The 134,303-nt window shown below is 47.0% G+C and overlaps 5 protein-coding genes across 8 annotated transcripts; 3 read left to right on the top strand and 2 right to left on the bottom strand.

The window, feature by feature from the left end:
* Positions 1-18,989: 18,989 nt before the first annotated feature.
* Positions 18,990-24,034, top strand: ARPC5 (actin related protein 2/3 complex subunit 5). Its single transcript, XM_056497284.1, has 4 exons — positions 18,990-19,184; positions 20,085-20,156; positions 21,853-22,029; positions 22,794-24,034. The coding sequence occupies exons 1-4, from the start codon at positions 19,041-19,043 to the stop codon at positions 22,854-22,856; spliced, it is 456 nt and encodes a 151-aa protein (XP_056353259.1). The 5' UTR covers positions 18,990-19,040; the 3' UTR covers positions 22,857-24,034.
* Positions 24,035-26,481: 2,447 nt separating this feature from the next.
* Positions 26,482-35,251, top strand: NCF2 (neutrophil cytosolic factor 2). 2 transcript variants are annotated; one of them, XM_056497283.1, is made up of 15 exons: positions 26,482-26,931; positions 27,365-27,447; positions 27,757-27,865; positions 28,257-28,391; positions 28,685-28,792; positions 29,750-29,809; positions 30,570-30,613; positions 30,807-30,948; positions 31,222-31,284; positions 31,597-31,675; positions 32,744-32,787; positions 33,145-33,296; positions 33,369-33,480; positions 33,692-33,848; positions 35,016-35,251. In XM_056497283.1, exons 1-15 carry the CDS (start codon positions 26,758-26,760, stop codon positions 35,111-35,113), a joined length of 1,560 nt encoding a protein of 519 aa, XP_056353258.1. In that variant the 5' UTR covers positions 26,482-26,757; the 3' UTR covers positions 35,114-35,251. The 2 variants fall into 2 exon arrangements, with proteins under 2 accessions (XP_056353258.1, XP_056353257.1); XM_056497282.1 differs by having other exon boundaries at positions 26,485-26,931; positions 33,686-33,848.
* Positions 35,252-36,255: 1,004 nt separating this feature from the next.
* Positions 36,256-85,168, bottom strand: SMG7 (SMG7 nonsense mediated mRNA decay factor). Of its 3 annotated transcripts, XM_056497598.1 has the most exons (23): positions 84,835-85,168; positions 66,871-66,902; positions 65,578-65,695; positions 64,416-64,548; positions 61,589-61,760; positions 60,676-60,747; positions 59,543-59,693; positions 59,074-59,209; positions 56,880-57,042; positions 55,614-55,770; positions 53,297-53,367; positions 52,925-52,985; positions 52,410-52,529; positions 51,742-52,177; positions 48,022-48,166; positions 46,673-46,813; positions 46,425-46,555; positions 45,317-45,682; positions 41,262-41,342; positions 40,555-40,714; positions 39,087-39,257; positions 38,823-38,974; positions 36,256-38,326 (listed from the first exon to the last, which is right to left on the bottom strand). In XM_056497598.1, exons 1-23 carry the CDS (start codon positions 84,861-84,863, stop codon positions 38,213-38,215), a joined length of 3,312 nt encoding a protein of 1,103 aa, XP_056353573.1. In that variant the 5' UTR covers positions 84,864-85,168; the 3' UTR covers positions 36,256-38,212. The 3 variants fall into 3 exon arrangements, with proteins under 3 accessions (XP_056353573.1, XP_056353571.1, XP_056353572.1); XM_056497596.1 differs by having other exon boundaries at positions 46,425-46,813; XM_056497597.1 differs by having other exon boundaries at positions 46,425-46,813; positions 55,617-55,770.
* A 6,860-nt stretch (positions 85,169-92,028) lies between these two features.
* NMNAT2 (nicotinamide nucleotide adenylyltransferase 2) lies at positions 92,029-116,841 on the top strand. Its single transcript, XM_056497161.1, has 11 exons — positions 92,029-92,207; positions 107,605-107,693; positions 108,415-108,482; positions 109,141-109,219; positions 110,243-110,372; positions 110,993-111,073; positions 111,185-111,229; positions 112,026-112,102; positions 113,322-113,423; positions 113,683-113,750; positions 113,879-116,841. Exons 1-11 carry the CDS (start codon positions 92,123-92,125, stop codon positions 113,979-113,981), a joined length of 927 nt encoding a protein of 308 aa, XP_056353136.1. The 5' UTR covers positions 92,029-92,122; the 3' UTR covers positions 113,982-116,841.
* On the bottom strand, positions 116,749-133,834 carry LAMC2 (laminin subunit gamma 2). The gene is made up of 23 exons (XM_056497160.1): positions 133,504-133,834; positions 129,136-129,324; positions 128,147-128,276; positions 127,221-127,319; positions 126,621-126,757; positions 126,074-126,196; positions 125,773-125,962; positions 125,341-125,453; positions 125,024-125,242; positions 124,102-124,281; positions 123,470-123,703; positions 123,124-123,260; positions 122,693-122,846; positions 122,372-122,577; positions 122,028-122,107; positions 121,474-121,599; positions 120,642-120,786; positions 120,279-120,428; positions 119,699-119,813; positions 119,414-119,613; positions 118,736-118,894; positions 118,548-118,647; positions 116,749-118,340 (listed from the first exon to the last, which is right to left on the bottom strand). Exons 1-23 carry the CDS (start codon positions 133,580-133,582, stop codon positions 118,090-118,092), a joined length of 3,516 nt encoding a protein of 1,171 aa, XP_056353135.1. The 5' UTR covers positions 133,583-133,834; the 3' UTR covers positions 116,749-118,089.
* Positions 133,835-134,303: the final 469 nt, after the last annotated feature.

The following is a 134,303-nucleotide window of genomic DNA, read 5'->3' as shown; positions in this document are numbered from 1 at the left end:
GATCTGAAGACTACCTAAAAACCGCAGTAACTTCGTTGCCTCCTGAGCTGTCTTTAGCTACCTACTTTTTGGGAGTTAAATAGGGATGATTCAAGTGCACAAATTCCCATGCAAGGCAACGAAAGTGCTAAGAATTGAAACAGAGCTCAGACCTCCCAAAGCCCCACACTAACCTCCAGCATGTTACTGCTTTTATCTTCACCAGTGTTAGTACTGCTGACCTGAGGAGCATTGCAGGCTTCGGGGGCTGTCAGCACTTCTGCCTCTTGACACGAGGAACCATACAGAAGCTAGGAACATTTTCAGCTACAAAACCAAGACTGAGCTGTACAGTCACAGGTGCCCTGATGTGATCACTTTGCCAGGCTGTGCTGTTAGTTTACATGTGTGATCCTGACGTGATCTGGAATAAACAGACATCAATAACCTGCACCTACAAATCAAAGTGTACATTTCCTGGAGTCCCGTGGCTTCTCATGTAAAACTGCAAAGAGCATTCTGAATGCTTTAGATTTTGCAAACCACTCTTCCACATCGTAATTTTAATGTGCAGAAAGCAGAGTGTGCGTCGAATCCCTCGTGGCCAGCCCAGCAGGTGTGTGAGTACCTGCAGAGCAAATTGCCATTGAACAGGACCAACATACCAGCATATGCAAATGCATATCCAGCCACAAGAAATACAACACCAAAGCCAGAAAATTACTCTGAAATAAAAGCTTTTTTTGCAATGATGTTCAATTTAGCTTCTCTTGAATCACATATTTCAGATTGGATCCTTACAGAACACCTCATGGACAGACAAGCTCAGGACTTTCCATTCAAGGCAGAGCACAAGCCCTCTCAGAAATGATGTTCCTGAATCCTCTTGGCTACTGACAAGTGACAGAGAGAACCTCCATCGGGTAGGAGCAGCAGATGACCTCACACAGATTAGCAAGCAGCAGAAAGCTATCATTTTTACTCATTGGATTTGCCATTAGTTTTGCACAGAGTTAGATTTTATTCACAGATTATTTTTAGGTGGATACGGCGCCCAGACTTTAGAATCATTGAATTGTTTAGATTGGAAACATTCTCTAAGATCACTGAATCCAATTATGTCACAGTGAAAGGTTACAGAAGGGGCAGTAATCAGACATTCTATTGATAACTGTCTGCCTTGGGAAAAAGATATTTCAAGGCCTTTAAAAATCTGCCTTATATATGTAAACACTGATTATTTAATACTGGAAAAGAGAAAAAGCATGTGTAACACTTAATTAGATTAAGAATCCATTATGTAGTGTACAACCACTGATTTGAGACCAAGAGACAGAGCTGAATGCACAGGAAAACATGAAGGCCAACCAGGCTCTGATTAATCTAAAAGATGTTCTGTAAAGATTTTGAGGATAGAAGGAAGCCTGAAAAGGAGGAAGAAGAGTCTACAACTCAGTTTAGTAGAACTGCTGGTTTGCACTTTCAGGAGACTTTAATCACAAAACTGATCTGCACCAATGAACCATGTGGTCAACACCGTGTTTAACATTTGGTTTTTTCCAAGTCATGTTCACATGCAATAACTACATTCCTGCCATAACCAAGCCCTGTGCCTGCCCTTTCTACTGAAGCAGAATCGTTCCTGTAATACGTCTAAGCACACATTCCCTCCCACTCACAACAAGAGAGAAGCACAAATCCACTTGTGAATGCAACTTTACACTTCTCACAATGAAATGTTATATAAGAAAATACTTTGAGGTCTGGAAAGCTCTCAGACTGCAGATCATTGACCACTTACAGCCCAACAAGAGCTGGCTGACTGTCCACAGAGAAATAAGTTAGTGGCAGAGTGATGATTTTCCCTGGGTTTCAGCTGTTGCTACAGCTGGCACGCAGACGCCTGCAAGGGAAGACAAAGCACAAGATCTATAAAGCAGCTGGAAATAAAGAACAGCTCAACTGACTGCCCCTGTCAGGGCCTGACAGGAGGAGAGGAGGAAACAGAAGTCAGAGATACCCGAATATGGAAAATATTTGGGAGAGCAAAGGAAAAGGGCAAAGCAACAAGGTGATGTAAGAATGATCCCTGATAGCTTCTCCAGGAAAGAAATCACACAGCCCAAAAGGACAAAGCCATGTATCTGAGGTGTGTGTGCAACTCACCTTCACTGGGCAAGGATGTTCCCTGGGAGATGGGAAAAAAGCCACACCACTGTTAAGCCATGGTTTCAAAAAGATCCTTTGAATAGCAGCACCAGCTCAAGCCATTTCCACTCCTTGGTGCTTGAGTAGGCCAGGAGCCAGAACTGGTTTTGTGTTGGTTATGTAAGACACTTCCTAGTGACCATGCCTTTGTTGTCAGCATTTTTATGGTATTACCTTTTTCTCCAAAGCAATGCCACCTCAAGGGCATTACCTAACTGTTAATTGAAAAATAAAACTCCATGGGACACTCTGTTCATTCCATAGGAAATACAAAATCCATCATATAAAATAAAGCCTGTCCAAAGAGACACCCCTGCAGTGGATGATGCCTTTGAAGTGAGTGCCTACAAAAGAAAGTAAATACTGTTTCTATTAAGACTATCTCATTAATTGTTATTCATCTGGTTTCTTTAAACCATACTAACTTCTTGCTTTCTGGTTATGGCACGTGCTCTGAATTTGATAACTAACAGGTGCCGTGGCCTACAGTTTGGAGATTGAAACTGAAAAAAAAATCGTATGCAGGTGAACCGCAAAAGCTGAATAATGCAGACACTATAAAAATCCAAACACAAGTTTTATATTGTGTTTCTTTGACAGCCCACTCTGACATGTAGCTTAGCAGCAGAGAGCTCTTCCCCATCAACACTACAGGAGATTCACCTGGGAGTGTTCCTTTACATTGTGCACACCCAAGTTCCAGTTCCCCTCTCCAATACACAGTTACTTTGTCATGGGCTGCTTTAGAGCTGCTTAAAATTCAGTGTACTGCAATCTGCTGAAGGTCCTTTATGGCACAAAGCACCTCACAGGCACATACCTCACATTTCCATCAGCACGGGCAGTGCTCTGCACGTGCTGTGAGCTGATGCAGAGGGAGCAGAGGTGAGCCAGGTCTTCCATCTGCCTCATCTGGTTGCATACATTGGATATATATATTCTTTAAATGACTGAGATGCACTATCCTTACACATCAGCCAATCAGAAAAGTTGTTAGGATCAAACATTGAATTTCTATTACAAACTGCTAACTAATCAAATCAAACAAAATTACACATTGTATATCTGCTTTTTGACTGTCTGCAACCTTTGCAAGCCTCACCCCTGTGCAAAAGGGAAAACACTGCTCCCCCCTCACTCTGAAAGATGTGAAAACGCCACTGCAGCTCAGTAAAGAACCAGACACACAAGTCCATCATAATCTGCCTTCCTGGACACCAGAACTAAACAGAAGCCTTCAAGTGATTGCAAATATTAACCAGCTTTATTGTAAAATGCCAGAGAAAATGCATCAGAGCTCCTGTACATAAAACTGAATTAATGATTCATAAGGCTGCATAATTAAGTATGCTAAGTCAAAAAATTACGTAGTTAAGGAAGCACATCCAGCCATCCCTGGCCCTCTGATTCCACATGTGATTGGATTAGATAGGCATGCACTGTTTCACAGGCTGTGCTGTCCAAAGGGACATAATCTGAGATCTGGGGGGCATATCTCCTCCAGGAACAGCGAGTCCCTGGACTCCCGTTGGGAAAGCCTCCAAAGCAATCCTGTGTGTAGAACCAGGGGCACATGGCTGGGGAAGTGCAGCCCTGCCATGTCGTGGGGAACATTGTACAGCAGTATATTGTACTCCCTGAGCCTCTGCCCCCAGAGGAGTGCCTGTGTGCCTGAGCCTGGGCTCAGCCTAATCCCCACTCACCCACACCTTATCCCTACTCACTCTGTGCAGTCCTGCAGGAGCAGGGACTGCAGGAACTCACACTCAGAATTCCCAGACTTCCAGTTTCACAGATCACAAAACACCCAGAAACTTTTTGAAAACCCTAAGTGCTTTGAGAGGTCTCTTGTTCCCATTCCATGCCACGTGGCCCTGCAGCTTCAGAGCAATATCTTTCTCTAATTCTGTGCTGCAGAGCTCCTCAGTTGCTCACAGTAAATCCTCTCTGCTGCACATTTCAGCAGCTTTGAGGCAAGAAGCAACACCCTGGAGTGCATGTTGAGAACATTGTTTTCTGAGCTCACAACTCAGTCAAATCAAAGCCAAATCTAAGGCACTTCATAGTTATGGCTATTTCAATGCCAAATTATAGCCCACAGGCCTCCACTACTCACACTACAGAGCTGTTCAAAAGAAGACAGCAAAAAGTCTTTATGGAGGAGAAAAATAGTTTTCCACTCTCCTCATATTCACACATGGATGAAATGTTTTCTCTCAAACTTTCCAAAAAGTTCACCTTTGAGCAGAGGCCAAAGGCCTTATTTGAACAATTTTAATATTCTCTCCAAAGAGTTTAATCATATAAAAAGGAACTGCTCAATCACAGATTTGACTATGGGTAACTCTCCTGACATCAATTCCATTGTCATGGGACAGTGCTTACACAGAATTAATAAAAATTATCCCTGCCTTCTCCAACAAAAAGTTATGGAAGACTGAAAACAGAAGGCTAATATATCCAGCAATATATATATTTCATCTGTACAAGAACACAACAGTGTCATAACAGAGCATATCAAAATGCCTGAGCCAAAATCTTCATGTCACACATAAAATAAATCAAATGGCTCTCATATTGCTACTTGAAAGGCTGTCTACACTGTGTTTCAGATCTCTTTTTTCTGCACCTAAGTCAGGTGTAGTAATGAAATTGGCCATTGGACAAACGTGTACTGGGTTGATTTAGCACAATGCTGATTTTCCCTCACTGCTCTCTTGTCTCCATACACAGGCTGATTCTCTATAAGAAGCTTCTCACTTTGAGTACATTTACAAATTTATCATTATATTATTGACTAGTTAGTATTCAATCCTCCCCCTCATTCCCAAATTACTTGCCATGATTCCTGTTCTTTTTGAGCAAGCTTCAGTTTGCAGAATAAGAAATTTAACTATTTGATTAAAGCAGTTCTTAAAACTTCTCTTCTGCCCTGTTCCATTTTGCTTTGATTACAGATATACTGCACATATGCCTTTTATGGCCCTGTTACATTATGTTTAAACAGGACAAATCTCTGTTGGTTATAAGGATCTTCATCTCCTAATTCTGGCACAGAGTCTTTTTCATTTTTCCTCTTAAAAGAGAACTATTTCCTCCCCTAGAAGCCTGTATCACTCCAGTATCCTTTAATCCAAGCACTTCCCAGAAGACTCTGGGTTTATTAATTATATTGGAGTGCCTGTTATTTAGGATGCTGGGACTACTCCCCCTTCTGTCTGGAGCCCCCTGTCCCTCTGAGCAGACCTTTCCCAGTGAACTCTGTATTTATATCTAACTAGTTCAAAGCCCAAGGACTTTGTCCCTCCCACCCATTGGGTTATAATCAGATGGCAACATGTCTTAGGTTTGACTCATTCCCTTCATGCACACACTTAGTTTCCACAACAGGTAAATGAAGAGTTTGAATTTAAATGCTGTTCCTACAAAAAATCCTAGTGCTTGTATTTTCTTGACCTCTAAGAGTGAAATAACAGGCATCAATTAATCATAAATCTTTGTAATCTTATCATAGTTAATGTTATTTTCTTTTTAGTCTAAATGATCCATATTAAACTTAAGAACTGTGTCCCCCTTTATTGTGAGATATGTTTCAGGATACTCAGAAGTTCCTAGATATCAATTTAAGGAGCCTGCTGAATGCCTGTCATATCAGAGAGATCTTCTGGATGCTGGAGATGGTTACACACCATGGACAATTTTCTCAGCCAAATCTAAAACAAAGTCTTGGAAGCTTTTTACCGACCCAAAATTTTTCTCAGAACTCAGGCAGCAGTAAGCCAGAGTTGTCATTATGTTTTCATCTCTTCATTGGGCTAAAAGGGAAATAATTAAAGGGAGGCAACAATTCATCTCATCTACAGTCTCTTTTTTAATGCTACATTCATTCTATCTGACTTCACCAAATCCTACAAAGATTTTATAGCCCTCCTACAGAGCCCAAGAGGCCCTATTAAATCAGACTCCTATGAAAACAGAAAGCTTCTCCACAGCTTTCCTTTGAGCAGGGAGGAGCCACAAACAAGAGAATCATAAACAAATATGTAACAGATAACTCTAGAAATAGATATAGTGGTCCCTCTGCAACCACATAATATTTTTCATCATACATACTCCTCAAACAATTAAAATTTTGGGGCTTTACTAACTACTGCAGGAATCTCTCAATTAGAAATTATATCTTGAGTACAGTGCAATAAAATCCAGGTTTGGGGAGACTGGGGTTTGGGGGTTTTGAGTGTCTTTTTTCTTTGGTTGGTTTTACCTCCTTAATCTCTAAAATATCCTACAATCACATACAAAAGTCTGTACAATAGTGACTTGCCTTCTTCAGCTTCCATTAATCTCCCTCAGGGGAGTTCTTTCATCATCTAAAAACTCTATAGCAAGTTCCCCCCTTGGAGAAGAAATTCTGTAACAGTTTGAAAACAAGACAAAGGCAGTTTTGAACTGCAGACAGCAACACATTTACTTCTAATGTCCATTATGTTCTCTCTCTCGTGAAATGCAACAATTGAGTAAAGTCACAACGTGGATAAGGAAGAGGCTCAGTCGTGTCCATCAGATGCTGTGCCAGCCACACACACAGTGGCACTCTGGTTTAATATATGAGTGCTAAACATGTTTCTGAAATTGACCTATTTTGCTTGGGGAGGCAAAAATGCCTTTATCAGCATAGGTCAGCTCCCATGTTTTCCTTTTCTGCTGCTGTGACTCTTGTCTTCTACCTACTGCAGATTCCAAGCTTTCCAAAGCTCACATTCCTACCCACCAGATCAGCAAAAATGCAGCATTTAGACTTTCTTTCTCATTCACTTATTTAACACTCACTTTTAAGACCTCTCAAAACTCAGTCTCACTTTTTGACTCTCCTTATTTTCATTTTAGAAGCTTTTAATCTCTACTTGTGCTTCTTCTCACAGGTCAATGCCTACCAGAAGCTCCCCAAGGATAAAGGCTTTGTCTTTTATACACTAACACTGCACCCTTGGTAACCCATTCCAAAATGATACACCCAGCTTTGAGATGCACCTTTGTCCTGATGCCAGAAATGCATCTGTAGTTCACAACAATGGGACAGAAGCAATATTTCCTTTACTAACATATATTTAAAAAATGCACAGCCCTTTTGGAGGCATATCACCAGTGATCTATAAATACTTTCTTTTCTTGGTACTTACCTTCATACTTTGCCCTACATCCTTCCCCTTGTTTGTTCTACCTCTGTTCTGCCTTTTGATTTTCATGCCATGCTCTGAGACAGACTCCAGCCCACTTGCAGATGTTCCAGGACAGGGCATAAGCCCAGGGCTATGACCTTTAGGTGGTGTTACAGTGCAAGGACAGATTTTATGATGGATCTTGCAAGTCCTACATCCAACACTCCTTCAGCTGGTTCCACTGGGATGCAGAGTAATAGAGCACAACTCACTTGAACAAATTATCAACACCTATTAAAAATGCTGTGAATTTTTGGGAGCAACCACTCCAGCTGTAAAGAAATCCCTCTTGCTACTTGGCTGCTGCTGTCATCTGTCACTTCCTTGAAGTGCTGCTGGTGACTTCAGCAGATTCACTTGTGAGGGAAAGGTGACAGGATTAGACCCACAGGCTGTAAACACTTCACTCCCCTCTGGGATCACCTGGCTTTATTATTATTATTGGCACATTGTGCTCAGGCAGCAAAGACATTCATTTAAGGATACTCGTTTCTATTTCCAGCTCTATTACATCTATTTTTGTTTGAACTTATTTAAAGACAACATTATCAACCCAGGAACAAAAGGCAGGAAGGAGATGGAAGCCCACAATGCTCTAGACAATGACAGGAAACAACCTGTGTTTTGACAGTTCCCCCAGTTCTCTTCCAGATGATCTTTACCAAAGAATTAGACAAAGTCCAAAAAGCAAAATAAAACCCAAAACCCTGTGAAGAGGAAATCCTCTTGTATAGGTGCTAACAGAGTGGAAAATTTTAGAGAAAATTCAGGTCTAGCATCTAGCCTCCTCACTAAGCAAACTAAGCAAACTCAAAGCCTATCCATTGTACTAGGATGACAAACTTGTATTTCTAAGGTTTTACAGAAGGACTTCCTCAACAAAACCCAAGACCTTCAAAACTGGCCAAAGTTGAACACTGTTATGCAAAATTGTAACAAAAGTTGGCGCAGAAGCCACTGTTTTGTTCTGTGGAGATGAGCTGGAAACACAGGAATAAACAGGATGGAAGAGCCTCTTTCCAGGGGCATATTATAAACAGCAAATTAATTGTGCAATATGTTACTATGTTCAGGGAGATGAGCTGGAAATCAAAATCTAGACTAGATAATTATAAAATACGCCTTAAAAACCATTAAACCACACACCAAAAAGTCAAAGGAATACTAAGTTATTTCACTTTGGGTTATAAGATGAACACTGAGAGATCCATGGATGAACATTTCTGGTTAAGTTACTCCATTACTTGTCCACAGTTGAATTGTCAGGACATATATGTGCACTAGATAGGCAATTTTTGAATCCTGATGTACCCACATCTGCCTTCTGCATTACAGGGATTTTGCAACATCCTCAAAAAAATTAGCTTAAACACACAATCTTCCATGCACAAATCAGTTCTGACCTGAGGCCTCCTTGCTAGAGAAGGCTATTCAAACTGCAAGGCAAGTCTTTGGTAATAGTGCCAGCAAGAACACAAGAAACAGTCACATATTACAAAACAATACAAAAGTACAAATAAAGTGGTCACCAGCGCACTGAGGAATGGAATAAACCACCCAATGCATCCCCCATCCAGCACCAGACAGCATCAGGTCCCAGCATGTTTCAGTTATCACAGATTTATCCTGGATTAAAGCTGCAACAAGAAGTGAAATGGCTCCATATCTTCCTCTTCCCCTAAATACATGTCAATTATTCTTCAGGGATTGTTTTCTAAACCTTTCCTTTGCACAGCAAAAAGAAAGCAAGGAAGCCACAACCTTGTTATCTTTTTTTTTTAAGACAAATTGAGAATTTAAGCTCCAGCCGTGCAAGCAGCCAGCCGTGCATTCATCACCACAACATGGCATGATGTGTCACTTGAGAATTTGGCATCCACTTAAGAAAAGGAATTCTGCTTATTTTTGTTCCATTGGCTAGTCCAAAACCGAGTGCAAAGTTGCATAATCCCTCCAATTCTGTTGGAGAAATAACAGTCAGAACCAAGATCCAAGGAAGAGGGAAGGAAAAAAAAAATTCCAGTCATCTTTTCTGGATAAGATGTTATAAATTAAGAAGCAAGATTTCTGTAGAGAAAGCACTGCTCTTATTCTCCCAGGCAGGCTTTTTGCTCTTCCAAGTGGACTCCAGACTTCATGTATTTCTCTCCCTCTCTCCCTTCCTCCCCCAGCCCTTGATGACAGTATTTGGCAGGAACTTCTAATTAAAGAAAAAAACACCAGACTGCCTTTGTGCTACCCCAGCAAACCTCTCTGGGGAAATGATGTTCTTTGCTCAGCAAATCCTGTTCAGCACAGAATGCCAGCACGAGGAAAGCAGCTGGAGTGACTTCCTATTCTCCATTCAGGCCTGGCAGCCTCAGAACAAAGCCTTACAAAAAGAGAGGCTGAGACCAACAGAGAATCACTGACAGAAAAGTGCACAAGGACTCTGGTAAGATGTTATTTCCAGCACGTTCACAACACAGGACTCAGTCACAACATGAGCCACCAGAGGCCTGGAAAAGCCTGGATGGATGTGGATAATTCTATTGCTGCAATCCCAACAGCTGCCATGCAGACACGGAAGGATATTGTCCAGTTTAATCTGAACACCAAGAGATTTACTGCAAATCCCTTTCCACGTGCAATTCTAACAATGCAGCTATCACCACATTTCCCAAGCCTTCAAAATTATTTTGATGGACATTACTTTTTTTCCTGAGAAACACAATGTCTGTTTACAAGTGCCTGGAAAGTCAAAATTTAATCCAAGGATTACAGCCATTAAATCCTCCTATTCTCAGTCAGACTGCTCCTCGAGCTTTAATTTGAAAATCCATATATTACTTGCTAATTTCCTTACGATTAAATACCAAAATCCAAAGCATCTGAGATCATAGCTGAGTTCTGGAAGAGACCCAAGAGTTAAATCTCCAGGGAAGTCAGGCAAGGCTGATAATTGGGTTCAGACAGCGATATATATTTGAGTTTTTATGGCAGTGATACTGGATAACACTCCAGTCTTGCATTTCCCCCTCCTTTTCATCTTTACGCATTTCTTCCTTTTTAGAAAAGCTGACCTTTTTACTTGCCCCTCATCACTAATCAGATCTAGATAAGAATATCTAACCCTTACAACAGCCTGGCCACTGAAGGTTTAGTGAGGGTAGGAAGGACCAGAGCAGGAATAGTGTTGCCCCTCCAAGGCAATTGAACTCCAATTTGAAGGTCCAGCCTTTTCCTAAGGCTGTGTCACCACAACACTCTCACCGATTGCATTTCCACAACAGGATGGGTCCCCTTCCTCCTCTCCCAGCTCCTTTTCTTTAGTCACCATGGATTTCCTTCCCTGTAACCTTGTTGCCAGCTCTCAGCCTACTCAGTGGACAAATGACAGATTCCTCTGGTTCAGTCTGCAGCTGAGGAATGAGGAAAGCAGTTCCAATAGCATTTAGACAAGAAGGATGGAAAAAAAATGTTCCAAAGGGATATTCATTAAATGTTGGTTAACATAAAAATACATTAAAGAAATGCCCTGCATGTAACATAGAGGGCACTAATGAACTTGTTCCTACATGTTTAATCAAAAGTCTTAAAAAATGTGTATCACATCCATGTTATGACTAGTTCCAGGAGCAGCCCTCTCCCAGAACAATCCAATGGCAGCAAATCCTCGGCCTGTGCTAACCTGCCCTCTCTAATCACTGTAGGTCTCTGTGCTTATACAAGAACAGAATGCACTACCCAGATCAAACATGAATATTAAACTGGTATGCTAAAAAGGAGAATCCACAGCAAAACTTAATTAGTCTCCAGGGGAGAGAGACACCAGGGACTATAGAATCCCTTTCCAGGACATTATTGTACTTATTGTGCTGCTGGAAAAGTATCTCATCTAGGTGACTGTTTTGTCTTTTCCTGCTCAATTATTTGAGGAATTGTTCTAAAGCCTCCTTCGATGTAGGGATTCAGGTCAGCAACAGTGCATAGTAGGGAGAAGGGTATCTTCAAAAATGTTTAATGAAGACCAAAAGGGAATTTTTCCAGTTGGTCATGTTTTCACTGCAAGTAAAGGTGCCATTACAACTGAGAGAGGATCTACATAATGATAACTCAAAAAGGCCATTATGGCTCTCAAATAATGGAATATGAATATACTTTTGTTTTAATCCTCTATCTTTCAGCCATAAGGCAGAGCAGTAAACCCTGAATCTCAGTACTCCCTGCTCATGGCAGGCACTTGACTAGGAACTACATGACCTTTAAGGTCCCTTCCAACCCAAACCATTCTGTGACTCTCTGACAGTCTATTTACCTCCTGCAATTACTTTCTTGCCCTTAAGCCAATTTCCAGCAGAAAAACGCCAGCAGTCTCCAAGCTACAACCACAGTTACAGCTGGATTGCAGCTTCCCAAGCTCAGGCAGCTCTGGTGGCACATGTGACATATCCTAAATTCCTCCTCTGTCCAGAAGGTGAGTGGTCCTGCAGGAAGGGCTGATACAGGAATAAATTTTCCCATCAGCTGTTTTCTTCATAAGAAAGGGGGTGATGGTGGGTGTAATTTATGTGTATATATATATGTGTGTGTCTATTTTTTTCTAGGGCTGCTGTTTTCTATTAAGAGGAACCTCACAAATCTGTGTCCTTTCCTAATTAATAATAGGATAATTACTATCTACACTTCCAAGTGTAACTTTAAAAAATAATTTAATACTTTAGAGCAGTGTTTTCACTTTGTGATGAAGTATCTTTGTATTCAGCCTGGCCTTGGACATTTCCAGGGATAGGAGGGATATAGTCACTTAGAGTCCCCTTGGAAAGGGGAACATGTGCAGCAGAGAAATACCTGCAAAGCATTGGCCTGGTCTTTGGTACATAGGCAGCAAGGTAAAATGAAAACCCCAAAACATCCAAATACAATAAACTGTCTGAAGAAAAATCATCCATTAAATCAAACATACAGCAAGTACAACATATAGATACAACTTGCTTTCACCTGTGCAGTCTGAAGCTTCCAGAAGCAGCTTAAACCCAAATTCCACATTGATCTAAATAAAGATCATACCTGCAGCAGCCACAGAACAGGGGCTGACAGACCTTCAGCTCCTGGGCAGGAGCCCACCATGGATGCTGCATAACTCAGGTGGGTCTGGGAGTCTCCAAATGCCTGAAAATGGGCACACAGAGCTGCCCTACACATACCACAGGAGTTAGAGTGAATTCCCCTCCTCCATACTGGATACATCACTGTATTCAACCATGACATAAGAGAAAAAAAGTTGGCTTTTCTTCATCTTAAAAAGGGAAATAGCAATACCCTGAAATCACATGGCTTCCAGGCAGCTTCCCTAGCACACTTTGTTTTCATTGACTAAAGCAATGCCCCACAATGGCGATTGAAAGCAGATTTTCCTACACAATAAAAAAATCTTACTCTATTAGAAAATAGCAGGTCTTGAATCATTTTGTTTAGCAAACATTAATCTCTGCATAGTGAAAGAAAATGGGGTATCCAGAGAGAGATGTCTGAGTTGTTTGGGATGCTCACAGCATGCCCAGCAACTCTGTCTGTTCCCAAAGAACACCAAACTCTGCCTTCTCTTTTTCCTTGACAAATAGCCAGCAGTTTTCAGTTTGATAGGAATCACCAGGCAGCTGCTCTGGAAGGAGGAGGTGGTAGGGGTAATTACTGCACCATACTGCAAATCAGGATTTGCCTGGTTTAGTCTGTGAACAGAGTCACAGCTCCAGTGGGTTTTCTGCCAGCACAGCTCCCCTCATTCCTAGAGAAGGGCTGAAAGGAGACAGGTGGAAATGAGATCAGGTTTGGACTGAACATATTCTACATGTACAAGTCTCATAGTTCACACCAAAATTAAAATGACCATTACTGTCTGTCTCATAGCACTTAGGCCAGGAATTGGTAAAACTTGGTCTGGTCCTGCACATCTGGAAACCATCCAAGCTCCACTGATCAGCATACTAATCATTTGACCCAAAATCTTGAATTATTATCTGAACTGATATTTTCTAGGAATTAAATATGTCTCTCTGAGTCCCAAGAATCATCTTCATTTTCAAGGGAAAGAAGATGAAGCAGAATATTTTATACATATATATATATATATATATGTTATGTGTGTGTGTGTGTGTGTGTGTGTGTGTGTGTGTGTGAAATATATATGTTATGTGCAATATAGGAAAGGTCTCTTATCCTTCTATCTCTAAACTTCCATTTTCTTCCTCTATATTTTCAATCTGTAAACACAGGCTCTTGGCAAGTTCCCTGGCTCTTTCTTAGGGCAAGAGGAAATCTGTCCAATTGTTTCACAAACAAAAGATCCTGATAACACTTTATAATTAATATGTAAGAATTTCTACACCTATAATCTCTGATGTTACCACACTCAATAGAATGGGATTTTTTTTTCTTAATAATCAAAATCCTGGGTTATTTCTGTATTTCTGTAGTATTTTTGCTGTCCTAAAATTTAAGCTGGTTAGCCTGTCTCTCTAAATGTCCTTATTTGTCATCCCCCTTACAAACTGTTTGATGCTCTGTGGGTTTAAATTCTACTCTTAATAGACAGAAAAGGGAAAAATATTCCTTTTTAGGCATAGAGAAAAAGGGAAATAAGATAATGATGCCCTGGAAAAATCTCTGGAAGTGAGGTGATAATTCCAACCACTTTGAGGCTAAATAAGCCACATGAGGCAAATTTGGTGGAATGGCTTTGTGAAGGTCTGGCTTTCACAGGAGCTCAAGCAGGAAGCATTCCCAGCTCAGGACAGAAAAGCTGGCTAATCTTTATGGCCCCTTGGCAGAGTGCAGAGCAGCAGGGCCCCGCTCCAGTGGCACCGGATATTCCATATCCTCTTGTGTTCAAGGAGCTGGAGCCCAGGCAGTGTGGAGGCAGGCTACAGGTTCAAATGGTCTGGATATGGTTCTGAGCAGCTGTGGACAGATCTTGCTTCTTCCCTCATATCCTTTGTTTTTATTTTTCAGACCTTAGGGCTGCACAGGAACGTCGAGTCTCCAGCTCATTACGGGACCGTGTGACTGCCTGGACTTTGAACTCTGATAAACTCCCCACTGAATGAAAACGTGTAAAATCCTTCCAGCACAGATTGTTTTGCACCAGGCTGTGCTAAGAAATGCAACAGAATTCCAACACTCACATTTCAGAGGCACAAAAGAGAGAAACCATCCTTGTCCTGAGAGCAGCGTTTGGGGGAAGCTCCAGAGCACTCCCTCCCCGCATACACACAGCAACACTTACAGCAGCCTATGGAAGCACATCATGGTTTAGTTTGGGGAATATCATGACACATCAGCTTCTGTCTAATCAATGCTCACAGTTTTACTTCCAAAAGACATCTTCAGAAATCCCAAAATCACACATTCAAACCCATAAAATCAGGTCCAAACTGGCCACGCTGGGATGGATCAGAATTTCTGTACACTTTTTAGCCTGGAGAGATACCAGAGTCTATTTAATATTTGGATAAAGAAAAAGAAAATCCCAGCCCTGATAATTAGGGTGTTTTTCCCTAAGTGCAGAACATATGGCTTGAACCTGGCTCACTTCCAGATGGAGTCATTAGGGACTGTTTTCCCTGTGGTTTTCACTGAATAAAGCATTCCTCTCCAGTTCCTCCTGTGAACATTTGTACCTTGTCATGGGGCACTAATCAGTACCTCCTGCCCCTCTGCCCCAGAGAGGCATCTTAGTAAAAAGTGGAATAATTTCTTAAAGTTACAATTATATAATATATAATAAAAAATATAGCTGGGAGGGGCAGAGATAGAATTATAATTTTAAATATAATTGGAGAGATAGAGATGATAGACTTGAGAGAGATGATAGAGATGATAGAGATGATAGAGATAGAGATGATAGAGACAGAGATGATAGAGATGATAGAGAAAGAGATAGAGATAAACATGGATCTATTAACACTCATTTTGAGTTCCTAGGGATCCATCAGACACTATCTCCTGTATCAGAATGGTGGCTCATGGAGAGGGACAGCGCTGGCAAAGGAGCCAAAGGCTGATGCTGCACATCCAGAACTGCACTTTGATTGTCGGAACACTCTTCCAGTTAATCCATCCAATGGGGTCGTTTGGGATTTGACTCCCATCCTGTAAGGATGTGACACTGTTGTTTGAGGAGATTGAAAATTTGACGGGTTTTGATCAGGGCAAAGCACCAACCGGAGGAAAAGAGGCAAGTTTCAGGGGGAGATGTACATTTTCCAGTGCCTCCGGTGGAAAACCTCTAGAGACCCTTAAACGGAGCTGGAGAAGTGATCGTTTCCATCCAGCAGAAAAGGACACACATCCCTGAGGTGCGACATTGCCATCATGTGGCCATCCCAACTCTGCAGGAACACCAGCAGGGACAGCAGGAATCGGAACGTTACCCCGGACTTTCAGCTTTTTCGATTGTCTTTAGCACTGGCAGCCTACAGGAGTGACACCCTCTCCAAAGGAACACACTCGTTCCTCCAGACCTGCCCTCCTTTATGCCAGGGAGCAGGGACATTTTCTGTTTCCTGAGGCACAGCACTGCCAGGGTGACTCTGCCCTGCACAGAATAGAGCAAAACTAACCATCCAAAATGTACAGAAACACCAGAAATGACAAATGGGACATTCCTGATGTCAGGAAGCCAGTCTTTGGGAGTAATCTGAATGAGAATAGCACAATGGCCTGGATCAGGAAGGAACTACAGCACACACATATGCAAAAATATATGAGGACAATATACAGAAGTTAATATAGAGTCAGGAGTGGAAAGCAAAGCAAATTAACAAAATGATAAATTTAAGGAAAAAATTAAATACTGACAGAAGGCAAAACAGGGTGGAATGCAGAAGTGAGATGTGATAAAATCAGCAGATGGCAATGTTTTATAGTGGAGCAGCAACAAAATTAAACAGGATCCAGGAATGATGAGGGGCAATGAGAGCAGCAGTAAAGACACAAAATTTCCTGCTTGAGGCAAAAGCTGTTCATTCACACAAAATTTGTGTTTGGCCTCCTATGGCACCCTGGTACAAATCATGATTGAGCTTATTCACAGAATGGTCCACTGCTTCCTGGAATTACAGCCTCAGGAGGGGGACACAAACACCACAGAAAGGGAAAGCCTTGGTACCACAGGAGCTTTCTGTCCAGCTGGCACATCAGGCAGATAAACACACAAATCATTTGGGAAGAAATTCAGCTGGACATTCCTTAGAACACCCAGATTTCAGCTGTAACAATCTTGTAGCAAAACTTCACTAATAAAAAAAGGGTAATGGGTATCATTTGGGTATCATAAAGGGTATCACTTGAGAAATGAAAAAAATATTGACAGGCACAGAACAGCAGCTCAACTCTCACAGATGTCTGACCCTGCAAGGCAAATTCTGTTTGTGTTCCCATCTCCCTGCAACTGGCACCTGAGAACACCTAAAAGAACCTGCCTGCTATCACCATCTCTACTGGGGCCAAGCCCCTGCACTGGAAAAATCCTCTTCACTGAACTGCCCAGACCAGGGAGGAACCTTCTTCTGTACCACAGAAGGATTGCAAGAGCCCTAAAGTGGAAATGTAAAAAGCTACTGAAGGAAATCAGATAAATATTTGCTATTATCCTGAGCTACACCTGCTGAAGAGCAGACTTTAAAGGCTTTTTCCTCTCTCAGTCCAGCCTCCCAACAGCTTTTCCCAGCCATGGAAGGCAGTCTGCTTCCTCTGATGTCTCAAAGACAGACAAAGAGGGCTTTTCCCAGGTATATTTCTGCCCTCTCAGAGGGAACAGCTATATCTCAGACCCAGAAATATTGTAAGGCATTTAAAAATGCTAAAGGAGTAATCCAGTGGAAGTCTTCATTCTGAAGTGTTTCCCTATGGCACCCACCTGCTCTGAGGATGGCACAGAACCATGTGAAACTGAGAGCACAGATGCCAAAAAACACCAATTAAGTCCCCTCCTGCCAAATTTAACCCATGGAAAAACTGTGGGTCCCAAATGATGGATTGTGAACATATTTTTGTTTTAATCCTCTATCTTAAAAGCCAGAGCAGTAAACCCTGAATCTCAGTACTCCCTGCTCATGCCAGGTACTTGGAACTACATGACCTTTAAGGTCCCTTCCAACCCAAACCATTCTGTGACTCTCTGACAGTCTATTTACCTCCTGCAATTACTTTCTTGCCCTTAAGCCAATTTCCAGCAGAAAAACGCCAGCAGTCCCCAAGCTACAACCACAGTTACAGCTGGATTGCAGCTTCCCAAACTCAGGCAGCTCTGGTGGCACATGTGACATATCCTAAATTCCTCCTCTGTCCAGAAGGTGAGTGGTCCTGCAGGAAGGGCTGATACAGGAATAAATTTTCCCACCAGCTGTTTTCTTCATAAGAAGGAGGGTGGTGGGTGTAATATATGTGTATATATATGTGTGTGTGTCTATTTTTTTCTAGGGCTGCTGTTTTCTATTAAGAGGAACCTCACAAAGCTGTGTCTTTTCCTAATTAATAATAGGATAATTAATATCTACATAGGCCGAGTGTAACTTAAAAAATAAGAATCAGGCTGTGGGTATTTTTTAACTCCCAAGGTCACTAGGTGCTGTGAGCAGGGGCTCCCTGAGCAGCCTGGCAGGACAGGCTGTCCAAGCAGGGCAGCTCCCACCTCACCTGGACCCCATGGGGTCCTGCCCACCTGTCCCACTGTCCTTGGGGTGGACAGAGGGACCCACACAAGCTTGGGAAGTGGCTCATGGGAATCCCATGGAATTTAACCAAGTGCTGATGCTGCACCCAGGGTCAATCCAGGCTGGGAAGGAGCAGAGGGAGCAGCCCTGGGAGAAGGGCTTTGGGTGCTGGTGGGTGAGAGCTGGACCTGCCCCAAACCAGAGCCCCTCGTGCCCTAGGCTGAGCCCAGCGTGGGCAGCAGGACAGGGATTGGGATTGTGTCCCTCTGCCCTGCTCAGGTGAGACCCTGAGCACCTGCAGAGCTGCTCCAGCCCTGCCCCAGCACAGCAAGGAGCTGGAGCTGCTGCAGAGAGCCCAGAGGGGCACCAGGATGAGCAGAGGGATGGAGCAGCTCTGCTGGGAGGAAAGGCTGGGAGAACTGGGATTGTGCACCTGGAGGAGCTTGGGGGTGACCTCACTGTGGCCTTGCAGTGCCTGAAGGAGCTGAGGGGAATCACCAGGATGCTCTGTTTACAAGGGCCTGGAATGACAGGACAAGCAGGAATGGCTTCAACATCAGTCAGAACATGGAGACAGCAGCATCAAGTGTGGGTCCCTTCCAACTCAGAATAGTCTGTGAAACTTCACATTGCAAGAGAGCAGGTTTAGATTGGATATTGGGAAGATGTGAGTGAGGCCCTGGCACAGGTTTCCCAGAGAAGCTGTGGCTGCCGCGGATCCCTGGCAGTGTCCCAGGCCAGGCTGGACGGAGCTCGGAGCAATCCGGGCTGGCGGAAGGTGTCCGTGCCGTGGCACGGTGGGATCAGACCGGCTCGCAGCTCCCTCCAGCCCCAGCCCCAGCCCCAGCCGCTCCCTCAGAGCGCGGCCGCTGCGCCGGCGCCGCCCGGGGCGGGGCTGGGCCCGGCCGCTCGGCAGCGGCTGCGCGGGGCGGGCGCGGCCATGGCGAAGCACACCGTGTCCTCGGCGCGGTTCCGCCGGGTGGACGTGGACGAGTACGACGAGAACAAGTTCGTGGATGAGGAGGACGGCGGCGACGGGCAAGCGGGGCCTGATGAGGGCGAGGTGGACTCGTGCCTGCGGCAATATCCTGAAGGGAGCGGCGGGGCGCAGCGGGCGCGGCCTAATAGGGGAACATCCGCTAGCGGGGACCGCGGCGGGCGGGAAGGGCTGAGGGGACAGGGGCTGAGGGGGAAACCGGCCGGGAAGGGGCTGGCCGGGCACGGGAGAATGCTGAAGGCGGAAAGGGCTGGCAGCAGGAGAAGGCTGGAAGGGAAACGCTTGGCACAGCGAAAGGGAAGAGGCTGAAGGCGCTGGCAGAAGGAAGGGAAAAAGCTGAAGAGGGAAGGGGCTGGCAGCAGGAAGAGACTGAAGGGGAAAAGGGGCTGGCACAGGGAAGGGGAAGAGGCTGAAGGGCTGGCAGAGGGAATGGGGAGAGGCTGAAGGAGCTGGCAGAGGGAAGGGGAAGAGGCTGAAGGGGGAAGGGGCTGCACAGGAAGGCGGCTCAGCATCCTCCCCTGCCCGCAGCAGCCGCAGAGCCTCAGGGCTGTGCTCATGGAGGTGCCCGGGGGGATGCAGACAGGGGGTTCCCTGTGCCCACAGAGTTCCCTGTTCCCACTGCCTTGCTCAGCTGGCCCCTGGTCACTCTTCCCAAGGGCTGCTGCTGGGGCTGGATGTGCCAAGATGAGGCCTGTTGTCGGGGCCTACAGATTGCAGAAGTGATGGAGAATGGTTTCTTTTACTTGGATCCTCGTTTAAGGAAAGGCCTAGGAATTATTCAACAGTCCTGGAACTATACAGCTGCTTGTTGATGCTGCTCCTGCCTCAAATGGCCTGAAAAGTGCTGTCTTAAGCTGTAATGTCTTCTTAGCTGGTGAGGGAATCCTTGCATTGGAGTGTTTCCAGTCATGCACAAGCCAGCTGTCCTGGTATGTCCTGGTATGGCTGTCCTGGTACTTGATGTCTGGTCCTTAACCATCTGGCACAGGGAACATGATGGCTGCACTGCAGGCAGCTCTGAAGAACCCTCCCATCAACACAAAGAACCAGGCAGTGAAGGTAAAATAGCAACTGCTCGCTCATGGGTTACTCCTAAAATTCCTTTCCTGTCTCTTTTACCTCTGTGCCTCTAGTTGTACCTCGAGGAGGCCAGAGAAGCAGAATTTAGGGTATTCCCTGGTGTTTAAACATCTGTGATCACAAGTGTTTTAATCTTGTTCAAAACAGTGTAGCTCAGGTGTCACCTGTCCAGGTACCTTTACCTTGGTGCTGGATCAGGAGTGGTTCTGCTACCAGTGCTGGTTGTGCTTTGTGTACCCAGGGATCACCAGGTGCTTGTGTCTGACTCAGACCAGACAGATTACACAGATATAATCACCCTGTGCTCAGGGAACCAGGGTTGCAGTTGTCACCTCTGACTAATGAAACCACCAGCAGCTAGCCTACAAAAAAGGAAGAATTGTTTTTATCACATCCAATCAAAATGAAACTGTTAAAACCTCAGGAAAGGCGAGCCTTCCCCTTCCCCCATCCGTGACAGAGTGTGGGAGTCTGCTGGGTACATGCATTTCTGCATATCCCCAGGATGAATCCTGAATAGGCCATGATTGCAGTGGTGGGAGGAACAGGCTGATAAGATACAGCACTGCCCAGCTGGTGAGTGCCTGCAGTCACTTCTCCCTGCTGAGGAAAGGCCCAGGGACATGGTTCCCTGCTGGTGCTTCCTGGCAGAGCTGTTCCTGCAGCCCCAGCCCTTTCCTGAAGGGTTTTACAGAGCTCTGAGAACCAGCTGTTACAAATAGGGCTGTGTGGCTTTGTCCTCACATTAATGACTTGTTTCCATTAGCCCTCTATTGAAGGATTTAAGAATACCTTTGGTGGTGAAATTGAAGAGGGCAGAATGACTGAACATTAATACCTGCCTTAATTTTTTCTTATCTTTGGAACTTACATAATTTTACTTACAGTCATGTGAGAAGTCTTGCTAAGCCAAGTGATTATGGGATACTAAATTGGGTAGGAAAACTGATATCCATAGTTTCTGTAGGGTGAAGGTGCCTGAAGTGTTTGTGTGATGGAATTATTCAAAAGTCCAGCAACCCTGAGAGATTCTTCTCTCATTCTGCCTCAGTTAGTGATGGATGAACAGGAGGAGCTACTCCTTGCTGATTACATGGCTAATTACTACTGTAAGCACACCACACACATTCCCAGGCCTGAAATGACATCCAGATCAATGTTTATTAATGCTCAGTATTAATGGCCAGTCTGCATCCAGTGTGCCTGGGACAGCAGCTGACTGCTTGGGAAACATGTGGCTTCCAGCAGTCACCTCTTCCAGGCTGCCAGTGGCATTTCCCTGGATTATAGTGGTTGTGTCACATTAAACACTACAGAGGTATGGAAAAGGCTCTGGTGGGAAGGGGGGCCAGACAAGCACTGGATTGTTATAAATATTTTGGAATTTGGTAGATTTTGAGCTTCCATATGAGTATTTACTATTTGGCCATAATTAAGGGGTGGAGAATTGCAAACACTAACAGAGGCAGAAGAACTAAAGCAGGGCAAATGTGTTAAACTCTTTCACATTGTTTATCCTGGGGAGGACACGTCTGTTATATCTTACTATGACAAGCTCTTCACACACAGTCCTCTTCAGGGGTGTTAAAGAGAAGAATGCTGTAATTCAGTTTTTTTGGGAGAGGAGCAGTGCCTGGCTGCACCTCACAGGATGGCTGTGTGCTGTGTGTTACAGGACCGTGCAGAGAGCATCGTGCTGAAGGTGCTCATCTCCTTCAAAGCCAATGACATTGAGAAGGCAGTGCAGTCACTGGACAAGAACGGGGTGGACCTGCTCATGAAGTACATCTACAAGGGCTTTGAGAGCCCCTCTGACAACAGCAGTGCTGTGCTGCTGCAGTGGCATGAGAAGGTGAGTGCACTGGGACAGCTCCTGCCAGAGTGCCCAGGCCCTGAGCTTGGCAAGAACCCCCTTCCTGGCTGGTGAGACTCAAGTGCCAGATTCAGGCTGTGACTAGGAACTCAGAGCTGAGTTATATCTCCTGCCCACTGCTGCTTCCTTGGGTAAACACCCAACTGTTAAAATTTGCCTCTTAGACTGAGGCAGACAAAATGGTTTCGTCCAGTGATTCAAGTAGGCTGAAGGAGAATTTCCTTCCTGGAGGGAAGTAAAATTTACAGCTTGGTTATGCAGGGAAATGAAAGCTTAATTAAACAGCTTACTTGAAGTTGAGTGTGATTATCGTACCCTGGCACCCTGTTTGCTGGTGTTTTGTGGAGGGCAGGCAGATACTCATGTGCAATATAAATGGGATCCCAGTAATTTCATAGACTCCCAGAATGGTTTGGGTTGGAAGGGACCTTAAAGCTTAAAGCAGGGACACCTTCTGCTATCCCAGCCTGCTCCAAGCCCCATCCAACCTGTCCTTGAACATTTCCAGGGATGAGGCAGTCACAGCTTCTCTGTGCCAGGGTCTCCCCACCCTCACAGGGAAGGATTTCTTCCTGATACCTAACCACATTCCCTGTCAGTTTGAAGCCCTTCCCTCTTGTCCTGCCACTCTAGGAATGTCCAGAGTCGCTGTCCATCGTTGCTGTCAGCCTGCTCAGGTCCTGGCAGGCAGCTGCAGGCTGTAGCTCCCTGGCCTGCCGTTGATTCCGTGTTTCCCTTGGCAGGCGCTGGCTGCAGGAGGGGTTGGCTCCATTGTGCGTGTTCTGACTGCCAGGAAGACGGTGTAACTCCAGCAGCAGTGACAGTGTAACCCCAGCAGGGAGCTGCTGGGACAACCCTGCCCCCTCTGGCATGGCTGCTCCTGGGCAGCCCTGTCCCCCAGCTTTGCCTTCGCCCTGCTGCTTCTGTCATACCCCACCAATGATGCGCTTCGTGATCTCTTCTGTCCATTCTGGAAAATTATGAAGGTGGAATTTTACTTCTAACAGGAATATTTGGTACTCGCCAGCCTTTCAGTGACATATTCAGTGATGTAAACAGTTTGGTGTTTAGGGTGATTTGCATTTGTGTGTAATTGTGGCAGATTTGTGCCTGACTCTCTGAGCAAATGCTGAGGGACACAGGGCAATGTCTTAATTTTTTGCTAGCCAAGCAGTGTTTTGAGCTGAAATCTTGATATTTGAGAAGTGGGGCAACTATTGTTAACACAGGTAACTGGACCATGTTGCCTTTGGTCAGCCTCTGACCCTACACCCGTGACTAGGAGAGAAAAAAAGCTCTTTTCCAACCCCAATTATCATTCCAAAGAGCAAGAGCTGAGCATTTTCCTTAACCTGTTCAGGTTCTTGCCATCAGTCTGATGCTGGGTCCACAGTGGGATAGGTTGTCCATCAGGCAGTTTGGAAAGTGGAATTTAAAAAGTTAATGGTCTGTTTACACTGGAGCCCAGCCCAGTGCACTCTTATTTTGGGGAGCAAAGATCCTGAGAAAAAGAAGAAAAAGCAGCTTTTACACAGAAAATCACCTTTCAGCAACTGGAAAGTGATTTGGTTTTGTCAAGCACAACTAAATGGCTGCTTGGGGTAGTCTGAGAAACATATCCTGGTATGGACACCATCCTTGCAGAGCCTCCCGTTTTGTTTTCTGGTTGTGTAGGGTCTGTAAGGATACCAGACAGCTCACATTCCTGTTGCATTGTGCCTCATCATGTTAGCTAGTGGGCCAGTCAGGTTCCAAAATAAAGAGGAGCATTTTAAAGAATTAGGAAAGCCCAGGGCATCCCAGACCACAGATCACCGTTGAAGGTTTAGGGCCAGGACTGAAAATACATGTTTTAATTTCACTATTTTACTACAGTTCAGTTGTGTAAAACTGTTGGGGACCTTGTGAAATTTTTGCTGTTTTTTGATATCTGCTTTGTTTTTGTAATAATAATGAAGACCAATAAATCGTCACTGAATATTTACTCAGTGTCTGATGTGCCTTCAATGGAGACAGGAGCCAGCATGGTTACCCCTAAATGATTCAGAAGCTCCCTGATTCTCTTCCTAGGATGCTTCTCCTTGCTCACCTCCAGAAGAACATAGGCACAAGCACAGGAGGCACTGAGGTCACCAAGTCTTGCTACAAAAGCCACAGAAAGCATCCAGGTTTCACCCATAGGTGTACACAGAAATTCTCCTGGTCGTGCAGCAAGGGTTCTGTCATTACAGCTCTGCCAGGGACTGTGATGGGCTCTCTGGTTCTTTCCACTTGCCCAGATTTGGGTTAACACATCAATGAACCTCATTTAAATAAAATAAAACCCTAATCCCAGAGGAATGGAAAGTATTTTCCAAAGGAATTGATGCCACAGGAGATCAGCTGCCTCCAGAAGTGTTAGATAAATGAATAAAAAGTGGTCTTAAGGTTCTGCAGATCCCCTTGGGTGGGGCTGTGATGGATTTAGGAACATTTACAGAACATGTACATCTGTTTCTGTGCTAAAGCATGCACTGATGTGTGAATAGGGCAGGATTTACAGGGGCAGCTCTGCTGGTAATGAGTGACAGGAAGGGAAAAAGTAAATCTAGTCTTAAAAGACAGCATCTTTGCTCCAAATCTTGTCTTGCTTGTATTGGTGGATGGTATGGACACCATGACAGGGGTTCAGATTCCTGTTGGGAGAAGAAAGCCTTCATTGGAGAACCTCGTGCAGGTCAGGCTGGGAGGGGTGACAGGGTTTGCAGGGCTCTGCTGCCTTCAGCTTTAGCTGGAGCACGGGGCAATGGCACCTTCTCAGTGACATCCTGCTTTTGTGCTAGCCTCACATCCACCTCAGTGTCTGCCACCGTTTGGGAAAAGAGCCAAAACCCCCAGGTCCTGTGCAGAGAGCTCCAACCTGCCTTCCTGGGAATGAGCTGGATGTGCTCCTCCATTTCTCCTGCCCAATAAAACTCCTCACAAAAAGGTCTTCCCTTGTGCCTAATGGGGGGTTCTCTGTGCCTGAATCAGTCTTTTTTTTTACTCTTCAGAAAATATAAACTTGTACATAGTGTTGCTATACAAAGTCAAAACATGTGCACTGCACCCCAGCTGGATTTTGGACATTTCTCTTATTTCTGATCAGCAATCTGGGTTTGCTGGATTCCAAGAAGTCTTCCACAGGAAATGTCACCATCTCTTGTTACTCACTTCCTGTTGGACGTTAGCATAGAAGAAACAAGTTCACCTACCGAGTCAGCTTTGGGCAGAGAAAGGGGAACAAGAGAGTTGCTCTTGCTGAAAGGGCTGTGTTTATCACAGCTCTGAAATCTCCTCACTGATACACGACAAATACCCAGGCAGAAGGAGAGCTGCTGTGAGCATCCCAGCGGGGATGATCTCTCATCCTCCTCCAGCTCCCCTTGTACTGGTTTTGGGATAAACCTGGCCGAGCAGTGCACCAATCCAGATAATTGAATGAGCAGAAAATAATGCCTCCAATAAAGGTGAACCCTTTGCTGTTCCATAGGGTCTCACATCCCTCACAGGAATCAGAAGAGGCACCTAGAGGAGTGTTTTTACCCTCACCATGTTATTCCTACCCTTTTACCATCCCTTCAGCTGGCTGCATGTCCCTCTGCTTTCCGGGAGATCAGAGAGTCTTCCATGCTCCCGTGGGAAGTCCGTAAGAGTCAGCTGGGAAGCTGAGGGTACACACACAGCCCAGAGTTCTGTTTGGTCCTCTGGATTAAAAGCCCAGTCTTTGCTGCTCAGGGTCTCAGGTTTCTTCATTAGAAGTCACCTCCCCAGCCTCCCTCCCACTGCTGGAGTTTTGTAACTTGCTAGGGAAGTTTGGGTAAAGGCACAAGAGCTGAGTCTTGCTGACATATTTTAAGTTCTTACAAAATACATATCACATTGCTGGTGGATGGGGCAGAGGCAAAGTACTTCCAAAGATGCTTAAAAACCATGTGTGGAGCAGCCTGCTCCAGAGCCGTGAGTCAGCAGCAGGTCAGAATCCCACTGTCACCGCGTGCCCCGTGCTCATCTTGGCCCTTGCTCCAGAGCCAGTTGTGCTTCGTTGTCCCTAAAATACCAGCACAGGGGGATGTTGGGCTGAGCCCTCGGGATATGGGGCAGCACGGAACCCAGGAACCTCATCCATGGGCAGCTCCATGTGCCCTGAGCAGCACGTGGAACTCCACACTTGACAACACGGTGGGCTGGGAAGGACCAAGGTTTATGTTGGGCTCCGCTTCACCTCCGCACTTAGGCGGACAGGGTAGCCCAGCTGTGCCTGCCAGGAATTGTCTGCAGGAGCCGCTGAGCGATGAGACCGCGCTTTGCAGGGCACCAAGGGCTCAGCCCAGCGCTCATCCTGCGGTTTTGCGTCCTGAAGTTTGACCTGATGAATCACCCAGCCGACAAAATCCGTAGCTTTTAATGTAAAAGCCGAAAGATCACCTCCCGAGTAGGCGAGGAGCGGCTGCCCCAGCGGAGCAGGGATGCGCCCACGGCCACCGCAGTGTCGGAGCAGCCTGAGCCCCACTTCCCCCTGCCGGGGCTGGTGATGCGGGCGAGGCACTTCCTGCCGGTCCGTGACAGCGGGGACAGGCAGAAGGGCCGGCAGAAGGGAGCCGGAGAGGCCGCGCTGCGCTGCGAGGAAGGACAGGGAGAGAGAGCGGCGAGACCCCGGCAGCGGGATCCATCCCACCGCAGCACGCCATGTCCCTGGTGGAGACGATCCGCCTGTGGCAGGAGGGAGTGTGTGCAGCCGACAGGAAGGACTGGGGCGCTGCCCTGGCTGCCTTCACGGCCGTGCAGAACCCCCCTGCCAAAATCTGCTTTAACATTGGCTGCGTCCAGCTGGTGCTGGGGAAGCTGGAGGAGGCGGAGGAGGTAAGGGACAGCCCCTAGGGCCGCTCATCCGCTCCCCTCTGGGATGGCCCAGATACATGGACATGGTGGGGAAGGAAGGAATTAAAAGGATCAGGGTCTAAGGGATGGATTCGGGGCCTTTTAAAGCTGTGAGGAAAGGGGACAGCCCTAGGCTGCCAAACCCATTCTGGCAGTGAATCAGAGGCGAGGCAGCAGCAGTGATACACGGGATTCACTGTCCCTCTCTCCAGGAGGTGACCATGCTGGCAGGAGGCTCCAGCTCAAAACACCCAGGAGCCTGCTACAGGCTCTCCCTCACCCAGTGCTCAGTGCTGCAGGGAGACAGCACACAGAGCTGAGCTCAGCTAAGGCAGGGCAGGTACAGCTGCTCTGTGCCCTCAGGTTTTTTAAGGTGTCCCCTTTTCCCCCCTTTTCCCTATTCCTATCTCTGCAGGCATTCACCCGGAGCATCGGCTGTGACAAGCACCTGGCAGTGGCTTATTTCCAGCGGGGGACTGTGTTTTACCGGAGGCAGAAGTGAGTGGAAGGGTTTCAAGTTTCATTTTTTGCCACTTACAGAGATGCCAGCCTTCATCTGAGGATGACCTCAGGCAGGTTGGTGCCCCAGAGCTCAGACTGAACCCCTCGAGGTCAAATGGGCTCCTACAGTTCAGCTCTACAGCTCTGGGATTAACATGAGCCTCAGAAGCTCTCTCCTTCCTTGGAGTGTCTGAAACTGCAAGGATAGAGGGGAGACCTGACTGAACTCACCAAGGCTGAGTACAGGCTTAGAGGCAGGCAGGCTGCCACCACCAGCTGGTGACACCTTCATCCTGTGCTCCACAGCCACGGGAAGGCCATTGAGGATTTCAAAGAGGCGCTGGCCCAGCTGAGAGGCAACCAGCTCATCGACTACAAGATCCTGGGGCTGCACTACCGGCTCTTCGCCTGCGAGGTGAGACACACCTGGCCACCAGTTCAGAGCCCAAAGGTCTGATCTCCAGCAGGAGAAATCTAAAGAGGAGACAGCCAGACTCTCTTGGTACCTTGCAAAACCCAAGCAAGCGGCTCCCTTCCCTTCCCTTCCCTTCCCTTCCCTTCCCTTCCCTTCCCTTCCCTTCCCTTCCCTTCCCTTCCCTTCCCTTCCCTTCCCTTCCCTTCCCTTCCCTTCCCTTCCCTTCCCTTCCCTTCCCTTCCCTTCCCTTCCCTTCCCTTCCCTTCCCTTCCCTTCCCTTCCCTTCCCTTCCCTTCCCTTCCCTTCCCTTCCCTTCCCTTCCCTTCCCTTCCCTCCTGGCAGCAGTCCAGCTGCTCCAGAGCTGTTTCCCTCGCTCCCTTCCCTCCAGCAGATTCTCTACAACATTGCACTGGTGTATGCCACAACAGAGAACTGGGAGAAGGCTGAGGAGCACCTGACCCTGGCCATAAGCATGAAGAGTGAGCCACAGCACAACAAGATAGACAGGGCAATGGAAGCCATCCTGGTATGGAGGAGCAGGTCTCACAGTCCCACTGACAGCACATCCACCTTTTAGCAGGGTTAAAATGCTGTGGCAGTGGATAGTGTCGTGGGACACAAGCCTGTGGGAAGAGCTTTGGGTCCCTGGGGAGGCAGGGATGGGAAGAGGGGATTCAATGGACTGTACCAGGGCTGGGACTGGGCTGTCATCGTGCTGGTCTGGCTCTATGGAGCAGCCCCCAAGCTCAGAGCAGAAGGGACATTCATCAGCCCCTGCTCTCACCTCCAAAGTCTCTGTGCTGTGTCTCTGTGCTACAGAAGCAGAAGCTCTGTGAGCTGGTGGCCATTCCTGCAGGGAAGCTGTTCAGGCCAAATGAGAAGCAAGTAGCTCAGCTGGAGAAGAAGGACTACCTGGGAAAGGCAATGGTAAGAAGGATCTATACTGTTTATTCAGGCCATGCCTGTGGGCTGAAAAGAGCTGTGACTGCCTTCTCATCACCCCTCTGAGCTGCTGCCTGCTGCCTGGTAGGCAGCCAGAGACAGGGAGCTGGTCTCTGCCTCAGGGATCCCCCAGACATGGAGAGAGGGATAGCACACAGGGATCTCATGGGAAACAGGGAGTCTGCACGAATACAAGAGCTAAAAGCATGTTCCTGCTGACATGGCCTATTTCTAGTTTGTCTCCTCCTTAGTAAGACATGAAGGATAGTCAGCAATGAGCTGGAATCTGAATCACTGGAGCTTCAACTCAAGCCAAGACATTTTCAGGGGTGGGGGAAAGGAGCTATTTAATACTTTACACCCCAAACTAACCCCCAGTTCTTCCACTGCTCTGTTTGAAAAGGCCTTTTCAGCAAGCAAGCTTTTCTCCTGTGAATGTGCAAAATCCAGTCACTGGGATACCACCCCTGGGCTCTGGTCCTGGGAGGCAACACTCATCCAGAAAAGAAACCAGGCACTGGGGAATCAGCCAGCCAAGAGCCAAGCAGCTCCTTGAGTGCCAGGAATCCACTCAAAAACATGTATCAACTTTCTAAATTACATGTAATGTCACCTGTAGGAGGTGTGGGCTTGAGCTGGACACTTTGGCTCCCTTCAACATTTGTGATTAAAACAGAAAGGGAAGCTTTTAGGTTATAACTCCTCAAACCACAGAAACAGCCAGGCTAAGAGCAGAAAACTTACACAGCTGAGAGGGAAGCTCTGGTGCCAGAGGCACTCACCCTGTAGTCCAAGATGCTTAGCCTAAAATCATAGCCCCTCCTGAGCTTAAAGCATCCTGAGGAGCTTGGCTTGGCCAACAGCCAAGGAGGAGGAGGGTGGACATCAGAGGTCTGAGAGGTTTACAGGCAGCACCAAGTCACTGTTTGTCTTTGGCTCTAGGTGGTGGCATCTGTGGTGGACAAGGACGATTTTTCGGGATTCGCTCCCCTGCAGCCACAAGTAAGGCTCTGTCTGTGAACAGCAGGCTCATGCAGGATGACATGGGGTGGCTGCCATCCACAGTGGGGAGCAAACAGCACCCCCACCACCCTGAGCTCTGTGCCACCGCCCTGGGGAGGAGCTGGGCACTGCTTGCTCCCTGCAGCATCAGCAGGCTCGTCCCAAACCCACCCACAGCTGAGGTGGAGCTGGTTCCCTGCACAGGGAAGTAGTGGGCAGGGTGATGGCTCTCTGCAGGGAGCTGTCTTTGGCCCTCCCCAAAGAATCATTAGGGATCTTCTGCCTAAGCCTGAGTGGAGGAACAATGGCAGTTCTGCTCTCACTGCCCTCCTGCCCATTCCAGAACCCCTTTCATTTTCTATGCCAGTGTCATGGCACCTTCCCATTCCTAAATGTGGCAAGAGCTTTTTTGGGAGGATATAGGGAAGCACAGCACAGCACCATTGCACAGGATAAATTACAACCTTCTCAATGCAGAGAGGTGTTGACAATCTAAATCCTCTGTGAACTGAAACTAAAATCAGGAGTGAAAAGAAGATGGAGCCTCTGAAAACCAACTGCATGTTGAAGAATGTGGGAACTGTTCCTTAGAAGGAACAAAGGCAGTGATATTCCTTAGGGCACCTAAGGCACCTGCATGTGGAGGAAGGATCAGTGTTGGGGTGAGGGCAGGCATGGTAAAAGGCTGCAGGACATTTCTTCAAGGCACACAAAATCCTCTGGATTACTGGTATTTTCCTTTTTGTCTTCCTGTTGGCAGGCCTCTGGTCCTCCCCCCAGGCCCAAGACTCCCGAAATCCTCAGGTAAGTTGGATGAAGGATGGATAACCCCACAGCCAGGCACAGCCCCACCCTGCACTCTTACAGCCAAGCATCCAGCTAGCACCCAGAACTCGGGGAATGGGCAATGTTCAAACACAGAGGCAGAGCTCTGGACTCTTCCTACAATGTAAAACAGCATTGCCAACATTACTAACCTGTCCATGCTCCCACCCAGGGCCCTCAGAGGGCAGCCACACCGTGTCATGTTCGAGTTCATTCCTGAGACTGCTGAGGAGCTGCAGGTCCTGCCAGGAAACATTGTCTTTGTCCTGAAGAAAGAGAAGGACAACTGGGCTACAGTGATGTTCAATGGAAAGGTATACCAGGAGTGTGCTGGACAGGTTATGGTTGGGGTTCTGCAGAGGCAGAGGCTTGCCAACAGTAATTAAGTTTCTGACTGAAGTCTCTTATGTCCACTCTGGCTTAGGCCACAGGGTTCAGTGAAATCCACCCAACCTGCAGAAACTAAAATTCAAACCTCAGGAGCCCTCCTGGCTGCAGGGGAGGGTGAGGGCACATCCAGTTGTGTCCTTCAGCAGTGGGTTGCCTTCTTGCCAAGCAATCACCACTCATTTCTCCTCCCCTTGCAGAAAGGGATTGTGCCCTGCAACTTCCTCGAGCCTGTGGAGCTCCAGAATAAGCTGCCTATCCAGGTGAGGAGGCCCAGGAGGAAATGGTGTCCTGGGGAGGGCAGATCTCCACATATTCACCCAACACTCACTGCCTCCCTGTAGGACCCATGTATGTGACTCCCTCCCCTCATGATGCTGAGGTTGGTTCTTCTGGCTCATGGTCACCTTATCATGAGCTCAGAGATTGCAAAATCCGTGTTGGTGGCACCCACACGTGGTGGTTGGCAATGCTGGGGAGATAATGGATATTGCAAAGTCACCCCTCCTGAGTTCAAGACCCCAAAGAGGTCAGTAAGGGAGGGATTGACAGCACTGTCTGCTCCCATGGCACAGGAAGAAAGCCCTGTGGAAGCTGAGATCCCTGAGTCCCCCACCTCCACCGTGCCGGAGAAGCCGCGGCGGCTGGCACCAGGTCAGTGTGGGCAGCACAGGGTGACATCCCCACAGCTCTGAGATGCTGTGTCCTCATCCTTTGGGACCAGGACTAGGGTTATCTCCTTCTCATTCCTGGCCCCAGTTGCAGTCAGGGGTTGGGAGACATTAGAGCAGGAGGCAGAGACAGCAACTGCAGAGCTGAGGATGGAGTAGAAGAGTGTCTGTGGGGTCCCTGGGGAGAGCAAGTCCCTCTGTGCTCATAACTAGCACATGACTAAGGAGAAAAAGGGCCTGGAGATAGGAGTAAAAGATTCCTTGTAGGATTCTCCTTCAAGCAGGGCATCCATGATAGTTTCAGTGCTGCTGTGAGCTGAGCTAGGCTTGAAGGAGCTGTATGAAGGGGATTCCTGGCTGGTGCTACCCAGTGTCCCACATACCAAGCTTACGTCCCCAACAGAGCAGCCTTGTAGGAGTCCATGGGTAGAGCTGACACAGAAGAAAGCTGTGGCTCATGGAATTAAGGACAAACACCTCATGGACACAACAACCCCAGCGATCACCTTCATGGCACTAAAAGCCATCTCAGATCTATTAGTGGGACCATGTTCAACAGTATAGCTCAGGCTCTTCCTGGAATGAGCACACTTGTGCCAAAGCACTGGAAAAATGTAAATCAGATCCTCATGAAGAGGCTTCCACAAAGCTGAACAGAATCACCTGCCTGGAGGCCTGAGTTTAACTTTACAGCCCCATTGAAGGACAGGGAGTGCCTTTGGTTTTTCAGGGTGGACCTAGGGAGACCAGAAGAGCAGACACTAAAACCAGCAGCTAGATCTTTTTTGAATCCACACAGGAAAGACATCCCACCCCTCATACTCCCATCCCTGCAAGAGGGAAGGCACAGAGCCAAAACCTCTGCTCAGTGGTTGTATCTAGATCTTACAGAACCCCTGTGGCAGATGCCGTATCCATTTGAGGAACCACTGCTGGCTCCAGGGTTGGTGGTGTTGCTGGAGATCATGATGGGCTGCAGGAGGTCTGGCTGTGTGTTCAGACAACATTTATCCCATCCCACTTCCTAAGCCACCTTTTTCTTTCTCCCCAGACTATGTTCCTGCTACGGTGGCACAGCCAAGAGACACAGCAAAGGTAATGTCTTGTGAGCACAGACCCCGAGGTCCTGCTGCTCATACAAATCTGCCTTTACCAGGAGACTTAGGGCTGCCTTTTGGGAGTTCTCCTCCAGACTCTAGGAGAGGGGGCCACTGGATGACTCTCAGTCAACCTGAGGACTTGAGAAAGGAGAAACAGGAGAGCTTGGCTGGAATGCATATGGAAGGCTGTGCTGGGAAGAGAGATGAGTTCTCTCCTGGGAAAAGCCTAGGGCTGCCAACCAGCCAATGCCCAAGCACAGTTTGGGAGGCACAATCTAACTCAGGCAACCACAGTTGCACATCCCTGTGCTTGCCAAGACACAAGAGGTGACATCCCCTTTCCTGCCTGCAGGAGGCTGAACCAGCTGTTTCCAGCCCCCATATCCTCAAGGTGCATTACAAGTTCACAGTTGCCCTGAGAGTCGATCAAGGCCTCTCCTACAGGGAGCTCCTGGAGCTGGTTTGCAAGAAGCTGGAGCTGCAGCCTGAGCACACAGAGCTGAGGTGAGGCACTGCCAGCCCCAGAGAGCCAGGGCTGTGTTCCAGGGCTCCTCACCTGCATCCCCTGCACACCAGGTACAAGCCTGTGGAGGGCCAGGAGCTGGTGACTCTGAGTGCAGAGAACGTGGAGGCAGCCTGGACCCAGAGCAAGGACAACTGCCTGACAGTCTGGTGCAATGGCACAGAGGTCAGTGACAGCTACAGGGGGCAGCTCTCTTCCCTCCTGCCTTGTCTTCCTTGCCACAAACACGGGTTGGTGGCTTTGACAGAAGCCAGTGACCTCATGAAAGGCCGAGTAGCAAAGAGTGAGTGGAGATGAGAAGCAGAGCTCATCTCTCTTGCCCTGGTACAGAGAACTTGGTTGTGTCCTCACCAGCTTGTTTCCTGCCTAGGGACAGGGGTTTGTACCCGACAGCAAAGCAGAGGAGTCACTGCAGGAGGCAACGCCGGGGGAGATGGGAGCAACCCATGTTGTAGCTCAGTACAGTTATGAAGCCACCCAACCTGAAGACCTGGAGTTTCAGGCAGGAGACACGATCCTCATTTTATCCAAAGGTAACTGTGCTCCTCCTGGGACAGGAGAGGGGAAGGACCCCCCAGCTGTGGTGAGAGGGAGGGTGGTGTGGCAGCAGCAGAGCCCCTCCAGCTCTGCCTTGGGACTCCCATCCACACATCCCTGTTACACACACTTCCTTCCAATGTATTTTCATCACTCCTGTTTCCACCGCACCCCTCCCAAACATCTGAGGAGTCACACTTGGGCTGTGTTTAAGCTTGTTGATCACAGTGGATTCTTTCAAGGAGATGCCTCATTTTAGCTGCCATCCCCACAATGGGAGCAGGCTCACTCCCATGCCTTCCACCTGGAACCCTTCTTCATCTACTTTTCTTGTTAAGGGTACAATCCTCATTAGTCATTCAATATTAGTCCTTAGTGTTTCTATGGGAATTGAGACTTGAGCACACACTAAATCTCAGGAAGATCAATGAATTATATACACATGGTGTGTTCCCCATCTCATTTGAGCCTCTGAGTGAAATCAGGAATAAGTTTTAAGGCAAAAACCTCTTATATTTTGCTCTCTGTAGTTATGTCACTAATCTGTGGTGGCTGGCAGGCTTTGCCAGCAGTATACAATCAGTCCCCTACCTAACCTTTGACAGGTTAGATTTTGCACCACAGAATACTGATGACCCTCTCCATCTCAAAATCCTACCTTCCCCACCCTTCATTGCTGAGCTAAATATTTCCCAGTACAAAGTTGGTTCTTGCCTCATTTGGTTCTCCCACAGCAAAACTGCCGGAGCTCGTAGGCTTTACTTAACCTAGGGTAGCAGAGATTTTGGTGGGGGGGGGGAGGGTGTGTTTCAAGGGTTTTATGTGAACATGGGAAACATGTGACAAAACACTTCAGATATATCCTGAAGACCAAGGTCTCAGATAATTTCCTCACTCTCCACACTCACTTTGTTTCCACTTAAGGCAGTTTCCAAGCTCCTGGTCTCTATTTTGATCCAATTTCCCACCCCCATTTGATATTCTTACTTTACTCTCTTCCTCATTCCTCTCTTTCCTCCACATTCCACTCCCTGCTGGGTCTAGCACTGCAAGTTCTATCAGCAAGTTTTATCAGCAGAATGGTGATTGCAGGCCTGTCTGCAGCACATTATGCTCCTGTACATTCCTAAGATCATAAGAACTGTGTCAATTTTCCCTTCCAGTGAATGAAGACTGGTTTGAAGGCAAGTGCAAGGGGAGGACTGGCATCTTTCCATCTGCATTCGTTCACCAGCCCAACACTGAACACCCAGAGAAATGATTTCAGAAGAGCTTGAAGTTGTGGAGACAAATTAGGATTTCAGCTGTTGCCAATATCTAATCTGCATATTAATCCCTGCATCTGAAAATGAACTTTAAGTATTATTACTACTTGCATTAAAAGCTTTATATTTTCTTACCTTTTGCGTCATTCTCTTAAACAGGAACTTGTTAAGAAGTTGCTAATTCCTGTTAGAAATACATTCATTCCTAATGCCAAGAGACTTGCCATGTTCCCCCATCCTTGAAAAAGTTTTTATACAGACATGCCAGAAGCTGGGAACACCCACAAGAGGGTGGTGCAATGGGCATTTACAGCCCTGCCAGCAGATCCCAAAAGGTAAATGAGTTCAGGAAGCTATAGACCAGGAAAGTATTTGCTTCCTTAAAACATCAGTCCCAACCCCAAGAAGTCAGAAGACACCACATAGACTCAGCCTGCCCCAACTCACAATTCAAATTCACAGGGACTTTAAAAACTCCCACCAGTAAAAGCAGACACATTTTCTTCGGCACTGGGACCTGTGCTTCCAAGTTTTTCCTGATCAGTCAGAAGATACAGTAACTTAGAAAGACACAGCCTGGAATCCCAGAGCTTTACTCCAGAGGTGCTAAGGGGGCAGGGGCTTCCCCACTCTGGATTATATGCACAAACCCTGAAAACCCCACTGCCCCACTAACCTAAATATCACATTTCTTTGTAAAGGAACTTATTCTGGAGACAATAAAGACCTGTAATTTCAAAACCAGAACATCAGCTCTGGAGATTCCTGTGACATACCTGGAGGCATGGAAACAGTGAACACCCTGCTCTGCAGGCAATCCATTGGCAGAAGGATCTGTGCCCTCCATCTGCACACTGCACATGCTGTCCCAGGATGAGTCTGCAACTAGGGAGGAGCTTTGCAAGCTGCTCCCATCCTACATATTTAGTTCAGTATGTAACACACACTACACAGGCAGCACAAAACCACAACTGAATTATGTGTACCAAACCCAACCCAGAATCACTGATTTATTTAGGGCTCTTTCAAATAAAAAAATCAACTTCAAACATTTTTCTGGCTTCTACAGAAACATAATGCATTTTTAAAGGCCTGAAGCCAAGTCACACAGGAAATAAATGCTCCACACAGACCTGGATGGAGAGAACATGGTTTAATTAAAGGCAAAGCTGATTTCGGCAGCTGCAGTTCTTGCACAGACAGACAGAAAACACAAAAAAAGCTTACAACACAAACCAGTTTCTGTTGGGGGCCCCTTGCCTTGCTCCTCCAGGTGCCGGAGGGCAGCGGGGTCGGACGCATCCCCAGGCCAGGTGCTCATGCACAAGTGGGAGGTGCAGCTGGGAGCTGGCGTGGCCGGGAGCGGGATGCTGTTCCTGGTTAGCTCGTCTGGGCTGCGAGAGTCAGTGACGGTGCAAACACGGGAATGTCGCAGCTGCCTGGGCGCACAGCTCGGACACACAGCGGGAGGGGACACACAGCGTGGGCTGGATTACCACCGGGTGGGGACTTCACTTTTTGGACTTGTTAAAGGAAATACAGCTTTGAAATGCAACATAGAACAGTGATGTTGCTAAGGTGGAGCTCGTAGGGAGCTTCTCGTACCCCCGAGGGTATTGGGTCTCCTCCGCCTTCCCTTTTTGTGTTCTCTGGGGCTGCCCAGACTCCAGCGTCACTTCGGCTCCTGCATGTGCTTTGTTCTGCAGCTGAATTCTAGTCCAGAGATCCTGAATCATCACACAAACCCCTACTGCTAAAAACAGCAAATGGACATTGAGTCTGTTTCTGTAACTTCCCTGGGAAATCTACCAAAAACGCTGTCCTTTTCTTTAACAAAACTTCCAGTCTTCCTTCCCCCTAATAAATAGCAAATAAAACATTTTTTTTCCTTTTCCCTTCTGCACCTTTTCATCTGTGAACAGCACTGTGCTGTTTCCGTGTGTCCATGGGTGCCTTGCATTTGTTTCTGGCACTGAAAGCCTGGGGCTGCAGCTGGGACAGGTTTCTGCAGAGCTGACCTGTGCCTCACCGGGCGTGCGGATGCCCCATGCTGTCTGGGCTGGCTGTCGGATTCAACCAGCCCTCCTGGACCCCTGATTATTTTCTGCCATGGTAATGAAACTACGAGCGTTTAGCGAAGATGGGAGGATGGAAAGAGAAAAAAAAACAAAGCAAACCAGAAAAAAAAAAAAACAACAAAAAAAAAACCCAGTGAAAGCTTTCTACCTACCTATTAAAATGAGTCAGGCTGTGAATGCACAGACTAGCCTGCCCTTTGTGGGGCTAGCCACTATGCTACAGTAAAATGTACAGGAATCACACATTAATTTAAAACCCCGTAGCAGTTACTTGCTTTTCAACATAGTGCTGCAATGCCCCATGTCACCCCTTATAGCTCAAACATCTACTGAGAGAAGGGCATTTCATGCTGGAGTCTCTAACCCACCCAAAGCCTCTGGATGAAGTGTGCCAAGTGCCAGACTCTCTCTCTTTCATGAAACTCCTTTGCTAGTCCAGGATACAGAGCCCCACCTCATCACCACCATGACCAGAGCAGCAACTGGGGCTTTCATTGCTACACACTGACTATGAAGCACGTCTGTGTACAGAATTCAGTGTGATCTTACTACTGAGATAGTAACAAAGACGTTTAGGAGTAATTTCAACTACATTCTCAGTCAGCGAAGCAATCATTAATGGATTCCTATTGTATCTCCCCAAAGAGAGGAAAAGGATTGAGAAGTTCTCATTGGCTTCTCCCATCTGCCCTTTGCTCTCAGCTTTTACTTCCCATGTGGCTGGGGACATGCACAATGGAGAAGGTGAGAGGCGGTGATATTAGGTTACTGAGTGAGCCAAACAGCAGTTCCTCTCTCCCTCCGAAGGGCCTGGGCGATGGGAGAGCTCCTGATGTTGTTTGCTTGCACTGCAGACGTTTTGTGCACACTCAGTGGGTTGGTGGAGCACTTACGCCCTCCTGACAGCAAGGAACAGAAGAGAGGGCTGCCACCTGCACAGGACTGTGTGTGCCAGTCCCACAGACCCAACATGCCATGGTTTATGGAGCCATTGTTGGAAGGGTTGCCTCCTGTGTCTCAATGCGGCGGATTCATGGCGCCTTGTCCGCGCTGCTGCTTCTGCTTCTGCTGCATCAACAGCTGCTCCAGGGCCGAGGGGCCGGGGTGCATCATGGAACTGGACCAGATGGACTAAAAACAAACAGCCAACACTAGCACCTCTTTGCATTACACAGCCCCTCTGCCAGATGGGAAAGCAGACACCAGCTCTATGTTCTCTCTCTTTAACACTCATACCTGACATCAGGAAAGTTAAATAGGCTTCAAATAAGAACTTCTAAAAAGAGGCTCCCTGGAAGAACTTTATCCTCCTCCTGAATCCTCATTACCATAAAAATTCATCCCACATTAACTATTACTAATTTTAGACTAATCAAAGTAATGTTAGAATTTCTTCCAGTTCTGTCAACCTGGGCTTATATCACAAAATCTCAAAAACAGCAAGAACTGGAAATTTGTGACATCTTCCTGCATTGGTGACACCTCCCACATTGCCTGTGTAAGTGAATCTGCAGGAAAAACTTTGGGCTTCTGGCACTGAACTCTGATGCTTCCAACAGGCTAATGCTCACCACTTGACTGTCCAACCTGCAGACCCGTCCTTGAGCACAGCCTCAGCCAAACCCACCTTTAGGCTCTCCATAAGCACAGCTGAGGAGTCCTCCATGGCAGGAGGGCCTTGGACTGCCCAGGTACCACTGGGAGCACTGGACTGGTGCCAGCTGCTCTCTGAAGAGGATGATGTTGTTGGAAGATAGTCCAGACCAAACCCTCCCATTGCTAAAATGGCAGAAAGACAAGTTCAACGTGACATGGCAGAAACAGTGCAAAGCAAACACCATCAGATGATGGTGCCTGACAGCCCCATGCTAACCTGGAACCCTGCACTTGCCTGGCTTATCTGTTTTCCAGCGGTCTGCCACTCTCCGCTCTCTGTTGTCTGGAGTCCCAATGGGCCCGAAGTTGGAGAAAGGAACAGAATTGTGGTTATGGGTTGGAGGGGAGCTTGGCAAGCTGCTGGGGTTGGAGGAGTGAGGAGACTGGCTGGCTGGTGTTGAATGATCTAGGGATTACAAGGGAAGAGGAAAAAAGGTCAGCAGAGACAGCAGGAGCCTTCCAGTTTTAAATTTCTTAGTGCTGCTGTAAGTTCTGCCATCCCCAGTTTGATACAATGCTGAAGGTCAGTTTTCATTCCCTCCATTACATGAGTGTAATGCAAATTCCTAAATTCTGAGTGAAAAATTTACAAGAACAGAATGACTGTTTAATGCTTACTGAAAAACAAAACCCAGGAAACCTCACAGGGGGTGGTTAGGCAAAGCCAGTTTTCCCCATGTCTCTTGAAGAACTTGTCTCTAAGTAAAAGAGTAATTGTCTCCAAGCTTGACAAACCAATAGAAAAATTGGATTAGACCTTGAGGAGTTTGCAAGCTTACAACTTCAACTCCCAAATCTGAGAATGTTTTACACTTATGTGAGTCTTAAATCAGACCAGAACCTAATTGTGAGCAAAAGAGGAGAGTGAGCACCAAGCAGGCTGTCCACAGGCAGAATGGAACAAATGAAGAGGTGAAGGGAGAGGGAGTTGAATCCCTGTGAGCTAAAAATCTTGTTAGCATAAAAGCACTTTGCAACTCCCTCCATTTCACCCACAACAGCTTTTCCTGGTTGGTTGCAAAGGTCCCCCCAAGCATCTCATCCAGCGTTATTTAAAATCCATTCATTTCTTAGATTCAACTAATTGCTCTCTCACACTCCTCTGGATTTTTAGTGAGAATAAATTATTACATAATAGTTATGTTTTATGCCTTTAAGATAATTACTAACAAAGAAGCTGGTTTGCTTTATGGGCTGTTTAACAGTAGAAAGCCAAACACAACAAAACTCACTACTGTTCTATTCTCCTCCACTCTTCCCTCATACAGTTTCTTTTTCAAATATCTGCATTATGAAATCCAGTTCCTCCTGCTTTTTCCAAAAAAACTAATACAAAGTATATGGATGTCTGAGTTAAAGCACTACTCCCCAAAGGCTGTCAGGAAACCAAGTTAAAGAGATTTGAGGATTTATCACCTCCTACATTTATCCTGCTCAACTACTTAAATTAAAATCCAGGTTCTTACACTGTATTAATTACAAAAATCCCCTCGTATTTCTGAAGATAGATAAAGTAAAACAGAAACCTTCAAAGACCTTGTCAGGCAAGTTTTGGTTTGTTTGTGTTTTTGTTTGTTTTTTTTTGGTTTTGTTTTGTTTTTTTTTTGTTTTTAATTTCCAGTTACATATAACTTGCAATTGGTTTAGAATTAACTCAAATCCTCTTAAATCACTAGACACAAGAAATGCCGTACCAGGATTACCTGAGCTGGCTGGAAGGGATGGAGACCATGGAGTCCCTTCAAAGAGAGAATAGAGTGAAGTCTCCTGATGGGCAACTGAAGGGGTGACTTCTGTTTTTGTGCTGGTATTCATGTTTTTTCCATATACCTCATTGAACATGCTGTTGTTTGGATATCTTTCCTGAAAAAAACCAAACAATGTAAGAGCTTATGTGTTAGATTTATTTCAAACACTTTTAATTAAACAATTATAGCTCAAAATATCTCCTGATTGCTTTTTCATTTCCCAGCCTCATCTTTTTTGACCATTTAATTTAACATTAAGTCCATCACATTGTGAATCACGACAGATCTCTCCTGGCTGGACTGCAAAGTCTTCACAAAATCTTCAGATTCCCAGTACTCAGAAAACTTGTATCAAGACTCTGCTCAATTCTCTGGAAGAGAACAGGTAATTCATTGCTCTGGAAACAAAAAGCTACACACCACAGCATCCTGAGATGCACATTTTCAGTCAATTTTATGACTTCACTGAGAGCACATGAACTCAGCAAGACTCAAGAGTACATCTGCAGAGATACAGCTAAAATGAATTTGGGAAGAAAACTGATAAAGGCAAAGTTGATACAGAGTTAAATTACACATCCATGTGGATTTCTTTCACGGTTTCCACTGGCTTAACCACAAGCTGAAACAGCAAAAGGTGTTGGACTCTGGTTCTCACTTACCTGATTTAGAGAAAAGCCACTGAGGGACAGGAAAGATGATGACTGAGACATCAATTCTGATGGTTTTTCCAGCAGGGACTTCTTCAGAAACCAAAAAGGGGAAAAGCACAGTTAGTGCTCAGTGTAGGAACCAAGAGGAAAGTGTGTAATCAGAAACTGCCAAAGTGGTTTTGGCCACATTTACAACTTGTCTTGCATTTAGCTCCAGCACCCTGGAGGACAGGAGAGGCAAGCTAACAAGTGCAAAAAATCAGTAGTTTTCCTACAACCTGTAATTAATAATCTACAAATCAAAAACATGACAGCTGAGAGTCTCAGACAAACCCCTTTGCCAGAACAGGTTTTCAAATGCAAAGTCTAATACTCTGATAAAGGGGGGACTCCTATCAAAAATACCTTATGGTTGTGTAAAACCTTGTAAAAGTGAGAAAACCTAGTACAAGTGAGACAGGATCCCTCCCAGTGACACAAGGACTCCTTCAAACAAGATTAGACTCTTGCATGTGGTTGCAGACAGAATATCTTTTCAATGCTGAGAGCATGCCTGCTGTAGAGCAGCTAATTGCTTTTGAAATTAGGTTTAGTAGTCCAGGGGTCATTTAGCACTCTCTCATTTCCATTATAAATTATTTGTAGAGAGGAAGGAAAAAAATTCAACCCAAATGTTTAAAAGAAAGGTTCCAAAACTCCCCTGAACTTTTTACTTCTATGTAAAGATATTACAGACCATGACCTTTTTTCCACCACCTATGTCACCTCCCTCTCATACAGCTGTTATTTCCAGCATAACATTTCTTGTCTTTCTATTTGGTTCTTACTGTGATTAAGGAGTGAAAAACAGTGCCTTTGAAATGAGACTTCAGAGTAGAAATAACTAAGTTATCATTGAAAGAAACCAAAGAAAAATTACTAAGCTTGGCTGGTAGACAATGAACATAACCCAATCTAGGATCTGGATCACCAAGCCACAGAATTAGTAAAACCGTAAGTAAAATGTGTGTGAAACAAAATAAAAGCTGTAGTCTTTTTATAAATAAACCCCCTCTTGCACTCTCACCAGCTCAGCATGTCAGATGTTTTAAAATTTATTATTCAAACCACAAAAACCAGAACTAGCATCCTTCTGTCTTTAACACAGTCACAGTACCTGGAATATATTTGCTTTCATCGTGTAACTTAAGACAAACAGCCTCATTTTCTTGGCAAGCAGCCCCTAGCTTGTTAGATTTTCAGTGACAGCTCATTACTTTGAAAGCACATTTTAAAAGACAGACAGAATTCCCACTCTGCATATCCACACAGCTTGCACAGCAAAGGATTTCCTTCCATTTTTCAGCAGACACAACAGTAGGAGCTTCAAAGGAAGCTGTTAAAGCAGCAGCTATTAGTTTCTTAGCAAAGTTATCTAATGAGACAGAAATCAGTGTCTGTTTTGTGGCTGGCTCTTTGGGATGGCGGGTAAAATAATTGAGGAAGAGACTTAATCAGAGATTTTGAGTAGTCACAAATAATTCTTTGTTACAGTTACTGACCTGAATGAACATGATTTAGTGAACATGCTTATAGCCATAGTAGAAAGGCACGCTGCCCTTTCAGAGGCAATTTAAAAATTCAACAGCTCTGAGACCCCCCCTAGGGAATTAGAAAGGTTTTAATACAAAAAATGTAGGGAAAAAAAACCCTCTGTCAAAAATGACTGTATTTCTGTAAGAGTTACTGTGTATTTATCCAGTGAATTGCTATTTTCTTCCAAAGCCATCTTTCTCTTTTTTCAATCTCTTCTGCATTGAATAGGGTAACACTCCCCTGCCTCTATGGAATTTTCATATGCAGATTATAATCACACAATCATATCATATCATATTGCAGAATGGCTTAGGTTGGAAGGAACCTTAAAACTCATCTCATTCCACCCCACTGCCCAGGGACACTTTCCACAATCCCAGGCTGCTCCAAGCCCTGTCCAACATGGCCTTGGACACTTCCAGGGATGGGGCAGCCACAGCTTCTCCCCAACCTGACAGGGAAGAATTTCTTCCTAGTATCTCATCTAAACCTATTCGCTGTCTATTTGAAGCCATTCCCCCTTATCCTGTCACTACACCCTTGTTCTGATGATGCTCCACAGCTCCATCAGTACCCCCTGGCCCTTTATTACTAAATCCATACAACTGCAAAAGAGCAAGTGCATTAAATGATGTGTCATGATGGATCAACAATTCTCCTGTGGACTGTACTTATAAAAACCCCACAGTTATTCTGATTTCTGAACAAATTAGCAGGCCTGGATTCAGTCCAAAAGCTGTAGCTTTCACCCCTGTGAAAACTAGCTCAAAGGTGAGGCAGGGAAGTGGACAGGAAGGATGGGGGAGAGAAAGGAGTTTCACATTTCTTATAATTTCGCAGAAGAAAGAGATGCCAATTAAGAGTGAGAAGCAGCAGTATTACATCAAATACATACAAAGAGGCTTCGTCCAGGAAGAGAGGCGAGAGGCCCCAGCAGAGCTGGGTAAAGATCAGGAGGGTTAGAGAAAATCAGCTCTTCCTCCTCCTCCAAGGCAGCCAGACTCTTTAACAGGTCCGGAGGAAGCAGAGGGGAGCTCTTGGGGTCCTAGTGACAGAAATGAGCACAGTGAGACAAGAGAAGGCAGAAAGAACAGCCAGAGCAGGAGAGAGAACAGCAAGAGGAGGGCAGAAGGCAGCATGCAGAGGACGAGGTGAGAACAGTGCTGAGGCACACACTGAGAGAACTCTGTGCAGAAACAACCACCAGCCACGCGGCCAAATGCTCATGGGGAGAGAAGAACACACAGAAGTGACAGCAGGAAGCTTTAATTAGCCAAGCATGTGCTTCCCCTTCACCCATGCCACATACTGAACCTGCTTCCACAGGCAAGGACAACTAACAAAATCTTATCATTCTTCTATAGCTGTGAGTAATTTAGGTTTCAAGCACTATCATGTTTGCATCTTCTTTTCTCTGCTTGAGGAGTTTAAATCCCAGAAGACTTATTTCCACTGGTGATCACTGCTATGCCAATGCTAGCTGACAAGCACCCTGAGCCAGTAAAACCTGCTCAGTGCTGGTCAGACTGGACATCTTTACTTTTGTAAGGGATGCTTAAAGCACAAGCATCACAGGCACAACTTCTCTCTGTAGCACAATGTGCTGGCACCTTGTAAAGGTTTCCCTTTTAGGAATATGGACAAGGCTTTGAGCCTGTCTCCATCTAAAAACCACAACCTGACATCAAGGTAGGGGCAGACTTCTGTACATTGTCTGGCTTTTTTCTCAGAAGGATGAGCGAGTGATATCAGCTCACCTTCTCCATGTCCTGAGTGCATATATAGAGACACAGCCAACCAAAGGTTTAAAAGGACTCTGTTTAAGCCTCCTTATAAACATCACCAAAAGCACTCACAGACAACTCCAGGGCTGTTAATAAATAACAGAGATTGCTGGGTTTATAAACAGCAACATGAAGCACGATTACATTAACAGAAGTAAAGTATTCCATTACTGCAACCGGAAGCTAAGGAAGTAATTTAGCTCTCTCAGTGTGGTGGGATTTTCAGGAAGAACGAACAAAAAAATCCAAGACAAGACCACTGCTACCATCCTTGACTGCTCAACCTATTGCAGCCTCAGCCATTCAATTCACTATAGCAGTGTTAGGAGTTTACCTAAAGTATAATAATTCAGCTGCAATTATTTGAGTGGCTTTTATGGTTTTCATCAATTGCCAGACAAGAATCTTGCCCAAAACTATCAGCTGCCATGTTTCTCAATCTGGCAGACACAGTGCAGAGATGGATGTCACATCCACACTGAACAAGACTTACATCTACTTGAAACCAAATCTTCAAGAGGCTGATCCTACACACAGCCTACTAAAATGGGGAATCCAGCACTTTGTGCTGGAACACCAGCTACTGATGTTCAGGTCTCTTCTAAATAGGTTCACATTGACCTACTCAGGACCACAGGGCATTCCTGAAACAGTTGCCAGGAATACCAGAGCATTAGTTTCCCCCAGCTGCAGCATGGATTTTACCTCAAAGGTCATCCTGGAGACAGCGTCCTGCTCGGAGCGGAAGACTCCCTGCCGCTTCCCCCTGCGGTCCAGGTTCGACTGCTGGCACATCACCCTGTTGTCCGTCATGCTATAGGAAGAGTCCCAGTAATAATCTGCCACCTTGACATCTGAGGGGTTCTGGTTATATGGCTCCATTGGGAAAGGCTTCATTTTTTTCTCCAAAGGTTGCTGTTGCATCACAGGAGGCTGTAATGACTGTTCAAAGAGCTTGAGGGGGTCCTGGGCCTGCAGGTAATAGGGCTGCTTTACAGACATGATCTTCCCCAGGGAGCCTTGGACTTGAGGGGGGTTCCAGAGCTGCTTCGATGAGTCTGTCTGTGGATACTGAGGCAGAGACACAGGATTTCACCAGCAGGGAGGAATAATTCATGTTACCTGAATGCCTAACTCCATCCAAGCTGTCATCCTGGCTCATGCGTGATAGCAAATCGGAATGTTTGTGGAATGCCTCTGTTATTCATCAAAAGTCTTTTCCATAGGCATCTAATGCTTTCTAGTCAAGCTTTAAACCAACAACCAAGTATAATCCTTACCATCCAGTACCTTTTAACCCAAAAACTTAAAATTAAACTTTAGTAGAGTACTGAGCCAGCATTTTGCTGCCCAGAGCACAAGCAGGGTCTCACCATTGGGTCCAGATTTGCCAGAAGGGAGATTTTCTCCAGCACAAGGAACTAAGAGCTGTAAGGGAACTGACACTGCAACCAGTTAGCCAGGAGAGTGCAGGTGGGGGAGGGGGGGGAGGGTCACACTCAGTCCTCATCACTCACACAAGAAAACTAGAAAGGCCTGAGGCAGACATACCACCTCCACACCTTGTCTGTATCAAACACATAGCAAATAGATGACAGAAAAGACATTCCATTCCAGTACATACCTTCCTTTCAGTTACAGCATCATATGTTCACACTCACCAACCTTCAGCTCATTTTCAAATTTGCCCAGAAGTTCACAATCAAAAAAAATTCTTTAACGACAATTTTGAAAGGTAATCCAGGAAGACAAGTCTCAAACGTTGCCACTTATTTTTAAATGAGGCCCAGCACATAGCAGAGGCCAAGTTTACCTGCTGGAATCCGGAGTGGTGTGGTGGGCTCTTCCCCAGGCCCTGCACAGCTTTCGTGGGGGACTGTTGCTGCTGCTGCTGGGCCAGAGCTTGGACCTGTAACTGGCTTGCGGACTGTGCTGTTGCCTGAGCTGGTAAAGATGAGAGGGGTTGCTGGGAAGGAGGTTGTGTTTGCTGAGGTCCCTGGGTCATTGGCCCTGGTCCAGAGGGCCGTTGCTGGCTGTAAGGAATGTGGGACTGTTTCCCACCTTGCACCTGGTTTCCTGCAGGCGAGTGAGCTGTGGGCTGGAGGAAGGTTCCTGGGACAGAAACACCACCTGGGAAGGTGTACCCCGTGCTCATGGAGAAAGCCACAGGAGGGGGGACAACATAGGTTGGAGGAGGAAATCCTGGAAGATAGAAAATGCACCTTTAATCACAATTTGGCAGAGCATATACTCTTCAGAAAACTTTCAGTGGGGGTTCCTCTTCCTATGCTGCTCACTTAGGAAAGGAGGCACCAGTCTGCACACATGCACTACAATGCCCTTCCTCACCTTGGCATGTGCATGGCTGTGATCACACAAGGATTCAGAGTTTGCTTTGGAGTTTTCTTGCAATATTCCAGGCACTGACAGCAGTCAGCCATGGCAGTATCTGAGGGTCATGTTTCCACATTCTTGTGTTCCCTACCTCCCAATCTCCTGGCTTTTTTTGACCCCCACAACCTTTTCCCTTCATTGCTCTCGGATTTTTGATGCTTTACCCACTAAATTTCATCCTCTTCAAACACATTTTCAGGGACTAAACTTCTGCAGGAACAAACAGAAGCAATCAATGCACTAAGTGTACTGTCTCCTCCCAGAGAATCACCAGTCTCTGGATCAATTTAGAGAGAGACAGATGGTACCCAAACAAATCCTCATATCCGTAAGATCAATTCTTTTCCTGTAGCTCACATTGAAAAGCCAGGTTTGGAAGACAAGCTTTAATTCTGTGTCTCACAGGTCAGAGTTTATGCTGACTTTTTTTGCCCATCTGTCTTATATTGAGGAGCTCCATGCAATTGGTGAAGGAAAGATACAGCTTCCAGTTACTCCATGAGCAAACATAGACAGCAAGGTAGGACAGGCAGACTCCACAGCAAAATGGGACACACAGCACAGCAACAAGTAAGACCACACAAATTACAGCTTCAAACATGAACACCACTACAAAATAAAGTGAGTTTTAAAGCAAGCAGTGTGACTGATCTTTTTCAGCAATGGAGTCTGAAGTACAGGGAATGCTTCAGAAGCAGTGCTAACAGAAAGTTTTGTCATGCTCAGACTAACTACAGGAAGAGCCTAGCGTGAAGTCCCTCGATCTCACACCCATTAAACCAGAAGGCAGGTGGCAGATTTCATGACAAACCTCGATTCCAAAGCATCAGGAATCTTATTTATCTCGTTTCAGTTCTGCCATGCCCCTTTTTACTACTTGATAAGATGTTCAACAGGAAAAGCCATGTTCATTAACAGAGCCCCTACCTTCCTGAGGCTTCTAGAGGTACCAACCACTATTAGACTGTTTCTTCAGTCAACAATAAATGACACTTCAAAAGAATGATGCAAATTACCTGGCCGGCTAGGAAGGGGAGGGAAGGCTCCTGGGTGATGAATAGGGATGAACTGGGAACTGCTGGCCTGACTTGGAGTCTGAGTTACAGGTGTTTTCCTGGCTTCAGACACCGGAGTCTTCCTCATCTCTGTCTGGGATTTCACCTGATGCAAAAGAAAGTACGAAGAAATTAAATAATTTTTCCTAAACTTCCACATTAACCATATCATGTTTCAAGCCAAAAATTAAACTCTCAGATTGTCTGAGTGATTATTTTCTTTTCCCTAAGTAATTGAGAAAAGTTTGGACACAGAGCCCTCCTCACTGACCTCAAGCAGATAACCCTGCATGTCCTCAGGCGCTTCTCACCTCACAAAAGCACTCAAGGATATTTACTCAGAAGATGCAAGAGGCTCCTTCTCTAGCACAACAGTGAGAAGCAGACATAGTATCTCACACCATCCAAGGAACTTACCATGCTGCTCACCTGCAGTGTTTAAAAACAAAGTGCAGATGCTTCTCCTGGAAGGGCACTGCTTCAGCCTAAGTCACGCTACTTACCTGCAGAACCTTAAAAAACAAACACTGCCACATTCTTTCTGGGTACTTCTCTCAGCCTAATCCATACAGTGAGGTATGTGCACAAACTCCTCCACACTATTCCACACTATGGAATTCTTTGGACCCAGAGCATACAAGACAAACAGCAAAAGTGGTTCACCTCATCCAGTTTACTGTGTACCTGCAGGGTGTTCTGTTAAAAGAGCTGCACCAGTTAAAGGCAGAGAGAAGAATGTAATGTAATGTTTACCTTATTCTGAGTCTCCTGTGGTCTGGGTCTTCCTGGGGAGGAAGACAGAGGGGAAGACTACTTTCCCTTTCTGTTCAGCTCAGCAGAACTGCCTGGAATGCAAGATGGAGCAGGCAGGAAAAAGACAGCAAGCAAGGAACCCGGGAAATACAGAAAGGGCCCAGGAGCAGACCTGACACCAAGCTTCAAAGGTGAGTGAAAGAAAGGGTTGTATCAGGGATCAAATTAAAAAAATCCAAACCAAACTATAACAACAACCCCCACATCATAACTGTGTGAGGTTTATTTAGACATTTCGTGCTGCTGAGTTGAAAGGAGTTACAGGACAGCTGTTTTCTGCCAAATAACAGTAGTAAAGGGACAGATGCATTAAAATACTTTCTTAAGTTCTTTTTCAAATTTAATTTCCCCATTTAGAAATTATAGGAGTGTAGGGTTCTTTCTGCATTTGTAAAATTGGGAGGTTTGGGTGGATTTTTCATTTCCCACTAGAAAAAGTCTGGAGTAAACTGCACTTCAAGGTTCCGGCTGATGCTAAACACCACGAACAATGCAGGCCCTTGCTCGTGCCACATCTCTTCATCCTCCAGCACATTCAGCATATTTAACTTACATTGTGCTGTCCCTTTTCCCTCCACAATAAGCCAAATATTTTTATAACCCATATCAAGCACTATGCATTATTTTACGGAAATGCTGGAGAATTCAGAGACACTCTTCCTGCCATGGCATTTTAAAACTTGAGCTCTATCCATCAAAAACTAAAGTATGCCATAACTAATTTCCAGAGGATGGCTTCCAAAAGGCCCCCTGCATGATTTACAGTTAACTTTATAAAAATCTAAAGCACTAAAACTGATTAATCAAGACAAATTTCAGTTCCTTCCTTGCTTCTATTTGATATCACCTCAGAAGTGATTTACCCCCACAATATCCCTAAGTGTTCCTACACAGTGCTTGAGAGAAGCACCATTTCATCATAGAGACCTCTTAAGAGTATGCAACATTTTGAGTTAGTCTGCACTGAACTTCCTTGGCTCCCAACATTATCTTCCCTAGAGAGCAGAGATTCAACCCAGATCACATCCTGCCTGAGCATGCAAGTCTCCCATGTATCTGCAAAGCAGGACTGATCACTTCTGTACCACATTCTTCACATTTTTGCCAAGTAGGAACTGCAACATTTAAGCTTTTGAAGGCAATGAACTATGTAGGAAACAAAGTGTGAAATCACCAGGAGTGCCAAAGCACAACACAAACAGTCCAACCAGCTGGTATGAAACCTACACTGGTTTCTCAGTGTGGAGGGAATCAAGCAAGCCCTCCCTCTATTCTGGAGCAGGTCTGGGTAATCAAATCCACCAAATTATAAGAAACAAAAGGCATTTCACATAAATACAGCTGATGGAGTTAAAAAGCCAAAATTAATTCCTATTAAAGAAGAGAGAAACAATAACAAACAACATCAGATCAGATTCTGCTACAACTGGGTTTGTTGTATCTTAAGACTAAATCAAGCAAATTTCTGATAAATAAGCTATCACTTCTACCCAGAAAGCTAACACAGTCCTCAGATCTGGTAGGTTTTTATCGGGTAGGTTGAAGTCCTTATTTTGCAAGACAGGGGCACAAAGATCAAAACTGGGAGTTATGCTCAGACATCCAGATGCATTTGGAAAATAACAAGGAAACTTGCTACTCTAATTCACCTATGTTGGTTTTCAGACACCAGAATCATGTTCCATGGTTTCTACAGCCTTTACCAAAACTCTTTGTACCCTGAGGTATGGCTCCCCTGGCAAAACCAACTGAATAATGCTGCCAGTTCAGACATTCCATTTCATAACCATGATGTTTAACAGCAAATAATCAGGAGGAAAACGGGGAGAATAATCCAAGGCTCCTAAACAACACAAGCTGGAAAAACTGAAAGAGATGGTTTATCTAGTCTGGGGAAAAGACCTCAATTGCACAGGCCTTTGGAGCAGCTGCACAGAGGAAGAGTTATTCTGCAGACCTGTCCTGGGAAGCAGCAATGGGCTGGCAAGGGACATAAAGTGCATTAGGAAATAATTTCCACTCGCAAGAACAGTGAAGAACCAACAGTTTCTCTAGGGAAATAACAGAGATCTCCACCACTATCACTGAATGGTTCCAGTCATCATCAGGGAATGAATGAGACACAGCCAAATTGTCCAGGTACAGATCAGATCAGCCCTGACACTCTCCTCATTTACTATGATGTAGTGGAAGGCAGACTAGCAAATTCACTGCTTACTTGATATATTTCATATGTACTGCTCAAAGAAATAGATAAAAAAGCATGCCCCCAAAAACACAACTGGTAAAAGAGCAGCTGATGTGAAAACAGAACATTTTGAGCAAGTGCCTGAGCACAGATTGACGATTCAGGAGCATAGTGGCTTTCCTTACTTCAACAGAGACACCTGATTGCACCCATGCTATAGAGGATCTTACTCCACATATATACAATTTGGTGCTTTTGTGACACATTCAGTTTATTGAATGTGCACCAGTCAACTGAAGTGAAAATGCAGAGTACCCAGTTCCTTCACAACAGACCCCAGAATGGCAAGAGCATGACTATGACCTGGCCACATGAACTGCCTCGGTGGCCTATATTTGTGGAATGGGTAGAAATCTGGTTTCAGGATAGTTATAGCACCTCTCATTGCAATCTTTTTTCTCCTCTCTCTTTTTGAGATAGCATCAAGGAAAAGCAAAGAGATGCTAAGAACACCATCACCTGATCTTTAAGGTAGAAGTATTTTATATTACTGAGTGTTAGCTGCAGCTGCAGGGCCCACAGCAAGACCTCAGTTCTACCATACAATATACAAGCAGTGACTGCCCTGACACAACATGGCACTCTCTCAGGCACAATATCCCCCTGAGCTAAAGGCTTACCTGAACTGCCACATTCTGCTTTCCTGCTTCCTGCATCTTATCCAAGCCACATTTCTTGGTCTCATTCTTTCTTTTATTGTTATCCTTCTTCCCATCATTCTTATTTGCTACTATTCCTTTGCTAAAGTCCCGTCTCTCCCTCGCTATGTCCTTTGGGGGGTAGATGCGTCCTTGCTCTCTGTTCATCTCCCGGGGCTTGATGTTCTCTTTGAAGGTGACCATTGGCTTTTCTCCTGCATCACAGCTGTTGCTCAGGCTTCTGCCAGAGGACAGCACTGATTTGAGTCCAGGGCTCCCATCAGCACACAGTGGCTCTGCCATGGATGTCTCCTGTAAGGTGAGACTCTCTTTGGCTTCACTAGGGTCCTCCAGTAAGAGCTCCGGGATTTCTGTCACAAACAGAAGCTTTCCTACCTCATTTTCACACTGAATCAACCTGAAAAAGACAGGAAGGAATTAAAAAGCAAATACATAAACTACATTACTTATCATAATCAGTCTGAAGGAATAGCATGCAGACCCACAGAACATATTACTAGTGCTGTCAGCATCTTCTGCTCACATTACAACTAACTGATGTGTTGGACAGAGAAAAATAACATTCCACACTTGCACTTGTGACACCTCAGCTTCCAGTAGTGTGGGAAACACAAAGTACTTGCAATTACCTTGGCTGGTTATCAGCAATCCATTTGCCTGTGAAGATCAGGCGCTGTTGCCGTATCCGACGTTGCTGCCCTTCTTTATCCCCTGTAATTGCCTGGTGGCCTTTGGAAAAATCCAAGTTCCTAGTATTGATACAGAAGAGGGAATATTAATTACACCATTACCCTCTGCAATATGCTATTTTTCTAGAAATAAAACCTGTCAGCATTGCTCTATTAAAAACTGTGAACTTTTACCAGATATTATTCCAAATATGGCTGTTAAAATACGTCTGATTTGCATATGTAATTCTCATCTGGTAAGATACATCTACATTAAAGAGGTTCAGTGGAGTCATAAGCAGTATTATAACCTCAAGAATCTCTTAGGGCTAACACCATCCATTGCAGTTTTGAAGAGACCAACATCAATCTATACAGCAGTAAACATACGTAAATAAGACACTGTAGGGAACAGGCCAATGTTTATAGAAGTCATGACATCAGCAAGGGTGCACGATCCTTCAGCTGCCACCCACCTGAACGAGGGTCTCAGAGCCAGGAATCCTTGCAACTCAAATTCTTCTGGAAGGGGGGTTGCTGACAAACAGACAGTAAACAGCATAAGGAAAGCATGAAAGCACTGAGCACAGTATCACAGCAGATACCTCAGCATGGTCTCTATACATAGCAATGCCTTCTATTAACTGGTCCACCCCACGATCTGAGGAATACAGGAAGGATAAAGCAGACCAGTCTGCTCAGAACAAGAAAAAGCATTTGCAAAGTATTCACACGAACTAATACAAGAAGACAACTTGCCTCCTTATTTGCTCTTCAGTTGTAATTTCCCACATCAGCAGGAGAAACATTGTTTTTCCCAGTTCGTTACAGACTACAAGTGTCCTTACCATTATTACTGGATAGATCTTCTTCATGAGGCTGGAAACTATTTAGAAGAGAGATCAGCCAGGGCCATATGCTAAAAATTAGAAAACAGGCAAACCCTAAGTGAAAACTGCAGAACATGGGATGTGTTTGCTTTATCAAAAAAACACTGAATGCTGTTAACATCACAGTTTATATTAATCCTCTGATTCCAAGAAAAGTTTCTTGCAAAGTGTCAGTGAAAAGACCACTTTCTTGAAAAATTTACTATTACTAAAAAACCAACCTAAATTTCCCAAGGAAGCCAGGCTCCCACAGCACAGTGCTCATTATCCAGCAGGTCTGAGAGCCTGTTGTGAATTTAACCAGACCTAGAGCATGAGCAAGTGCTGCAAGCACCTGTCTGCAATTCATGCTTTGCAGTCCAAAGGTGATGGCTCTCAAGGCACAGTCAATGAATCAGTTTAGGCAGCAAAAGCATTTATCAGCTGTGCAGAAGTACTTCTGCTCCCTGAACAACACTATACTGTAGTGCTGGAACATTTACCACCAAGGGAAAAGATTCTAAGGAAGGGTTGCACCAAGAAAGACCATTAAACTAGAGGTGAACTTGCAGTCCCCTGCCTTGCCCTCACAATACCAGTAACAAGCAATGAGTGGAAATTCTTCCCAAAGTCCCTGGAGCAAACAATTTTAAAATCACACTGATCACTGCATAGGTGGTTAACATTTAACTGCAAGCACCAGGCTGCTTGCTCCTGTTTGCTAAAAGCTCCCACCCAAAAGTCCAAAAATCCTTCTGCTTTACTGATGGAAACAACAGAAAACTATTTCAAGATGCCCACTGTGCTCAGTGTAGGAGAAATAAATGTGTCCTCCTCAGCAAGGCTTTCAGCCTTCATCCAGCACATGGCCTGAAGAATGCACCATGCCTCCAACAGCACTGTACACCCTCAGCTGCTTTCCCACATGGCTGTAGGCACAGACACCATGATCTTCATCATTATTCTCTACACTACACTGAGCAACAGCTCATTCCCATGACTGACAAGGAACAAAAGAAGGAAAAAACACCCCAGAGGTCTTCAACGAGGCAAGTAAAGTTAGTAATATGTTGTCCAGAAAATGGTTTCCCTCAGAGAATCCCAGAAGGGTTTGGGCTGGAACAGATCTCCCACCCTCTGCCATGGGCAGGGACACCTTCCACTACCCCAAGGCTGCTCCAAGCCCCATCCAGCCTGGCTTTGGACACTTCTAGGCATGGGGCAGCCACAGCTTCTGTGGGCAAACTGGGCCAGGGCCTCACTGCCCTCACAGGGAAAGATTTCTTTCTAACCAATCTAAATCTACCCTCTTTCAGCTTAAGGCTATTTACTCCATGAATTACTACCTGCATGTCCTTTCTACAGAGACTACTTGATACCAAGTGGGTATCCTGCCTATTAAAATATAAGCATAAGTCTTCCTTCAGGATATGCGAATGGCCAGAGTTATCATCATCTCAAAACCATATCTGAACTCTTTTCCTTAATCTTTCCTTTAGGAATTCTGTGGTTTAAGCTCCCAAAACTCCATAGGGGTTTTTTTGTTTCTTATTTAACAAACTAAAAGTTATAGGTACCCTTGTTCCCCATGCATCACACTCCTTTCCTTGGAGTGCCCATCTTAAGAACAATGCTCATCCAGCTTTATCAGTAATAGTCACTCTGATCCTAAGAATCACCTTACAGAAACACTTTATTGAATCACAGTAATTCATGTAAAATTAACAGACTATGTAAAAAAAAAAAAACCAACAAAAAACCCCCATGAGTTTAGAGCAATTCAAGCCTTAATTTATGAGATTAGTGGCAAGTGCAAAATCAGAGCAACAGTCCAGAACAGTTGTGCCTGCACTGACATTTAAAGAGCCCTCCAATCAAATCTAATCAAAATTTAATTCCTAGGTGACTACATTCCAGCATTGCCCAAGTGATGGCTTAGTGCATGAAATTAAGGCAAGTATTCTCCTGCCACTTCCCCCAGTAATCTGAGAAATCATTATACTAGATAAGACAACAGGAACACTCAGTAGTTATGCTCAAATTGGACATTATAAAACAGATTCCCTGATTGTAAAAAACTTACACCAAACCTAAAGACAATTAAATAGTCAATTTGCTCATGTAACCAAAAAGTCCCATGTTTTGCTTTATGAACTTTCCAGCAAATACACTCTCTCTCATTTTGGTATCTGTAATGATAAGTTGTATGATCACTCTTCCCATGGCTTATTTGTGGACCAACAGTAATTAGGAGCTTCATGCAACAAAATGTAACAAGAGAAAGATTAACACTCACTACCGTCTTTCATCAACCACTGCCTCCTGGAAAACACTGGGCCTAAGTTTCAGCCAGTCCATCGAAACCTTCACAGCTGGAAGAGGATATGCAGCCCCAGAGTCCTCCTGGTAGTCATTTTGTAAAGGACACTTGCACAGAACTCCAAGAAATGACACTAGAAACAGAGTAAGAGGAAAAAGCAAAAGAAAAAACTCCATGATGTGGGAATGACACTTCAAAGTTGACCAAATGACCTAATCAAACATACCCATCCCATGAACCCCTATTCTAAGAGCTAATTCTTTAGAACAAGGCAGCCCAGCTACCTCAACTTAAACAATCCACCAACAGATCACAACACAGGGCTTTTCAATAGTTTTCTACTATGCAGCAAAATCTTGATGTTTATATCTCTTCAACTGTCATGGCAAGTCATTTTGGTAAAGTTTAAAAAATCATGTGAGCTAAGCCCAGTGCAAAAACAGTCACTACTCACCTATTTCTTAGAAATTATCAACTCAACTACCTACCTGCACTTTATTCACTTCAAACAGCAGGCACACAAATGCACTGGAGCTCTGCAGATGGGCACCCAGCCCAGACCCTTTAGGGCACAGAAGCTGAGAAAGAGTAACCACACACCAGTGTGACCATGGTGCCTTCAGAATCAACACTAGGCTGGAACTTGGAGAAATCCAGCTATTCAGAAATTTAGGTGTTGACAAACAAGGCCAAGCTGACAACAGGCTCAATAAGGTTAAGCAAATCAGCATTATGTGGCTAGAGCCTAAAATGCTTTGCACTCTCACTTATCTCCTGCTTGATATTACTAAAGGCAAAGAAGTAGCAGAGGTCCTGGTTGACTCAACTTCAACTTCAGGTCCTGTTGAATCAGAACCAGTTCCATTCAAAGCAATTCCAACTGTATGCAGCCAACTGGGGAGCAGCCCTCAAAGAGGAGGGGGTCTTGTTTGGACCAGTTTGCTCACTGCCAAGCTGGATCCAGTTTTGCACCCAAGTTAAAATGTTCTTTCAGAACCAGGAAAATGATGCAGAGTACTGTAAAGCTTCAAACACAGTAAGTCTGGACACAAATCCAGTGTTAGTCAGCACTGCTGACATGAATGATCCTGTGTGACCATCATCTCTCACAACTTTCTCCCTAATGTCCATTCTCGGCACTTACCTCACAGAGCCATTAAGCTAAATCCTGACAGGAAATTACTAATGGATTCCACATTAAAATCAAGAGGAATACAAAAATCAATTAGCTCCCACACTTACTGAAGAGAGCCAGGAGCTGTGTCCAGCAGAGCTGCTCATCCTGGCTGTAGCTGTGCTGCTCTGTTTCGTTGCTGAAGTCTCGCAAGTGGTGCAGCTGGAACAGGTTGATCACAGTAATATGGACTAACTGCTGAGAGTTGAAGGCCTTCTGGAACAGCAACCTCTGCAACAAAGACACAGGGTGTCTGGATTTTTAGATGGCAAAACACACGCTTGAAAGGACTGGTAGTTGCTCCTTCACTGCTTGACTAATGTTTCTGCCCTTAGGCAACCTACAATTTGGATTTTATTTTCAGGTCATCCCTCCCAGCACAGCACTGGGCTTCTCAGGAGGACCCCACTGTTAAGCACAAGGTTTTTGCTTGTACACCAGCTCAGACACACAACAAATCAACACCCCCTTTGCATATGGTTCTCTTCAAGAGTGCAACTTCAAATGTGCAGTGACAGCACTGCAAAGGCCCATAGATCCACTGGGTTTGTCTGCCTTTCAAGAAACCAGCATGGAGAATGTGATATTTTTAAAAAACACCCCAGGAAAATTTAACTACTGCATGGTTATGCATTAAAAACTAATTCCACACCTGACTTCATGGGTCACAGAATGCCTGGCTTGGCTGAAATAGCGAGAGCTATTTACAAATGTTTTACACTAATTATGCTGGAACAGACACCTTTCTCAGGACAGGAAAAAGAGACTTCAAGGATTTTTGTGGGAAGAAAAAAGGAGTCAACAGATCTTCAGACACAACAATCATGGAATCAGGTGGATTAACTAGTGCAAGCATCAGGAAAAGGTTTAAGGTCCATGTTCACCCTAGACTCTCTCATTTAGGGCATGAAGCACTGTACAGCTTGACAACTGAGACTGGCAGAGCTGCCAGCAGCAGCACCCAGGGCCTGACTGAATGCTCCCAACCCTGCAACTGCTCTCCTCAGAGTTAAAATGAGCCACAAAGTTAAACTGATTCACTACCATACAGCCAACTTCACATCCACATTCAACTTGAAGCAGAAGAGCTGCTCTTTGATAAATTAGGCTTTATGTTGCATAATATAAACAAAAAAAGGTAATATAAGCAATAAAGCAGGGGTCAATTAGCTGTTTTAACACTCTGGATCAGTCCAGAAAATGAAGACTGTTTCACATGCCTAAGCAATGTCTGTAATTATTGATTCTGTGGAAAAAAAAACCAGTACGTGTTCGACAGCCAGCATCACACGTGGAAAGAGAGAGATAATTATTTCCTTTTGAAACAACATAAACTGCCTGGGTTGGAGCAGCCTACATTGAAAGCTAATTCATAGCAAGTTCTATGGTTTATAAAATTTATTTTGAAGACAGTGTGACCCTAGCTGTAGCAGAATAATTCAAGACAAAAAAGTGTAAAAGGACACTGTAAAGAACATTTGTGATTTTTTTTTATATTGCTCAGACCACGTTCTCCTTTTTGAAAAGCATCCACTGCTCTATTGAACATATCCATCCTCCCCGTTTCCTTCCCACAAATTAGGAAGCTGAAGCAGAGAGTTTCCAAAAGGCATTTACCAGTTAACACTATGTCCTCTCTGAAACTGTACTACTTTGCATAAATACCTTATAAATTTCTTTTGTTTGATCTTTGCTGTATTGTCCAACATAATGAGCTGGGTATGTAATCAATTGGACTCCCGGATTTTCCATGGAAAACATGCTCTGGCATAGTTCTAGTTCTAACAAAGTAAGATTGTATGGGACAATTTTCATGGGCAAACTGTTGACAGGAGAGGCAAGTTTTCCGAGGCAGATTAAAAGCAGCCTTAATAACCACTGGGAGTGAATGAAAGCCATCTCAAAAATGAAGCTCTCAAAATTCCTCAGGCCACCAAGCCAAGACTTCACAGATTAATCAAGTCCTTTTCATAGATATCCAAGAATCATCCAAGTTAGAGAGCAGAGAATCAACAGTGGTCACTGAATTCTCCTGTATCTCCACCAACAGTGGACCATGTGTCAAATGGGAAAAAATCCCTAATCTTGGCAGAAGTCACCAGAACTATCCAATGTTAGCTGCAATGCAAACTTTCCCTAACTGGCCACTTGAACTTCCTGTATTTTATCATGTGAAAAAATGATTACTGGACTGTAATTTCAGAACTCAGCTGCTAAAAATATTCTCCTCAATTTACTAATTAGTATGTTGTTAGAACTAACCTTGAACTGTTCTTCCAGCTTTTCTCGAAGAGGGTTCAGCTTCTCCAAGCTCTTACTCAGGTACACATGGCCATGAAATTTAATAAATGCCTTGATGAAATCAGACACGCTCCATCGAGTCTTCACCTCATCACGACTGCAATTAGAATAGAAATACCTGATTCAGCCTTTGGAATTACACACACCTCACATAACACTACAGAATTACTCCAAAATGAGGGAGGAATGTCCATGCAAAGCTACTTTTCATGTTTTCACAGTATGCTTATTTCCTGCATTCACTAATCACAGTCAGGAGTACCACAAACTACTTTATGTTCCACACACCTGTGAGGATGCTCTGACTGGACAAGGACTGAGGGATTTCAGTTTCCACTGCCAAATACAAATAACTTCTAGCAAGGCAGGTACTTTTAGAAGAAGTATCTTCCAACTTATCTGAGTGCCAATAATTTACTCTTAGTCTCACCTTTCCAGTGCTTTAGAAAGTGCTTTTTGTAGGTTAGTGGAGGCAGCTGGGAAAGGAAACTTCACAGCAATGCTTCTGCAGTAGTAGAAAATTGTGGTCAAGTGGTCTCCTTTGGAGGAAGCTAGGATAGCCAACTGATTATAAGGCTGACCTAAGGGAGAAAAAGACAAGTTGTCCAACAAGTTGTCCTGGGGGTGAAACATGCTAGATTTCAGAGTATGTGTGGTCACTTGGAAAGGGATCATACAGTCCTCAGTTCAACAACAGACAAGGCTCAGATCCATCTGCTGACCCTTCCAACCCAGCCTTGGATCTGAGTACCACTTCAGTGAAAAAGCTTCTAAGCTTCTAAATTTGTGGTACATCAGCTGTTTGGGGGATTTTTGTGGGTTTTTGTTTGGTTTGTTTGTTTGTGGGTTGCTTGTTGTTCTTTGGTTTTTGTTTTGTTTTGGGGTTCTGGTCTTTTTTGGTTGTATTTTTTGTTTGTTTATCTGTTTTGCTGCCTTTTTTGTTTTACTTTGGATGGAGAAGGATTGGGTATGGAGGTGTCTGATTTTGTTTGCTTGTTTGTTTCAGGGAGTTGAATTTTTGTTTTGTTCAGTTAGAATGCAACTGGTTATGCTGGGTTTCAGCAGCCCAGCTCAAAAGTGACTTATCCTTCTATCACCATCCCTACATTTTGGGTTACTGGAAGACAACAGCTAAAAAGCTAGATCCCTGAACTAAAAAAATCATTAACTCCCACGAGCAACTTGAAAATCTAATTTTAGCTGCTAAACTTTATAAATCAGCATGGTAATAAACAATGAAAGAAAAAAACTGATGCTGGTGTAAAGCAAGTTTTCACTAATTGCACTTCATAATATAAGAATGTAACAGAGTATAGCAGTAGTGAAGACCTGGAGTAAAGCTGTGTATTACCTTCCTTGTTACAAAATCTGCACAAAAAGGAAGTGACACAGATGGTGCAAATAACCATTATCTAAATGACTGACTGACCTGAGGCTTTATTGTATGGTTGTGTGGAGAAATTGGAGAGGGATATTTATATAAAAGCCCAGATTATCAACTGCCACAGAAGAAAACAATACCCCAAATCTTCCTTTGGAATTATGAACTGAAAAGGTACTCACCATTAGAAGGGACAAGCTGAGCTGCATGTCTATAGTAAGACTCTGCCTGGCTGGTCTGATTCCTATAGCGAGCTAAGAAAACAGCAAAAAAAACAACCAAGTTGAGTTCCAGAATTCCACTCCCCTGCAGTTACTTTCACAAAATGCAACTTACCTGATGAGCATTTCACTAGTATTTCAAAAATAAGCATCAGAAGAACGTGCAATTACACCAAACAGCACCAAGATTTGACATATTCAATTCTGAGGTGACTGTTTTGCCTCAGACTGAAGACTGTCTGATGGACAACAGTGCCAAGAATACCACATACAGAGAGCTAAAAATATTTTTCATAATATTTTATGATCTTTGCATGATCATCAACTAGATCTATTTTCAGGTTGTTCAAAAACGAATGGCAGATTCCTGTGAAAAGAGAACTTTCTACAATACAAAGTTTTACTGAAATCAAGAAAGAAATAAACCTGTTGAACTTCATGTAAAAAAGAAATCCCATTTATGAAAGACTGGGTTTCCAACTGGTACCCTTGTACATAAGATGTTAGTGTTCTGGAATGGAGAAGTGTGCTAGCCTGCTGCAACAAGCTTTTGTAATAGTTACCAGTTTCAGCACTTCCCTGTGCCTGCCAGCTAGAACATGATTAGAATGCCAGGAGACAGACTCTAGCAGATCACTAGAAAGCCAGTGATTAACTGTCTCGTGCGTTAATGTGTAACACACACTAGGTAAGTCTGAACAGAGTTTCTTTCCAGATCTTTCCCCCTGCAGCAATCACCATAGGCACAATCAGCAACTGGCTATTAAAATGGAGAACAGTTGCTCCAGCAGTTGCCACAATACATGCAGATCTCCCTGTAGAAGCTGAACACAGACAGAACTCCAGGTGCCAGCCCCCTCCTTCTGAAACTCACCAATATCTCCCAGGTGGACAAGGCAGTGCTGGCAGATGTAGGAGCAGGAGCTGGACTGCGGCTTCACAATGGCGCTGGTGTGCGTCTGTTTATTGCTAATGATCCCCAGCTGGGAAGACTTCACACGGCACGGCAGGTCTACGTTAAAAACTGTGCACAATTCCTGTAGTAACTGCAAAAACGGGGCTGGGTCAGTAGCAGCTCAAGACAGGCATTGGAAAGGCATCCAAACAAGTCACAAAACTAACACAGCACCATTGGAGGTGTGCTCACCACAGATGAGCCAAACATATTTGAGATTAACAAGCTTGAGCTCCTGAAAGTGAGTAACTCAATCCCCATGATATTTAAATCACCAAGGATTTATCAGCAAAGACTGACTACAGAAGGTCTACCGATATTGTTGAGTTCTATAGCTTTGCTTTGTCTTTTTGTTTCGTTTTTTCAGTAGGACACTCAAGAGGGACACAGTGGGTTTTATACCTTGATGAAGTGACACTGTTCTCTGAAAATAATAGAAATTAACATCCCTCACCCTCCAAAGCAGCTTGTTCCAACATAAGAAACCACGCTATCCCAACTCAAACTTTAGAAAGAAGCTGGAACATAAACAAGCTTGTAAGCAACACAAGGCAATACTAACAGTTCAGTGGCTGAGATATCAGTAAACATGTGTGGTAAGCCAACACTGAAACTCTTTCAAGGAACAAGGCATCAGCTACTAGTGCAAACATTTCAAAAGCTGATTGAAAGAAAACCTAAACTCTGCCATTCTAATTAGTGTTTTTGAAGTTCGTCTTAACGGACTCCAGCAAATACTCAGCAAAGTAACAGCAAGCAGAAAGTGAAGAGCGTCTGTTGGACTGAGTTCTAGGGTAAAAAATACAGGTAAGAAGTGACAGACTTTCTCCAGCTGGGAACATGCTCAGTCTCCAAATAAAACAGACCTGCAGGAGGGTTGCACTTTCAGATAAAGGCACAGAGAAAGCCCACGACTGACAGAGACACACACTCTGTAAGCAAGATTTGAGGTGATGCTTTTGCTTGCTGCAGAAAGAGGTTTGTGTTACACCTCACTCCCCTTTGGGTCTGTCTTTATACAGTAAACAAAAATCCCTGAACAAGAGAGATCTCACAGATGAAAGCTGGATAAAAGAGAGCAACTTGACATCTTCAAAGATGCCAAATTAAGAAAATTCATGCTCTTGTTCAAAGATGTCACTCGCGGAAACCTCACAGCAGGAGAACAGGTACGTTGGCTGAGCCAAGGCTTAAGACTGAAAATGGGATTAACATCATAGCAAACTGAGAAAGATGACCCAGTCTGTAATATAAAACTCAGAAAGAGTAAAATTCCCTGATCCACTGCAGGAAAGAACAAGGCTTTTGCAAGACAAATAGTGTAGATGGTAGAACGCCCTTGGCAACCATGACAGCCTGTCAAACTGGCTGTTTCCAACAACTAGCTTTACAAAAAAACCAATACTGAAGGGAAAAAAGGGGCAGCCACAAGGAGCTGGAGCACCCTGGAGCTGGCACTGCAGATGTCTGGAATCCAACTAGGAAATAATACAGTACAAATGACCTTCTGTGAGTGCTGTAAGCTGAAGACAAAGTTTACTCTGAACACACAGAGGATTCAGCACCCAGAATGTTGTTGAAGCAGACACCAAATGAGGGGAAAAAAGGAAAGAAAGGCAAGTTATCTTTACTAAGGCCATTATCATACACTGAATATTATTCTCCATAATTTAAAGCTGAAATCTAATGAAATCTAACAAAGGAAAGAGTGTAGGCAAAAATATGCCAGTAAGAAATAAGTATATGAATAGGAATCTCACTCCTTTGGCAATTAACTGAAAGCCTTGCAAAAGATTCTTCACCCAAGAGCACTCAACAACACAGTTTTGCTTTAGGGGAAGACCAGTTCCTAGAGTGAACTAATTGTTCTAATTGTTGTCAAAAAGAAAGACTTAGACCTCAATGCTCATAATCAGTGTTAGGAGACACAAGGAAGGGACAAAAACCAAAACCATTAGGCCATCACAAACATTCTGCGCATCTGTGTTTACTGCACATATTTCTGTCCCTGAGTAACTTAATCCAAACCGATTATCCTTGTTTATCCTTCACTATACAGTGAATGAAAAGGAATCAAGGCAATGGCCCACTAACACATACATAGAAGACAATGGGAATTTTTAGAGAAACAGCAGAAAAATAGAACTATGAAATCATCACCTAACTCATCTGCTAGGCTTGAAGGCTTTTGTGTCATCATTTCTGTAAGACATTACAATTAAAAGACAAAATTTTTCACCACAGGTCACTGCAGAGACAGAGTAAATGGCTTTAAGAGGGACTGGAGAGCCAGTGAAGGCTAGGCCTTCTAATAGAGGACTCACAGGGGCAGTAGGTCAAGAAGGCAACAGATGCAGAACGAGAAGGCAAGAGATAGTGCAAAGAAGTATCATTCTAGCCTTTCCTGCTGCTTTTATGATTGCTCAGAGCAGACAAAGCAGAGCACAGTAAGAAACAGACCTTCGACCTTACCCAAAACAGTGGGGTTTAGGCTTTAAAGAGATTCTATTAGAAAGGAACCTAAACTGCACCAAAACAACTACCAGATGCACAGAAGTTTCAGCTCAAGACTGATCAAAAGAAAGCCCATCATCAGCTCTGCAGACATCCCCTGCTGAGAACACCACTGTTAACAAGGTGCACTGCTCAATCCAATACAGCAGCAGTTTCCTAAGCTAAGGGCAAAGAACACATTTTACCCACCTAAAACTGATCCTCCACCCATCCTCTACTTTGTGCAACTCACCTGTGTGTAGAAGCCACTAGCTGCCTCTAAAAACAGAGAAAGGTTCGCCTGAACTTCGCTCCGATTCGGATTTGCTCTGTTTTTCGCCTGACCCTGGAGTGTTGTGATCTGATTTTTAAAGGCATGATTCCAACTGAAAATAAAAGAGGCATTTATCTTTTTACTTTGGAAGTGTCTTATGCAGATGGCATAAGCAACAGGAAAGAACTGTTTAATTACATAGCATCAGACATGAATATTCAAATTCAGGCAACATTCAGATGAGAACAAATGTTAAATATGGAATAACCACCTTTCCTCACCTTCCATATCTCAGAAAACAGATCCTGATAGATATATATATAGCTAACATGTATGTGTATATACATACAGATATATATATATATATATATATGGCTAATGCTAACATCATTAATATTTGCTTGCAATTGTTCTATTTTAGGCAGCATAGAAGTCCCTCCCTAAAACAAGATGTGGGGTACAGAAATAAGGATTAAAAATAATTCAGTAACTGGAAGCATGGAGAGGAGAACTCAGCCAGCCTACTCATCTGGCTTCCCTCAATCCTGAAAGAAACACATGTTTCTGTTAACTAAACTTATTACAATCCATGTATGCACCTTAAATAAGAGGGAATGGATTCAGAGCATGGAGAAAACCCAGCTGGATTTTCCCCTGATTTGTAAGGTGTCATGAGCAACCCATTAAGTTCTCCCCTGATTATTCCTCCCTCTGCCCAGCTCTACCTCACAGGGCTTAAAAGGCTCTTCAGTAGCTACTCAGCTCCTGTTAGACCTTACTCAAAGTTCCAGGTGATTACATCAGGCAAATGTCCTCCTTTCCAGAAAATGCAAACTTCAGCCCTTCCCTGACAGCAGAGCAGACTGGTGCTCCTTAGCTTCTCCACTTCCATCTGGCTCTCCAAAACCCACTCCTGCATGACATGGCTGCTTCTGAATTGCCAGAGGTAAAACACTAAGCTACTGAATGCTCTTTATCAGCTCTGCAGTGCATTCTCACATTTCATCCACAGCACAGCTCTCATTTTAAAGGAAGTAAGACAACCATTCAATAGGATACAATTGCTTTTCTGCAACTCTCAAGGTTTCTTGCCTTCCACCCCAGATTACATACACACACACAAATTCAATGAGGTACTTACAGGTCCTGCTCCACTTTTTTGTCTAAAGCGTATTCCAGATCAGTTACTAGCATTTTTTGATACAAGTCCTGTAGAGCCTGTCTGGATGTCCAGACTTCTGCTGGACCCAGCTTTGAATCTGAGCAACAGGAAAGAAAAAAAAACTCAAAGACACACAAATTTACAGAGTTAATCTGAGTCTTCACTCATTTACCAAATGAAAAAACAGAGCTCAGTGTAAGATACACACCACCAAGCACCTGCTTTTATCAGTTTCATCAGAATAATGAAATACAAGAACTAGAGGGGTTGAGTGCTCACTGATTAACTGATGAGTCTCCTACAACACCAGAACTAGATGTGAACAAAGTTAGCAGCCAGCAAGTTAAAAAACAAAACAGGAGGACGTGGTTCTCCATAAGTTAAACTGCAGAATTTCTTGCCTCTGGATGAATTTAGAAAAATTTCCTGTGTAGCCTGAAAATAATTAGCCTGAACAATAAATCCATGGAGGGATGCTTAACAGGACAGTGCATGGACACACACTGTGGGTATTTGGAGAACACTGTGGGCAAGTACTGCTGCATGCTTGCCACATTCTAACTCTTCAATAGTCATCTGCTCTCCATCCCAGAGGGTGAGTGCAAACACTGCTCCCTGCTGTTGAGTCAGAGTCCAATTTCCCATGGCTTCTACAACCACCTGGGCTGGGGCTGAGGGAGCACAAGGCCTTACCCCAGGGAAACATCCTGATGCTGAGGGTGGAGCCACTCCTGTTGGGTGGGTCCAGGTTTTGATATTCCTATGGGAACTACACCAGCCTGCTGCTTTCACTACACCAAGCTGGCAAGCACAGCTGAGCAAAGGTCCATGAGGGAAGCTACTTTTACTGAAGGGCTGATTCATTAATATGAACTATTTCCATTTCCCATGAATACATATAGCTTAAATCACAACTCATAACATTTCACTGTGTCTAGGGCTGCACTTTCACAACACATGCTCATGAGCATTTTCTCATACAGGTTCCTTAAAACCACCCAAATCCTGGCTAATCCCTAGTACAGCAGTTCCTGTGCTAGTCTGGGCAGGAGTCTCAGAGAGAAGTAGACATGACCTTCATCTCCAAATGTTTAGAACATCCCAAGTCAACTTAAAAAATATGCATTAGGTACAGGCAAAAGTTGTTAAAATACTACTTATTTATTTATATAATTCTAAGGAATGTTAAGCAAAAGGAACACAAAAGGAAAACAAAACCAGGAATCAAATATTATTAATAAGCTATATCAACTGTATATAAAAGGCAATTACCTGTCATGTCAGCCTTCAGGACTTCTGCCTGCCTGTAAGAAAGCAGTAAGACAATAAATTAGAAACAGACAGATCAAAATAACTGAATTATGCCAAAGCACATTCATGCAATGGTGAATCTGCTTACAACTCACTCTGCTCTAGTTCACTCCATGCAGGATTTGAGCTACTACTTGAGTCAACAGTGTGACTGCTTTTAGTTCATCCCATAACCATAGCCAACTGTTCACTTTTCCCTGCTTTTGCCTCTTTCTGAACAAATACAAACTAAAAATGCTTACATTATGGTTTATATTCTAAGCTTTATGTGGCAGCAGTGTCCTGGCACCATTAGTGACAATTACCCGGTTCTCACACATGAAAGGCAGGAGCCAACAGAGTCAGAGCAACACAGACTCCCATCAGTGTCTATCAGCACCTTAGTACAGCCCTCCTGCCCCCCAGGCTGCACAAGTTTTTTGTAGGGAGAAGGGATAAGACTATTCCCCAATTACTCCTCTTCCTTGAACTGCATCCTTAAAGCAATGCTTTTATCAGGCTTCCAAGGAAAAAAAAAACCCACACAGTACACACAGAAAGAATGGCAACTACAGGCAACTATCTACAGCTCCTGCACTGAGCATCCTCTGCCAATCCCCACTGCTGGTGGAGGCTGGCAAATAGCTTCCCAAAAAGAAGAACACTGGGGCAATCCTCAATAAATAAATATTTCTGAATGGTCATTGGCTGGCTGGAGCAGGCAATGGAGGTGCTACAGTTAAGCACAGTGTCAGCAGTACACAAAGCTTCAAGGAGCAGCACTGCTGGCCTGTCTGATGGACACAATTAACCCAGGGCTGGCAGAGGGGACACCAGGATGCCTGCTCTGGCTGGGTTTGCATGGGACATGTCCCTCTGCTCTCAATGCACTCAAGTGGTGATATAGATTTGGAGAGTGAAAGCTTTCCACACTGGACATGGAATCCTCCCAGCATATGAAATGCTCCCTTCACCTGCCTCAGGGGAAAAAAAAAAAACCCAACACAGATGGAAGACACACTGTGCCTAACATAAATGTCAGATGCCAGCTGGAAAAGAATGTAGAGCCAGCAAAAAGCACCACCTAATCTCTAAAGGGCCTGCAGAAACAAGCACATACTTTCTCTTGCTAATGTGAAGTTGTGGTGACTAAAGTTTTTCAGTTCTTTCTGGGATCTACCTACTGACCACAAATTACAGGGAAGGTTTAGAGGTCCACATTGAGAATTAAAAATGTATCAGAATGGAATATACATTACTAGGAAGATGTAAATTGGTTAGTCCCTTCACAAAATTTTTGTTTACTAAATAAAGCATTATCTATAACAGCTCACCATAGCTACCTCCATCCAAGAAGCAATGGGATGCCCCAAGAGCTTTAATTGTCAAGAACAAAAGTCAAAGACAAAAGTCAAGAATACCTTAACTGGTATCAGAAGTGAATCTGTACATTCCTCACCTGATCCAAATTTAATGCCTTTAAGACAACTTCTTTCAATTTATTTCAAGAAGGTGTCAATATGTTTTTTTAACTCCCAAAAGCAGGGAACACCGGAAGAAGAAATAACAGAGACAAGCAATGCAAATTTTAGCTACTGTATTAGAAGAAAGCTGAAAGCCCAAGAAACATTTCTTCCTCATCCACACAGAAGTAACAAAAGGCATCTAAGTGAAGGCTCTCTGTGGCTGCAGCCAGCAGGATGGGAATGAGCAGATCCTACCTCCATGGAGCCAAGAAGGGACAAGGAGGAACAGAAATCTCCTCTGCATGCCATGATGCCTTGGATTTAGCTTTTATACGTTTTAGATTCTCTGCTGCTTGGTGTAACTCTGAAACTTTATATTAGGTGTTAGTAAGTTCTCTTCACACAGTAATTATACAAAACAATCCCTTCCCAGCTTGAGAATCAAGGACAACCTGAACCCAAAAAGCAGAAACAACGGTGAAGGGAAGAGGGCAAGCCAGGGGGCTGAGACTTCATGGCCTGTGCTGTGGTTGGACAATTGACCCCAATATGCAGATGAACCAAAACTTACAAAAGGGATGGGATCCATCCTGGATTCGACTTGGGTGTAGCCCCAGCCAGGCTCTTGCACTATCCAAGGTGTATCCTTTCAATAAATACCTATTTTATTCCTTTTGCTCTGCCCAGTCTCGTTCCAGGCATCACTGTACCTTGGCAGCCCCTGCACTTCTGACCCACAAATCCGGTCAGGCCCAGAGCTGAGCCAGATCTGCGGTGCTGGGACCTGGCAGCCAGCGATGCCACTGCTCCCAAGGAAAAGCTGACTTGCTCAGGTGCTGGAGTCTCACTTTTCTGAACAGCCAGCCAAGTTCCTACAGTCTGGCTCACGCTTCAAACATCTTCCAGTGCTGTGAAGGCCACCTCTGAGCTGAGAACACAATCTGTGCTGCCAAAGCCATGAATGCAGAGAGGTTCAGCCCCAGCAGGACATGCAGGACTGCACCCACAGACACAAGCCCGGAATTCTCTTCCAGGCACAAAGGCTCTGCCCTTTAAAAGCCGATTTCCAAAGCTCCTCTGGAAATTAGTTGTGAGGAATTACCTTCCACTATGTATAATCTTTAAAAGGGGAAATATAAAAGCACTTTCTTTTTCCCCCAGAAGTTTGCCCTCACTGTTGCCTAGAGAATTCAGATTAGAGAGCCTCAGGCTCTATATCAGTGCAACTGCTGACAGACTCTGTAAATGCACAGACCTAATCATATATCTAGACCTGAGCTTCTACCTAAAAGGCTTATTTAAAAACACATTTTTTTTTTGGAAGAGAAGACTCATGCACTCACAGAACAAGAGGCCTTAGCACCAGTCACTTCACCAGACTTAACACAGACTGCTTTGTATAATTTATAAAATTGCAACAAGCAATACTGAAGGAATTGTCACTGTAATTTTTAATAAAATGTATAGAAGTTATTTCAATACTTCCTAGAGGCCAAAGGAATTAGGAGAGTCGATCTAACATTAGTATGCTGCTTCCATTTCCACCTAGAAACAATTTATTTCAAATAGTTACATTCTAAGCCAGGATAACAGGGGGTAGCCTGGGTACAAAACTTGCTCTGCATCAGTGGCAAAATATTAGGAGGGAGACGGAGAGAGAGATACACTGCCCATTCCTTAAACAAACTTCACAATGGGCCTTTGCGGGTGCTCAGGGACTCCTAGTGAGCACCAACTGGAGTTCACTGGTAACAGCTGATGAGAGTTTCTCACAGTGACAATGGCTCCTTTTATCACCCAGCATTTTTAACAAGCTCTTCTGGCCATATATTTTATTACACCACCTCAAACTGAATCTACATTAGAATGACTCATTCTGGGGCAAAAAAGGTTGCGTGCTAGAAAAACCATACAGCCTCTTAGGTTAACTATTCTATTCAAGTTTTCCTCTTGTTGCCAAACTCTATTTGTGCATCACTGAACAAATGGATCTATTTTACCATTGTCCCCAGAAGAACTCGTTTCTGTTCCAATATCTGTCTTCAGTTCTGCTATAATTCAAAGCACTCAATCACAAATTTTCAGTTTTGCATACATTGCCCTGCATCTCTAATAGGGCTGTATCCATTCTACGAAGCAGGGGTCTGCTAACAAACTTCATTATCAAGCACAGATAAGCCAATAAAATCAAGCCAAACTTCTCAAAGCAGCAGTTTTGTGTTACCCAGCTAACATCCTCTACTTTGGAAGTCAAGCTTCACTTACACCACACCTCTCTCATTTTCACAGTGAAGATGTGCCAGGCTTGATCTGCTGTGGCATGACAAGTTCTGCAAAAAACGCGGAAAACCCCAGACCTCACAAAGCCAACATGGAACACAACACTGCTTTCACTGTTCCTGAAGGGGAACTCCACCTGGTTTTCCCCTGACAGCCCTAAGCATCAGCAGCTGTATCAGTTCCCTCATCAAAACTCAGTAACACAACCCCCTCCCCGATAAGGAATTGAGGATTTACATGACTAAAATGGGGAATGAATCCATGCAGCTGGGCTTATAAAAGCCATCAGAATCCAATCACGTTCTGTGATTCTAGAAACTGAAAAACATCAAATGGGCAGGAGTTTCACTCCAAGCAGAAATTCATACTCCAGCAGCTCTCTTTCCTGGAGGTGTATGCAAACTGTGCTACACCTGCAGCCTAATGTGCCTTAGCTGGAGGGGACTGATACCAAGGCTCATCAAAGGCACTGCCAGAAATATATAGAATAAATGTGGGAAATCTTTCATTTTGGATAGGAAAGATAAATTTTCTATACTAGCGTACTAAAATTCCAAGATACTTAAATTGATATTTTAATTTCATAATTTCAGTATTTGGCAAGGTTCACACCAGAAGGAACTTCAAAGCAACAACCCTCAACTACCATTTTAGATTTTCCTCAAAATAACTGTTATATTCAACAAAAATTTATAATGGTTTCTATACTCAGTGCAGTTTTTTTCTTTATTTGTCTGTATTTAAGCATACCCATGCTGACTCAGGGCAGGTGGAAGCAGTAGGAAACACTAACAGCATGGACACTGAATATTCTACAGCATATTTAGAGGAGATGGGTTGTTCAGAAGCCCCAAAGCACTGCACCCAAGACATCATTCACATCTGGAGTGAGACGTGAGGAAAACTTGCTGATACAAGCAGTTGACAGTTTTATGAAAAATAAGTATTTTTCCTTCAATTCCTAAGAGTTACCACTAACACTTGCTAAAACTGAAAGCTTTCTTAACTGTTTTTAGAGACTATGTGGCTACTAATCCTTTGCAGCTGGTACACTTTGCTAAAGGTTGTATTCTGAAACGTAACTCTGACTTCCCTGAACTGTTTTGTAAACAGTATCTCTAACTATGACCTGTCAGAAGGAAATACTTTTGCAGCAATCTTAGGATTGTTACTAAACATAGATGATTATGCCTGAAGAACAGTAGCAGCAAACTTGTGGGTAAACTTAATCTTTGATTTTTCCTCCACCCATTAATTCAACATCACCTGAATACAGACAACAGCTGTTAACAGCCTCACACACTGTTTCCTGAAAGGGCAAATGGATGGAATCAGGATCTTGCAGGGGTATACAGCATCCAACAAAGATTTTACTTATAATTTGTGTACAGACTCTACCTACTCGTGCATCAGACATGTACTGTTAAACAACGTTAACAGCTTTACCTCTATAGAAGGTACAAACTTTCAAGTGTTGCCACCTAATTTAAATGACCACAGTTTGCATAAAATTCTGGAATCACTTGCTTAGGGAGCTGGCACGTTTAGGTGATGTCAGCTCTTAGTGAGGTAGCAAGAGATCTTCAGGCTGTGGAATTAAATGTTTCATGTGCTGTGGAACACACATAAATGAAAAAGACCTTTAAAAGAACCACCTTATTGTCAATTTTACGTGCTAAGTTTAATCTTATTACTCCTCTTACAGGCAGCTGAAGCCCGGGTACAGGTAATTTCCTTGACCTGCAGTTTAATCAGATAATAGCTGTAGATCAAAGCCACAGAAACAAGTAATTCATCACCAGTAAAAAAAACTAACCCACAAACTCTACACTTCTGCACGCAGATATTAAAGCAAAGCAATCACCACCTGAATACAAACCCCCTCCACAGGGAATCCTGCTCTATTCCTTTTGTGTTCTCACTATAGCTGAGAAGGATGTTGAGAAATGGGGACACAGAACACAGTTTTTCTTAATCCCATCTTCCCTCCTTCTCCTCTAGTAGAAGCAAGTCATAATAATAATCCTCAAAACACAACCACTAAAAGCAACTCTTTCCAAATTTGATCAGAGCTGACATTCCTCCTCCTTGGATAACGGCAGAAGTACCCTTGCCGTCAGCTTCATTCAAACTCATTTCCTTACTCCAGTTTCATGCAAGTCAGTTTCCTTGTCCCAAGATTTTAAAATGATGTGCCCCAAAGTTAAAGTGCTCCTAAGGGAAGTTAGTGTGTTTTTAATATCTGATTTAATCTACAGAGAGGGAAATACAAATCTACATTGCTCAGGCTTCCAGCATTCCACTGCCTCCACCGGACTCTCTGCTCTCCCTCTCCCTGTAATGCAGACAAAATACGCCCTCTCACCTGCCTGCAGCACTGGAGAGCAGTGACTTACATTTCCCTCTGGAAAGGCTACTCCACTTTGCATCAAGAGGGAAACAACTGCAGCATCTAAATTCTGACTTTTACCTCTACAAGTTCCCTGCTGCCCCCAACCTCCATTAACAGCTTGGGATATAAAACTCCAATCTCTTTCTCATTTTTGGTGTTCCCTACAGAACCCCTTCCTCTCCATCCCTGCCTCAAATTACCCCTTGTGCAGTGGCAAATGCTGACCTTTATGCTCACTATGGGTGAAACAGCTCCAACACGGAGGAAATTATCATTTAAGAGGAGTCAGTTACTGGGAATTTGAGATACTGTCTTCATTGCTAAGCAGCAGATGGGTAAAGAGCAAATCCATTAGATGGTACCATTAGAGGTGGCAGAAATAAAGCACAAGTAATCCCTCATACTGTGTTTGCAGCAAGTTAGCTATGACAGATACAGTGGAGTTCAGCATTTTCAACATATGCTCACCAACTCCTAATGCTAAGATCTATGCCCAGATAGTCAAGGCCTTCCAAAACATAAGCTCTAAAGCAAAATTATTGATATTTAAATATTGTGGTCATTCAGTAACTGTAAACTGTTTTTTGCCAATCCTATTCATTTTACAAACTCTCCATCACACCAACATCACAGGAAATACACATCTATGCACAAACATGTGATACCCAAAAGTTTTAAACAGCTTCTCATTATTAAGAGATTTGAAAGGTACAGACAAGCCTTGACAAAAATGCTCAGATTACATCTGGGTATGATCCTAATTGCAAACTGCATCTTATAAATTATTTTCAATTTTCCATCTTGAAATTACACACAAACAATACTCTGAAAGCACAGTAACGGCAGAAGGCTGAACACCAGTTGGGGAGAATAATATCCTCCATTGATGATAATTAAATGGATACTCAGCACATCACTGCCAGTCATTTATAGGAGTCTCATTAGCTGCTCCCCATTCTCTATCAGAAACACATAGGCAATGCTGTTCTGAGATAAACTTACTTTCCAGCTAGAGAATACACAAATAATTTCTGGCTTAGCAACACACAACTCACCCGCACTACTCTGCTGTTGGTTCTCCTCAGTACAGCAGTGCCTCATCCAGAAGGGCTGTTAGCTACAAAACCCAAGTCCATCACCAAAACACATAGTACTCCTGGAATATGTGAAGGAGAAACCTATGACCAATCCAATCAGCTCAGATTAGCAAATATTATTAGCACAGAAGAAGGGAGGCCAATGGATACACTGCTAAAGAACTGTCCTCTCCAGGAGAGGTGCAGCTCGAAGTTCTTGAGGCCCTGGCCCAAGTCCAGCTGACCTGTGTAGCTCTGCTCCAGCAGGCTCAAACTGCCTCCAAACAGATCTGCTGCCACCATTGCCCCACTGAGCACTCTCAGGTACTCCCAGTTAACCAATAACCTCCTTTCCTGTTTTGAAAACTAATGGATTGGTTAGGAGAAAGCATCTGAGCAAATTTATAACCCCCAAGGTTAAATCTACTTGTGAGACCTAAATATTTTTATTAAAAAAAAATTATTTCAAATTTATATCTCAAGACCTAAAGTCCTTTCTAGTTCTGTGTCAGAAAAGTTCACATGATGTTCAACTGACTATAAATCACTATCTGCTTTATGAATCATATATGGAAAAACGCAGCAGATCTTTACTAAACATAAATGTAAAAAAGAATAATGTGAATGCAGCTTTCCAGACCACAGTCTCCCTTTCAGCAGTCAGATCAGACCTCATTATCTTCTGTAAAGGCTGAGGAAAAGGCTCCATAGCAATGGATTACCACACCCCACCTGAAGATCAGGTCGTAGGCCTAGAAAGGCCCTCAAAAGGTTATCCAGTCCAACCCATCACCCTGATGTTATTTCTGACAAACATTCAGTTGCTTGTTTTTGAAGTCCTACCAAGTCACCTCCATACCCAAAGACACATCCCAGACACTGCCAAACCATTCCCACCTGGTATTACATCTTGCCTTCAGGAAGTCCTGTGTGCCTTGGGTTCACTCACTCCAGCTCCTGCCTCCCACCAAATCCCGCAGCAAAAATCACCAGCCTTGCTCAATCCACTGCTACTTTTGGGACGTGGGGAAGGGTAGTCACTGTCCTCACTCAGAGAAAACATTTCCTGAATCCTTGAGGCATATTAAAAGATTTGACATGTGACAACACAGTTACCAGTTATTAACTCAGCATTTGTGTGTTACTCAGGCTGCCCCTGCATTCCACTTTGCAATCAAGTATAGATTTGATTTCATAGTCACTTGTTTTTTATAGTATACCAGCACGTCCAAAAGAATTTTGAAAATAGAATCATTTTGGCACTGTGCTTCAGCATTTGACAATAAAGCAGGGAAACCAGGTGAACCATGCTGCTTTAATACCGAAATCTGAAATCTGTATGTTCAACAGCATTTCCCATTATACACAAAAAACTTCCTGTACCCGAGTCCTTAAGGGCCAATCTTGATATCTTTCATATCTTTTGGATCTGTCCTTCCAGAAGACAAAACACTCTTGACCCACATCACCTAATGCTCCAGCACATCAGTTCTCAAAGAATTATTTCAGGAATTAACAGAATCAGTTATGCAGGACAGAAGATACATTTTTGTGACCATCTTTAATCAAAGAGTACAGAATTTTAACTGATCTTGAATGAGCATCCCCAAATTCTTACCACCTAACGTAATGTTACAGGCAGACACAGCACTTTTTTTAGTGCTGACTTCTGACTGGCCACCTATGATGGAAGTGACCAAAATAGTCTGTAGCTGCACAAGAAACACACTGGAAATATTTTTCTGGGTACTTTCAAGCATTAGGCATTATTTTAGTCTTTGATATCAAAACCAGAAAACAAGTACTTTGGCTGAAGTCTGAGCAAGTCACAATCCCCTAGAGATGTCTTTGCCCCAAGCCCCATATCTCCTGCCACTTACCTCAAAACTAAATAAATCTCTAAATTAAATAGCCATGGTATGATCAAGCTAGGTGCAAAACCTGCCAGACGTGCATGCCCTGGCATAATCTGTGTGACACACTCATAAATTAAGGCTGCTGTAATAATCCAAATGCATGTCAACAATGCATATTAAGGATTTTATCACTTCTTTTTTAGTTAAAGATTTCATGTATGTTCAACATTATACCTAGCAATGGTATTAAGACAAACTGAAACACCTTCTAGATTTTTACTGCAAGTTTACTCTGTGTATTTTAATAATTTAACTGACAACCATTAACCAATATAGAAATCTCACCTTTTTCTTAAAATTGAAATAGTATTTCCTTTACTAGTAACTGAAGCAGCATGTTTGATCTATAAGAGCTGCTACAGTTTTCATGTTTTTATACACTTTTGGTGGGTCTGGGTTTTAATGCTTATAAATGTGGTTTAAATCTTTTGAAACTATTCTTACCAACAGACTGGCTTTTTCCTGGGAATATCTGGATGGATCAAGTCTCTCTGCTCAGAAGTTTGGTCATAACATTGTCAAGTATTTACACTATTTCAAGACAAACAACTTCAACAGCCAGAAGTCTTGTCCCATTCTTCTTTCTCCATAGGTACAGAGGATTAGCACTTCTTAGCAACTTTTTTATATAGAGGATTTTCATTTTCAGTTATTATTAGGCTAGTTTGGAAAATGTGCCCTAAAGACCCCTCATAACAGCTCAAGAGTACCTTGAATTAAGATCAGGAATGCCCAAAGGCCCTGCCAAAACCAGTACTGTCTGCTGAAGGAACCAAAGCTGTCAAAAGTTGTTTGGGTTGAAAAAAGATTATCGTTCAGTCACAGCTGTTTGACACATAGCAATATCCACATGCTTTTTTCATATCATGGTGAGACCAACACAGTACATGGCAAATCAAATACCAGGAGAATTTCACTGCAAAAGTCAGCAGTACAATTCACAGGACTAACATAAAACAAAGGGAGAAAACGGTCTTCCCAATAGATTTATCAAAATTCATTTATTCTTCACATGCAGGGAAGTTAAGATGTGCTAAGTAACAGCACAGACTCTGGGGGGGGGTCCAGGGGGCCCAAAACAGGCAGGCTCCAAACAAACTGCCCTTTGCTGTAGCCTGACCAAAGAGGAACAGCTCTCAAGGCATCATGAAACACCAAAGTCTGAAATAATGACCCTTAATGCCCAAAAGGTCTGGTTTTCTGTTTTCCAAACAAAAAAAGTGGCTGCCTTTAAGTAGTTTGAAAAATGTTCTCCACGCTATTTTGGCAGAATCAGTCTTAAAGGTACAGCACTCAGAATGAATTTCTCATTTTCCAACAAATACAGAGTAGCTCTCAGATAATTCAGCTGTATGATAAGCAGGGTCCACAGACTCAAAACAGACAATGCTTCAAAGGAGAGGAGGAGGAAAAATAAAATAAAAATCAACTTTATCTCTACCACCATTCAGACAAAGCAGAAAACTGTTCAATCAGGCTGAGCACTAGAGGACACTTTCAGCACCAAAAACAATGAAATAAAAAGATGAGAAATAGACTACTGATGTATTCCGGACATCGTAAGCACTTTCAGAAATATTATCTTTCTTTTCCCTGAAGATGGAAGAGAATATTAATTCTAGCAGGACTCCTAAGTACCTCAAGGGTATCTGTGATTTGAGTCCCATCAGTGAAATTCAGACTGTCACCCACAGATCTGTAACAACCCCAAGAGATTCAGAGACTCCTCAGCCTTCTGGTTCCTTATGATAATCCCTTGACTGCAGAAGTCAGTGTGAATAATCCAAGAGAAGTCCGACTGGAATACAGAAAGAAGATAAAGCAGACCTAATGTCACTCAAAAAAGTTTATTCCATCCCAGCTCATAGGATTACATTGATCTGAACAAGTACCTGCTGATTTAACTCAGAGGAATTTAAATACTCAGCTTCAGAACACAAAGCCACCAGCCCCTCACTCTGCATGGGATCATGAGAAACGACGGCCCAGAGCCCTCAATTCACTTCACAACAAACAATCTGTTATTCCTCTATTCTTACAGCAGTAAGATGGAGAAACAAGATACCATATCCCCCTCTGAGCAGAGGAAAACCTATGTTTTCCCAAACACCACTGAAATCTATGACCTCCCTCATAATACATTAAAAAGTACAGAATCAAAGTATGCATCTCTGCTAATGATTTCAAGGAAAAAAATCTGTGGGTTTATTCCACTCCAGCCTGACAGCAGCTGTGTGGTTTTTCCAGTAAGATGAGGACAATCCTCAAGTTCAAAGTAATGAAAGCAACAACTAGTGTCCTCCCACATATATTCCTTACAAATTATAGCTGCATTCTCTAACTGCTCTTCTAACAGCCCGCTGCTATGAGTGAGTCTCTGCTACTGTTGTGAAGATGTAACAGCAGTCCCCCAGCAGCTCCTCATCCAACAAAATCAGATCCTACAGCAAATTATCCTCTCTTCCCTCCCCAGTCACTATGCACTTGAACTGCAATTATTCCTCCTCTATACTCATTTTTTTCTGCCTGAGCAGGGCAGGGAAGATGCCAAGGCATTTATCCATCAAGTCACTGTTTTCTCCCATCAACCCAACTTTTCTCTCTCTCCAATAGGAAGCACTAAGACATCTAAAAATGCCCACAACAGCTCATGTGGCAAACTAAAAAAAAAAAGCAGGGTAGCTTCAGTTTCTAGATAGATTGATTTAAACCGAGCTTTAAGTTACTTAAGTTTGTGATACAATTCAGTGCCCAGATCAGCTTATTTAGAGGCCAAAATTATCTCACTGGACCAAGCTATGGTTACTTGTTATGACTTCTTAGGACAGAAGAAACAGATTTTAGAAGTAGCCAGAATACCACAGTATACTTTACACTGAATACTTACATAAAACAGCTAATTCACCAAGAAAATGTACCTTCTTACCATCCACTGAAATGAAGAAACTGAGGGGAAAAAACCCCTCTAATTCCTTATACTCAGGGACAGGGGCAGCCTTCTCAAAGTGCTTTAGTGCACTCCCTCATTAACACTTCAGACAAGTATCACCTGGTTTTACTGCCACAACAGAATTTTCTCTTTTCCAATAAAGATCAAACTACATAGGAGTATGCAGGTTAGAACAAGAACTAATTGCTGCAGGAATCATCCCTTCCATCAAAAATAAATAAATAAATAAATAAATAAATAAATAAATAAATAAATAAATAAATATAGCTGTAACTTTACTTACACTAACCTGCACTTCTAGGTCACTAGAACACTGTTGTGCATGTAACCTCCTAGCAGAGCACAGAAAGTGCAGCAACAGCACACACTGTGTTCTGCAGCAAGGGGAGACTCTCAGTCCAGACTGGAAAGAGGGGTATGGTTTGTGGACAGTGATTCTATAAGGATATTCTATATAAAGCTACAGCCATATTCTAGGAAACAGGACACTATTCACCAGTGTTCTGGGTCAGTGAACACTTTAATGATAAAGAGCACTGTCACTCCAAGCAGCAGTCCCATCCTGCTCTTAACCATTAGTGCTTCAATCCTGTTGCACACAACTTCACCTTTTTTATCAGCACATCTGTAGTAACACAATTAATGGGATCAGGAAACAAACTGGGACCAGACCCCACAGGTAAAAAACAAAACTAAAGCAGTTTTAACCTAGTGTGGATCCCCAGTTCAGCTTACTTTAGAGTTGGCCATAAACTTACACCATAACATCAGGGTTGAGGGTGAGGGAGAGTGAGAAACTCCTGTCAAGAGCTGTTCAAGTTTAAAACCCACCCTTGGTCTGTATGGCCAAGTTTTGCCAAGTGCTAAGCAAGTCACGTTCTCTGGTTAGAGCAGCTCTCTTCTCTCTGACACATATTCACCTTCCTGCCAGTCCCTCCAGCAGGAATATATGCCCAGCACCTGCTAACCAGCACAGACACTCCCAACCCTGCTGTTACCCCTCTAGGGAGCAGCATGCTCAAACCCCAGCACAGAAACAAGCACACCACAGCTAAGGGGAAGATCTGGAAGTGCTGCCTTTCCCCAGCTGGGCTCTACCTGCTTTCCTGTAACCAGGCACACTCATTTGGATCACCATGATCACCCTAACATGATCATCTAACCAGCTTTCACAATGTTATAATGGCAGCAACCAACTTCAGCATACTTGAACAAGCCTTGTTTCCTTAGGAATCCAGGAAAACAAAAAATTATCACAAGTCTGACAGTGACTTTAGCATAAGTTGTCCCTGGGTGACAGGAGGGTGCTCAATAATTTAGATGCCCATGACAGGAAAAAGGGAACAAGAAATTGCTGCCCAGACACCTGAGAAGTATGGTGTGTGTCTTGGAGCTCCCAGCAAGATGTATTTCCTTCAGCAGAAAGCTCAGTGGGGAACTGCTTGACACTTTTTTGACTGTGATTCTTTTTACTTCATAGGTCACCACAAAAAGCTTGTTGATCCTAAGTAAACAGGAGTCATCACCAATCTTTACTTTTTTAAATCATTACTCTCACCCTCAAAGAAGAATAAGAAGTGTTGCTCGTATTAAATATTGGCAGAAATTCTAGTTACCAAATGGTGGACACATCTTTTATAGAGAAAAAAGAGACAAAACTAGAAGGGAGACTTTATGTTGCTCCCAAAAAACCATCATGCTATGAGGTGTATCCTGGAAGGCCAAAGCAGGCCCCACTACATCTCTCCTAGTTAAAATTCAAGAGTAAACACTATCATTCCAGAAAACAAAATACTGGAGGGAATACCTCCCAAGAATGACTTGGTCTTGCTCAGATACCAAGATTAATCAAGAAAACTGTGGAACAACTGAAGCAAGGCCTCCAGAGCAATCAGGGCTGGAGCACTTGCATTTGGGACTGGAGGAGAGGCTGTGGGAGCCAGGCTAGGTCAGCCTCAGGTAGGAAAGGCTCCAGAGGACCCACAGCTGCCACATGCCTGCAGAGAGGGGATTGAGAAGATGGATCCAGCTCTGTGTGATGAGAGGACAAGAGACAATGGCGACAAGATAAAACAGGAGAGGTTCAGGCTGGGCGTACAGAAAATCTTTTCCACCATGAAGACATTCAAGCTGTCCCAAAAGGCTGAGATGTCTCCAGTCCTGGAGATCTTCAAGCTCTGGGCACTTGGTCTGACCTCAGAGCTGCCCCTGTTGTGTGCAGGAGGCTGGACAGGAGCCTCCTGAGGCCTCTCCTCCTGCCTTGTGATCCTACCAACCCCAGGAAGCCCACTGCAGGGACACAGAGCTCTCAATTAAGAGGTTACATTTACTAACTTTTTCCTTCATATACTCTCAAGATAAATTAATTAACTGACTTTTTGCTGAGGCTCATTCAAACAGTATTCTGGTTGGTGCTTTTCCAGCACAGACAAGCACCACTTCTACATCATCCTGACCAGGAATCAGTACCAGAACATGCTCAAACACAGACTGCAATTACCTCTGCTCCTTTAACAGTGAAGGACCTGCAAGAGGTGGGTCATGGGCCAGCAGACAGCAAAGAAGCAACCAGGAAGAGACAGCAGATGCAGAACTTAATGGAGCCACTGATGTGTCCTTGAAAAGAGTCCCACAATTTGAATTATTAAAGCAGTCAAACCTTTAATGAAGTTGGTTATAGCCCCATCATAAGGCTACAGGAAACTACCTACTGGTTCACCAGCACTGGAATTTCTAAGCAGTGTTTCAAGCCCTGTAATTCAAGCATTTTTTATTCTACATTTGTGCTTGTTCTAAAAGCCACAGCTTACCAGGGCAACGCCACATTTTAATGGTAACTGAGCTCACATCTTTTTGAAATACAATTGGGACAGTCTCATATCAAACTGCTAAGCTTCTGAATCCTAGTTAACTCCATTTTGAAGATTAACATATAAAAATGGCATTGAAGATCATTTCTCTAAAGTGAACAAACATGAACTAAAGCTCAACACTGGCTTATAAAATGGATATGCTTGGAAGTCTCTGTGCTATTATGTCAGAAATCCTATCAGTGATACTTGGCTTAAAAGTGACTTCTTTTATATCTAGCAGGATACATGAAGTATCTACTTTAAGACAAGAGCCCCATGAGATTAATTTTATTTATGGGAAGTACCTGTAGATTCCCCAAGCAGCACAAATAGCATGGATACAAATCTTCACCCAGATGCAATGAACAAGTTCACTGAACAGGGAGACTTGAACAGTGTCTCTGTTTCCTAAAACATCTTTTAAGTTCTCATCTCCTAAAAGGACCTTCTGAAAGGTCTACTCACCTTACCAGATGCAGTGCAAAATTTGAGAACTGACTCAAACAATGACTCCAGAGAATACGCAGGAAACTAGATGGGAGAGAATACACTCCAAAACTCTTGACAGGTGACTTTGAAAAGGATAAGACTGGGAAAGCAGAAATCCCAAAAATCTATGGCAACATAGGAAGATGACTTAAAAACAGACCCTGTAACTTTTCAAAGACTCAATACATGAAGCCTGACCTCAACTGTTCTCTTACTGGAAGACTTCTGTAGGAAGTGTGTTCCTCAGTTCTCACAGGTTGATTGAAGGGGCACAATCCTTCAAGGACAGCATTTTAAAATAGCTGATTCACACACACACAAAAAGCAAGAACCTAGATGTTGAAGAGTTAAGGTAGTCCAGCTAAAAGTCCATTCTTCCCTGCTCAACCTTTCAGCAGCTTGATTCTTGCAGAGTCATTATTTCACTAGATATTCAACCATTACATGTTCACCTTAGAAATCTGTCTTACTTCTGTCTAAAACTCAAATTCCCGTGAAATGATTTCTTGCAGAAACATTTCTGTCCCTCCTTAGTATTAAGACAATGAAGACAGCAGAGACTAATTGCCTCATGTCTTCATTTGGCACAATGTTTTGTTAAGCTGCCCTCTCACATTGTTACACTTTGGTCTATTACTTCTTCACTGTAGCCAGACTGAGCCTGTCCTGCCACAGAAAAAGGGAGGATGCCTTCCTCCTTAAAACAGAGGACTAACAGAACTGGCTCTGAGAGTCTGAGGCTTAATTCCCAGTTCCCTTTATGAGCCTGGGCTGCCATAATCTGCAGCTGCATTTCTGCTCTATGCAAATCAAACAATTTAAATGTACGCTCTGTGGATGTAAAAAGCATTTCACAGCTTTTCAAGGAAACCTTCCCCAAGCATACCTTCTACACAGAGAACAAACCCAAACGGTCTTTAGAGGCAGAAGGAAGATGATGGACTACAGAGTGCCTGAAAAGTTTAGAAGGGGGACTGTCCTGTTGTTTTAGGAAGAGGTAAGATTCTTGGTGACAGAGACAGTGCCTGTAACACATTAGTGCACATATGCTTCAGTCCTGTTGCTTTGGCACAATATAAACAAAGCAGTCAGGAAAAAGCAAGAACAACCCAGGATGAGCTGAAGTGTGGGAGGAACAAAGAGAGGAGAAACAGGTGATTCCTGCCCACAGCTTGCAGGAAGAATTTCCAGCTTGGCACAGCAAAATGCTAAGGAAGAGCCTGGTGGTGCAGGAAGGTGACAGGGGGAGGGACATGTGTGACTTCAACGGCACGGCCTCCCACAACCCAAAGCCAAAGGACACGTGCAGCCACAAGAAGGAACAGGGAGCCAGAGGTTACAGTATTATTAAGACACATCCTACAATAAAAAAACCCAAGTCTTTTACTGGTAGAAGATTGTTAATAATAAAGCATTTAAGAACTTTATCATAATGTAAGAGAAAAGGAAGAATGACGAAGTTTTATGACAGCATAGGCGTACCCACCTGGAAGAGAAAAAGGTCATAAGCTCACTATTGGATAAAAAAGATAACTTTTTTCTTTTTTGAAGAAATAAACATGAGGTAAGATCTGGGATAACAGAAGGAAGCAGAGATAAAAGACAAGATGAGAGGAAAGGAGGAATTTGGAGAATCAGCAAGGAGAGACCACTTAAGTGTTTCAGAACTTTGTATTCAAAAAAAGTGCTTTCAAAATCATTGAACTCACTTCTTCTAAATCCTTCCCAAACCCTGAACTCCTCAGAAAGAACGTGCAGGCCCTTCTGGCATACCTATTCCGTTTCCATGAGGTGTTCTGGAAGCGTCAGGGGTGACACATCACGATCAGCCTAAACATTTAGTACTTTACAGCTACTGAAAAGCCATTTGTAGCTCACGACGCTGCTTTCCAAAACCACTAGAGAACGAGCATTTGGGTATAAGTTCACCCCAAAAGTTCTGCTCGTATCAATGTGAGGTACCTCGTGCTCTGGAATTGAGGGACTAGGGAACGGTGCTGTTTCAAAGCACAGCCCCAGCAGCCTCACTCCTCTCCCTGCCCCTAGGCTGACCGTCCCCAGCACCGACCGGCTGTGCCAGCCGTGACTGAGGACTTCCAGCTGATGGCGAGGGCTGAGACTCGACTCCTGCTAGTCCCGTTCTCCCGGGGCTACGAGCATGGCCCCGCTCCGCAGCCGGGGTCAAACTTCGCGGTGGCTCCGCAGCGGCGGGTTACCGGCCACCTCCTCGGGAAGCGATGGAGAATTCCGCCAGGGAAGCCGGTGGACTCTCCCAGCCTCCCCGCGGCTCCAAGGCAGCGGCGTGACCTTGCTGGGGAGCGCTGGGCCATGCGGCAGCGCAGCCCGCCGCCGGCGGGGCTGGGGAGCGCGGCGGCGGGTCCCGCACACGGCCGGGCACGGCCCGCTGCCCGTCCGGCGCCCCGCGCCGCCGCCGCGAGGCCCGAGGGCTCCGAGCCCGCCGCTCCCGCCGTCCCCGGGCCGCCCGGCCGCGGCCCGCCCGCCCGCCGCGCTCCGGAGATACCCACCGGAGATACTGCGCGCACAGCAGGCTCATCCTCCGCCGCTCGCCGCCCGTCCCGCCGCGGCTCTCACAGCCCGGGCCGGCCCGCCGCCCCCGCGCCACCGCCGCCGCCGCCTCCCGCCGCCGCCATCTTCCCGTGCAGGGCCCGCGGGGAGGAAGGGGCGGGGTGTCCCCGCTCTGCGCTCCGCTCGGGCAGGACCGCCCGCAGCCCGCCGCTCCGGTCCTTCGGCGGCCCGGGCAGCCCCGGCTCCGCCGCTCCGGCCCCGGCAGCGCCCGCCCGCCGCTCTCCCGTCCCGCTGAGGCGCCCCGGGCCTCCTGCCGCGCCGGCCGCGCTTCCGGGCCGGACCCCGCCCCCGCCGGCACTTCCGGCGGCGCCACCGGCAAACCTTTCCCCCGCCCACTGCCATGGCAACCGAGGGGACGGTGGGGCGTCGCCATGGCAACCGCGGCGCATCCCGGGGCCTGCATCCGCGGCCCGGCCCGCGCAGTGACGGCCGGCTGTGTCACATCCCCCCTCGGCCCGTGGCGCTGGCGGGAGCCCCAGTCCCAGAATTTCAGAAACACAGAATGGGGCAGGTTGGAAGGGACCACAGTGAGTCATCGGGTCCCACCTCCCTGCTCAAGCAGGGTCATCCCAGAGCACATGGCACAGGATTGTGTCCTGACAGGTCTGGAATATCCCCACTGAGAGAGATTCCACACTCTCTCTGGTCTCTGTTCCAGTTCTTCATCATGTTCAGGTAGAACTTCCTGGGCATCCATTTCTGCCCGTGGTCTCTTGTGCCATTGCTGGGTCCCAGGGAGCAGAGCCTGGTCCTTGCTCTGAGCCCTCCCTGCAGACAGGGACAGAGAGATGAGGGGCCCTCTCAGGTGGGTCTCCTCTCGAGGCTGAACAGCTGCAGGTCCTTCAAGAGAGCTGCTTCATGCCCTTCCTCATCTCCTCAGCCTCTGCTGGGCCTGCTCCAGGAGCTCCAGGTCTCTCCTGTCCTGAGGAGCCCAGACCTGGACACAGCACTCCAGATGTGTCTCATTAGGGCCGAGCAAAGGGGTATGATCACCTCCCTGACCACTGGGAATGCACTTTAGGATTGTGTTGGCATTCTTGGCCGCAAGGGCACACTGCTGGCTCAGGCCCTCAACACAAGTATGGTAGTGGCCTTACACTTTAGTGACAAGAAAAATTTCAGCGGGAACAGCACACGTAGGCTTGGACTTCCCACACAAAATTGTAGAACTATCAGTCTCAGAAGAGACCTTTAAGATCGTCAAGTCTTGGCATAAATAGTGTTGCTGAAGAACATGTCAAATGAGGGGGAAAATGAGAAAGAAAGAAAGAAAGAAAGAAAGAAAGAAAGAAAGAAAGAAAGAAAGAAAGAAAGAAAGAAAGAAAGAAAGAAAGAAAGAAAGAAAGAAAGAAAGAAAGAAAGAAAGAAAGAAAGAAAGAAAGAAAGAAAGAAAGAAAGAAAGAAAGAAAGAAAGAAAACTTGTTTTTATTAAGGCCATTATCACTCACTGACTCTTATTGTTCATAATTTACAAGCAGAAGTTAGCATTGCAAAGAGAGTGGGAGCAAGGAATCACACCCATTTTGCAATTATAGAATAGAAGCATGAAGGTTGGAAGAGACCTTTAGGATCACCAAGTCCGACTGTCAACCCAATACTGCCTTGATAACCCCTAAACTACTAAACACATCACCCAGTGCCACATCCAGATGCCTCTGGAACACCCCCAGAGACGGTGTCTCTGACAGTTCTCATCCAGGAGACCACAAAGTGCTCCCTGGAGGCATCACACTCAAAAACAAAGAGCAGCAGCATCAACTCAGCACCTGTCTTGTTTAGTCCTGTCTGAGTCCAAAGCACTTTCAGAGCCACCCCAAAAGACCAGAGAGGTTCCCATGGGGCAGAACTGACTTCTGAGCCTTGTGCAGCAGGGAGCAGGCAGCCCTGGATATTTTCAAGAGAATCTGCTGGGTGTCATTGTCAGTGTATTTAACTTGCTTAATGCCAATATAAATTGCCAAGCAGAGCCACACCTAAGGGCTGCTGCATGAGGAAACCTGTGGTCCATCAGGACAGCCTACCCAGTCACAAAGTCTCTCTTCACCTTTTCTCACTCCTCTTTATTACTTTCCAAATAAGCAAAGGATGTCACAATCCTTGTAGTCTTTTCCTTGTTTTTCAGGGCTTTTTCTCTGAATTGTGGGGTCTTTTGCCTCCCTCTGAGTTTCTGCAATGTTGAAATAGATCTGTTCATTAGGACAGTGTGTACACGGGTTTCTCTCCCACCCCTTATCTTCTTGACTCTCAGAAGATTTTTCACAACTCCAGATTTGTCATCAGATTGTCCACATAACATTTTTGAGAGCTTGACATTGCTTCTGATTGCTCTGCACTATTTTTCATGAAATTCTATTTCAAGCCTTTTGCTGCACACAGCAAGGGGATAATTTCCTTCTATTTAAGGGGGACCCCCAAGTCAACCTCCTCTTAGTTTTGCTCCAAGAGATTTGTGATAAAAGAAGCAGATTTCTCAACTTGTATTATCTTCTCTGTTATTTATGGATCAATAACTGTAGCCTATCATTTTATTAATATCACAGCATGGGAAAGGATTTGCTCCCCAGGGAAGGAGGGCAGACCAGATACACTGTGAAGCCATTGAATAACCCCAGCCCTCAGCCACAATGCAGCCAAAATGCCCAGGAGTGAAGTTTGTCTGCTCTCCAGAGGGAAAGTCTTGCAATCCCAAATGTGAATCTATTTTACATCCTTGGACTGCCTCTGTCACCATACCAGCTCAGTATTTCACAGATCTTGGGTGTGTTTTTATCCTCAAAGCATACTCTAAGAGGTAAGCAAGGACCATACCCACTTAACAGATAGTCAGGGGAACCTAAGAGATTTCATCAAGGTAATTTAAGACAACAATGGAGAGGTGGACCGTGTGGAGCCTGCTTCCATCTTTCTTCATTAACAGTGATATCTTTAATTGTCCTGTGAGGCTCATTGAGTCCAAGGTCTCCCCTTTGCGTGAGGATGTTCTGCCCCTGTTTTCACGCACAGATGTGGCACTGGACAGTCCACTGTCTGTGTGCAAAATTGGGCTTTTAGAGAAATTGGTTCCCAGGCTGACCTTCCTCAGGAGATTGTCTCAAATGTCAATCCAGTGTCCCAGAAACACTGCACAGCACTTGGGGTTAACTCACAGAGGCCACAACCAGGGTGCTGAGCCCTCAATCTTGATAGATCTCCAGCTTTATCTCATGGCACCACTTATTGGCATCTTCTTCCAGTGCATGATGAACCAAGCCCTGAGAAGAGCTCCCCAGGCTACTCATAAACCTCAGTTACAAGTCATGTCTTTCACTGGCTGCTCTTCAGCCTTGCTTACTCCTTCCTCATTTGAATGCTGGCTCCTACAATAGGCCATCCAAAATGGAAGATTCCTCCCTTTGGGCCAGGCTGTCCCACCCCATGTGGCCTGAGACCTGGTCACTGTGGGTTTGGCAACTCCTTCCATCTCAACTAGGCTCCCACCACAGCAGCTACCCCTGACTGCTTCCATTTATTGTCCTATGCTCTTGTTCCATGAGGAACAGGTTCAGCTTGGCCTGCCTAGCCTGGCCCAATCTGCCAGTTCAGTCTGGCTTCCTCATACTTGCAAATCCTTTCCCTCACATGGGCTGGGTTTGCAAGCCTGAGTTTTGGCTAGATACATTCAGATTATACACCAAAAATGGGTGTAAAACCCCTGGTTTTGTGGGAACCAGGGGTTATACTCCAGATGAGCCACCAAGTGAGCAACTCCGTTATTCAAGATCTTTTGCTCATTAATTCTCAAGGAAAGGCCTTGCTTTTTTTTTTAGGTTTTTTGTTGGGTTTTTTTTTTAATGCATTGTTGCTTTACAAAAATTTCTTAGAGACATAGGGCTGGCATGTGGGGAGTAGAGCTGAATCTGCTTCTTAGCCCTTATAAAAAAAGGCTCCAAAATGTGCCAGGATGGGTTCACAAATGGTTTAAGCCCCTCTAATTGTCCTTTTCTCTGAGAGATTTGAGTTCTTTTGAAGAGTTTGCAGACTGTCATTTTAAAAGCCTTAAGCTGGAAGGTTTCTCTTCCTGCTCCTGAGCCCAAGAGGAGGGACAAGGTGAGAGGCAGTGCTGGGAGAACTGAGGGGTCCCCACCCCTCACCCCAGTGAACACAGCCATGATCTTCCTGCCTAGTGCTGCACACCCCCCTGCTCTTGGGGCCTGGCTGTGCAGATGGTGAAGAGCTAGGCAAATCCATGTGCAAAAATACCCTTGGTGTGAGGCACAGGCCATGTTTCAGGTGTGCTTAACAGGTCTCAAGTCCCACAGGCAATGATTTTGTAGTGCTGATCTGAGCTCCCTGTGTAGGCAGGTCCCTGTGTCTCTCCATGTTGTTTTCTTCCTCAGAGAATAATCCCCAGCTAATCATCTTTCTGCCCTCTCTGTGTCCTGCTGTGCCAGCTCTGCAGGTGGCAGAAGGCTGCTTGCCACCATGGGCTGGGTTGGAGCTCAAATTTCTGGGGGTCTCAGGGTGCTCCAGCACTGCACAACAATCTCAGGGAGGGCTGTCAGGGAACATCTGGCTCCTGCAGCTGGGGCTGTTGTCTTCAGCCATGGGAAACCTGCACCCACATGTGCAGGGAAAGCAGCAAGTAAAAGAAAATACATGCTGGGTTGGAAAACACTGAGTGGAAGAAAGGTGAAATAACCACTGTACAGCCTTGCAGGCATCACTCCTGCACCAAAACCTGCCGCTGCTCCCCAGCCGGCAGCGTTGCTAAGTGACAGCTGACTTACCACATCACTCACCGGCAGCAGGAAAGACAGGGAGAGCTACAGACAGGGCTGCCCACACCTCATCCTCACCACGGCCTCATCTGGCACTGCTGGCCAGACCTTGTCTCCACCATGGCCAGGCAGTGCCTAACCTATGTCTGGACAGGTGACCTTGATCTTTCTCTGGTGTTTAAGGTCAAATTCCGGTGTGAAACAAAGCAGGCAGAGAGATTCAGCTGCGTGGCAGGGGCTGTCAGGACCAGCAGGATGTGTTTGGCATCACCAGGCAGTGGAAGAACTTGGCCATAGGCAGTTTTGTCCATTTGTGCCTTCAGCAACAGCAGCACTTAATGCTCCTACAGCTGCAGGTTGTATAAGCTACAGAAAGGAAAATTTCTTCTGCAAAATTATCAGGGAATGGGGTTAGGATTAACAAAAAAAATTCCACTGTCTCACCTCAACTTCATCTTCTTCTATATAAAAGGAATCAGTGAAGAATGTTCTTGTAAACAGCACACTCCCACATTTCATATCAGGACAGTTGTACCATTCCCAAGGGAAGGGGGTAGGACACCATCCTTGGTGGGCATGTGCAGGAGAGGAGCACCCATTTCCCTGCTGACAAGACCTGTGGTTTAAAAGGCAGAGTTATGCTGTGCACAGCACAGTGGTAAACTGCAGAGTCTCTTCCACAGGTCATGAGTCTCTCTTTTTCAGGGTAAGCTTGTGGAGCAGCACAAGAAGAAGCCCAACACAACCCCAAAATCTAATCCCATTGAATCATCATATGTCCATACAGAGCCAGTAAGAAGTCAGAGCCAGGAGCAAGGGGCAGAGAACACCACCTGTCTCAGCACCTCTCTTCCTCAACACCAGCTTAGTCTGAATTAAAAATTAGGATAGAAATATAACTCCAGAAGTGTTGCCACACCCCTATGCAGTAAGACAGACCACCCCTTGCCATTAGTGTGTGCTCCTGACAGTGTGAGTGCAGCCACAACAAGGATTTTAAGGGTTCCCTGAACAAATACATTCAGTATCATCTTGGGTTCATCCCCTAGTGGTGTTGTTCCTTCAGATCACTCAGGCTAATGAGTATCCCAATACCTGGATGAGCTGAGAGGGAAAAAGCAAAGCCTGTGAATAATTAATCTTAGCAGGACAAGGAGAAATACAGCACACTGCTATGCGTAGGGCTAACAGACTGCCATGGGATGGCAAAAATGAGTGTCTGGGGAGTATCCTCTTAAGGACAGAGGAGGAAGACAGATGAATGTAGTGAGGGAGACTTGTTGGTGGCAAATAACTCCCTGCTGAGAGGAAAATGTGTGTGTAGGAGCTAGAGATAAGGCCAGGACAGCCTTTGGGAAGGGGCTGAAGGCAGCTGCTTGCAGCTCTTCAGTGGCTGTAAGCAGAGAGGGCTCTACTGACCCTTGCTCAGGGCAAGGAGCTTCTTTAGCAGAGAACAGCAATGCTGCAATCCTAAAAATGAGAAATTTAGAGAATTAGACAGTTGGGTAGTCTGCTAGTAGTTTACCTTGCAGTAAAGACTGTTTTCTGGTGAATGCAAAGCATGTATTTGATGTTGGCCTCTTTCAGGCAATGATATGGCTATGTTGGGTGAAGCTGAAGCCCCACAAGTTATTTTCCCCATAGAAGCCCAGAAAAGGGTGCTGCAGCAATGTTGTGCTGGGGCTGGAGCAGCTGGGACACCTACACAGGTCCCAGACTGGGACCACCTGAGCAGCAGGGTGAACACACATAGCTTCTCATGAGCATTGAGGTGTGCAGATCACAGAATCAGGCTGGAAAAGACCTCTGAGGTCATCAAGTCCAATCTGTGATTGATTACCACCTTGTCAATTACATCATGGCATTAAGTACCTCATCCAGTCTTTCCTTAAACACAAAGACTGTGACTCCACAGCCTCTCTGGGCAGCCCGTTCCAATGTCTAATCAATCTTTCTGATGTCTGTCGGCCTAAGACTATGTCTCCTTGTCCTGTCGCTGGTTGCCTGGGAGAAAATACTGACCTGGCTACACCTTCCTTTCAGGGAGTTGTAGGGCGTGATAAGGTCACCCTTCAACCTCCTCGTCTGCAAGCTAAATCTGCAGTTACAGCTCCTCGGTCCTGGGGATGCCAGTGTGCCCCTGCTGCGCCTCTGTGAGTGTCCACAGAGCGGATGCGGATGCGTGCCCATCTGTGTGTGTGTGTGCAAGGGCGTGCGTCCCCCTCCCCGCCGCGGGGCTGGGTGTGTGCCCGTGGTGTGTGTGTGCCCGTGGTGTGTACACGAGTGTACACGCACTCACGCGTGTGTGGGACCCACGGGGGCGAGGGGCGGCCCCGGCCCGGCTCCCGCAGCCGCGGCGCCGCCCCCGCTGCCGCTGCCGCCCGGCCCCGCTCCATCCCTCCGCCCTCCTCCCTCCCTCCCGCAGCCGCACCGAGCCACAGACCGCGGCGGGGCCGGGCAGGGCCGCACCATGACCGAGACCACCAAGACCCACGTTATCCTGCTGGCCTGCGGCAGCTTCAACCCCATCACCAAGGGGCACATCCAGATGTTCGGTCAGTGGCGGCGGCGGGCCGGGGAAGGCCTGGGGGGCTGGGGCTGCAGCCGGGGTGCGGACGGGGAGTTGCGGGGTGCGGGGCTCGGATGCGGGGCTCGGATGCGGGGCTCGGATGCGGAGCTCGGATGCGGGGCTCGGATGCGGGGCTCGGATGCGGGGCTCGGCGCCGCTCCGCTCCGCTCCGGCAGCGCGGCGGGCCGGGCGCTGTCCGCGCAGATGGTGCTGAAGGCGCCGCGGGCGGGGACCGCCGCGGGCTCCCGAAACCGCTCCCCATCCCCGCCAGCTGTCCCCAGCCCTTTGGGGCTGTCCCCCTTGGATGGCCGTGTACCCCGCTCCGCACTCGCATCCTCACACCCCCGCAGCCCCCGGGGTCGGTCCTGGCGCTGTTTGTCCGCTGCTGTTCGTCCTCGGGTCTGCCAGACTGCAGCTGCTGCAGCACTTCCATTTCCTCTGACCAGGGAGGAGATAGAACCAAGCAGCCACAGCCAGCTACAAAAGCCAACAGAAATGCAGGCACTTAATGGGATATTGGAGTACTCAACCATTAGATTGATTCTAGGTCGAAGGAACGGGAAACGTTTGTGTGAGATGATGGATATTTGGATATTACCGAGCATCCCTGTGATGATATAGATGATGGGGACGCTAGAATCACTGCCACAGCCTGCTTAGGCAAGACAAGACCAAGAGCAGGGGGGAGAGAAAAAGGGCAGTCTCCATCAAAGGCAATCTGACATGCCATAAATACTGTTGGGTAAAGCTCAAAATGCCTGGAAATCCCTATGCAAACTGTGGCTCACTTGGCTGGGGAGGGGTCCTGTGAGAGTGAAGTGTTCACTGCAGACCACCCTGGAGTGCAGAGACAGGATTCATCCTTTATGTCTGATAGGAAATTTAAAGCTGGGAAGCAGGTACTGAAGGTCTTGTGCTACCAGTGGAGGAGCATCCCTGGGGCTTCTAAAAGCTGTATATAAGTTTCTAAATATATAAACTATATAAAAATAATTGAAATCAGCTTGGGTATTTCTGCATCAGCCCTTGTTTTTGTAGAATATAATGAGTTGCACATCAGATTAGAAAATGATGGTTTTCTAGATGCAAAGGATCACATTGTTTTTCCATTTCATAAGTGCCAGCAGAATGTAGGCCTGGACACCAACATGTTTGAAACTAAAAAAAAAAATCCTACTCCCTAAGCAAAAAGAAATTGCCAACAAGGATCAAGAAGAACTATTTAAAAATAAAAACATTTATTAAATTAAATTACAGGGACTTGGTTGATGGAAGAAGCCACTGATGAAAAAGATTTCTGTAATTCATATTTAGTCTTATTTTGATTAAGTAACACTAAAGATATCCATGTGGCCCTTATTCAGTGGACAAACAACAAGTAATAAAATGTATTTTAGAAAATAAGGATCAATGAGATATTAGTATGCAGTGCATGTTCTTATTGACTTGCAGTAAGATTTTCATTTTGCTCAGTACTCTTCAATATCTTTATTAAAGATGTGAAAGAAAATATATAATCCCTGGCAGTAAAAAGTGGCCATAACCACAAAGTGGGTAGAATAGCAATTCCTGCCTGGTAATGAGTCAGTTGTGCTGCCTGACTCGGGTTGTTTGATAAAAAGGGCTTGTTCAACAGCAAAGGCAAAGTCATATGTCCAGCAAGGAAAAAATGCACATCAAATATAAACAAAAGGCAAATGTCTTCTGCCGAACAGCAGTGGTGTCAAGGACTGAAGGGGGATTGTGCACAACCCACTGAATGCAAACTCTGTGTGGTGCTGTAAATAAAGCAGCAAATGGGATCCTTGTAGATTTGAGCAGGGGAATATCAAGCAGAAGAAAGGTTATATTATTTTCATGCACAGCATGAGCAAAATCCTTCTCTGAGGAACAGTGACATGAATTACATTAGTTTTGGAAGCCAGGCTTTGTGGCAGGAGACTAGGAAAGCTCAGTCTAGATCCATCCTTAAATATGTTAAGGGGCATCTTCATCTGCCTGGGGAAGGGATATGTGATATGTGATGAAAGTGGGCAACTTTGTTCAGCAGAATAAGTACTGGTGAGATGCCAAGAATGGAATCACGCACCACTTCAAACTACAAATCTGTCGTATGGGTTTGAGTGAAGGTAATCAAGTAATATGAGAAAGTACCTGGGTACCTGATGGATTCTCTGTCACATGAAGGCTGTACATGAATACTCAGACATGTTTCAGGAAGACAGGTTCTAGCTCAAATAGGGTGGTTTGATGTGGAAATTTTCTATGCATGCATCCTGTAGAGCTCTTGGAATACAATACTTGAGATACCCGATAGGGAAAAATGAGACTTTCATGAGGAAAGGACACAGACTTTAGCTTCTAAATCCCTCCTCACTTGTGTTTGAGGAACACTTCTCCTCAAGTCTAAAAGTGTAATCCTGTGAAGCCATACGTATCTCAACCAAAATCCATGTTACTCTTCTAGCTTTGCAATACAGAGTCCAACCAAAACAGTGCTCTATCCTGTAAATGATGCATTACAAACAGCCAAATTTGGGCAAAAATATTGTCTTCATCATTCAGACAAATAGTTGGGCTTTGAGAACCTAATAGGAGGATTTTTTGCTTAACATAGAGAGAGACAATTTATCTCTTTAACATATGGCACTAATTAAGCCAAAAGGAAGTACAATATTTGCTCAGGTATGTCACTGTAAACACACCATTGTATGCCAACCAGCATTTTTCTCAGTGTGGATTTTACCATGTTTTATTCAGATCAAAACCCAACCTTCTCCCATAGGATTTTTGCCTGAATAGGAGATTAGTTAATTATGTGGAAGTCTCTTCTAGTGGGGGAAAGATTCCCGTTGAGTTATTCTTTCCATCAGTCATATGAATTTAAGACTCATTATCACTGGGATTCCAGAAAGCTGGAATTCTTCTCACAACACCAAATCTGCAACTGCATCCCACTGCTGAACCTTGTGAGGAGCTGAACTTACTGCAACAGAGCTCCCCGCTTCATCTGCCACTTAAAATTCTGGATCACTGGGGCTCCCCAAATGAGGCTGAATCATGTCTGTGTACACAAAATGAATATCATACATATAAATTAATACTTTGGCTAAGATATACAACATATAATGAAAAAGTAGGTGAGACACAGTCATGTACAGCCATCCCTACCAAGAGGTTGAGACAAACACCCACATAGTCCTGAAAACACTCTGAGTTATTTGTGGTATCAGCTGTGCTTTGAGAGGTGTTCTGAATCACAAATTTCAGCTCAGGGAGCCCTAATACAACTACATCCAGAGCTTGAAAACCAAAAGGCAGCTGTGTAGAGCAAGGTAGAAAGCAAATGTTTCAATCAAAAAATATAGTTTGTTTTGAAGATGTCTTGGGTAAAACACTGGGATTAAAGGCATCACCAGGCAAGGTCAGAGGCTTCAGGTTCTCTGTCGTGGTGTTTCAGAGTTGGAAACAGAGCCAACAAATAGCTGGATTTGGAAGGAAGGTGCTGAGAGTAGTTTCTTTGTAGGTTCTGCAGTGGAAATGCCTTGTAGTGTCCTGTGGATATGTGAGAATTGGAGAATTGTTCTGATGATTTCTTCAGACTGAAATGAGGGTTTTGGTGGGGTGAAATCGTATCTGGTTGATCAATGTTCTGCATTTTGATACTGATTTTTTTTTCTATTTACTTTTATTCATTTTTCTTCAATTGTAGAAGAAAAGGTGCCTTTGGAATCGCCCACACCCCCTATTTTGGCATTTTAGACTTTTTTTTTCTTGCCTTTTTAAGGTTCTGAAATTCTTCATAATCCATTCTTTTCATGTGCAAACTTCTAGGTTCATTCACAAAGCTTTGTTCATCAACCATAGTTTATTACTGCCCAGCTCTAAGAACAGCTTCATCTCCTGGGATAGGATGACCCCTTGATTCCCCTTTCCATCTCTGCTTATCAGCCTGCAAGTAGCAGAGCTTCACTGGGGCTCCCTGCTCTTGCAGGGGAAGATTTCAGCCTTCCTTCCTCCCTTCTGGATGCACAGTGCCCACAGGGTCCAGCAGTGTGGAGTCCAGGGCCCATGGAGATGATCAGAGCTGGTCTCAGAGGCAGCAGGTTGGGTGACCCCCACCTCAAAAAAAGGGACATTATCTGACTCGGTCACAGGCTCTTGGCTTTTTTTACAGCTAGTTTTTGGGTACTATGAAGCACTTGGCAAATAGATTATTCTAATCAAATCTGTATCATCTGCCTGTATCCAGACTGCCTCATCTCCTTCATGTGGGTTTATGGGGTGATGGGTTGCCCCAGGTCAGCTTCTTTGGGAGGAAGAGATTTGTGAGATGTCATTCAGATGTGGCCCTCTGACAGAGTGTTTTTGGTACCTCAGATATTTCAAACCTGTTTGACCACGGGCTTTCCCCATCTATCTCATTTCAAACAGTGCCCAAGACCTGGACTTGCATAGAAGAACACTGCCTGTAAATAGCCTGAATCCTGAAAGTCAGCAAATCCCCACTATCTTCCCTTTTTGTCCACTTAAATTTTCCTTATGTCCTACATGCATCTGTTACTGAAGAGAGTTAATATCCCAATGAACAGCTGGCTAAAAACCATTTCTGGTGGAAAACAATGGAAGAGGGCTTTGCTATCAAACATAAAACCCTCCTGCTTGGTTTCTTAAGAAAACTTGAGCAATTAAAAATCTCGGCAGGCTGCTCTTTGATTATCCACTGCAATCCTTGTAGAGAAGCAGCACTGAGGGCTACTGCATCCCACGGCAAGGGATTTGAGATGAAAGGATGGAGTTCTCTCGCTAAAGAGGGATGAAGAGGCAGGAGCTGAGGCTTTTGTTAATGATGTATTGTTTTAATACCCTGAATTTCAAGAATCACTTTTTCGTATTTGATTGAGATGACTGAACTGCAGAGCAGTTTAATGAGTGTGTCGCTGCCTGGGACAGATCTGGGAGAAATGCCTGAGCAGCATGACAGCTTCACCCTTTCCCCTTTGCTTAAATAGGAATACATCGGCAAATATCTAGAAGCAAAATTCCTTCCCCCTCCATCTAATAAAAGCTTGTCAGGAACTTGGGAGAGACTGCTTTGCTGTCTGCAACACGAGTAAGAAATGCGGACCGCTGTGAGGCTGCCTCCTGGTTCCATTTGACCGCGGCTGAAATCTGAATGCGGAATTACCTGGAGGGATGGATCGATGGAGCGAGAGGTGTGATGGGGCTTTGGGAGGCGCTGGCTGAGCTCCTCCCTGGCTCCGCACGGCATTTGAGCTCAGAGCGCCGGCATAGTAGGAATGACCTGACCGGGGCAGAGCAGGACACATCTCACTGAAAACACCCGCGGTGATGGGTCAGACACGGGGAGCGGCGGCATCCCTGCCCATCCCTCTGTAACACCGCGGGGAGCTCCCACCGACATCCAGAACGCTGGAATCGCAGCAAACAAGGTGTCTAGGAAAGCAAGCTGTGCCTAGCGCCAGGTGCCCCTGGCTCAGCATGACACCCGCCAGCCCAGCCCTGGTGCCTGGGTCACCAACACACCTCCACGCCCAGCACCTGCCCCAAACACTCTAAAACTGCAGATAATTGAGTGCTGGGCACGGCAGGACTGCAGCACCCATGGCTCTTCTGCGTTATATATCATTTGATATCACATTCCCATCACTGCAACCCTTACAGACTCATTTTTCATAGCCTTTGTCATCAGCTTCCTGCATCTTAAGCATCTCCTCTTCATGACCCAGAGTGAGAAGCTTTTCTGAGCACAAGACTAAACTCCATCAATAACCATTCAGAGATTCCTTTAAAACATTTATAAGCTCTTAAATATTTAACAGTATTTATTACAGTCTCTGAGACATCACATTGGCTCTACGATAATGCCACCTCCCAAAATGTGCCACATACCTTCTTTTACATCCACCAACTACAAACAAATCTGGCAGTAAGAAATCCAGTCCTACAACCTCATTCAAGAAGGAAACAGGGGGCTCTGCTTCTATTTAAAAAGCATTTGCACTCACTGTGATGCTCTCACCTCTTGCACTGTCTTCTCTGATGCTTTTTAACATCAGCCTGTGCAATGCCAAGGGTATCAATTAGCTGCATGCTAAACACTGGCAGCCCACATCTCTCAGGTAACCTTGGGCAGCTCATTTATCTGCTTGAGTGGTGCAGTGGGGGGAGCTGCCAGGCTGCTGTGCTACCACAGTGATGGGGGCCAGGGGTAGGAGTGGGTCAGGACTGTGCTGATCTTCATGCATCTGAGTGACAACTGGCCCAAAATGGGCATCCTCAGCTCTGCACACTTTGCCTTCCAAAATCCCTTCTGACAGCAATGCCAGGGGACAGCAAGAGCATAAGCTAGAGCATAAGATAGAGACAAAGCCAGGGCACCTCCAGATTTTGACTCAAGCATGCCCTCTCTGGTATTTAAAACCCCTCAATCCAAGCACTTCCATGATGCCACCAGTGCCCAGCCAAGCAGGGATAGATTCTCAGGATGTCCCATGTGGAGGTCAGTAGTGCCCATCACAACCCTGAAAATAAACCAGAGTCAAGGCACAAGCTCTCATTCCATTAAAACATCATTGTCGATGGAAAAGGCAACCTGGCTCAGAAACACCTCTTTTTCCTCCCCCTTTTCAGCATCAACTAGTTTTCTTCAGTAAGCCTGAACCACTGGATGTATCTCGGTCTTAATTTGCTAAATCAATATTTGGGAACAGAAACGCCTAGATTCTTCAGAAATATACATTCTCAAAAGCTACTGTAGGGCTTGCCCCAGGAGATACTAACTGAGATAAGTCTGTTTCAGGGCTGGAACAGGAAGCACAGGCAGAGGAGGTTCCCACGGGATGGGTGGAGAACCCATCCAGCAGTGGGGAACAAAGCGACACGGACCCCTCACACATCCGCAGGCGATCGCTTTATTGCAGAATTCACCCCGCGTTCACACCTCTGATCCCCACCGGCCATAACCGAGACAAACCGAGGCCTCACAGCCCTGAACAGAAGGAGGGCGCCCATTGGCTGGCTCAGCCGCCGTGCTGCTGTCCACGCGGCCCTCCAGCCAATCAGCTTCCTGCGCACACGCTGTCCACGAGTTCCCCCAGCCAATCACCATCTCGCTCCCGGCTGTCACTAACGGATCTCTCCTCACTCCCCTCAGGCGGCTCCGGCTGTCCGGCTTGCGGCGGTGCAGTTCCCACAGGGCCTTCATAGGCCTTCACCGCTTTAACTATTATAACCTCATAGCCTACAGGGCAAGGAAGAACTTTCATAGTCCCTGCTACACAAAGGTTTTTATTTTCACTGAAAATCTATCAGCCCCTAATGGAGCTTAAGCCTTCCCTGAGGAGATGACGTTTCTCTGTGGTTCAATGGCAAGGGAAAGCAGAAAATCCACTTTTCCCAGGACGAGCTGGGTTGGGGATGCTTAAACATGTAGCTATGCTTCTGGCATCTTTGCTTTGTGCAGAGACATGGCTGATGTTTCTTTTTGGGGAGAACAGGAATGGGTCTGCAAAGAGACGGGTTTGGCTGACACACAGCTGCAGGAACGGGAATGTGACATCCCTCTGGTGTCACCTTGAGCCTGAAACCCTGCCATGGCTCTGTCACCCCGTGCCCTCCCCAGCATCCTCCCAGCCTTTCTGCCTCTCTGGCTGGGATGTTTTCTGCCTGCACAATCCTGATTCAGCCAACACAGATTCCAGACAAAGCATCTTCAGATACTTTGCCAGCAAAGGCAAGCCATGGCTCAGGCACACAGCGGTCAGCTCCATGTGGAGGCAGCCCAAGACCAGCAAAGAGCTGCTGGGCAAAGACTCCTCATCTCTGCTACATGGGGAATTGATAAGCATAAACCCTCTGCTCCTGGTAGCATTGTGATCTTGCCATGTGTCAGCCCGAAGGAGCAGCACAACACATGCCAGGACGTAAAAAACACTGCCTTTAATGTGCTACAACAGCTTGGAAATGAAAACAAACAGAGTGCTTCCACAGGGAAATTAGGGCACTGGAAAACAAGTGAGGAAATCTGTTGGGGTTTTATTTCCCCTTCATTTTTTTTTTTTTAAAGGCAGTGTGTGACACCAATTTCCCTGACTGAGATGAGGACTGGTACTTCTCCAGGGATGTACAGATCCCTGTCCTATTTTGGATGTTCTATACACATTTTGACGCAAGTGAAATATAAAACCATGGCAGAATAGTGAAAATCTTGCCTTTTGCTGCTACCCTTTTTCTGTATAACTCTATCCATGGGCCCAGGATAACAAAAATCACTTCAAAGCAGAGCAGTTGGGACTATCTGGAATACCCTCCCATTTGGTTGCCAGTTTATTTTTGCTCCTGATATTTAGATTCTCATCAAAGTTGATATACAACCACAAAATGGCAGCTCTGCGCCAGATTCACACCATAAATTGATGTTGCTTTACTGTGGGTGGCATATTACATCACTTTACACCAGCTGGAGAGCTGTTAGCCTCAAAAATCCCAGAGGAGAGACAGATTTCAGGCAAAGTAGCTCTGACTGTTTTCTCCTGGTCCAGCCACTGTGATGTTAACTCCCCTAGATTGTGCTTAAATAGATCCCAGCATTCAGAGGGGCATTTTACACTGAGCACTGGCAAATCCACATTTTGGCACATTTCTTCCTAAAATCAAGGAAAATACTACACTACACTGGAAGAGGAAAACTCTCTCCTCTCAATCACAATACACCATGGACAGCTCTTGCTGATTTGTGGGGTGACAGCTAATGCACAGGGGAAGGTATATGACCTTTCACTTCCCACTTCAATATCACACATACAGAAAATCATCCTACCTAGAGATGCTTAATCCTTCTCCAAGGGCTTCTAAGCAAGTTATTTCAGTGCTGTCCTGCAGAAGACAGCTCAAAAAACCTTTAGGTGAAGGCCTATTCTTCATCCGTTTTTAGAATCACAGAATGGTTTGGAAGAGACTTTAAAGATCATCTTGTTAACAACACCCTGACGTGGGCAGGAACACCATTCCCTGTGTCTGACAGAAAAGTAGGTCCAGTCCCTGCCTGGAGGAGCTGGTGGCACTTCAACTCAAGAAGCAGCTCTCTGTACTTCTCCTCATGTTGCTCACCTGATGGATATTCCCTGCTCCCTCCCACTCCATTGCAGCAGGATTAGCAATTACAGGAGGGAAAAGCATCATGGCCTGGGTAGTTTTGTCATGCTTTTCATCAGGTGCTCCTTCTTAAGCTCTGGGACCTGAGAGCTCTTCTTCCTGGACTCCTGTATAACTTCTCAGACACACTGACCCTTGCAATACTTGACTTCTAATGAAAGAGGGGGAAATAGGATGTCTTCACTTTCAATTTCAATTATATCAAATAGGTTGTCTCTCTACAGCTTCATAGGGGAAACCCAAATTCCCTGGGAGCAGCCAGTTCCCCTGCCCAGGCCCCATCTAGCTGGAGCTCCAGGAAATGCTCTGCTGTTTCTAGGTCAGCTTACTGTGACTCAGTCTCCTCCTTTGATTATTTTTAGTTAGCTAGTTAGTTTGTTTCAAACATCTAGTTTCTCCTTTCTGCTTGAAGCCAGGAGTGGACGACAGATGGTGATAGCATGAGTCTCATTAGTCATCACTTGTGGCTCTGAGTTGGACACTGGTGGGGACCTGGATGGACTGGCAGGGTCAGGTCCTGCAGCATCACCTCTCAGGGCCTTTTACAGCCTCTGCTTCCACCACAAATCTTGAGGCATTTGGTGACCGGTGCTTTTTTTGTGCTTATGAAAAGCTGATAAAACTAATGTGCAGCAGCACCTGAATCCTTTCCCATATTTGTTATTTCCACAGTGTCTGGGTACAGCTATGGACTAATGGGGTGGGGAAAAGTGTTAACAGAGCAATTAGCTCAGAGATTAAAGCCATTAAGCATTAGGGGGCTTAATGGGATTTTTCTACCAACTAGAAGTCTCTTGAGAATCTGACTGAAATTGTCTAAGAGGCACTGAGCATGAGGTAGGACAGGCTTTTTGGGTCAGTGGGACACTAGGATCTCCCCAGACTTGCCTTGGGAAGGGTCAACCCCACAGTGAAGAGTCAGTCTCCTGCTTCTTTCCAGAGGAGGGATCTCTCTTGAAGAGCAGCCAGGGCTTGCTCTAGTAGAAATGTCTCTTCTGGGAGCCAAGGGAAGGGAGATGCCAATAGTTTCCCCAGCTCTAACCAAGATCTGACTGTGGGTGAAGACACTGGTTGGGACCCAGAACCAGGAACCTACCTGGAGTAGGCAGGAGAACTGGGCTCTGGAAGGACACCTCTGATGGATACATCCCTGATTTGGCATTCAGAGGCCTTTTAAAAAAATATTTCTATATATATCTTTATCTATATCTGTATCCATACCCATCATTCAATTAGACTGAGAGTAACTGCTGGCTCCTTGCCCACACTGAGCTCTGGAAGCACCATTTAGGTCCTGAAAGTGCTGCTAGCTTGAGAATAAAACAAAGTGTGCTGGCATATCTGGGTCACTCTCTCCTGCAGAAGAAGGGATTTTAGACAGTTGCAAAGTGCCTCCCTTGCCCTCAGCATCTCAGGCCATGTCCCACCTTCTGTCCAAGGATGTTAGAGGCCAAATTGCTCAAAATAAAAATGGAGAAACTTGGGAAATGATTTTGTCTTCTCTATCACCTGTGGCTGTGGAACTTCTCTGTCCCAACTCTCAGGGCCATGCAATGAAGGCTGTGCAAAGCTTTCTTGCCTCCCTCTTGTGTGTTTTCAGAGCTGGGGCACTGTGAGTGAGCTGCAGCTTCAGTCCCCTGTGGGGAGAAGTGCATAAATCAGAGCTGGCCTGTGGCTTTCCTCTGTAAGAAAAAGAAAAAATTAGAAAAAAGGAAGTCTTAGGGGTGCAGATGAGCCAGGTACAAAGACAAAGCCAATATAATTTGAAATTACACCTTAAAAAATTGAACATGAGAAATATTTGGTTTCATTAACATCAATTTAGGTGATGGAGCAATGCCAGAGGAGCCCAAACATTGCAATTAAATATACTCAGTGAGAACCTCCAAAAAGAAACATCTCTTAAATAATGACTTACTTCCTATTGGGGAAGGGGGATGCTATTTTTCTATTCAAACTGAACAAAACCATCACTTTTCAATTTTGTAGCCCGGGTGCATATCCTCTGATTGGTCTTTCCCTACCATCATCTCTCAGGAAAGCAGCAGAGATGAAAATACTTGAAGTACACTTGCAGGGGAGGTGAGCAGAACTGGGCTTGGAAAGCAGGAAAGTGTCACCAGTGCTTGGGACGGGTCCAAGTGTCAGCCCTGTCCCTTCCCTCCCCAGCACAGCAAGGCTATGGCCATCCAGCAGCTGCCAGGCCTGGAGCCATGGCTGAAAGCTTCCCATCCCACAAGCAGGCTGCCAGGGGGCTAATGCATGTCTTGGCAGAGCCATCCCCCGTGTTTATTTATGTCAACAACGTTTAAAAGCCATCGAGGCTGCCTGCAGCACTACAGACGATTTACGCCAGAAAAGGAATGAGCTCTTCACTTACAAGCTGACATCCTTGCATTGCTGTGGCAGGATATAAAGTGCTCGTAGCAAATGAAAATACTGGAGAGGGTTTTCTGTGGTCTGGTGTCATCTCTGGACATCACAGGTATTTAACAGGCAAGGAATGGGCTGGGAAAGGATGGAAAGCTGTGACAAGGGCTGAGCTCAAGGACAACAAATGGGCCTGATACCAACTAGTTGTCAGTGGAATGGAACTAAGATGCCAAAGACTTTGGACTTTTCAGACCAAAATCTACTTTTTGCCCAGGCAAAAATCTTTACACAAGCAAGGAAGGAAGGTTGGGAGCTGCAGACAACTGACCATAAGGAATACAGCTGAGAAGAGGAATACAAAACTACTGCAGTGTCTTTGGCATTAGCCATATCTGTAAGGAGACTGTGAATCTAAACCCCATGAGCAGCATATTTTGCATGAAAGGCATAACAAATTTTGTGAAAGAAAAAGGTCTTTTCTGAGAACATGGATCTGAGGGCTTGGAGCAAGCACTGCAAGATCAAAGCAGCCACAGCATTTGAAGCAATGACCCATGAAATCCGATGTCCTGTTTCCAGAAGCCCAGAAGAATCACTGCTGCTGGGATCCACACCTCCAGCTTGTGCCAGGGGCACACGCCATGGCAGGAGGCACTGCACCCTCAGCCCAGGACAGGCCATGAGCCACCAACATCCCTGAGGTCTCTTACAAGAGCTGAAGCAGTTTTCTCTGGCCCTGTGCAGAGGGGAGGTCTCAAGGCTTGATGAGCTAATGTGTCAGGACAGGCTTAGCTATTATGGCCTATTGCCCTCTCCATTTAGTCACTGAAGAGTGCGTCAGTCTAAGGAGATTCAAACTGTAAAAAAATAAAAGTAAGCTTTAAACATAGCAGCATGGTTGTGGTGAGGGCACATGTAGATGCTGCAAACTAACACTGCAATTTTAGAATAACAAAATCATGCACCATCTAGGTTGGAAAATACCCTTTAGACTGAGTACAGCTCTTAACCCAGCACTGGTGGCAGGGCCACCACTAGCCCATGTCCCCAGGTGCCACCTCCACATGAATTTTAAATCCCTCCAGGAGTGGGGACTCCATCACTGCCCTGTGCAGCTGTGCCAGGGCTTGACAACCATTTACATGAAGAAATTTTTCTCAATATCCAATCTAAACCCATTTCCTCTTGTCCTGTACGTTGTTCCCTGGGAGCAGAGCCTGACTGCCATCTGACTCTGCCCCCAGAGAATTTTGGAGAGCCAGAACGTCTCCCTTGAGCCTTTTTTTCTCCAAGTTGAACCCCCACCCAGCTCCCTCAGCCACTCCTGGTGCTCCAGCCCCTTCCCCAGCCCTGTTCCCTTCTCTGGACACTCTACAGCATCTCAGTGTCTTTATTGTGCCACCCTGGAACCATGGTGCCCCCTGCCCCAAATCCTTTGCCACCATCCCAGCAGTAAGAGCAGCTGCTCCTGTCACCATGCCAGCCCTACCAGTGACACAGCTCCTCTCCAAACAGGATTTGGTGTGTTATTTAAGAAAATGCAATCTTTTTAAAGGCTTTTGTTTTGAAGTGGATAGCTGTGAAGGACTGGCTTAGCTGACGGTTGTACGCACAAGCGAGACTGCAGAGTTTCCTGATGGACACAGCCCTGCAAGCAAACAATGTGCTCTGCCCTGAAACCAAGTGAGAACAGACCAGTTTGGGATGTGAAACGGTGCTCTGCAAGCTGTGGGCAAGACAGAGCCAGAAGGCAGGTCTTCCCATTCCCTACACCATACTGCCCCTTCTTAGCCCACATTTGCCCAAATACTTCCCTTGCAGGGATCTAATTGTCAATAACTGTGTTCCTGCTTCCATGCATATTTAAATTATATGTGGTGTTTCTGAGGTAGACTACAAGCTCTTGAAAACACAGATCCCAGCTTAGAAAGCAGCCTCATTTCTACAGGCTTCTCCAAAGATCATGCAGGTTAAAACCGAAATGAGCAGTTTTGACGGCAATACAGGGCAGCAGCACCCCTCTCCTGCCAGCAGCAGAGCCCTCCCTGAGTGCTGCAAGGCCAACAGCAACCCCTCAGATCCATGCCATGGGCAGTGACATCTTCCTCTAGAGCAGGTTGCTCTAAGCCTGCCCAGCCTTAGACACTTCCAAGGATGAGGTATCCAAAACTTCTCTGGGCATCCTGTGCCAGTGCCTGTTTTCTGCAGAAGAAATGCTTTATTAAGGCAGAAGGTGGTGGATATTTGGTGTGAGCTCCTAGAAGCTGGAGCTGAGATGACATGCCAGCAGCATGGGTCACATTGCCTGAAGATGTGGAGATGGTGCCAGGCTGTTTAAATACAGACCTTGAGATATTAGTAGCCAGGAAAAACCTTTGGCTTTTGCCACCAAGAACTCAAGGCAAATTAATACCGTCAGCCACCCCTGAGAGCTTGAAGCAGAATTTGCATGCAAAGAGTTCAGCTCCTCTGAAACATGAACTTTATGAAGGGTCATACATGAAGAAGGACAGATCAGTGTTTTTAATCTTCTTTTGGCAAGGAAAATCAAGTCAGGGCAAATCAGGAAATAATGAAAGGATGTGTTAATTTAAAACTCAATGGCATCTTTTTTGTTACGGAATTTTCTTTTTATTTTAATTTGCATTTTAGAATTGCATTATGATATAAAGTTAAATGCTGATCCATCAATCTTCACTTCTCTCTGCCTGTGCAAAAAAACCAAACTCAAGCATACTGTGTTTTGCTGCATGTGCTCTCATGGGATTTTGAGGGCAGGAAGGATAATTTTGGTGCATCCAATTCAGGCAATCAGATTTTAGTCCCTGCACCAATCAAATTATTTAAGCCCACTTTTCCCTCTCTTGAGGCTTGTGTGTCCAAGGCACAAGAGCTGGGAAGGCAGCCAGAGTTAGGATTTCAGGTGAGTCTGAGGAAGAGGCTGTATTAAGGCTGGCAAATTTCCCACAGGCTGTCACAGAGGCCTGAGGCTGCTCAATGCCCTCGAGGGGGAAAAAGGTCCATGGCAATTATATTTCCTTAATTTGCTTTTAACTGACAGCAACTGAATAATATTCCCTAGCAGAAGTTTCAAAATTTGGAGGAAAAAAAATTATCCAAGTGACTTAGAATGAGGGAATGGTTTGGATTGAAAGGGACCTTAAAGCTCATCCTGCTCCAGCCCCTGCCATGGGAAAGGACATGTTCCACTAACCCATCAAGCTTCAAGCTCCATCCAACCTGTCCTTGGACACTTCCAGGGATGTGGCAGCCACTGCCCCACTGGCAATACCCCCCCCTTCAGGATGGACCTCTCGCCATCCCCCAGGGCAGTGCTGGGTGCTGAGTTCAGTGTCTGAAGGAGGTGATGCACAGTGACATCTTGGGATGGCTGATGGATCCTGAAATCACCACCTCAGTTTCAGAAATGCTCTTTTTATTTGCAAATCTGAAATATTTTATAGATCTTCACTTGAAGAAAAAGTTGTCTTTCTAAGGGCTCATCAATCTTATCTGCCTTTTTGCTTTTACCTTCCATTCCTTGCTACTGTTGGGTAGATATGTAGGAGACTAGGTGAGTTTGGCAATTTGTCACCAGCATTCTTATCCTCAAATGCCACCTTTAGGAAATACCAGCCTGAAACCAAACATCTCTTAGCACAGTTGGGACATGGGCAGCACATGGTGCTGACACAGGCCAGGGAGGGGTGTAACAGCTGTGCAGCTGTGGAGGGACTGAGTGGGCCGTGGCTGGTGGCTGCTGCCATGGTGTTGCAGGGCTCAGTGGGTCCTGCTGAATCCCCCTTCACCCTTTTCCTTGTCCTCCCCTCCAGAGCGAGCCCGGGATTACCTGCACAAGACCGGACGCTTCATCGTCATTGGCGGCATCGTCTCGCCCGTGCACGACTCCTATGGCAAAACGGTGCGTTGTCCCCAGTTCCTCTTTCTGCCTCCTATGTGAGATGCTATCTCTGAGATTAGGGCTGAGCACTGGGCACCACTGCCTGACCTGTGCTCCTTTCATGGCCCTCTTCTGCCTGGGGCAGCTCCTGACCATGAGAAAGTCTCAGAGAGAAGGGAGAGATGAATCCTCTCGCTGTTTAGATAAAAACTGCAGTGAGACCCTAAAATCAACCAAAGTACTCGACAGCAAAGAGAAACATTCCTACCAAAAACAGTAGTGGTAGTAATGCCTTAAGTGGGGGTTGATGGGGTTTTTTTAGTTTTAATTATTTCAAAGCCAATTGTTGGGGGTTTTTTTGGGGAGGGGGGATTGAAATTGTGCAAATGAGTGACCTTTAGAAGCACTTGTCAAATTAGGAACGGTGAGCTCACTTGTCTCCTGAAAGCTGGAGGAATTTCCTCAAGAAACCACTCCCTCAGGTTGCCCTGTTGAAGCACAGGTCTGGGAGTGGTAGTGCTGAGCTAATCTCACCAACAAAGCACGTAGCCAGGGTTGAGCCCAACAGAGACTCCTCCCCTCCAGCAAACAGGAGCTTAAATAAACTTCTGTGGGTAGGAAGGAATCCTCCTGGCCTGTCTCACACGAGTAAGCCTGATGTTGTGCCCCAGAAAGGTTTGCAAGTCCAGGCTGGCAAGAGCACAAGGCTTCATAACTGTTCTTCCCTCACCTTCTTGTGCAGGGGCTCGTCTCCAGCCGGCACCGCTTGACCATGTGCCAGCTGGCTGTGCAGTCCTCCGACTGGATCAGGTGGGTGGCAGAGCTGGCACTGCCCTGGCACCAGCAGCCCTGCCCCTTCCCTGCACCGTGGGGGTAAACTCCTGCATGAAAAGTGGAGATGCCACCAGCTTGTAGAGCTCCAGGATGAATTTTCTCCCAGCCCAAGACTAAAAATCATAAACTTTCCCCTCCCAGTCCAGCCGAGAGCAGATGAGAAGGGTTACATTACCCTTCAAGGGAGCCCTCAGGATTTGGGAGTGTTTCGGGCCTTTCACTAAGCCTCTGGTGTCTGAGTGATACCCAAAGTCATTTGGGTCACTCTAGCCTTGTACTGTGGCACCTTCCCTGTCCACACATGTAGCACCAGCCTGCAGCACTGCCATGTGGCATCTGGTGGTTGAAGTGACACCAAAAGCATCTTGGGTTGCCCTCAGACATAGTCACATCAAAGCCAAAGAGAAGCTGGTTAGTTGGGTACCAAGCATGGAAAGATGCCCAGGCACACATTGAGGTCTCCAGAGCTGTTAAGGATCACTGTGTAGAAGGGCTGGAGGAAGGACATGGTCCATGCTGAGGGATGGCTGAGGGATGCTCATGGCACTACTGGCCCAGTGTTGGGGGGTGGCATGGGCGGGAGGTCCAGGCAGTGGTCATGGGGGACACTGTTGCCTTGCTGTGCTTCTGGCAGGGTGGACCCCTGGGAGTGCTACCAGGACACCTGGCAGACCACCTGCAGTGTGCTGGAGCACCACCGTGACCTGATGAAGGTGAGACAGCCCCTGTGCCGTGGGTGTACAACAGTGAGGGCATGGAGAGAGTGCAGGAGTGGGGGTGCTCTTCACCAGCTCATGGCCAAACAATCAAAATACATCTGAGATTGACAACGAGAAGAAATACATCAGAGATTGACAGTGAGAAGACTTGCAGGAACACAGTGAGATCCTACCTGGAAGGGGTGAGACCTTGTCACAGCTGCTTTGAGGTCTGGGCCCTGATGGTGGAAGGAAATGGAGCCCTCCAGCTGGAGACAGCAGCCATCCTGGACCCAGGAACATCAGCAGGGCAGCAGAGCTTAAGGCAGAGTCAAAGCAGGGGTGGGCATAAACCAAACCACATCAGTGACACTGTTTCCTCCTCCCTGAGGGAGGGAGGGAGGGGTGGATGGGCCTCGCCACTCACCAGCTGAGCCAGAACTACTGTATGATCCTGACAGATATTTGACAGGAAAATTCAGCATCTGGGAAGTCCTCAGGGAGCAGAGCCCCAGGAGGATAACTTCCAGGCCTGAAAGCCAAGGAGGAAGGTGGCTGCCCTTGGGTGACCACAGGGACAGGGGTAGAAGAGCTGCTGGTACACTCAGATATAGGAAGAAAACTAAAGATAGGAAATGGATGAAAGAGCATTGTACAGGCTCACAGACAGCCCAGACAGGAGGCACAGGAGCAGCATTGGCCAGCCCAGCAGGACACCCAGTGCATCCAGGGACTGTAGTGTTGAAGCCAGGGAATTGCTGGTCATACCTTCCTTCTCCTGCAGGGGTGGGTGGAGGAGAAGAGGACATGTCTGCTGCTTGCTAACCCACACAAAAAAATTGATATAACCTTAAACACAAGTCATTATCCACAGGGTCCTGATAGCCCATTTGGTGAGGTCAGATGGGACTGGGGATGCACCTGTCACAAAATGTGACCTTGAACCCAGGGTGCAGAGGCTTGTTAGAGGGTCAGAAAGGTTTTGTGAGGATGCTGGGGTGAAGACACTGTTCCAACTACATCCTTCCCTGATTGCAGAGAGTGACTGGCTGCATCCTCTCCAATGTCAACACACCCTCCATCACCCCTGTGATCGGCCAGCCCCAGAACGAGTCCTCACAGAACATCTACCAGAACAACAACAACGTCTCCAGCAAGCCCACCGCGGGTAGGTGGCAGCAGTGTAGGGAAGAGAGGGATGACAACTTACCCCCACCTCCCAGCCAGGGCTGCCAAATATTAGAACAGTGCTCCATCACCTTATTTTTGGAGACAGGTGTCTCATCAGTCTTGCTGCACCAAGTCCAGGGTGGGGCAGGGGTGTGATGCAACAGTCAGCATCCAGCACAGCAAGGGCAGAAGCCAAGAACAGCTTAAAATGGCTGTGAAATCTACTTGGACTTCACCTGGCTGATGCTTAGGCAGTGAGACCAGCAAAAGGAAAGGCTACTTGGTACCAAGGGATGAACTGGCAGGAGAGATGATGTAGTGAGATTGCCTACAAGACAGAGGGATGTGGACCATAAAGGTATTAGCTGAGAAGAGGGAACATTACTTGAACCCCATTAAAATGGACATCTTCTTCGTGATTTTAGCTGTCTAGCTGGTCCCTTCAAGGCACAGTGGAGCACTCTTGGGAGTTAAGACTGTGATAGGACATGTTGGGAGATGCTGGGAGTAGTTGTACACCCAGACACAGGAGCATTTTACAGAACCAGAGTGGCAGAAGTGCTTAGACAGCTTAATTGCACAGCCTCTCTCCCATTAAATGTCCTTCTTTCCCTTTAGCAAAGATCTTGGGGAAGGTAGGAGAAAGCCTGAGCCGGATTTGCTGTGTTCGCCCGCCCATGGAGCGCTTCACCTTTGTGGGTATGTAGAGGAAAGGTCCAGCATCACCTCTAGAGATCCACTCCCCACCCTTCCTCCCAACCCCTCTTCGAGGCTGGGCACCAGCACCTCTCTTTTGCTGCCCTTTCTCAGATGAAAATGCCAACCTGGGGACAGTGATGAGATATGAGGAGATCGGTGAGTACACAGCCCCTCTCCACATTGCTCCAGCTCCTCTGGGCCAGCGCTGCATGGCTTGGGAGCATCTGCATGACAGCTCTGGCAGATACAGGACCATCTCACCTTGGTGCCAGCTATTGGGCCTCAGGAATGAAAGAGAAACAGCTCTAAGTGGGCTGAGCCTAGTCCCATTTACAGACAACAGCCTGAAATAAGGGAGTGTGCAATGGGGCACAGCTCCCAGCACTGGCATAGACCTGCCATGGCATCCTGTCCTGAGAATCCCCTCAAGTGCCATCAAACTTGGCCTCCCATGGTGGTGTCACCCCATCCCCACATTGCCTGCAGCCCTGCAGAGCCTCACACAGCAGCAGAAGAGATTTTGGCTGCCTGACCGGCCATGGTACCCCTTGCTCTAAAGATTTTTAGGGGTTTTAGCCCCACCAGACATCACCCAGAGCTCTGCATGGGAAGCTTGCTGGTGGTTTTGAGACCCTTTTCATGCACAGCCTGGCACTGCAGCCATCCTAGCACTTGCACTGTGCAGAGCCTAAAGGCTTTGGCCACCTGGGAATGCCAAACAGGGAGGCATTTTTCTATGCAGTCACCTCTTCTCACCCCTCTGGGGGGATTTTATGGCTTTTGTCTGGCAGTTGTGCAAATAAATTAATCTTTATGGGCCTGCCAGAGCAGAAAACTCCTTCCCACAGCACAATTTTCTTGCTGAGCTGCAAAGCCAACCCTCAGAGTTGGGGGGTGGGGGGATGCCTGTTCAGCCCCTGTTCTCCCACCTCGGAACTTCTCTCTTTTCCAGAGCTTCGCATCTTGCTGCTCTGTGGCAGTGACCTGCTGGAGTCCTTCTGCATCCCTGGCCTCTGGAATGAGGCAGATGTGAGTCACCACTGCCGGGCACCCCTCCATGCTCCTCCTCCTCTGCTTCCCACAGCCAGTGCTCCTGGGAGTCACTAGGTCCCTTGGGATGACAGGAGCTGTGCCCACCATCTCCATTGCCTCTGTCATCTCCCCTACACATTTCCACAGGGCTTCCATGATCCCAATCCCTGTACCCTGTTTACTGTTCATGCAGAGTACATCACCTGGGGTGGCAGGGTAAGCCTATCCCAAGCCATATCCAAAGGCTGTGCTCCCACTCCTTGCCCCTTGGAAGGAGCAGTATGAAATAGATGCCAATCCCAGCAGAGGGAGTTATGCAGGTAGGATATAAGGTATTTACAGGAGTGGTCCAATGTTAGGAATTAAACATATTTAGAGCCAAATCAACATATTTCACTCGCTGGAAGAAGCTGTATTTTCATGGGAGAGCACCAGCCCTGGAGAGGGTCTGGTCTACTGGCCCACCAGCTGCTCCTGGCAGTTGGAGCCATGCTGGCTATGAGGACTCCCCTAACTCCTCACTGAAATCAATCAGCCAACACAAATCTCCCTCCTTGAACTTCTCAGCCTTCAAAAATCTGTTACCACATCTTCAGTCCTTAACTTTGTAAAGCATTTAGGCAGCAGGCAACTCCTTTGAAGGACTGGAAAAACTGAAATGAGCCAAGCCTGGGAGCCCAGCACAAAGCACAGGCAGAAGATGCATTCTGCAGCAGCACATCCTCATAGGCTCCTGCTGCCTGAATTTGCTGACCCAGAGCTCTTTTCTGAGTTGTATCACCTGAGATAGGTGTAAGCACTATGAGTGCTCCCCATGCAGTAGCAAATTTGACCAAACAACCTTAGGAGAACAATCCTCCCAGATCTCTGTCAAGATCAAGACATCCATCCTGCTCATGAACCCTTCCAGCGAGGCAGAGGTCACATCCACCTTGGGCAACCTCTTCTGCTGTCACCTCCTTCTGCCACAAGTTCTCCTCAAAGCCAGACCTCAAGATCTACTAATGGGATTTAACCCTGTGCCTTTTATTTTATCTACTGCTGACCACGTGCCTGCATAATTCCATGTTTCTGCCAAAGGCTGTTGACATAGCCTCAAAATCACTTTCCATCTCCCTCCAGCCATGGTCCAGCTTTCACAGGGCAGGGTGGGGTTGGCAGACAGTGGCAGGTTTTGCATGGCTGTGAAGCTCTCCACCCTTTGTGTTGCTCCCAGATGGAGGTGATCGTTGGGGAGTTTGGGATGGTGGTGGTGCCCCGGGACGGAGCAGACCCTGAGCGGATCATGAACCACTCCTCCATACTCCGCAAGTACAAAGTGAGTGAGCGGGTGACCTGTGCCCAGGGAAGGCTGTGGGGGGATTTGCAGTCTCTCTTCACCCAGGGGGACACTGCTGTGATGGGACACAAAGTATCTCAGGCTCAAGTGCTCTCAGCTGATGGATGGGATGAGCAATGGGAAGAGCAATGGGATGAGCAATGGAATGAGCAATGGGATGAGCAGGGTGGGAGGCTGGAGGGGCAGATATCTGCTTTTAAGCCATCCCTTCACTACTGTTTTCCTCTTTCCCCTGCAGAACAACATCCTGGTGGTGAAGGACGACTCAAACCACCCCATGTCAGTTGTCAGCTCCACCAAAAGCAGGTGGGTGAAGCAGGGCTACTCCCACTACAGAGCGGGGAGCAGCGTGTCCCCAGCCAGCCTCTCCATTTGCAGGGACACCTGCCCCACCCCAGTGGGCCCTGACACCTTTCTCTCTCCCCACACCCCAGACTGGCCCTGCAGCACGGGGATGGCCATGTGGTGGATTACCTCTGCCAGCCTGTCATTGACTACATCCTCAAGAGCCAGCTGTACATCAATGCCTCTGGCTGAGTGCCAGATCTGCAGCGAGACAGCCCTCATGTCCCGCCTGCCTACAGCTCTGCATCACTCTTTTCCTCTCTCAGTCCATGTCTCCATCTCTCTCCCCATCCCATGGCCTCCTGCCCCTGTCTGCCTCTTACCCCCAGCACCAACACTCTGTTGTGCAGCCGTGTCCAGGGAATGGTTTGGTCTCTTTTTCTGGGGTACTGCCCTGCCCTGCATGCATGGGGAGGGAGGAGGAGCTGGTCAGGGAGCAACATGCTCTGTGTGCTCCCAGCATGTCCCTGGGAAATGGTCCCCTCAGTCCATCTTCCCAGCATGCTTAGAGCAGGGGCTGCCTACTCTGCATCATCTTACACAACTTAAGCTCAATAAATCTGTGTGGATTTTTTTTTTTTTATGAAGTAGTTTTAGTGTGAGCCCTTTGGGCCTCTCAACACAGTGACCAACCAAACCCTGGTTGGCAGCGGGCAGTTGTGACACAACCAGATCAGTGCCCCACAGCAGGGGAACCTCCTCAGGCCAGCCATGAGAAAACTCAGCTAACAAAATCCTCCTCTTGCCCCTGAAAGTCGTGGAGAGGGCATTTCTAAAAGGGAGCAGAGACCTTGGTAAGCACTGCTGCTGAAGCATTGTGGGGAGAATATCATGTCTCACCTTCCCTTAGCTGCAAGAACTGAAGCCACTCCCCAAGGAAGTGAAGTTGGGGTGATGTTCTGCTCTTACTCAATGTCAGAGGGGGCATCTCACAGCACCTAAAAAGGGATCTGCCATTTATGGGGCCAAGAATTTGGGTAGAAAGAAACAGGTGGTGAGCCAAAGCCTGTGATGAGAATTTTCCCCAAACCTGGCCATGTCCATCCCCATCCTCTACTCTCCAATTCTGCTCCATCCATCTTCTCCTGCCACTCCTACTCTCTCCCTCTCCTTGAAGAGTTCATTAAATGCATGATAACCTCCCCCTCCCAAACCAGCCATGGCTACTTTGCACATTCCTTGGGACAAGCAGGCTCCTGCTCCTGCCTGTGATACGTCTCCTGATGCTGGGATGGACCCTAGTGGAGATGCTCACAGTAAAAGCAGGACAGGTAACGTGGAGCAGTTATTGAAGTCTTGTGGAGAGGAGGGTTGCTGGAGCAGTGCCTTGTCCTGCTGATCATCCTTAGGCACAAGCACCCTGAACAGCTCCTGGGGAAGATCACAGCCCTGAGGAGGTTTAGCCCTCACCTTCTCCTCTCCCTTTGCTTGCTGTAACCTTGTATCACTTTCGGTAGAGTCCTTCTGCCTGTGGCTGAGAGTCCTCCAGGGTCTTTCAAGGAAAGATGTGAAATTTCTTTTATTTTGTCCCTTAAAAGTCCATAAAGCGTCACAAGTAGCTCTTAGGCAAGCTCCAAAGGTGGGATGTCATGCTAAATTTGGTGACCTGCTGGGTGCTGCTGGCATCCCTGAAACACCAAGCCACTTTGGACAAACAAGGAAACCCACAGACACAGGGACCTTGCAACAGACAGGATTTTAGGAGCAATAGCTGACAACTTCTCAAGAGGGCACAGCCCTTCCCAGAAAGACAGAAGTGATGTGACTCGCCCAAAGGCCAAAAGAAGTCTTTCCTTGTCACAGATTTCCCTCTGCATGGAAAGATTTTTTTGGGAACTGTTCTAAATTTGGCAGCTGAATCCCTCAGTGCCAGCTCTGGTATCTGCAGGTGGTTGAGTATGTATCCCATAGGATGAGGAGATATGGAGATGCCAGAGCAGAGAAGGTGGAGAGTGTGTGGGTCCTCTGCTGCAGGGAGGCCTTCAGCCAGTCTGAGCTGGTCACCAGCACCACCCCACTTGAGCTCCCTTAGTGGTGACACCTCATTCTGAGACACCCAGTGTGTGCCAGCCACTTGCTGGACTCCTCTCCACCTGCTGTCCTCACATGTTCTGTTTGTCAGCCTCCCTTCCCTCCCTATCCCAGCACACAGGTTATCCCAGACAGCAGCCTGCCTCCCTCCCTCCCTCCCCTCCTTGCTCCTTGTCCCCTGTGTTTCTTAGCTCTGAGCTATAGAAACAGCAGTGGTGGCAATCAGCCTCCAAAACACACAGAGGGACTGAACTCCTGCGGAGAGACACCTCTGAAGTGGGAGCAAAGACAGTGAGTTTTCCCCAAGGAAAGACAAAGAAAATTAAACAATGGAGATGGAGAAAGGAAGAAAATGTCATGTCCAAGAGCCATCTCTGATCCTCCCTCCCTCCCTCCTTCCCTCTGGTACATGGAAGGGAGTGGGAATGCCATGGCCTCCTGATACACGTGGTTGGGATGGTGAAGCTTAGCTGTAGTGGGGGTGATGAGTTTGTTCTGTCCTACTTTTGCTCTTACCTTTGTGTATCCACTCAGTAAAACTCACAGGATGGGGGAGGGATGGGGGTTTGTAATGGGGCCTTCAGCTCTGGGACTGGTTTGGAAAAATGTCTTTGGGTGGGCATGGGAAGAAAATAATCATCTGTGATGATCCACGTGACTGCTGGGGAGCTGAGGATGGGGTTTCCAGGGGAGGTGTGGGAAGAAGCTTGTGGGTTTTGGTCTTTGAACCGCCACTTTTTAACAGTCAATTTGCTGAAAGTGAAATGAACTTCAAACGTCTTTTCGGGAAAGAAAATAAAGGGGGGAGGGAGGGAAAGGGGTTGAAGTTGCCATGCCACCAATTTCACCTTTGTCAAAAGTTTTGGAGCCTTTTTTTTCTTTTTTTTTTTTTTCTGTTGCTATATGAAAAAACAGTCATTGACAAAAAATACTTTATCAGCAAAATGTTTAAATTATGTAATAAACAAAACAAAACAGAGATATTACTGGTGTGATTTTAAAACAGCCCCAAGACTGAGTCAAAACAAGAGAGGAAATGCCTGTACTGCTGGGATAGCCCATGGCCAAATCCCCCCAAATGAGGAAGCCTGAAAAAATAAAGTGCTAGGCAAGATCTAGCCAAGAGTATTCATCATTTATTGACCTCCTACCTTTCAAAAAATCCAACTCACGGAAAGACAGGTCCCTAGTAGCTGTCCCCACGTCTACAGCAGGAGAAGGGACACATGCCAGGGACTAAAATACATCTCACTTAAATAAAAAATGTAAAGCAGACATAATACTTGGTATATCATGAAGCAAAAGCACAGATGCTGCTTTATCAGATTCTGCTTTATCAGAGACCCAAGAGATAAGAAGGGGTGGGTGAGCCCCCAGTCTCCTTCCCCATCTGGGATCTCCTGTTTCACCACTACGCAGGGTAGGGGCTTCAGCAGAGCTTCAGCTTCCAGCATCTGGTGGCACTTACTTCCTCTGAAACTTTTTTCCCCCTGCATGGCATCTGAAGGAAGGTGGGAGCAGTGTCAGAATGCAGCTGGACCCACATGAAAGCTGCAGTGAAGGGAGCACTGTGGTCTTTGCCTCATCCAAGCTCTGTTGAGATGAACAGCAGGAAACCCCTGTGGAGAGCTAGCTTAGTGGTGATGGTGGCCTCTGAAACATACAGCACCACGAGGGAGAGAGGGAAGACAGGCAGCACCAAACCAGAGGTGCAGACACATTCAAGACATCTTCAACATTTTTAAACTAATGGGATCAGGTTACAGGGACTGCTGTAGCATGGGCTGGGGCTCTCAGGTACACAGCACGCCAGCAAGGGGAGGACTGCCAGCCTGGGAGGAGACACCACATGAAGCATCACCAGTGCCACAGCTCAGAACTCATCTCCCCCAGCAGCCTCTTATGCAGGACAGGGTATCCACAGGTGATGGAGAACCTCTCGGTTATGAGCTCCAGGGTCCAAACTGTGCAAACTCACAAGGCTGACACCTAACCCTGCACCTCAGAGATATATTGCAGGAATGGGCTGTTCTTCAGACAGTAGCACCTTCACAAACCAGGAGTCTCCTTCCTCCCATGAGCAAGGGACGGAGCACTTTGAAAAATGAGGGACTTCCCAGGGCCAGTGGGAGATTGTGAACTTCATCTGCCACACTGATCTTGAGGATTAGGATCAGTTTAACACAACCAAACACAGCCAGTTTTGCCAGATTTGTGGAGGCCCTCCTGCCTTCAGCCTGGCAGGTGCTGCAGCCTTTCCAGAGCTGGCTCATGGCAATTCAATGGCTTTTGTGTTGTAGCAGCCTGGAGGAAAACTCCTCTGGATATCCTCCAGGTTCTTAATATCAGCCAGGATGTCATCAATGCTGCTCTCCAGCGTGCGCACCCGGGCCTTCTGCAGGGCAGCTGTCTGCTCCAGCTCCAACATCTCCTCCTTCAGCTGCTTGCTTCTGCTTTTGGCTTTGCTGAAGTTCTCCTCAAGCTGCCTCAGGCCATCCTCATCCACAGCACCAGGCTGGTCTTTTGCACAGAAGGAAAACAAAGAATAGGAAAGTATGCTTGGAGGCTGAGGACTACATCTTTCTAGATACTTCATCTCCACCCTGCTGCCCAACCTGTTCATAGGGATCAGGTAATTTAGCTTCCCACTAAACTCCCAGAAGCCCTGCCTAGACCCCAGTGGGATCTGGTCTCCATCACACCCCACAGTGGCGTGGCAAAACCTACTCATGAGACGCAGGAGCTCTTCCAGGGCAGCCAGCGTCGTCTGCACAGCTGCCCCTGCCCGGCCAGCCTTGTCATGGACCCTCTGAGCTTCCTGAGCTGTCTGAAGGAGAAAAGCAGCAGCTGTAAGGGGAAATCAAGCCCACAAGTCAACCAGGGAAGGACACAAGGCAAGGGAGATGGGGACCCACCTTCTCTATCACAGCAGCATCTGCCTCAACCTCCAAGAGCTTCCTCTCAAATGAGTCCTCCACTTCCTTGGCCTCCTGTTGCAGGGTGGCCACTGCCTTCTCCAGGGCAAGGACGCCGTCAGCCGTCTTGTTGGCTTCCCCCTTCAGCTGGGCAATATCCTAGTTGTGTACAGGAAAAGGCAGTGTCAGAGGAGCAGGGCACAGCCAAAATCACTCTGGGTACACTGGAACAGGGAACTGGTAGAACCTGGTTCCTTCTACAAGGGTCCCAAAAGTATCACAAGCTGTCCTCATGTTCTCTCACTAATTGATCCAAGAGAGTTGTTTCTTTGTCCATGGCTCAATCCCTCCTTCACACACCAGCAAATCCCTGGGGAATTACACATGTGGGAGGTGAACCCACTAACACCAGTTTTGGGACCTCACAAGCCTGCCGGTGACTCTGGCTGCAGGAGTGAAAAAATGCCCTTGGTCACTGAAAGGGAACTACAGAGATCCTCAGGGAAGAAATGTGCCTGCAGAGATCATCTACAGCCAAACTGTATCTGCAGGACCCACTGCAGAGAAACTTCAGCTCAAAAGTCAACCCCTCAGATCCACCATGATGTTGCTAACCATCTCCATGTTTTTCCCCTTCCAAATCCTTTTCTGAAAGCAACAGCACCAGTCTGTCCTCACCTCTTGGATCCCTGTGGTGATTTCCTTCACCACCTCCACCACACTGCTGCCTGCCTTTGATTCAGAAGCAGCTCTGTCCACGATCCCTTTGGCTTGGTCTGTCTTCTCCCTGGCAGTGGTGACCATGCTGCTGATAATGGGCAGCCTCCTCATGGCATCTTGGGCTTCCCTCCTCTTATCCTCTGCTTGCAGGTTGAACTCTGGGAGAAACACATGGAAATGAAGCCATACTACTTTTGTGAGATCCCATATGGAAAGGAGAACGAAGGGTTTCTAGGACACTACCCTTGAGGCTCTTGAGGATCTGCTCCACCTCGTAGAAGGTGGCATTGCCAGCGCTCACGGCTTGCAGGGCTGAGCTCCTGGCAAGGGTGGCTCGGGACAGCAGCTGTGTCAGCTTCTGCAATGTATCAAGGGACACAAAGGGCTGGTGAAGGACACAGTATGGGACAGTCACACAGTCCCAGAGCAGCCTGGGAGGAGCTGGGCTGGAAGAGACCCATCAGTCTGTCCCTCTTGCCCCTTAATCAAGACTACCCAGGCTGATCTGCCATCAGAAGCTTGTGCCAGTGTTCCTCAACCAGCTCCAGCTATATCCCAAGTTATCTCAGCTCTGATCTTTGCAGGAGCAGGTCTTCAACCTGCCTTACATGGAGGAGATGTGAGACCCAGTGAGACCCTGCACCAGCAGCTCTCTGCACACACTGAGTCTGAAGAGCAGCCCTAAGGAAGGGTGCAGTCCTGCACAGGCAGGCAGAGCTGCCCTTGGCAGCTGGGCAAGGACAGTGGTAGGGCCAGTACCCCCCAAAGGCATCCCCCCAGGGCTGCAGCTCCTGCTGGGTGACCCCACCACCCAAGCTCTTACCGCTCTCTCGCCCTCTTGCCCTTGGAGCAGCTGCTGGGCTTCCTCCTCCCAGTGCCCCACGCTGCTCTGCAGGCCCCGGTACTGGGCCAGGGACGTGTCCACCAGCCCCTGCAGGGCACCCATGTCCTGCTTCAGCCTCGAGGCCTCCTCCTGAAACAGAGACACAGTGGGGTCCCCAGCCTGTCCCCAGTGCCCACCAGGAACCAGAGGCAAAAGGGGAAAAAGGGTAGGAAGGTGCCTATCTAGTGGTTTTCCAATGGAGATGGAGCCCTGGGGAGGGCTGAGCTTGTGGTGGGATAAGCAGGTAGGGCATCAGGAGGAGCAAAAGGGGATCTCCTGGTGGGACAGGCACAAAGCCCTCACCTTAAAGGATCCAACATCCATCTCTGTCAGGCGGGACAGGGAGCTGAGGAGCACCAGGCTGCCCTGATAAGCCTTGTCTGCCCTGGAGGCCATTCCATCAGCATCAGCCTTCAGGCCTCCTGCCAGTGACTTGAGCTCCTCATACCTGTACAGATGTGAGGCTGGGGAGTCTGGTACCAGCCAAGCTGCCAGCCTCCCACCCCAGCAGTAATACTGCCATCTACATTGACTCTTTCATATTCCCCAAGGCCCCATGCAGATCTATCACACATAAAATGTCAATTGCAAACATTCCCTGCATCCCAGTCCCTCCAATGAGCAGGGCATCTGCTGGCTCCTTACTCCCACTCCAAAATCAGAGGTTTCACAGAGCTGAACCCTCACAGGCTCCATGGTGACTCTGCTAATCCCTGCCCTACCACTGTGTGTTTTCTCCTGTTCAACTTCTTAACCTCCTCCAAGGCTGCTGCTCACATCCCACCCATGGTGTGCAAAGCTGGGCTCTGGAGAGGCCAAGTCTGACCAAAGGAGCCACCATGGCTTAAATCCACCTTTGGGCTAAACCCAGCCCGGATTTTGAACCACATGTGGAAATGATCCCCAGAAGCTGTTCACACCTGTGGTGTCAAATCCCTCTGCCCAGCTGCAGGCAGGACCCCAGGAGCATTGAGGGCTGAGAGGAGGGAAGCAAATGCTCCACCCCTCAGACAGCGAATTCCCTGCCTCAACTGCACATTTCTGCAGCTCAGATGGGCAGGCAAGGATGGATCCTGGGCCATGACCCTCTCCCTCCCAGCTCCACAGGACACTGAGGCCAAGGGACTGCACTCACCTCCCGGGCAGGGAGCCCAGGGCAGCCTCTCCCCCTGCGGCCGCGCGCAGCAGCTCCAGCGCCTGCCCTGCATCCTCCCGGGCCCCCTTGGCAGCTTGGTCAATGGCATTGGCTGCTTGGGTGTGGCTGCAGAACAGAGAGGGCTGGTCAAAAAGGCTTCCCACCCAGGGTTTCTCCAGCAACTTCCTTCACTGTTGCATTCACTGGTGCTGGATCGCACTCTCTTGGGAAACACAGCGTGTCTGCGAAGCGGAGCTGTATTTTGCTTGTTCCTCCTGCATCTCCCAAGGATAGAGGGGCACTGGGGAGGGCAGAAGCTCTCTGTTCCAACTGGACATCCAAGGGCAAAACTCTGATCCCTTCTAAATGCTTCTAAATCACATCAAATTACATCCTCAAAGACAGCTGAGGCAAAGACAGCCCAGCAGCTGCATCTCTCACTGCTCCAGGGCTGGCAGGTGTGAACCAGAACCTTCCAAAAACTACCTTCTGAGCACCTAGCAGGATCTCAGTCCTCCTCCCCTCACTCTTGACTAACAGAGACAACAACTCACCTGTTGGCCAGTCTCAGAGCCTCCTGGGCCAGCAGCAAGAACTGATTTGAACCTCCGGGAAAGCTTGAAACAGGAATGGTCTGGAGGGAGGAAGGAAGACAGGTGTGAACACTCTTCCCTCCTCACCCCCTAATTTTGCAGTGAAAGAGGCAACTACAGCATGTTAAACCTCCATTGCCCCAAAGACCCCTGCCAGCTCCTCTCAAGGTCCCAACTCCAAAGAAAGGACCACCAGAACACCTACATTCACAAAACACCTGTAATTCTTTAAATCCTTGCTTTCTCTGTTGATTTTTCCCCAGCCCTGAGCTGAACTAGGAGTGTGTTACAGGGGATGCTCTTACCACCCGAAGGAGAGCGGCACCACTGCGATCCAGGTCCAGCCTGGCTCTCTCCAGCAGCTGGCGGGTCTCCTGCACCTGCCTCTCATACTGGCTCCCCAGAGACCTCAGCCTCTGCACTGTTGCCTTGATCTCATCCAAGCGGCTCTGGGAGCTGGACCCTTGCCCCTTCATCCTGGCCACACGGGCTTCCAGAGACCTGTTGGAGGCTGGCGAGAAGGAAAGAGAAAGGATGAAGAGAAACTCATTGCAAAAAGGCCCAGGCAGCAAAACCTCCCCAGTACAGCCCAGATGGCCCCATCCAGGAGCAGGGGGCAGTGGTACCTTGGAGGCTCAGGGCTTCCCTGAGGATGGTCCGCAGTGTCTCCTCAGCCACCAGCATCCTCCCCTCCAGCTCCTGACTCTCAGTCCCACCGCCAGCTCGTACCTCTGACAGGAGCAGCTCCAGCTCCCCCAGCTGCTGCAGGTACCTCTCCACCTGCAACCACAGACCAAGCCATCAGCCAGCAGGACACCAGACCCATGGGGGAAACACCAGGGTGGCAACCAGGGCCAGTCAGACCGGAGGACAGAGACCAAAATGAAGGCTCATTTTAGGATGGGGCACAAAGGATCAGTTGAATCAGGTACAAAGCCAAGGTTTGAATTCACATTTCATTTGCACCAGAGGTAGATGCTTGAGGAGGACACTGAGGGTGAACAAATCACTGCACTCCTTGCTGCTCAGTGGCCCTGGGGCTGGCACAGATGCTCACCTGCTCTTTCACCTGGCCATAGCAAGCTGGGCACTCACTCTCTTCACAGCGGGGACCCTCAAAGCCAGGTTTGCAGATGCAGCTCCCATCACTCCTGCACTTCAGGGGCTCAGCACCAGCTGAGTCGCAGGTACAGGCTGCAGGTCAGAGTGACACAGGTTCAGGGGGGCCTGGCTCCACCTCAAGCCAAGCACATCTCTCCCTGCTTTCCTCCCACATTTAGCCCTGTGCTTTACTACCTGCTCACCATTCCCACTTTCCAGCATCCTCCTTCCCACCAAACCACTCCATAGTCAGCCATGGGTTTTCTTACTCATCCCCAGCTCAGACAGCCCCTGGCTCTCACCTCTGCACTTGTGAGCAGGGTCAGGGGCCAGGGGGTTCCCAAAGAAGCCATCCTTGCAGCGGTCGCAGTAGAAGCCAGCCGTGTTGTAGATGCACTTGAGGCACTCGCCGGTCCGGCGGTCGCAGTTGCCCACGGCGTTGGGCTCCACGTTGCCATTGCAGCGGCACAGCTGGCAAGGCTGGGAAGCTGCTGGATCTCCAAAATAGCCATCAGCACAGTACTCACAGTTGGCCCCTTTTGGGAAAGGAGAGATGAGCAGAAGTTAATGCTTGTGCCCGGGAGGCAGAGGCTGAGTTGCTGCCTGTGCCCCACAGAAATGGGGGTGTTCAGCCCCATCAGGGTTGGCACAAGGTTGGCCAACACACGATGTCCCACACATGCTCTCGAAAGCTGGCTGCCACAAATGACCTTCTACAAGTCATTTCCTATTTGCTTTTTTCCTTATTTTTTGTTCCCCTCCCTCTCCTATCCATCCTTTTTCCATTTGTGTTACATCTAGATGAGAACTTTTCCTGGAGCAGGACAAAGTGTGTTTATCCAACCCCTGGGTCAGCTGGGCTGAGAGGGCGGTGTGGATCTCCCAGCTGCAAGCACTGCAGAAGAAGGCAGAGCAGAAGCACGAGGGGCATTACCAGCAGCTCCGGGAGGGCAGTGGTCACAGATGACACCCTCTCCACCTGGCCCCACGGAGCAGCCCTGGCCGGGCCCGCAGGGACAGCTCCGGCAGCCGCCCGGCTGCCGCGGGTCTCGGTAGGAGCCAAAGGGGCAGCTGCCACCATTGCCCACGTTCTCATCTCCTGAGTAGCATTCACCTGGAGAGGCAAGGAAAGGGACAGGGCACTTTACTCACATTCCTCATGGGACATCCTCCACCATTCCAGCCACAGCAGCACAAGCAGCCATGGTCCAGCAACCTCCATGAGATCTCTTCAGATGCCCACCATGCCCACAGATTGCACCACATAAAATCATGAAATGGTTAGCATTGGAAGGGACCTTTAAATGTTACATAGTCCAATTCCCCTGCAACAGACAAGGACTTCTTCAACTAAACCAGGTCTGTCCAACCACTGCCATGCTTAACTTTCAAATCAGAAGTCAGAAATGAAGAGATGTCGCTATATGGGCAGCAGGAGATGCTTTTTCCTCTCTCCAACATGCATCCAGTTTGTTTCAAATGCATCTGACTGGGGGAGTTTTGTCTTGGACAATCCTCACATTTCAGACCCAAGTCACAGAATCATGATCACAGACAGAACCTCAGAATCACAGACAAGTCATAGAATCACAAAATCGTTAAGGTTGGAAAAGCCCTCCAAGACCATTGAGTCCATCCTGTGGCAGATCCCCACCTTGTTAACCAGCCCAGAGCACTGAGTGACACATCCAGTCCTTCCCTGGCCTTCTCCACCTCCCTGGGCACCCCTCACAGTATGCAATGACCCCTTCCATGAAGAAATTTCTGTGGAGTCGATGGTCTCGACTCCCCTCAGCCCTGTTCTCGGGACATTCCCACAGAGCCCCCCAGCACAGCGTGGTGCTGGCTCCTCTTACCGGTGTCAGGGTCGCAGAGCCCTCCCCCCTGGCAGTGGCAGGGCACGCAGGTGCTGAAGGGGCCGTGGCTGGGGGTGTCCCTGCGGTAGCCAGGGGCGCAGCTCTGGCAGAACTGGCCCCGGTAGGCGGCCGGGCACCGGCAGAGCTGCACCCAGGGCGCGGGGACGCCGGGCACGGGCAGCGCCGACACCAGCGTGACGTTGTCGATGTAGCCGGTGCCTGCAGGGAAGCACAGCCTGTCACCCGTGGGACAGCAGCTCCACTGGCTGTCTCCAACAGCTGGGAGGAGCAGCCTTGCAAGCTCTCTCTGCACTTACTGTACTCCCCAAAGGTGGCTCGGATCCACAGCGCTGTCAGGTTTCCCAGCAGCCTGCGGAATTCAAAGTGATTCAGCCTTGGGCTCCACGTGCTGCTTGGGTGCTCGTCCAGCCTGTTGTGGGAGAGGGGGGAAGTGGTACTGGTTTAAAAAAAACTGAGATGCCTCCTCCAAAAAACACAACAGCGCTTGCCCATCTCCCTCCTGGGAGCTCAAGGCTTTGGGCAACGACCTCCATGCCTGCAACTGATGCAAAGCCGAGAACCCAACCCAACCTCAGCATCTTCTGCTGCCCTTCTCACAAAGTAACCTGCATCCAGCCCAAACCAGGCAGCCATTTGCCACCTCCAAGGGACCACAGCTGAACTCAGGACCTTGAAGCTGCAACCCCCCTTGTTCCCCCTGCCCCAAACACCCCAGCTCCCCACTTCACCTGAAGGTGTAGGTCTGGCTGATGCCGCAGGGCAGGACCTTTCCCTGGGGCAGGAAGGGGGCAGTGACTCTCAGGCCGTGTCCTTCCAGGACCACATCATGCAGAGATGGCTCCCGTCCCCCTCGGTCCAGGCGGTAATCGAAGGAGAGCACCTGGCCATAGCTCAGCTGCTGGTTCCCAAGGAATTTGGCTGCAGAGGGAAAATCAAAGCTTAAAATCTTTCCTTCCTCCTAAAAGCTCAGTTCATGAGATCAGACCAAGCAAAGGGCTGACTCTGCCCACCGCTGATCCCACAACCTACCAGGTGCCACGAAGTATATTGGCTCTGATCTCCTTGCTGCTATGAAGGCATCCTGGTGGCGTGGGGACCACTGGAGCTGGGCTGGGGAGCCACTTTCATGGACACCCTGCCAGCCCTCAGCACCTGCAGCACAAACAAGGAGCAGTCAGCGTGGCCAGGGAAGGTATTCCTAGGATTCCAGCAACTTTCTTGAGCTGTGTCTTATCAAAACTCTCCAGCTTCCTACCCTGACCTCTGAGGGGGCAGCACAGTTACCCCCGTGCTCACACATCAATAAATCAGCATGGCTGGGCACAGAAGCCTCCTTCCAAGTGGCAGGAAAGACATAATGAAGAAATCCTAAGCTCCCCTCAAGCCTTGGACCCTATTTCTGCCTATGACCAACCCATCCCATCAAAGCAAGGTTGCTGCATCTACAGGCAGGTTGGATGAGCACACAAGGAGCCAGCACAGCCCAGGGCTGTGAACCTCGTGGTGCCTCCAGCCCATTAAAAGAAGGGATGGCAAACACGCCCAGGACCACAGGGATGTGCTGCTTGGGCCCCACCTTGCTGGAAGGTAGAGGTGATGTTGTGGACACTGTAGTTGTCTGCACTGGTACACGTGTCTGAGTGCCCGTAGCAGAAGCAGGGCAAGCATCCTGCAGGGTTTCTGGCATCCAGGTTATAGAAGTGTCTCTTGCACCTGGGAAAATACAAGAAGGTGACAATGTTCAAGTTGTTTTCTCTCTTTACTGGCCCACAGAACCATTCCCCTGATGCAATACAGCCATCAGCAGGGTTCAAGGTCATCACCAGGCTGGGATGGTGAGATGGGCCTGTGCAATGGCTTCGACCTGGCAAAGGGCAGGGCTAGACTGGATACAGGAAAGAACCTGTCCTGTTAGGGTGGTGAGGGATGGCCCAGGTTGCCCAGAGAAGCTGTAGCTACCCCATCCCTGGCAGTGTCCAAGGCCAGGCTGGATGGGTCTTGGAGCACCAAGTGGGGTAGTGGGAGGTGTCCCTGCCTGTGGCAGGGGGTGGAATGAGGTGAGCTTGAACATCCTTTCCAACCCAAACCATTCTAAGGCTTGGTGAGCTCCCAGGGAACAGCTGCAGAGAGGAGGAGGGGGTGGCAGGCAGTGTCCAGCACACCCTCCCACGCTCACCTCTGGCACCTCTCTCCCGTGGTGCTGTCCTTGCAGACGCAGTGGCCGGAGTCACAGAGCCCCACGCTGCCCGCCGGGTCACACTCACACTGCAGCCTCCTGCAAAGGTGCAAAGCAACCTCCACCTGGATTTCCAGCTTGGCCTGGCAGCTCAGTGCTTCCTGCTGCTGCACAAGACAGCAGGGAATCCTCCCAGCTACCATTCCCATGCAAGAAGTGGGGAAATAAGCTGCACAGCCACCTCCTTCTGGAATCTGCAGCATGTGGGTGCCAGGTTGAGCCAGTACCCATTGCTACTGCCCCAGGGCATCCCAGAGCATCAGATCCGCCTACAAGCAAAAAAGTGAAGCTCCACTGAGCTTAATAAAGCTTGGCTGAGTTTAACAGATTTTGGCTGAGCTCCACCAAGCAGCAGCACCCCGGGGAGGCTCAAGCAGGAGGCCCAGCAGCAGCACTGAGGCAGCCTCTCCTGCTAACACCCTTTGCTGCCAGAAGCCCCAAAGGAGCAATGGTGGGGTGAGGTGAGGAAGAAGGGAGCACAGTGAGGAAGTCAGATCAGAAACATTTCTAAAAACAGGACTTCATGAAAAGGAATGAATTGATTTTTGCATGCACATCTCCAGGCAGCCCCACAATGGGCAGGTTTTGTTTTACATGGCTGTCACTTGTTGGGTGTTATCTGGAAAATGAAACCATCCCCTCAGAGAGTGGCTAAGTTCAGATTTTGATGGTGCTGCAGGGCAGCAAGCCCTGCAGGTTGGCATGGTGGTCCAGCCTCACTCAAGCCTACTACCTCCTAGCATGGCTGGCTTAAGGTTGTCCATGAGCTGCCATGAAACCAACCCTGCCTTTGCAGGAGGTGTTTTCAGAGCTTTGGACCTGGCCCTCCTGCTGGCCTCATGCCACCAGTGGTGGCCAGCACTCACTGCTCGCTCCTCCAGCACCCTGCCTCCGACAGGGACTCGAAGCCCAGGTGGCACCGGTCACACTTGTCCCCCACCACTCCAGGCTTGCAGCTGCAGCGTCCATCACTGCCACACTGTGGGCTGAGGGACCCTGCAGAGAGACAGAGGCAGAGGTTGGCACGGGCACCTTCCAACCCAAATCACTCTGTGAGTTTGTGACTATTTCAGAGGGCGGGGGGGGCTTGAAACCTGTGGTCTGGTATGTAGGGGCTCAGAGCCTGACCTGCCTGGGTGCTCAGCAGTGCCTTAAGCCCCCTTAGCCCAGGAGCAGCTGTGTGGGTACCCCAGGGGGGGCAGAGGCACGGCCGGCAGCACTGCTCCCCTTTAGCCCTGTGCACGTACCCCAGGGGTGGCAGAGGCACGGCCGGCAGCACTGCTCCCCTTTAGCCCTGTGCACGTACCCCAGGGGTGGCAGAGGCACGGCCGGCAGCACTGCTCCCCTTTAGCCCTGTGCACGTACCCCAGGGGTGGCAGAGGCACGGCCGGCAGCACTGCTCCCCTTTAGCCCTGTTGAAGCTGTGCACGTACCCCAGGGGTGGCAGAGGCACGGCCGGCAGCACTGCTCCCCTTTAGCCCTGTTGAAGCTGTGCACGTACCCCAGGGGTGGCAGAGGCACGGCCGGCAGCACTGCTCCCCTTTAGCCCTGTGCACGTACCCCAGGGGTGGCAGAGGCACGGCCGGCAGCACTGCTCCCCTTTAGCCCTGTGCACGTACCCCAGGGGTGGCAGAGGCACGGCCGGCAGCACTGCTCCCCTTTAGCCCTGTGCACGTACCCCAGGGGTGGCAGAGGCACGGCCGGCAGCACTGCTCCCCTTTAGCCCTGTGCACGTACCCCAGGGGTGGCAGAGGCACGGCCGGCAGCACTGCTCCCCTTTAGCCCTGTGCACGTACCCCAGGGGTGGCAGAGGCACGGCCGGCAGCACTGCTCCCCCCCAGCCCTGTGCACGTACCCCAGGGGTGGCAGAGGCACGGCCGGCAGCACTGCTCCCCCTGCCGTCGGAAGAAGCCGTCCCTGCAGCGCTCGCAGCGCGGCCCCTCCGTGTTGCCCCGGCAGCCCAGGCAGCGGTACCCATCGCCCGTCTCCCTCAGGAGCTGCCAGTCGAAGATGCACTGCCTGGACATCCCGTTGCAGTCACAGCCTGGGGAGAGAAGAGCAGAGACACGTCTCAGATGATGCCTAGAGATGAAGGCACCAGCAGCAACCCCACTGTGAGGGACAAGGGTGCAGGTGGCAGAAATCTCCCCTTCCTGCTTCCCCACATCTCTGTGTTTGTCCCCATGTCTGTGTCCATCCCCACCCTGGGGAGGAATGCCCCATTTCACTGCCGAGGATGGACAAACCCAAGCCAAGCAGCCACAATCCACACAATAGCATTGCCAGGGCTGTTCTCCATTTTTTCACAGGTCTTGCAACATAACCAGGACGTTGTTGGTTTTTGGTTTTTTTTTTAACCATCTCTGCTTATTCAGTCTTGTTCTGAGAAAAGCATGGGTAACCTTACTGGAGATTTTGGGGAAAAGGGAGGTTTCCTGAGGTTATCCTTTATTTCAGCCAGGAGTGATTTGAGTAGGAAAAGCTCAGCCAGCTTCCACCAGGCCCCCCACCCAGGTGTGCAGAGCAGGGTGATGAGGAGTGGTCTGTGATCCAGGAAATTTGGTGGCAGTGTGCCAGCCAAGAGGGAGATTAACAAAAAAGGTTTGGGCGGGATTGGACAGGTTACCTCACCCCACCCTCCCTGATAGTGAAGAAAAGCTGCAGCTGCCCACACTGCTGCATGAGGGATGGCAGGAAGAACAGGCATGAGAGTGCATTCTTCTACAGCCAAGGGAGATGATCTCTCTGGATATCAGACTCAGGCATCTCACCAGATGTGCCTGCTCCAGCTCTCCACTGCCTTGTCCAGCTGCTCTCTTGGAGCCACCTCTCACCTACTTGGCAATCCCTCAGTACTGGAGCATTTCATCCTGAGGATCTTTACTCCAAACATGCTCCTCAGGATCACTGAGAGCAGGAACAGCTGAGAGAATGGTTGGCAAAGACAGGCAGGAGAAAGAAACATCCCAGGGAAAAGCCAGGTCCTCAGGGACACAGAGCCGCTGGGGAACTGCTCCAAACCATCCTGATGCTGCCATGGGAGCCTCGACCTCCCTCTAAGGAGCTGTGCTCGCTGCCTCCTTGGGACAGGAAAGGCCATCCCCCGCCAGCCAGCCCCTGCCCGGGCCACCTCTGGGAGCACAGGTGAGTCCAGAAAACAGAATCCTGCAGCATGGATGCAGGCAGTGCCTTGTACTCCTACACTCTGAGCCGCCTCCTTGCCAGCTCTCCTGTGGCTGGGTACAGCCCCGGGGTACAACGTCCCTGTCCTCTGCATCTGCCATTCCCGGGGCCAGGGAAAGGCTCCTGCGCTGGGCTCGCACCTGGGCGCCGCCTCGCACACGCCCATCGCTCCCGCATTCCAGAGGGAGCACTCAGCGCAGCCCCTGCCAAGAGCAGGGTGACCTCATGCGCCAGCAAACACCGAGAGAGATCTTTCCAACTTCGGCAAGCACAGCTCTTCCCTCGCAATCTGGCTGCCAGGAGATCGGGATCGAGCTCAGGATCGAGCTCTGCCACCCTAGGCTGACCCGTGGGCACAGAATTCCTGCCTCTAGGGTCTGGGAAAGCAACTCCAGCCTCAGAGAGCACCACCCGTGACCAAAGGGCATGGACAACACAAAGGTCCAATGGAGAGCAGCAGTGTGACACTTTTTAAAGCATTTGTGCTCACCTTCACAGGAGAAAGATCCCACTGGGGTTGATCCCGCTCCCCATCCCTCTAGACTCCAGCTAGAACTCAAGTTGGAAGGGACCCATGAGGATCTTTGAGTTGAACTCCACCCATGCATCACCCCACGTCTACGCAATCCAGAGGATTTGCTGGGTTGCTAAATTACAGGCATGAGCACCATTACCCCAGGGAATGAAAACTTTTGAGTGCTGCTCTACTGCTGCAGCATGTTAGGAACCAGTTCTCCAGCCCTGGAACAAATTCCTGTCTCACTGATTCAAAGCCATCTAAGGTGCTGTGGCAGGTTAGTGCCACCACTGCACTGGTGTGTCTGCTCCTGGTCATCTCCCTGAAACCCAGGAGCTCAGGCTGGCTAATCCTCACCAAGAGCAAGGCACTGGAATTGATAATGAGAGGGAGCAGGAAGGAGCTGCTGGAGGATGAGGACCAACCAAGGACAGGATCACTTTGGTATCCAGGTGCCCTGAGATCATCCATGGAAAAGGGCAGGTTCCAATAAGGAGAAGCTTTGCCAGCTAGGTTTCTTCAGTGATAGGTCAGGATGCAGGAGATCCATGGCACAAATCCAGCAGGATGCCATTCCCCAGCTCCCACCCAGAGAATAAAGCATGAAAAATGCTTGATGGCTGTGCTGGGATAAATTCTCACATCAGAAAGGCTTGGAGAATAAGACAGGCAGCTTCAGGCTTCTTAAACTGTCTTCTTAAATTCACAAAACCAGACAATGGGTTTGTGAGGATCCAACAGCCCTGTACACATGACCCAACCTGCAAAGATTCCATCAGGAAAACAACAGAGCTTTGCATGCAGTGAAGGCTCTATGTCAATACAAGCCATTCCCTGCTCTGTGCTCTTGGGACAGTGACCCCCAGGCTGTTCCATCTGCTGCTCCAAAGCTGGGTGTCCCCATTGCCCAGCTTCACAGTTTCTCATTGCAGGAAGACCTGCCTGGGGCTTCCAGGGCTCTATCAGTGTTCTAAGTTACACCAAAACCACTCAGCTGCAGCATAAAAACACAGCCATGATCAACCATCAGCTTTACACACGTACAGAAACAGGTTCAAGAGTCCCTGGGAAAGCAGCAGCTTCCCACACACTGCCAGGAAGGAGCAGAGGAAGAATCTGTATCAGTATTTTAAAACTTACATGTAATTAAGGCTGATGTAATAATTAATCCAAGCAGCATGTAAAGCAAAGCAGATCTTTTCTTTCTTTTATAAAATACCCAAACCAAAACACTTATTCAGCACTTACTTCCCATCACACCAAACTTAAAACTGATAAAATTCAACTTCAAGCCCAGCAAGCTTATTTTATAACATCAGTACTGAAGACTGAAAAAAAATTAAATTACTCAGTATTTACAAAATCACTCAGTATTTACAAAATACATGCAAGAAGCTGATTTTGGCCAAACATACCCATCTCCAGACTATAGGCCAATGGAACTGAAATTCAGATAGCTGAATTACCACTGGGCTGAACATGTTTAAATTTCCCTCCATGACACTCTCCATTACATGAGATTTGCATGTGCATGGGGATCTGCTGGATTTTTAAATCTGTGGAAAGGAGACTCCTGTCTCCCATAGGATGCAGCAGGGCTGTGGCACTTTGTGAGACCCACAGACTCGCACAAAATCCAAATGGTGCCATGTTATTACACCAAGCTAGATCCTGGATGCTGCCAGCTCTTCTTCAGGCTCAGGGAAGGTTTTGGTTCCAGCAGTGATGGGCACATCAGCCACTGCCTGGGCGATGCTTGTGCTCACACCACATCCCACCCTGGGAGCAAAGCTCTACCAACAGCAATAAGGGAATTGCATATAAACAAGTTATTGAAAGGGGATGTCAGTGACAAAACGAAGACCAACTTCTCATGGGATATTTAATCTCGGAGGAAAACTAAGAAGCACCTACAGATCCAGCATCAACCCCAAAGGCAGGAGGGGAGGAGTGTCCTAGCGGGATGCCGTGCACCCAAGTCAGCTTCCAGTGATGGGGAGAGAGCTGCGAGCCGCTGTGCCAGAGGGATTGGAGCAGGAGCAGAGCAGGAGCGGGAACAGGATCAGGATCAGAGCAGGAGCAGAGCAGGAGCGGGAACAGGAGCAGGAACGGGAGCGGGAGCAGAGCAGGAGCAGGATCAGGATCGGAGCAGGAGCAGGAGCGGGAACAGGAGCAGGAGCGGGAGCAGGAGCAGGATCGGAGAAGGAGCAGAGCGGGAGCAGAGCAGGATCGGAGCAGGAGCAGGAGAAGAGCAGGAGCAGGAGCGGGATCGGAGCAGGAGCAGGAGCAGAGCAGGAGCGGGAGCAGCGCAGGAGCAGGAGCAGGATCAGACCAGGAGTAGAGTAGGAACAGAGTAGGAGCAGAGCAGGACGAAGATCAGAGCAGGAGTAGAGCAGGATCAGGATCAGAGCAGGATGAGGATCAGGATCAGAGCAGGAGCAGATCAGGAGCAGGATGAGGATCAAGATCGGGATCGGGATGAGGATCAGAGCAGGATGAGGACCAGCCCCGCCCGGAGCTCACCTGGCCCGCCGCTGGCGCCCAGCGCTGCGGGCAGCAGGGACGCGAGGCAGGCGAGGGGCAGCAGCCAGCGCTCGGCCATTCCTGGTGCCCGTCCCGGCGGGGCTCGCACCGGCTGCCTGCTGCCTGCTGCCTTTTTTTGTGCGTGTTTTATCGGCTGCTCCACCTGAGTCACTCCCAGCAGGAAGAGCGCGGTGCCGCGGGCTGACTCACAGCAGGAGCCCAGCCCAGGGAGCGCAGACAGGCGCCTGCCCCATCGAGAGAGAGGCACTGCCGGGCACAGCACCCAAGCACCTCCTGCCAGCACGCTCTTAGGGAAATAAACCACAGGGAATAAACCATAAAGCTGAAGAAGCCCCGCTGCCGTCCCGCTCGCACGGCTCCATCGCCCCGGCGCCGCTGCCTCCCCGGCGGGGCTGGCTGGGGAGAGCCGGGCTGCCCGGGCACGCCGGAGGCTGCAGGGAGCCAAGTGAAACGGGATGAGCTCACAGGAAGCCTGCGGAGGGTGGGTAGGGGCTGCCTGCTCGCAAACCAAGCAACCTGCAAGAGCAGGGCTAATTCCAGGTAACTAGCAGAACTGGGGATGCAAAGAGATCCAAGGCCGGCTTGAACAAATGCCCAGAAAGCAGATCAGTTGGGATTTACTAGATAATCATCAGGTTCAGGAAATCCCCAGACCTAGAAATGAGGTGGAGGTGGAAATCATCACACATAGTTGTGTGCTTTTGCTTCTGAGATGGAAAATGAGCTTAGATGGATCCTTGGCCTCACCTACTACATCACTTTTGTGCTAGAAGAAGGAT

Source organism: Oenanthe melanoleuca, chromosome 8, assembly GCF_029582105.1.
Source record: "Oenanthe melanoleuca isolate GR-GAL-2019-014 chromosome 8, OMel1.0, whole genome shotgun sequence".
In the NCBI taxonomy this organism is placed as follows: domain Eukaryota; kingdom Metazoa; phylum Chordata; class Aves; order Passeriformes; family Muscicapidae; genus Oenanthe; species Oenanthe melanoleuca.
This window is presented reverse-complemented; position numbering and strand designations above follow the sequence as displayed.

Bases quoted from the DNA above. Each gene is read 5' to 3' on its own strand.
- ARPC5 (XM_056497284.1), top strand. From the start codon at position 19,041: ATGGCGAAGCACACCGTGTCCTCGGCGCGGTTCCGCCGGGTGGACGTG. The intron at 20,157-21,852 runs GTAAAATAGCAA...TGTGTGTTACAG, and splicing joins CAAAGAACCAGGCAGTGAAG to GACCGTGCAGAGAGCATCGT. The intron at 22,030-22,793 runs GTGAGTGCACTG...TTCCCTTGGCAG, and splicing joins TGCTGCAGTGGCATGAGAAG to GCGCTGGCTGCAGGAGGGGT.
- LAMC2 (XM_056497160.1), bottom strand. From the start codon at position 133,582: ATGGCCGAGCGCTGGCTGCTGCCCCTCGCCTGCCTCGCGTCCCTGCTG. The intron at 129,325-133,503 runs GTGAGCTCCGGG...TTCTCTCCCCAG, and splicing joins GGGCGCCAGCGGCGGGCCAG to GCTGTGACTGCAACGGGATG. The intron at 122,578-122,692 runs GTACCACTGCCC...CCTTCTCGCCAG, and splicing joins GGAAGCCCTGAGCCTCCAAG to CCTCCAACAGGTCTCTGGAA.
- NCF2 (XM_056497282.1), top strand. From the start codon at position 26,758: ATGTCCCTGGTGGAGACGATCCGCCTGTGGCAGGAGGGAGTGTGTGCA. The intron at 27,448-27,756 runs GTGAGTGGAAGG...TGTGCTCCACAG, and splicing joins GTGTTTTACCGGAGGCAGAA to CCACGGGAAGGCCATTGAGG. The intron at 33,849-35,015 runs GTAACTGTGCTC...TTTCCCTTCCAG, and splicing joins GATCCTCATTTTATCCAAAG to TGAATGAAGACTGGTTTGAA.
- NMNAT2 (XM_056497161.1), top strand. From the start codon at position 92,123: ATGACCGAGACCACCAAGACCCACGTTATCCTGCTGGCCTGCGGCAGC. The intron at 112,103-113,321 runs GTGAGTCACCAC...TGTTGCTCCCAG, and splicing joins GCCTCTGGAATGAGGCAGAT to ATGGAGGTGATCGTTGGGGA. The intron at 113,751-113,878 runs GTGGGTGAAGCA...CCCACACCCCAG, and splicing joins GTCAGCTCCACCAAAAGCAG to ACTGGCCCTGCAGCACGGGG.
- SMG7 (XM_056497596.1), bottom strand. From the start codon at position 84,863: ATGAGCCTGCTGTGCGCGCAGTATCTCCG. The intron at 46,814-48,021 runs GTAATTTGCATC...TCTATCTTCCAG, and splicing joins TCCCCTTCCTAGCCGGCCAG to GATTTCCTCCTCCAACCTAT. The intron at 40,715-41,261 runs GTAAGTGAGAAC...GGTTTTTTTCAG, and splicing joins GTGGCTTTTCTCTAAATCAG to GAAAGATATCCAAACAACAG.